The 120697-nt window shown below is 39.6% G+C and overlaps 13 protein-coding genes and 2 long non-coding RNA genes across 19 annotated transcripts; 7 read left to right on the top strand and 8 right to left on the bottom strand.

Moving 5' to 3' along the window:
• Positions 1-7258: 7258 nt before the first annotated feature.
• On the bottom strand, positions 7259-8720 carry LOC135940919 (uncharacterized). The gene is made up of 3 exons (XR_010574931.1): positions 8588-8720; positions 7821-8142; positions 7259-7757 (listed from the first exon to the last, which is right to left on the bottom strand). It is a non-coding gene; the product is annotated as an uncharacterized LOC135940919 (long non-coding RNA).
• Positions 8721-27109: 18389 nt separating this feature from the next.
• On the bottom strand, positions 27110-28690 carry Cby (Chibby). Its single transcript, XM_065484369.1, has 3 exons — positions 28395-28690; positions 27722-27816; positions 27110-27538 (listed from the first exon to the last, which is right to left on the bottom strand). The coding sequence occupies exons 1-3, from the start codon at positions 28570-28572 to the stop codon at positions 27464-27466; spliced, it is 348 nt and encodes a 115-aa protein (XP_065340441.1). The 5' UTR covers positions 28573-28690; the 3' UTR covers positions 27110-27463.
• A 568-nt stretch (positions 28691-29258) lies between these two features.
• On the top strand, positions 29259-32031 carry LOC135940141 (soluble calcium-activated nucleotidase 1). Its single transcript, XM_065484907.1, has 3 exons — positions 29259-29780; positions 29840-30230; positions 31432-32031. Exons 1-3 carry the CDS (start codon positions 29370-29372, stop codon positions 31800-31802), a joined length of 1173 nt encoding a protein of 390 aa, XP_065340979.1. The 5' UTR covers positions 29259-29369; the 3' UTR covers positions 31803-32031.
• A 440-nt stretch (positions 32032-32471) lies between these two features.
• Positions 32472-34619, top strand: LOC135939045 (isocitrate dehydrogenase [NAD] subunit beta, mitochondrial-like). The gene is made up of 7 exons (XM_065483189.1): positions 32472-32637; positions 32694-32762; positions 32818-32919; positions 32993-33313; positions 33658-33822; positions 33970-34179; positions 34235-34619. The coding sequence occupies exons 1-7, from the start codon at positions 32593-32595 to the stop codon at positions 34469-34471; spliced, it is 1149 nt and encodes a 382-aa protein (XP_065339261.1). The 5' UTR covers positions 32472-32592; the 3' UTR covers positions 34472-34619.
• On the bottom strand, positions 33852-46576 carry LOC135939043 (uncharacterized protein CG5098). 2 transcript variants are annotated; one of them, XM_065483187.1, is made up of 8 exons: positions 46537-46576; positions 40636-40752; positions 40121-40240; positions 39372-39896; positions 35867-36303; positions 35539-35808; positions 34636-34773; positions 33852-34538 (listed from the first exon to the last, which is right to left on the bottom strand). In XM_065483187.1, exons 1-8 carry the CDS (start codon positions 46559-46561, stop codon positions 34497-34499), a joined length of 1674 nt encoding a protein of 557 aa, XP_065339259.1. In that variant the 5' UTR covers positions 46562-46576; the 3' UTR covers positions 33852-34496. The 2 variants fall into 2 exon arrangements, with proteins under 2 accessions (XP_065339259.1, XP_065339258.1); XM_065483186.1 differs by lacking the exon at positions 46537-46576 and adding an exon at positions 40832-41004.
• On the top strand, positions 37307-38075 carry LOC135939046 (uncharacterized). Its single transcript, XR_010574710.1, has 2 exons — positions 37307-37464; positions 37898-38075. It is a non-coding gene; the product is annotated as an uncharacterized LOC135939046 (long non-coding RNA).
• LOC135939044 (UDP-glucosyltransferase 2-like) lies at positions 41395-44101 on the top strand. The gene is made up of 5 exons (XM_065483188.1): positions 41395-41850; positions 42127-42568; positions 42635-42854; positions 43476-43695; positions 43754-44101. Exons 1-5 carry the CDS (start codon positions 41483-41485, stop codon positions 43995-43997), a joined length of 1494 nt encoding a protein of 497 aa, XP_065339260.1. The 5' UTR covers positions 41395-41482; the 3' UTR covers positions 43998-44101.
• A 2038-nt stretch (positions 46577-48614) lies between the features above and the next one.
• On the top strand, positions 48615-57362 carry l(3)mbn (lethal (3) malignant blood neoplasm). Its single transcript, XM_065485986.1, has 4 exons — positions 48615-48751; positions 53678-53807; positions 53949-54080; positions 55999-57362. The coding sequence occupies exons 1-4, from the start codon at positions 48731-48733 to the stop codon at positions 56673-56675; spliced, it is 960 nt and encodes a 319-aa protein (XP_065342058.1). The 5' UTR covers positions 48615-48730; the 3' UTR covers positions 56676-57362.
• A 33-nt stretch (positions 57363-57395) lies between these two features.
• zip (myosin heavy chain 10) lies at positions 57396-79404 on the bottom strand. Of its 4 annotated transcripts, none has more exons than XM_065485981.1 (17): positions 78864-79404; positions 68932-69088; positions 68009-68142; positions 67125-67148; positions 66898-66990; positions 66410-66847; positions 65777-66184; positions 64453-64732; positions 64089-64395; positions 63964-64033; positions 63743-63903; positions 62680-63445; positions 61177-62382; positions 60407-60601; positions 59515-60209; positions 58347-58859; positions 57396-57672 (listed from the first exon to the last, which is right to left on the bottom strand). In XM_065485981.1, the coding sequence occupies exons 1-17, from the start codon at positions 79203-79205 to the stop codon at positions 57531-57533; spliced, it is 5931 nt and encodes a 1976-aa protein (XP_065342053.1). In that variant the 5' UTR covers positions 79206-79404; the 3' UTR covers positions 57396-57530. The 4 variants fall into 4 exon arrangements, with proteins under 4 accessions (XP_065342053.1, XP_065342054.1, XP_065342056.1 ...); XM_065485982.1 differs by lacking the exon at positions 67125-67148 and adding an exon at positions 67864-67884 and having other exon boundaries at positions 78864-79403; XM_065485984.1 differs by lacking the exon at positions 67125-67148 and adding an exon at positions 67297-67320 and having other exon boundaries at positions 78864-79373.
• Positions 79405-81930: 2526 nt separating this feature from the next.
• On the bottom strand, positions 81931-85839 carry cry (cryptochrome). Its single transcript, XM_065482890.1, has 6 exons — positions 85665-85839; positions 84248-84687; positions 83773-84008; positions 83211-83717; positions 82469-82625; positions 81931-82413 (listed from the first exon to the last, which is right to left on the bottom strand). The coding sequence occupies exons 1-6, from the start codon at positions 85801-85803 to the stop codon at positions 82282-82284; spliced, it is 1611 nt and encodes a 536-aa protein (XP_065338962.1). The 5' UTR covers positions 85804-85839; the 3' UTR covers positions 81931-82281.
• Positions 85840-87215: 1376 nt separating this feature from the next.
• Tcs1 (Threonyl-carbamoyl synthesis 1) lies at positions 87216-87947 on the top strand. The gene is made up of 3 exons (XM_065486711.1): positions 87216-87368; positions 87438-87884; positions 87939-87947. The coding sequence occupies exons 1-3, from the start codon at positions 87216-87218 to the stop codon at positions 87945-87947; spliced, it is 609 nt and encodes a 202-aa protein (XP_065342783.1).
• Positions 87743-92489, top strand: Plekhm1 (Pleckstrin homology and RUN domain containing M1). The gene is made up of 9 exons (XM_065482889.1): positions 87743-87884; positions 88164-88297; positions 88681-89238; positions 90306-90686; positions 90742-90860; positions 90919-91138; positions 91659-91784; positions 91839-92003; positions 92057-92489. The coding sequence occupies exons 2-9, from the start codon at positions 88286-88288 to the stop codon at positions 92153-92155; spliced, it is 1680 nt and encodes a 559-aa protein (XP_065338961.1). The 5' UTR covers positions 87743-87884; positions 88164-88285; the 3' UTR covers positions 92156-92489.
• LOC135938883 (uncharacterized) lies at positions 92467-94962 on the bottom strand. The gene is made up of 5 exons (XM_065482891.1): positions 94802-94962; positions 94500-94710; positions 93129-93214; positions 92927-93068; positions 92467-92775 (listed from the first exon to the last, which is right to left on the bottom strand). The coding sequence occupies exons 1-5, from the start codon at positions 94880-94882 to the stop codon at positions 92624-92626; spliced, it is 672 nt and encodes a 223-aa protein (XP_065338963.1). The 5' UTR covers positions 94883-94962; the 3' UTR covers positions 92467-92623.
• Positions 94963-95922: 960 nt separating this feature from the next.
• Positions 95923-109499, bottom strand: LOC135939817 (carbonic anhydrase 2-like). Its single transcript, XM_065484389.1, has 7 exons — positions 109302-109499; positions 98665-98862; positions 98481-98602; positions 97645-97740; positions 97468-97585; positions 97301-97407; positions 95923-96885 (listed from the first exon to the last, which is right to left on the bottom strand). The coding sequence occupies exons 1-7, from the start codon at positions 109333-109335 to the stop codon at positions 96766-96768; spliced, it is 795 nt and encodes a 264-aa protein (XP_065340461.1). The 5' UTR covers positions 109336-109499; the 3' UTR covers positions 95923-96765.
• Positions 109500-115655: 6156 nt separating this feature from the next.
• On the bottom strand, positions 115656-119960 carry LOC135940137 (alanine--glyoxylate aminotransferase 2, mitochondrial). The gene is made up of 11 exons (XM_065484904.1): positions 119801-119960; positions 119309-119418; positions 119059-119243; positions 118444-118567; positions 118194-118382; positions 117780-117829; positions 117575-117722; positions 117422-117514; positions 117147-117368; positions 116278-116529; positions 115656-116114 (listed from the first exon to the last, which is right to left on the bottom strand). The coding sequence occupies exons 1-11, from the start codon at positions 119817-119819 to the stop codon at positions 116004-116006; spliced, it is 1503 nt and encodes a 500-aa protein (XP_065340976.1). The 5' UTR covers positions 119820-119960; the 3' UTR covers positions 115656-116003.
• Positions 119961-120697: the final 737 nt, after the last annotated feature.

Genomic DNA, 120697 nt, shown 5'->3' with positions numbered 1-120697 from the left:
ACTTGGGTTTTTGCTCGTAAAATTGAAAGTAAGCGAAGCACTCGAAGCCTCTTTTGTGTCCACCACTGGAATTCCGCTTAAAAAGGGTTCACTCAAAGACGCGAAAACAAAATTAGATAAAGTATCTGGTAAAATCTCTCGACGCCTCACGGGAGCATCGCAGCTACTTTGCAGCATTACGCGACACAGCCGATGCGATGACGTTCGTGTATTTTTAGATTCAAGGAAGAGTGCATTTGTATAGCTATACTTACTTTTTAATCTTTTCACTTTCAAGGAGTTTGAAATGGAAATAAACCAAACCTGCAACAATTTTTTTTCATTTAGATATTTTATTGGTTTTCGTAGAATCAACCCAAACAAGTAATTTAATAATTAAAAATGGTGTCCACCGTTCAATTCACGGGGCTCTTTAAAATGAATTGAGATAGGGCATTTTTATAGTTTAAACTGCTTGGTTGAACAAAGTGCAATGATCAAAATTAAGCCAAGCAAAAACTAACGTTTAGTAAAGATTTTGCTTATTTTCTTGAAAATTAACAGCGCTCGGCCGAGTTTCACTGCAGATTTAAATCCCTTTTTACCGAAAATTATTATTCCTTTATGATAAAAAAAACTTCATCAAAACGAAATAAAATAGATTTCCACTATTTTTTATTAATTAATTAGAAACAAATCACAGGGAAATTCAATTAATTAAAGACATCAGTCAAATCCCAAGCTAAGATTTTAAATAAGGAGACATTTAAAAAGCATTAAAACTTTGCTACAACTTTTTTGTGAAGGATTCGCTTAAAATTTTCATACATGTGGTAATGAACCACCTTTTTTAAATATGAAACTCACTTGACAGCGGGGTTGTCCACGTTTCGTATTGGAAATTATCCTTGTTACAGCCACCAACCGCATCAAAAAATAAAATCTTTACCTGCTCCGGTATTTATAGAACATTTTTATTTGATTTTCACCATCTTTTCTTCCATGATCATTTAGGACTGAAAAATAAACTGAATCTCTTTCAAGCCTAGAAATATCATAGTAAATTACACAATCTAATGCAACTAAATTTTTAATCGCTATAACCTGTATTGATTATTTTAGATTTTTAATCTAAAATCTATCAACCAGAAAACCGGAAGGAGATGCCGTTGCTAGACAACAACCAAAACAGAAAAATACAAAAGCATGGATGAAAAATGTGACAGACGAAATTGAGCAAACCAATGGGTCAAATGGGGTTTGTATTTCAACTTTCGCAAAAATTTTGAAGCTTTTCAAAAGGTAAAAAACCTATTCTCCGAAATCTTCAACACATATTTTGATAAGACAAATAAAGATATTTTAGGTCAACAGCAGAATGAAAAACCCAAGGCCCATGCCAAACTCTAAGAAGAGCAAAAAATTGTCGTGTGCTGAGACATGCCTCATAGTCAACTTAAATGTTTTTGATTGATGACAAGATTAGATAAAGGGCTGAGCTGTTGAGTGACGCGAGTGAATTTGTCGCCTCCGTTATATATTTATCGGTGCAATCTCCCACACGAACACGCGCCGCCGGCGGACACAACACACTGTTCTCGCGACCCAAGTATGGCCAGCGACCCGCTTCTAATGGCGATACCGCCAGCTTATCACCCAGGAATAATAAATAGACGACGCGGACACACGATGTTCGATAATGTTTATGCTGGTCAATGTCGTTCATGCGCAGCTCACAGTCTCAAACACACACACACATTCACAATAATGAAAAGATGCTCGTCATCGGCTATATTTATTCAAGTAGATATTCCGCGAACGAGACCTTGCTTGCGCAACTAGCATCGGCGCAAATGGTAACAGCAACAGAGTAACACACATCTAGCGAGATCGTCTTAATTGCCATCTTTCTCCTGCGAACTGCTAGCCTGCAGCTGTCGGCGCACCGCCGCGTTGAGAAACGTTTGCATATAAAAAGAATGTGGTGCAATTCAAATTTGCGCTTCTTTTTTCTGGACGCATAATCTATATAATGACTAGGTGCACCTGATAAGCGATAACAAGGGAATTAAGTGGGTTTTATACGATGTATTGACCTTAATACAATACTGCGCACTTATTCCTCTCAACGGTTAATGGGGATTGTTTGAATATTGGAAATAAACTTATCGCTGGATGTATGTAGTACACGGTCGAAATATTATGAATGTGAGAGAATAATCGAGTAATCTACCATTGATAGTGCTAAAAATTGATTCAATACAAAAATATCAATGTGGGGCTCCTTTTGAAATACAATCAAACATATTTTTTGATCAGCAATCATTCATCGAGTCGGAATTTCTGATAGTTACCTGAGGAAGAAGCATTAATCATCTGCTTATCCAATATTAAAACGATAGAAGAAATCAATAAATATTAAACTATACAATCAACGAGAAAAATGTAAATATATATATGAAGGAATCGTCTTCAACGAACCTAGTCCTATTGAAGAAATTAAATCCATTATTTATTTCCGGCAACTGGCGGCTGGCAATAATTGAAATTCAAAGTTTGAAAATGCTTAATGGCCTGAACGACCGGAAGACATATTCTACCTTTTTAATTTTTGACCTTTTTCCACCAGCTGGTTCACGGCGTCTGGTGACTGCCTACGGCTGGCACTGCTTAGAGTGGCTATAGCTGAAACCTTTTCAACCAAAACATTTTTTTTCTGACCAAATTAATCCTAAAATTTGTTGCTGTAGTTAGCCGATTTTCCTCTAGTATATATTGCTTAAAATATGATAGTTAAAGCAACACAGTTTTTATCCTAAATAACTCGAATGATGGCAATATTTTTCGCTCTCCTTAAAGAATAAAGAAAACAATTTATTTTACTGCCAGCCAATCATACATAAAGTTAGAAATGCTGCATAAAAAAGAATACTTTCCTTCCAATTTTTGCTGAATTTTTACCACTAGTAATCTTAGGAATATTAAGATTAGCAGCGCATAATATAAGAATATAACATAAAATACAATAGTCATTATTCAACACTTGGATTCAACGACTATTTGATTTTTTAAAAAAGCTTTAGCTACGTCCTTTGCGAGACAAGTAGCTATATAATATTTATTGTATAGTATTAAAATTTTGAACAGGCTTTCTATCAATACTGCGATTAAACTATTTGACCTTAAAATCTCGCCAACACCCTCACATAAAATTGAAATTATCTGGCCACAACTACATAACTAATACTGATTTTGATAACCTGAGTTTAGAGTTAAAACTACTATCTTAGGAAATCGCTTGGAAATTCAAAATACAATAAATCTCGTTATGTGTATATGAATTGTTTGCGAAAGACTCTAATTTGTACATAACTGATTTGAAAACTAGATTTAATTTACCAGAGATGTGTGTATGCAATTTTTGTGAATCTAACAATAAGAAAATAAATAAGACTGAATATTTGTCACGAATTTTTTGAGATCGAAACTATGATTAATGAGAACTGGCGTGGTCCAGATTTTTCCGACAGATATAATGTACAAGATTTGCTTGTCCTGACTATCACATTGCTTTCTGCAAAAATGCAACTTTCCATTATGAAAACCTATAATATTGACAGTAGATGATATTTCTGTGGCCATGTGAAAAATATCATAATTGAACGTGTACGGTACGAAAACTGACTCTATAAGAGAAGCTTCAAAAAATAAGTAAAAATTGACAAATTGCGTAGATTTAAAAGTGTTGCACGCATATGCGTTTAAAATATTATTTAATTAATTTTAAAATAAAAACACTTGAATTTTGTATAAAAGATACACACGCACACTAAGATACACGCGCTGACGAAAAAAGGTAATCTTTTAATTTAACAATAAAAAAGTCACATATAAGATCGTTTTTCATTTCAATACTAATAAATTGGAGAGATTAATATTTCATTTTTAATTATAAAAAAAAATAATTAGGATATTCCTAAATGGTATTTATTAGAAAATTTTCAATAAAACAATGTACAATTTCCCAAAAAATATCAGTAAATTACTGTGAACTAAAAGGGTCCGGTGACCATAATATTGTTCGCCACATGTATCTGAGACCAGCCACTCCTAAATGACTGCTCTTGCTCAAGCCTCTCTTGATATGTTGGGTCTTCTGCATTCCAAATGTCTGAATGGATTTTCCAAAATCCAAAATGTACTTCTGGCCGTTGAGAATGCATTCAAATGTTGATTTTCCACTTTGAAACGCGTTCTCAATATCAGTCTGCATCCTTGGCGCGTATACCCACCAGCCAGATCGACTTTTGTAGAACCAAGAGTACTTGCCCATTGGCGCTTCAACGGCTCCAGTGGCGAACGTTTCTGGATTCGTGATGAAATTTGGAGGAATAGATGTTTATAATAAACTAAAAAATTATTTCGATTTATATAGTAAATAAAATCTACTTGGATATTAAGTGTTAGTGTTTATTTAACCAATTTTCACTAAAACAATGTACAATTTTCGAAACAATATCAGAAAATTACTGTGCGCTAAGAAGGCACAGTGTATCTGAGACCAGCCACTCCTATATGACTGCTCTTGCTCAAGCCTCTCTTGATATGTTGGGTCTTCTGCATTCCAAATGTCTGAATGAATTTACCAAAATCCAAAATGTACTTCTGGCCGTTGAGAATGCATTCAAATGTTGATTTTCCACTTTGAAACGCGTTCTCTATATCAGTCTGCATCCTTGGCGCGTATGCCCACCAGCCAGACCGACTTTTGTAGAACCAAGAGTGCTTGCCCATTGGCGCTTCAACGGCTCCAGTGGCGAACGTTTCTGGATTCGTGATGAAATTTGGAGGAATTGGTTTCCTGCACAAAGCGCAGGACCTTTTTTGATCCTTCATCAGGCCTTTAGCACAGGTGAAACAAAATTCGTGGCTGCAAGGCATTCGGACGGGAAGCTCGGCGGGCATAAGACAGATGGCGCATTCCTCTGCTGGTTAAATATATGTATTTTAGTTTCACACAAAATAGAGATCAAAGGAAAATTATCTCTTACCTTTGTCGACTTTATTGGTGGCAAGATCATCCAGACGAAGACGTTTAGCCTCTGGTTCGTCTATATCACGTTCATCATCGGTTAAAATGGTTTCCAAATCTGGATCCGATGTGATTTCAATTTCCTCATCGAGGAATACTTGTTTACTTTCTAGATGCGCTCTTACTTCTAGTCGTATATGAATCAACTCATAAAAACTAATAAGGGCATCTCGACGTCTGCGGTATCTTTCACTAGCAATCAGATCCATCCCCATGAATTCTCGCATACTTCTATGGTCAGTTACTGTGGGCTGAAAAAAATGAAAATATTATAACTATAAAATACTATTCTGCAGTATCTGTTTAGTTCTAAAAATTTACCTTTAACCCCCGCATGTGACAAAAATAGTGAAATTTTTAATGATACAAACTTAAAGCTTTATTCAAGATTATGGTTTTTAATTTTGTGAATTTTGGCTGAAAACATTTTAGCGAGCAACTTTTATCCCACGAACTAGAAAAAAATACCCATCAAGAATTTGGATATCCTCCAGGATATCCGGAGGATATACTTTTGTACAGCCCAATGTCATAGGGCGGATATCCTCGGATATACAATTTTTTTGTTCGGTAACCTGCGCCGAAATATGTCAATTGAATCCAGCATGTGCGAAAAGAATACACATTTCAGTATCGACATAGTTATTAATTACCATGGAACCTCTCATCTCTAATTCTTTTCAGGAGTTTAACTTTAGCAAGGTAATCTTCAAAGACACTCACCATTGACGACATTTTCACACAGAGGGGTGGTTCCTGCCTCTATATATCGACCAGACAATGCTTAGAATACCTCACCTAAAATAAAGCACAATAATAAATAATTTTTAGAATAATTAATGTATTATGACACTTTAAAATTAGAGATGGTTGAGCAGCACATATACAAATATTATATTATATTTTAACAATAATAGATGGTTTATCCTGTTTAAAATTAAAGCTTTCTCGCCAGTAAACACTCCAAGCAAAACGAATTTAAAATATTCACTCTATACACGCGCCGCGTTTTCTCTAGAGTGGCGTAGCTAAACAAAACATACGTATATTTAAGTCACACTAAACTATAACCAACTTTTTACCTTCCCAACATAGAACAGCCATAGTAAAAGAGGTGCTCAATCATCTCCCAATGCTCTACTTTAACAAAAAATGAACAGTCAAGGGAAGCGCACTGCTGATGGTTTGAATTTTTATGTTTGGTTATTTGGATTAGAACAAGTAAAATTTGTGAATGTTTTCGCTTGCGTTTCATACATTTCGATTACGACATTGACCATTCATTGTAATTGTTAGTTTCCTTCTTGGTTTTTACCAAAATAACTTAAAAATACCTAACAAACATTAGAGATATAGCTTCCGACGAGTCGCTGGAGCACAAAACACAACAAATATGTTGTGTCGGACCAGCTACGCATACGTGGAAAGCACAGGTGGATGCTATGAAGGGTAGCGCCATCAGGTGGCAACCACTGAAGGTGAAATAAGGGTAGTGACGCCAGGTGGTTAGCAAAGCAACCTTAATAAGTTTTTCCTCTTCTCCCCATTTCTTCCTGTCTTAACATTCTTTGGCCTGATCTGCCCTGATGTCGTAAAAATAGGAAAAATAGCAACGAACCCCCGCGCCCTTTTGAATGTTTTGCTCAACTTCAAATCGCTAATTAATTAAATATGTATGGCTTGTAAATTCAAATGGTACGCTGCGCTGGTGCTAAATTACATTATCACTTTGCCAAATATTATTAGTTCAATTTCTTGTGTTACAGACTACAGAAAATTCAGAAATTGTAAGCTATATATCCATCTTTGAAAGGTTACCAAAATACGTTATTCCCACATCACACAATTATGGATTTTTTGTGATGAATGCTAAGGGAGTTGAAAAGTGGTTTTTTTTTCATATCCTTGACGATCAGATTTACTGCTGGGTGCGGTAATTGTGCGTTCTTCGTGACAGAAAATTTTCCTTGGAGTTATGGAATTGCAGGGACTGTGAAAGTGAATTATATCGTAAAAATTCATTCATAGGCTTGATTCTTTTGTTAAAAAATAAATTATACACGTTGAATATATATGACGATTGCAAGAAGAAAATGTTTATAATAAACTAAAAAATTATTTCGATTTATATAGTAAATAAAATCTACTTGGATATTAAGTGTTCGTATTTATTTAACCAATTTTCACTAAAACAATGTACAATTTTCGAAACAATATCAGAAAATTACTGTGCGTTAAGAAGGCACAGTGTATCTGAGACCAGCCACTCCTATATGACTGCTCTTGCTCAAACTTCTCTTGATATGTTGGGTCTTCTGCATTCCAAATGTCTGAATGGATTTTACAAAATCCAAAATGTACTTCTGGCCGTTGAGAATGCATTCAAATGTTGATTTTCCACTTAGAAACTCGTTCTCAATATCAATCTGCATCCTTGGCGCGTATGCCCACCAGCCAGATCGACTTTTGTAGAACCAAGAGTGCTTGCCCATTGGCGCTTCAACGGCTCCAGTGGCGAACGTTTCTGGATTCGTGATAAAATTTGGAGGAATAGGTTTTCTGCACAAAGCGCAGGACCTTTTTTGATCCTTCATCAGGCCTTTAGCACAGGTGAAACAAAATTCGTGGCTGCAAGGCATTCGGACGGGAAGCTCGGCGGGCATAAGACAGATGGCGCATTCCTCTGCTGGTTAAATATATGTATTTTAGTTTCACACAAAATAGAGATCAAAGGAAAATTATCTCTTACCTTTGTCGACTTTATTGGCGGTAATAAGATTATTCTGCTGAAGTTCTTCTACCTCCGGTTCATTGACATCACGTTCATCATCGGTTAAAATGGTTTCCAAATCTGGATCCGATGTGATTTCAATATCCTCGTCGAGAAATACTAGTTCACCAAGTTGTGGACTTCCACCACTTTCTAGATGCGCTATTACTTCTAGTCGTATATGAATCATCTCATCATAAAAACTAATACGGGCATCTCGACGTCTGCGGTATCTTTCACTAACAAATCGATCCATGATCCCCATGAATTATCGCATACCTCTATGGTCAGTTACTGTGGGCTGAAAAAAATGAAAATATTAGAACTATAAAATAATATTCTGCAGTATCTGTTTAGTTCTAAAAATTTAACTTTAACCCCCGCATGTGACAAAAATAGTGAAATTTTTAATGATACAAACTTAAAGCTTATTCGTAATTAAGGAGACATTTTAGCGAGCAACTTTAATCCCACGACTAGAAAAAATACCCAGCAAGAATTTGGATATCCTCCAGGATATCCGGAGGATATACTTTTGTACAGCCCAATGTCATAGGGCGGATATCCTCGGATATACAATTTTTTTGCTCGGTAACCTGCTCCGAAATATGTCGATTGAATCCAGCATGTGCGAAAAGAGTACACATTTGAGTATCGACATAGTTATTAATTACTATATGGAACCTCTGATCTCTAATTCTTTTCAGGAGTTTAACTTTAGCAAGGTAATCTTCAAAGACACTCACCATTGACGACATTTTCACACAGCGGGGTGGTTCCTGCCTCTATATATCGACCAGACAATGCTTAGAATACCTCACCTAAAACAAAGCATATAATAATTTTTAGAATAATTAATGTATTATGACACTTTAAAATTAGAGATGGTTGAGTAGCATATATATAAATGTTATATTATATTTTAACAATAATAGATGGTTTATCCTGTTTAAAATTAAAGCTTTCTCGCCAGTAAACGCTCCAAGCAAAACCAATTTAAAATATTTACTCTATACACGCGCTGCGTTTTTTCTAGAGTGGCGTAGCTAAACAAAACATACGTATATTTAAGTCACACTAAACTATAACCAACTTTTTACCTTCCCAACATAGAACAGCCATAGTAAAAGAGGTGCTCAATCATATCTCCCAATGCTCTATTTTAACAAAAAATGAACAGTCAAGGGAAGCGCGCTGCTGATGGTTTGAATTTTTATGTTCGGTTATTTGGATTAGATGAAGCAAAATTTGTGAATGTTTTCGCTTGCGTTTCATACAATTCGATTACGACATTGACCATTCATTGTAATTGTTAATTTCCTTCTTGGTTTTTACCAAAATAACTTAAAAATACCTAAGAAACATTAGAGATATAGCTACCGACGAGTCGCTGGACCACAAAACACAACAAATGTTGTGTCGGATCAGCCACGCCACCGTATACGTGGAAAGCAAAGGTGGATGCTATGAAGGGTAGCGCCATCAGGTGGCAACCACTGAAGGTGAAATAAGGGTAGTGACACCCAGGTGGTGATCAATACAACCAACCTTAAAAGTCCCTATTTCGTTATTACATCATGCTTTGATAAAATTTATGTGTTTAAAAAATAAGCCAAACTCCCTGCTTTGAATTAAACCTAATAACGCTTCTTATCACCATAAAACTTTGTAAGTTTCAATTTGAATCTTCATAAGAGCAAGATAATATTGCTATCTTGTATACTTTTGTCTAAAGATTTATAAAAAAATGTATCGGAAATCGTTGAATTTATGGTCTTAAAATTATTTTAGTAATAATTTAACTGTTGATATATACCTTGAAAAAAGATTTCAGCGGCGTTAAGAATTTGCCCTTAAGTAGGTTGTTCTTACAAAGGTGCTCTCGCAGAATTAATAATATATTGTAATTAATGGTTTATTGAACGTATTAATATGCTTACCACACTAAATCTAAAGAATTTGTAAGATAACGAGCGAACAGTTTTGTTCTCTCGAACCTTTTTATATAAATATGACACATAGGACAAAGCGCGTTGGTTGTGAATTATTATTGACGAATTATTACTGCGCTGCTTACGTTTGTTTCAAATTTAAATTAGAGTTTCCATTTTGAGTATTCCTTCTGAGTGCCGCGCCGTGACTATATATCCCGCTATTGTCAAAACCTTTAGAAACTTGGGCTTTGGCAAACAACAGCTCACCTTAAAATATACTTGTCAGCCACTCAAGGCACCCCAAATTCAGCAATGACGATTGAGTGTAGTCAGCCGTAGCCATGTCTTTAAGGCTATAAATGAGATATATTATTTTATAGTCCATATAAAGTTAAAAATTATATTCTGTGTAATCAAAGACGTTAAGAGTTTTTTCCGATCCAAATTATAGCAAAAACTTGTATATCAAAGAAAATTTAGTCAAATTGAAATGGCTAAATTTAATGAATAATTGATATTCTTGTACCCATGCAGCTTTGCATTTTTGTCATATAATTTTCGTGTGATCCATCACGCAGTGAATAGATTTGTGAAACGATATATCTACACAACCTTTCTGCCTCATCGTATTGTTAGCCAATTTTAACATAATACATCGTCGATAAAAATAGGTAATATTAATATGTTTCAGTATGTCTCATTTGTTTTTATATTAACTCAATAAATTGGATCTTTTTCTGCTTCTTTCTGCTGATACAATTGTAATATCTCTATGCTATTTCAGCATATTATAAAATAAATTTTAGCAATTAATAATAGAATGGATAGGTAATTGAAATGGCAATTCTTTTCTGAACAACAATGACTTTTCTAGTTTAATCGTCATTCCGCTCTCTCTAACGAGATTGAAAAATCGTTTTAGAATCGCAAGAACCCAAATTCGTCACGTACATCTGGGTGGTTGTAAAAGAACAAATGTATACTCTCCGTATGCAACATCAGAATGAATTCCGGAGCACACAATGAATTTTTTTTATGAATGATAAACTTGCTAATTTGCAACATAGTAATGATCTTATTCAATAAAAGGACGCAAGTCCTTTGCATTAACTGGTCCTTCAGTGAAATTAATGTTTAACTAGCAGTTCCTCTGGTTTCCTTGACTAATCAAGACAATTACCGACTAATAATTTAAGAATTAATTAAAGCAGTACCTATCCATTCTATTATTAATTGCGAAAATTTATTTTATAATATGCTGAAATAGCATAGAGATATTACACAATGTGATGTAGATAAATAGCGAAATAATTATATTTATTATTCTGTTTTACTGCTTTCTAGTATACTGTCAAAAACACATCTTTTACAGTGAAGAAGATCATTTCTAAATATCTTGCTGATCTCACTTTTAATCCTCTCTCTCTCATATGATTGTTTTGTTAAGTAAAGGATTGCGTAATCGACATACGTAGGAGAAATTTCATACATCACGAAATGCGCCAAACATAACATTTTATCAAGAGAGCCACTGCCACGGATTTGTTGTTATAGAATTCTTCCGTCAGCAAGCCCGAATGAAAATTTCGCAACTGCAAAAACGTTGGTGAACAGTAGACACTTTTTCTGAGTCTAGCTCATTTGGAACAATGGGGAGTAAAAATCATAAAATTGGGAGGCAGGCACTGCGTCTTATCTCTTCGGCTTAGCATTGACGCGGTTGCAAAATGCCGAGCACAAAAACAAGCTGATATTCGGAGTCAGAGAGAGATGGCTGTAATAAAACACTCGTTCGGTGGGAAAATGCTCCCTTTTATAGCTCGAAAGAGCGAGATTATTCGCCAATTATTGCGTTTATTTAGCAATAACGTCGAATTTCATTGCTCAATCCCGTGCTAAAAGGCTCTTAATTTGCAGTAATTTCATGTGTAGTATATTTTCCACGGCAACCGGTATAGCATGAGCATGAGCAGACTTGTTTTTGCTCGAGAAACGAATCTGGTCTTAATTTGATGTTTCAATTAAACTCAAAACCCTCAAGGTCGCTGGCAAAAATGATTGCGATCGGCGTAAAAACGCACTGCACACACACCCGGCGTCCGTCCGCGTCCGTTGCTTGAGACTCACAATTCCGGCCGACCTTGGCGCGCGGTGTCTTTTCGACTTGCGCGCGGCTCGCAATTTCGCTCGGCCGACACCATTACACAATACCAACGCTTAAAGACGATTCCATAAAGATTAATGGTGCGCGCAAAGTGGCGGAATAAATCACGCTTTGGACTTTTTTCGCGAGAAATGCGCGCACAATAAGTCAAAGTCCCGCACACACACTCGCATCTCGATGCAATCACGAATTTATTTTCTCCGCTAATTGGCTGCAGGCAGCAAAAAGTGCAGTCGTGAGAGATGCACCGGGGATCGTGACTCCGCCGACTCCTCAACGTACATTCCCCGCGGCTGCGTTTTTTTTTCTCATTTTATTTTTACCTGGTCGCTGCTTGCGCGGAGAGCAACACACAGCAAGGTCGTCCAGCAGCAGCAGCGGTTTTTTTCGTCAGCTTGAATTATTCGGAGAACGAAATGGGCATTTGCCAAGTGCCATTTGTTCCCATGCACCGGTGCGAGTGGGTTTTATCACCTTTTGGCCCCAGTCACGACCGTGCACGCGGCCGAACCCTCTTGTGTGCGCGAGCTGCATTTTTATTGCGGTCCGCGCAGCACACCGCACGAGGGGAACGCGTAATTTGTCCGAATGGATTTTGTCCGAAACAAGACGATTTGGAATTTGTCCGAAAGTAGGGATTTTTCACAGAACGCTAATAATAACGCGTGCTTTTCAATTAGTATATATAATGACTGTTTCCCTATTTGATATTTAATTTAGTTTCAAAACATAAAGGTATAATAAAATGTTGAATAGATCTTGACGAGAAGGATCGAAATCTGCCAAGCGCGTGCTGTAATTTTTGGGAGAAAATTTGACAATTTAAAATTTTTATTAAATATCAAGGTCCTTTTTTGGTATTTCAAATTGTTGCACAAATTTATTATCGAACTAACTGCTTCATGCATCCAGCAATTTGGCGTGTGGTAGCGGACAACAAACACAAGTTTTAAGTGCAATTGTTGCCCTTTTCTCGCGTTGATCCACTTTAACTCAGTGTTAATTTAATTAATGGACAGAGATTAAAAATAATTGTTTCATAATACAGTAGCGAAAGTTAACGAATTTCATTTAAAAACTTTACAGTCAGAACTTTGTATACAACGTGTAATTTTTACGTAAATTAATAATATTTTTGAACAAATTCATTTTCAGTCCAATAATCCTTAGAGACAAAACAAGGCGACCCCGTATGAGTCACGACGCACATCATTCAACTAGCCCTTGCATTTTATTCCCATTTTTTATCCGCTCTCTTAACGTGTGTATTATTTCACCCCGGCTGTCTTATTGTGTTGCACGACCATGCGCTCGCTAACAAATTTATTTTATCACCCTTTCTAGGAAAGAATTAGCACACGAACGCCGCTGCCGGCCACGGTCCTCTCCTATCTCCTTTCTTTCTTTCTTCCTTCTCTTCTCGTGTGAAAGTGAGTCTCCCCAACGGGAAGTGTAATGCAAAACGATCTTGAACATGAGCGATGCATCTCGTGTGATCCGCAGATGCAAAATAATATGCATCACGCTTGTTTAATCTGCGGCGCGGAGAAATTATCTCCCACAGTTAAAGGTCGGCACTCCATATCTCCCTCGGCGTTGTTATTGTCCCGAATACAATTTGCATTTTGATGACGAGGCAAGATACAGCCAATTTTTCATAGTTGAGACATTAAAGTTCAAATAGTCGAGAGAACCGATTGTAGTTGCTGACGAGTTGATTGCTGAGTGAGAGACTTCATTGAAATTAGTACCGTTTGCTTTCGGAATAACCGTAGGGTTCGGACTGCAATAATGCGAGTGAGGAGGCCGAACAGGAAATGGATAGAGCCTTTCATGCAAAAACTGACCCCACGAAATAACAGGATGGGCTAATTAGATAATTTCGTTATCTATTGTTCTAAAATTATATCATGAGGTGAATTCCGATGAATTTTTTTCAGAACGAAAGGGTCGGATGGAAGGTTGGTTTTAACACATTTCGAGCAAAAATGAGCAAGTGAGGTTTTATATTAGCGTCTTTGGAAATTGTAAAAAATTCGATGTCTCATCTCCTAATTATGAGATGATTTTTGAAAGAAAAAATTGGTTTTGTTATCCTCTCATCAAGCCCGATAGAATTTACACCAAATGTAAGGTAGTTAATCAAACTCAAAGGGCAATATGGGTTATTAATTTATTTAATGAAAATTTAGGATGTTTATCGTAACTTTCTAAGCCAAATATATTTTTTTAATCCTAAAAAAAATCCCTCAAATTTAGTTACAGCAGGGCTCGTAGAAATTTCTTTTTCTTTTTTCAGAAAATCAACTAGGTAATTTGAAATTTACGTTTTTTTAATTGTCAAAATATTGTGAGCACCAAATCTCGAATTCTGCAGGTAACAGAAACAAAAACCGTTGGCTCATCTTGACCTTTCTTTGAGCACTGAAGTGTTTTCAGGTTGCAATTAGAAAATACAGATTATTTTTCGTGGACACCTGAAATAATTGTTTCCAATTAGCCCCAGAGACATATATTAGCGGATGGAAACAAATTAATAGTTCTCTGCCAAACAAGCGACTTTTACTTTAACACTGAAGCGTCGCCCGTGAAGCCTCTAATGACAGTCACTCACGTAAATAGCAGCAATTATATAGCTCCAAAATTTAGCAAAGCATCTTATATTTCTGCACTTCAGCGACCCACCCACTGGAAAATCCATTTTTGAGTTTGAACAAAATTTGTCAAGGAACGGAAGAAGCAAAATCGAAATGCAATTGCAATAAAAACCGAGAGGAATGTGTGCTACCTCTCAGCTGCACAATATAACAATAAAGTGGCACTTTCTTATCCTTGCGGCGCATAGTGCAAATTGAAAATGCAAACTGCGCGGCGGAAACGGAGACCGCTGCGGCACGAGAAAATACACCCAGCACATAAAACAATAACGCTCCCAGTAATTCCGAGTAATAATTTTTAAAAGCCTCGCTCAAGACACAGCGGGATCGACAAACCGATATTTGTGCGCGATAAAGCAATCACTGCGAGCGAGCGTCGCCGCCGCAGACAAAATCTCTTCCTCGTGAGAAGGGAAATTAGTCGATTTATAAAAAGCGAATCGGCGCGCATCAATTATGTACCCATCGGCAGGGAAAGAAACAAACACAATGCGCGCTGGCAATTTGGCTTCGGCGATTGCAGCCGTTGAAATCCCATCCGCAGCTCTCGGCACGCATTTAACGTGTGCTATGGCATTAAAGCTTTTTACTGCGGTATTGTTTCACTTTTGCCGGCTCGGTGGCGGCGGCGGCGGCCCGCGGGCTTCATATCATCGAAATGCGACCGCTCTGCCATGGAATGGATGCTGCAGGTCCAGCACAATGGCAAAAACAACAAGTGACGTAACCAAAAGAATCCGGAAGCACCCGCACGACGCATCGCACTCGCTCGCTCGCGCCTCATTTTCACTTTCTCCTCTCACCACCGACCTTGGTCGGCGTCCGTCGGCGCCGCAGACCAACAATCAAAGCGCTGCATTGTCGCGACCGGCGCCTTCGCGGTCTGCATTCTGATTTTTTATCTCCAGACGCGGAGCCTTGTCGGCCTGTGTGCCACTAAAATTTGTCCGACTCAAGATTCTACTTTGTTGCTGTAATTGGTTTTATTTTTTTTTCTTGGCTTGTTTTGTTTGTACGATTTGTATTTAATTGTTGATTTAATCTGCTGGCACCGATTGCTGCATTGGATTAACATGAAGACATGGTCACAGCAAGCCATGCACATTAATTCCAGAATAAATAATTGTACAAATTTCTTGACATGACCCAAATCAAAGCCTAAAAATGGGGCGTAAATAAAAATTATGATAATGTTTACGTTTACTGGTTTTCGTGTTTAATTGTGAGAAACAAAATGGAATTAAATGTTCATATAGATTTAAAATTAACAATTATGTTTATATGTTAACTAGTTTATTTATTATGTGAAAAACATTTTGCTGCTGAGTTTGTTCTTGTTTATCCTTTTTATTTGTTTTTGTATCAATGCACAAGAGTTCTCCTTTAATTTAATATTCGGCGATGTTATTATGTTTTGTGAGGAAAAATAATTTTAAAATAGATTTGCGAAGGAATTTAGCTTGTATGTGATTTTTTAAATTTATTCATTTTTATGTTAGATATATATGTTAAGTATAAGAGAGAAACTTTCAAGGCTAAAAATAAAAAGAGTGGATTTTTAGTCATGTTTAGCTTTGCTGCATCCTGGAAAGTCGATATTTCAGCCACACAGACCCTTAGTCAATTCCAAATCCGACTACAGCAATGTAAATATTCAAATTGGGATCATAACTATTTTTTAAGAAAGAAAGAAAAGGTTTGGCTTTATCAATCATGAATTAATGGACACACTTAATAAAAACTAAAAGTGTGCTTCAAACAAGATAAATATAATATGATGATCAACGTTCACTGCTTGTTTCTGCTTTGGCGCGGCTTGAAATAGAGTTAGATTGTTCTTATCAAAGTCGAGGAAATGGAAGACGTTAATTTGTTTATCACAGAATTGGCACTCGAAGTTCTCACTTGCAATCATAACTATATTTACATTGGTATGATCGTTCTAAATGAAACTTCATTTCGTCTTGGTCCCGGCAAAATTGCGTAACTTTCAACAACCAAACGCGAATTTCCTTGTTGCAAGAAAAGGTCAACAATCAATTCGACAATGAAAATTTGGGTGTTTGTTAAACGTTGCGCAATTTTGCCGGGAACAGGACGATTTTAAACTAAGGATACTTTGTAAACATTAACTACACGAAGATACTTAAGTTAGAACTTAGATCGCATATATGGATGGTCGTCAAGAAAATAATGCAAAAAAATCGTAAAAAAACACAAAAAAACTGAATAAAGTATTTTAGGTGTAAAAATTAGTATGTTGTCAATTAAAAAAAAGTAAAGACAAATTTGAAACACATTATGGTATTGTTAAATTGAAGTTAATATTCCAATTTTACCCCTTTCTGTGCTCAGAAAGGACAAATCCCCATTTCGGGGAGCAAATTTCTATTTTTTGTTTAGTACAGTCAGAAAGTGAAATTAAAAATTTTATTTAATAATAATGCATAAAATAATTTCTTACAACTTCAATACTAGGTTCTTTGTAAAATATTGAAATTTCCCTGTAAATGTCAATCGTTCGATCTTATAAAAAATATTTTGTTCTCAACCTGACAATAATTTCCCTAGTTTACGGCTAAAAATATATACATTTGTTTCGCAGTGCACACTAATCTAGCAGCCAACTGCCAGTTAAGATTAAAAAATTTCCAAGTATCGCTTGAGAAACGTCAAATTATCAGCAAATCAAGTGTTTTAAAAACCATGCAGGTAAACATGAGCCATAAACAGCAGTTGTAAAGTTAATTTTAAATCCCTCTTCAGCGTTGGCGGCAAATTACAGATGCGAGAGTTTAAGAAGAAACGGTGCTCGTTCCGTTCAGCACGCGCGTGCCAATCTCCGGACAAAAAGACGCGTCGTTTGCGTCGAAAAGCCCGGCGCGGTGTGGTTTCGTGATGCCGCGTGGTTCGCGTGTCGGTTGCACCTGGTCAGGACCAGCAGTCGGAAAAAAGCACCTCAGCAGTCGTGTATTGAAATGAAACGAACTCCCCCACTCGCGGGTCAGAGGTCACTGCCGCATTCCTGAGTCGCAGCCTTTCACCATTAACCAGAGCATCGTAACTCACCACGCGCGCGCGCGAGCGAGCAGCTCTTTATCTTCCTTTTTTTCTGCATATGCATTAGAGAAGTGATTAGTTTTGTAACCCGATTGAATTATTGCATTTTGTAACGCCCGCGTTTTGCTCGCTTTATAGCTTTATAGTAGTTCCTCTCCGCGTGTCGTGTCGTGGGCTGCGCGTGTATGAAAAGTTGATCTTGTACCATTATTGTCGCCCGGCCAGCCCAGCACATTTATTGTCTCGTGCTTGTTCTGATCGCCGTACAACTTAATTAATAATATTACAATTCCGCGCCATAATGCTGTCCGCTGCTAATGACATAATGAGAGGAGAGAGAGAACTTTCTTTGCTTGCTTGTGTGCGCAGTTGGGTAACAGATGCTGCTGCTGCTGCTGCTGCCGTGCATACGGTTTATTATTAATCGTAAAAATTAGTTTCCTGCAATAAACCTGTCGCTTACATTAATTACACTTTGCCGAATTTAATTTGATGAGCTGGCGAAATCTCGCTGCTTGACAATAGACGTGTGTATTTGGCAATGTATCGTTTTAAATTTTCATAAGGCGTAATTGCCTATATTATTTGCTTATGGGTTCAATCATGAATTATTCATTGCCGATGAAATTCTAGGTTTTAAACATTATGCGCCCATTGGGTGGTGCTTCAAATTTGAAATCTAGATTTGCATTCAAAGCAACATATGTTGCGTAAACCGTAATAATAGTAATTGCTCGAGCAGCCCGCATTATTCTGTTCTGTGACGACGAGAGATACCTTTTTTGCTTTAGATATTTTATTACGCAATTCAAAGAGTAACGTGACACTGCAAAATCCATAAATATCCTTGCAGGTTATACATAAAAAGGATTTAATTGAAGCAAATTCAACTTCGTGCTGCTTTAATTTTTTGAGAAAATTGGCTGCAAAGCTTGTGTGCCTTTACTCTTCCCCCTACTCGAATTTTCATTTTAATTAACAGAAAAATATCCGTCATGTTCTCGTCAAAAGAGGAATTGATATCTGCCATGGAAAATGGTCAAGCTTCATAAATTAATAATTCGTAATATTGTGGATGATTGGAATTATTGCACTGTAGATTCTAAATATTAATAATTACAGCAAAACTAAGACAAAAACGATAAAAATATCACTTTAATATTTGTATTTTATAGACGGTCGTCGGTTTTTTAGAGCTTCCAATTGTCATGGCAACCATTGAGAATTGAAAGCGGGGATTGAAAACAAAACAGTCAACAATTAAAACTGTCTAAAATAGCTAAAAAAGGTAAATATTACTGCTTAATTATCTATGATTTATCTAAGAGGCTACATTTCCATGGATATAATTTCGTATAAATTATTTTTGATTTGGTTTATTGATTGAATATTTAATTATTTGGTTTAATAATTGCCTTTTGGAACAATGAATTATTTATTGTTTTAAGGCACAAATACCCATCAAGGAAATTAAATGTTACAACTGTTGCTATTTTTATTTTCATTTCATTCATATAATGTCTAATCTGCAATTATCAATGGTAATGCCAACATACATCAGATTTGTATTAAGCGGTATTAAGAGCTGAATTTACGCAAGCTTAATGGAACGAAAGAGAGTGACGAATGGATAGATTCTTGCTTCAATGCAAAATTAAAGCCTTTATATATATTTAATTAAAATAATATGTTTAACGCTAAATATGACAAGCCGTAAATAACATTTAAGTTTAAAAACTGTTAATAAACACTAAAATAAAACATTTAATTAAATAAATTATTATTAAAAACATGTTTTAAGTATAATTAATTAAAAAATATAATATTTAATATAAATAAATTAGCTATTAATTTTTTAATACTCTATTAATATGTTTGTGTTACAATATTTTTAATAAAAATTCACCAAATACGCAATTTTTCAAAAGAATGACTCCGAATCAAAATCTAGATTTAAGAGCGGAGCCGTGCTGGCGCGGAGAGGTGCCGGGCTTTGTGTTACATCAGTGGTGTACTTAATTATATACGGAGTGGCCGTGCCAAGAAAGTGCGGAGATTGCACTTGGAGATTTTCCCACACTTTGGTCGCTCGCCGCCAATACAACGCGCGCTGAGTGAGTATACATGTGATATTTCGATACTGTGAACTCGGCGCAACGCAAACGTCGGCCGGAGAATCCGTGAAATGGCACAATGTAAAGGTCACAACGCAGATTGGCTCGTTTTTGTCTTTTTACGCGAGTCTTCGCGGTTCATTGCGTTTGTAAGCCAGTCAAATCAATGACTAGCGAGAGCAAGGAAACGTAGAGGTCGTTCTTGCTCCACTAGAAAGACACAAACCAAACAAACAATCCACAAATTAACAAGGTGAAGAAAAAAAATCTGAGCTTTTTGTCGCCAGAGAAAAAATAGTGGAATTTTTTGGAGGTCGATTTTAACATACAGTATTTTATGAAAGGGTGAGTATGGGGGTTGTTAAGGGAGGATAAAGGATGTGCAAAACCATTTTTTAGGTGATTTTAATATTCAAAGCCAGCTTTGGAGCAAAAAGTAATTATACAATTTTGTGTTCTTTATATTTTACTGAATATTCTCTTGGTCAACAACACCAATAACAATAACACAGGGGAAAATCAGGACGGTGTTATGACAGGAAATTAAGGCCAATTTATTTAAAATATTGCTGATACAGCCCTTCATTAATTGAATTTAATATTTCAAGTTTTGGGAGAATTTATAAAAGCAATGGATATGAAATCATCCCGTTGGTGGGCTGTAGTGATTGACAACTCAGCAGTGTCACTATTTCTCACTTTTTTTAATAGCGCCTCCGTTCAATATTGAGTTTTTTTCTCCAAAATAATTTACTGTGCATATTAAGTAAAATTAATTGAAACGAAATTGTTGAAAGTTTGTGAAAAAAATCTTCTCGTTTATTTCTTTAACTTACTCAACACTTAATTTCTATTATAAAATAACAGCATGCGCTTTAACTTTCTATAGAAACACTTGACTGAAATTTTAATGCACTTTTCATGTCCAATTATCAGCGATTTCAATCTTATTGTCGCGAAAAATACACCGCAAAATCTCAGAATTGTGACGAGCACATACGCAAGACGACAGACACTACTTTCGCTCTTTTAATTTGCCAAAAAGTATATAGTGTTGGTTGTTCAACCAAATTTGCAGGGTTTATCACACCTTTTGGCGCAAGTGGCACTCCATTTCCTCGTTGCTTCTCGAGGCACGACCGCAGTGATTGTTTCGTAACGCGAATCGAACTTAAATAATGACAGTAGGTTCGTGCACTGAAATTTTTGCATCGCGGCTGTGTGATCTGGCGACACTCCAAAGCCTTGCAGACGCATTCCTCGTTCCCACTCGATCGCGCAAAGAGCAGGGCAGAGCGCGGAGTCAGCGCGCTCACTTAAATACTTAGGCAATGTCTCCAGAGGAATGTCGCTTGGAATGAATAAATTTTAACGGGCTCCTTACCGTCCGAAAAAGCAGCCTCTCTCGAGCCGTTTGACGGCACTGCACATTCATTACCCATTATGGCAGCCGAAACTGTTTCACTGCTGCTGCCCCGCGAGAGAGTGAGTGACTTGGAGCTAACCCATTCAGCGCTGCAGACGTGTCCAGCTACGTGCGCATAATTATTGTATTAATATACGCACACACGCGCGTGTATCTCTCGAATTTTAAGCTGTTGCTGCTATGACGAGAGGCATTCTCTTTTCTTTTCAAGCCCCTGTGTATAGGTACAACGCTTGTATAATTAATCCTTTGGCCGGAATTAATTATTGTAGGTGTCTGAACTTGACAAGGCCGATGTACACATTTACCTTTCGTTATGTAAAAGTGCTTTCAGCTTTAGTGTATATTAAACGAGTGCTTTTAAAGGCGCGGGTTTATGACCGTGGAAAAACACTGACCACTGAAGAATGCGGCACTCGACGTTTTTACGCTTTAAAGGACAGAAAAATGTCATTGTGCACATGCACCGCTTTTGTTGCTGATTTCTATGCTCCATTGCCGAACTGGTCTGACAATTTGTATGCCTTTATTTTTTCTTCAGTCAAGTTCAGACGGTTTTTCAGATGAAAAGGGACACTTATTTGTAACTCTATTATACATACAGACAGTTCCTTGACGGTTGCAAACCCAATTGAAATGGGTTTGCACGATGTGATGCAGAAAATTCAGAGGACGGTTGAATATTTTTATTTTTGAGACTCCGATTTATTTATAAGCACGAAATAAGAACGATTGGAGCAATTTAATCATTATTTATCCTAAAAATCTCTCTTAACTCCCTGCAAAGCTATTTAAACACCTTAAAAACGCAGGTAAGTGTTCTGAAAATAATGGATAGGAGTGTCCTGTCCTGCTCGTTCATTGTCCTAAAATTCTTGTACAACTCATGTACCCTGTAACAAAGACCACGTTAAGCGGATAAGCGATATGACTCCTACTAGGCAGAGAGGATTAGGCGACCCCTGATATGAAACTGATAGCTTCTATTGTTCTAAAAACGGTGTCCGAAAAATTCTTTAAAGTGGAATTCTTCAGACATGATACAAACTTTGGTTATTGATCAAAATACCCGGTATTTTGTGCACCTTCGTATTACAACTTTCTTCCAATTTTGTCCTCCTATACCCGTGAAATTTCGTCAACAGTCTAAATTTTTAACCCTTTTCTTTTGACAGATATGATCAAATAGACTGAAAGAGTTGAATTTGAGGCAGAAAAATCCAGTTCCACCAATATTGAGGCTTTGAAGTTTGAAGTTCAATGAGATATTCAGTTTGAGACGGTTATTATGGTTAAGTTCAATTTAAAAGTTAAAATTGATATTCCTGCTCATTTTAGTCGGAGGGAGGGGCATGTAGCTCAAGCACCACATTATTAAATTTATTTTGTAGTTAAAATTTCTCGACGCAGCAATATTCTCGTCAATATCTTCCTCAAGATTGACCGCAGCCTTTGCAATTATTCTTAAAAGCTCTTAAAATGGTCAATTTCCCTTTTTAAAAAGTATCCGCAACCTTTGATCCAGTGAAGAAGAAGAAGGAGATAAAACATTTAAGTATACCCGAGAAAAACATCATCTCGTATTAATTTTTCTTTAATAGCCTCGCATTATATTGCGGCGGGAAAACTGGACAGTAACTCTGCTGTTAGATAACATTATATTTTCCTTATTTCATGCTTCACAAGCACGCACAGCGTAATCGCAAGCGACCACACAGCTCAAACGCATTAATTTGCTCTAGCATTTTCCTCGCATGGGAACATCCGAAATACTGTGTGTTTCCTGCAGCACTGCGCCACATTTTATGCAGCAGCAAAACATCAACCAACTCGAGAGCAAGCGAAGCGAAATTAATTTGCCTCCTCGCATGGCAGCTGGAAAACTCAAAAATCCATATTCATTTATCTGGCTTCTTCCTGGAGCATGAGATCGTGTCGGCCACATATAATAACAACACATCCACGGAGCATGCAGCGTGTGTGTGTGTGTGTGTGTGTGTGTGTGTGTGTATGTGTGTGTGTGTGTGTGCCGGCCGGCCGGGCGCAAGAATGAAATTCGCTATGAGGCGATTGTGTGCAACTCTCCAGGTGTGCTGCCTTTTTGTCGACCGTCCATCGGCTCTCTCTCTCTCTCTCTCTCTCTCTCTCTCTCTCTCTCTCTCTCTCTCTCTCTCTCTCTCTCTCTCTCTCTCTCTCTCTCCATCTCCGCATCCATCCAATCCACCGGTGTATGTGTTGGCTGCTTGCTTTTTTGTGCGCTTCGCCAGGTTCAACGGCCCGGCGTCGTGTCCTTGCCTCGGTTTTCATTCGCCAGCCGTTTTTTGCCCGCAAAGGTCACTCAAGGACTCTGGCGCGGAGGTGCCCGCTCCCTGTAGTGGGTGTTGCCGCCGCCGTTGTCGACGTCGCGCACAACAATGTGCAAAAGAGCGAGAGCGTCGGGCCGCGTGTAATAAAAAGCAGAACAAGAGCATTGTGGTAGAGAATATAATAATGGAAAAAAGGAGGCGGGCGCCCGGCCGAGATGGAAATCGGCGAGAGACAAGTCTAATAAAATGCGAAAACCACCGACGTGCCGGCTACAAAACACACACACACGAGAGACTGACGTGGCTTTTATTATTTTATTGGCTCTCGGATAAGTGCAGCAACACACACACTGGCTTTTCACGGAATTTTTCTCTCGCCACCCAAAGTGGCCGTGCAGCTTTTTCACAGTCTGTGCTTTAATTGAGTTGCATACTATTACATCGAGCAAGTGTAGATTTTTCGTCCGGCGCAGATTAGAAAAGTTATAACACTTTTCACCTTTGTGCAGCAGCGCTACGACGGCCGGGGACGAGTTCTCGGAATCGAGCAACGCATAAATTTCAAAGGGTTCAACGCTTTTCTAAGCATGTCCGTTTCGGAGGAAGAAAAATATTTCTGAATTTTTCAGTCCGGACGCGCCTACCTGAGCATTGTGTATCGGGAATTTTATGGAGGAGTAAAAACGCCCGCTCTCGCTCTCACGGATAGATAAATATATAATATTATTGTTGGAGCAGGAAAAGCAATGACCAAGCAGGAATACGGCGGACACAGCACGATGGTTTTCGTTAAACGCTCGCTGTACAAACAGACTCACGTCGCGAAATTTATTTTCCCAAAATCTTTTTTAACGGGCGCCGCGCTGTCAACGATCCCGAGGCGAAAGGTGATCCGTAAATTAAAATATTAAGGTGGTTTTATGCTTCGTTTTACGAAAGGCAGAAATTAATTGCAATTTTCTTCTTTGCCATTAAAACTGTAAACATGCATACATCAATTTTACCAGTTTTTAAATATGAACATCTGGTTAAAATATCTTTCCATGCGGATAACTTTATGCTCCTCGTGGCAGCTTTCCACGAAAGTCATAAAATATGTTGATTAAGACTAAGATTCTTTAGATAGGAAATGTTTCTTAAGAAAAATTGTCATTGCCGTGAGTTAATATCTGTTGCGAATCCTAATATAATTATTGCAAAAATATGAACCAACTCAGCAGGTTTTGCATCATTACTTACGTTTATAAGTGAATGTATACGTCTAAAATAAATTCGAATTTCATTTTTTGAAGCAGCAAAATCTAGGCTGTGTGTAGAAAGTTTTGACAGAGACAGGAATTTTGCAAGTCATTCCAAATCTCTTTCATGCCGATTTCAAAAACACGATGTCCACGCAAACTGCAAGCAAGCGACATGTTGAATAATCCCGGTGTGCCGTATTATATATTATGCTAATGCAGCGCAGAGGCGCGAGAGAGTAAAAGGCTGCACCGAGCTCGTTTCAATGAATCATAAATATATTTCAATCAAATTTCACAACGATTCGCCGCTCTCGGTTGCACATTTCAAGCGAGAGAGAAAGAGACACGATGATCTGTTCATTTTCGCGAGTCTCTCATGATATACAAATAACAATAACAGCAGTTCGCCCTCGAAACCGAATCCGACATGCACGCGAGCGAGTATATATATTGGAGTGACTTGCCAGTGCACGCGCGTTTAATTTCTGCGAACGCGATAAATAATGCATGTGAGTGTGTGCGGCGCAGTCTATTTACTGCAAAGCCGGAGCAAGGACACTCGCGCGTCGACAACAATGAAGATGCGAAGCGATGAAAAAGGGAAGGCTGCGCTGAGACTGACTGCTGCCGCCGAGAGCGGCTCTATTAAAAATTGGCTCGCACACAAAATGAACAGTTGACTTTCGAGAAACGAGAGCCCGGCTGGCCTTGCCGAGGAATGCAGTTGGGCCAGACGCAGACTGCCGCCGCCGCCACCGCCACCGCCGCCGCTCGCTGATCCTGAGGAGGAACCGCGCGGCGATCCACCCACCGCCTGGCATGGCCCGCCCGCGGCCCTCGCGGCCTCTGACCCTGCGTGCGTGATCCACAAACGCGAAATTGGAGCAGCTGCGCGAGGGATCGGCGATGCTCGTTGGCCTAATTTCGCCCGCCGCGCATACACATTCGGCACAAATCGAGCGAGCGCGTAAAATAATGTATGGACCGAAAAGAGCGCGTGAAATTCGATCCTCGTCTCTTCTCGATCTCGACGAGTATTTTATTAGAACGGTGCTTTCGAAAATTTAATAACGCGACGCTACCGTTTTTGCAGGGCTTCCGAGAGATGCTCTCGCAAGTCGCAGCGCAGAATTATATTTTTGCGTCGCTCGTGAGAAGAGCGGCCGGCTTCGGCATTATCTTATCAAAGCACGCTTGTAAATTTCGCTCAGACAGGGGACTCTCCACGCTCGTACTTGTAAATTATTAGCGTTTTGCCTCATTGCTGACTCGCGGGCTTATGTACAGAAAAACATTGGAATGCCGTGTTATTACACTCGATGCCATAAATCGAAATGAGCTTTTATAGAAAATTGTTTATTTCGCTGTAGATCGAGTTGAACGAGTTTACATGAAAAAATGAAGAGCAATATTATGCGTGATAAGATAGCAACGCCCAACAAAAGTAATGACTACGACTGAGCAACCACCTCTAATTGGGAGTGGAGGTAGTATCCTACTTACTGATAGTTATCTTAACTTAATTAAGATCAAATCGAACTGAAATTGAAATCTTTAATCATCTTTTTTTAATATTGTTTTTCCTCAATTTTAATGCGGTATATGTATAGTCGCAATAAATGCCGTTTTGTTTCATTATATAGTTAGATGAAATAAATTTTAAAGGATTGTTCAAATTAAAAATTTTCAAGGTACTATTATCTAAAAAAAGAAAGTTTGGAGAGGAAGGGGAAAGGAAAAAATGAGGAGAAGATTTGCTAGAAGGATGAAGTAACGGAGTATAAAAATAAGCAATTTGACAGATGATGAAGTCTCAAGCCTAGAGTGAGATGTGCTGCATATTTGGAAATGACGGGTTCGCACTTCGCACTCCCAGGAGTTTTTTTTTTATCAAATTTCAGACATTTTTTTTATTTTGACATAGCTTAATTTTGTCTCAAATTTGCTCATTTGTTTCCTCCGATACCTGAACAGCATAATTTTTATCTTAATTAATTCGAAAGTTATTGGAATTCAATTTTAGAAGCCCTTCCAACTTTAAAATTATCTAGGCATTTCTTTCAAATATGAAAATAAATTTTACAACAAAATTTTGGCAGTCGTGCAAATATGGGAGCCTCATCCTTGTGGCAATATTTTATTCTTGCATCTTCTATCCAGATTATCCATTTTTGGAACAAATTTTCCAAGATATTTTAATTAAGACTTTTAATAATTTTTACGTAGTCTCTTCCATTTATTTTAAAACGTAATTTCTAATCTAAAGAGGGTTTCACGTTTGAAAACTTTTGTTTCTATTTGTAGGCCAAATGCACCGAATGAAAATTGAAAGTGAAAATTAGCATTAGCACCAATTTTTCCCTGCACATTTTACTCATTAAAACACATTGACAATAAAAACGTCAGATAATATCAACAGCTTTTTAAGGTTTACCTTATTGATTTTATTACAGTATTACAGTCAATGTTCGCATCATCAAAGAAAAACGAAAATGATAAATGCAATCGAAAACAAGATGACTAGAGATGTTTTATCAATTTGAAGAGTTGCATTAAGTTGATATCTGTAGCGCTTAAAGCTTGAGATAAACGTTGCCGTTAGCATAATATTAAGCAGCTTTCTGGTTTGCCAGTAGATTATTCATATTGCATATTCAGTTTGGCAAAAATGATAACAATGGGTGCGCTGAAAGAACAGCACTTCACTTTGATATCTTTTCTCATTTCCTCAGTTTGGCTCTCAGCATTTTAACCTCTTTGGCCTGCAAACGTGACTGCGCCGTCAGCTCTGTCAACTGCAAAAATGTAAAAATGGTATTAATGCTCTTTGTGAAAGTCTTACTGGCAATACACACACACATATAAATTATATCAGAAATGAGGTTGTAGTGTCTCGACTTAACGCAACAGATTTTCAAGAATTTTAATACTAATGGACTGTCTCTCAGACGGTCTTGGAATGTTTTAAGGAGCTTTACCATGTCCATCACTAGTTCCAGTTTCGCCTTCAAAAGGTTGTTCTCCTCTTCCAGTTTACGCGCCGCCGACTCTTTTTTCGATCCGCGCACCACGCCTGGCCAGACACAAGAAGAGAGCGGCGTGAAAAGTACCTGACTCGGTATGCAACTCGGCCGCCTTTTTCGTCAGGCGGCACAGCATAAACACACAACATCAACAAAATCGTATTTTCATCACTTCTTATAGCGATAAAAAGAAAAAAAAATCAGGAATGAGGTTTATCTTTCCAAATTGATAGGTTTGCAACTTATTCAAACGGTTCAAAATGAAAAATAAATTTTATTTTGTATTTTTTTGCAAATTAATGACGTTGTCCTAACAAGTAAATATCTGGACAATAAATTTAAATGGGGAAATTAAGTGTTCAATCTGGAGAAGTGCAATTAAATTTAGAAATTCTGGCCGAGGAAGGCATAACATTATTGAAAAACTTGAATTTGATAGTAGAAAAATTGAGTTTCATCCGTAATATTTATATTTAGGGCTAATTTTGCAAGTGTCATGGACACATATTGAAAAAAAATAGCTTGAGCTGCAGTCATACATCGTGTGTATAATATTAAAGATCTAATAAAATTATCCACTGAAACTTCTATCAAACGTTTGGATCTTAAAATTAAAAAAAGGATTTACCTGTGCCACCTGAGCTAGTCCATTGTCCGTCACTAAAAATCAACTCACAACCCCCAAGATTCAATTGCACTTCTTGAGGAAGTTGCGACGCATCAGTGGGGAGTTCCTGGCCGTTCCTCTTGCGTTGATCGATTTTTGGCGGTGCAAATTTACCGCCTCCACTCGTAAGCAAAGGCATTGTGTCGTTGAACCATTAAAATAGGCTAAAACTCCATCGACGAAATAGCACGTTTACCTTTGCGTTTCGATACGCATGAATTTGCCGAATTCCACCACTCTTTGCCGCTTTATTTCAAATTTCATTGTGAATTATCATATTATTACCAACGTAACATTATTTACAAAAGAGCGATTTTGCAATTATTTTCCCCCAAAAGGAAAAAAGACGTTCATTATAATATAAAACAAGTTATTTAATATTGTTTCATTATATTTTGTTACAACGAACGTGTTTTTATAAATAATAAAAAATATTTTTCAAGAATTCCAACGGTGGCACACTCTTGTATTTTGTTGCGCTGGACCCTGATCACGTGATTGCTTCTAGCGATCTGATTGGCTTATCTTACAACTTTGACCAATAAGAATTCATAAACTACATCTGCATTGGTCCAAGTTTTACAGCTGTGCGGTATTTTTACTCACCTCCGGTATCAGTTGTTTTTGTTTATTATCTTTATAAATCGTTAATATGAACAACAACTATGAAACAAAATTTTTGTTCAAACCTAACTATGTTTGATTTACACTCAAAGAAAATTATTGTTTAGTGCAGGCAGAAAACTTGGAAATGGGATTTTTCTTGAACTTGAGCGAGGGTTAATTTAATTTGAAAACATGAAAACCGGTTTCTCATCGTCAAATTTAACCGGTGTCGGTAAATCTTTGACAGGTAAAACAATTTCGAGCAAAAGTGGCCGCTTTTACGAGCGGCGATGGTGCCACGGTGGTGATGGAGGCCTTGCAGCAGACCTGATGGTCGACTGGAGGCAGGCGATCCTGACGCCGCCCGCCTACAGGGTCGGCAGCAGCACACTCCGCCTGCAGATGCGCTTCGTGGCCGCCGTGGTGGCCGTCGGGGCCTTCCTGCTAGTGCTGCTCTACTTTTCCACCAGCAACCGAGGCCACCTGCGGCCCGCCGTGGTGCTGCCGCCGCCCTCGCCCTCGCCGCAAGAGGAGGCAGGCCCCAACCGGTCGTACCCTCTCACCCGGCCGCTGGTTGGCCGTGGGCAGCTCACTTACGTCATCGGCATCATCGCCGACCTGGACACGGCCGCCGCCGAGGCTGACGGCCGCTCCTGGAAGTCGCTGTTCCTGCGTGGCCGGCTGACGTGGACGCCGGCCAGCAGGAGTGTAGCAGTTACCTGGGATGCAAATCCTTTAGACGTGAGTTTTATTGAAAATTTTCATCTGGTTTAAATTCTAAAATTGTTTTTATTGTGTAGATCAAAGGCCAACTGGCCGCTGGCGGCCGTGGCATGGAGCTGTCCGAGCTGGTGACATTTAACGGAAAGCTATTGACCGCCGACGACCGGACTGGCGTAATTTATCAAATTCTGGACCACGGCGGGCAAAAGCCCCGCGTTGTGCCATGGGTATTGCTTGCCGACGGCGACGGCCGTGCAGGCAAAGGCTTCAAGTCTGAGTGGGCCACCTGCGCCAACGGCCGCCTCTGGGTGGGCGGCCTCGGCAAGGAGTGGACCACGTCCAAGGGGGAGCTGGTCAACTACGACCCCATGTGGGTCAAGCGCGTTGCTCCGGATGGAGGCGTCGAGCACGTCGACTGGAGCAAGAACTATGAGAAAATCAGACATGCCTGTGGAATCTCATTTCCAGGTCAGTATTTTTTTTTTTAAAAAACACGTGGCCTGAAAATTTTACTGGCTGATGTGTTATCTTTGTTTGACGTTAGACACGTTGGCTAGAAATGAATTTTGATGTTTTGCCATGACGTATATTTAGGGAATAAATATTTTATTTCAGCAGGTTCGAGCAGGACTTTTCCTTTTTACTGCATGGTAAAATTGATAAACACAATCTTGTCGACTTTTTTCACTTTTGACGCAAGTATGGTGCTCTATATAATGCTCTGAGATTTGGTTTTTTTTATAATGTTGCAAAAGATAACATCAGCCCCTTGACACTATCTCATTCTAGAAAGGCAAAACTGCAAGGCATTGGCCTTCTTTTTTTTGCTTTTGCTAGATTAAATTCTGCTGACTTCATAAAAATCTGCGAAAACTACTAAACGTCATTGAAATAATTAAACGAATTCTAGACCAGAAATTTCAATTCTCTCGAAAGGGAAAAATATTGATTAAAAACAACAGGAAAATGAAAACAATTTATGATGCTATCACTTCCCTGTCATTATTTTTGTTTCACAAAAATATATTATAAATAAAACTACAAGGAACCAAAAATTGTATGGCCAGTAAATAAATAATTCAGTAAAATTAGTGCAGCAATAAGAAATTTTTTTCGAATTTTGAATCTCCGTAAATTTTTTGAATATATTCAATACTAACCTCATAAATTTGGAAAATTTCTAATTTAAACTAGAGATTTATTTTACTTTTCTTGCCTTGAAAAGGATTTGGATCTTTGAGAATATTAGACGTTTTTTCGCTAAATAGTCAGATATTTTTAAACTGTTATTTATGTTGCAAAGTAGATGGTCAAAGCTTTTAATACACCAAATTACATTGAATCCCCATATGGTTTGGCACTTTGGAGGCAATCTTACGTTTATGTCGATTTTTTTCAATGGCACTGTCAAAATTTTACAGCCCTAGTTATTAGTCTCACTCACTTTCCCTTTTTTTAAAATTAAATTTCCATATTTTGTCCGAGAAAGCTGCATTCAATTAATTTCTATTGTCAAACCTTGCATGCTTATTAATAAAGCTTATTAAATTGTTCTACTGGTAAATTAAACTCGTTAATTACTGTCTAACTTAACAACCAAAAATTAAAACCATCCACTAAAAAGTCTCAAACAAATTAAAATTTAAAAAAATAAACGTTTTCATTCCAGGCTACTTAATCCATGAAGCAGTCAATTGGAGCGAGCGCCACAAGCGATGGTTCTTCCTGCCAAGGAGAGCCAGCAAGGAGAGGTACGACGAGGAGAAGGACGAGCATATGGGCACCAACCTACTCATCACGGCCGACGCCGCGTTCCAGGACATCCAGGTGTCCGAAGTTGGGCCATTGGTGCCAAGCCACGGCTTCTCCTCCTTCAAGTTCCTCCCGGGCACCGATGACGAGGTCATCGTCGCCCTCAAGTCCGAGGAAGACCAGGGGAAGTCGGCCACGTACCTCACCGTCTTCACCGTCAAAGGAGAGGTGCTCTATGCGGAAACCAAAGTCGCCGACAAGAAATTCGAAGGCATCGAGTTTATTTAAACAGAACAGACTGCAAGAGAAGTGCTCAAATTTTGTAGAACACTCGGATTTTGAACAGTTTAAGTTGAAGAAAGTGTGGCCTTCGAAGAGACCTTTACGAGAGGCCAAAATTGCATTTCAATGTCACTTTTTGTTGCATTATCTTTCGTCTGAGATGTGATACGCATAAGCACTTATAGTATTTCCTACCAATAAAATTGCACGCCATCGTTTTAGCTGATTTTAAACACGTCATGTTATTGGATTTCACTCACACTGAATCAATGAATCATAGCGATAATTTTGAGTTTTTATATTTTCCTCTTCTTGGTTTTATTTTTTGTTGATAATTTAATGTGTGTGTCAGATAAGTTTAAATCAGGGGAAATTAAAAATTGTTAGGGCATTTGAGAAAAAAGATAAATTTCAGTCAAGAGAAATAATTGCTCGTCGTGTTTTGTCTATGAGGAAAATAGAGCTACACGCGTTTGGCGCAGATAAGAAACTGTTTCGAAATAAAAGGGGCAAAACATTCAGGCCCTATTTTCTTATTCGTGTTTTTGACGCAACAACAAGCGAGGCGGCGAGAGAGAAAACGTAAAAACTGGTGGGGGGCTTCCATTCCATACCATTAAACTCGACTGACAGGAGAGAACCCAGTTCGTCGACGGTCGACGCTTCTTTAGCTTGCAGCAGCCAGCACGCTAGTAGCGCAGCTGGTACCACGTGGGAGTGGGTTGTTTTTTATTCGCTCCGCCACTAACTTCATTAATTTTTCACCCCAGTTTTCGCCGTACACCTGCCGGCTACAATGGCCAGCCTGGCACTCAGGTATTCCAGGCTATTCGGTCAATTGGTAAGAAAGATTAACTAGATCAAAAAGTGCGGAAAATGATGATTCGTTTTGTGTAGGGACGCGCTACTTATGGCGTTCAGGCTAACTCCGCATTTTCGACCGCAGTAGCATCCGCTCAGTATAGTGTAAGTATTTTTTTTATTTTAAGTTTATAAATGCTACGATTTAAATTATTTATAGCAAGCGCCAGTTTCGAAACCTAAGGGGCGGACGAACTGCACTTTAATACCTGGGGATGGTGTCGGACCGGAATTGATTGATTCGGTCATTGAAGTCTTCAAGGTGAAAAATCTTAACTACAGCTAATAGTGTGTGTTAATCATGTGATAACGAGTACACAACGTTTCTAATTTAGGCTGCGGGAGTTCCCATCGATTTTGAAAGATATTTTTTGAGCGAGGTGCACCCTGAGCTCTCAGCACCTTTGGAAGAGGTGGCCACTTCGATCGCCAAGAATGGAATTTGCTTAAAGGGCATCCTGACCACGCCTGACTACAGCCGCACTGGAGAGTTGCAGACTTTAAATATGAAACTGAGAAAGAGGTTGGATCTCTACGCACACGTTGTCCACGTCAAGTCCTTGCCAGGGAGCAGCAGACATCAGAATGTGGACACTGTAATAATAAGAGAACAAACTGAGGGAGAGTACTCGGCGCTTGAGCACACAACTGTAAAGGTAAGAAATCATATTTCTTTCATAAGTTAAATTCATCAAGGAACATAATGTGCTATGATTAATGTTTTAAGAATGGGCTTCAAGGAAATAATATGAAAATTGTGAAAGAAATTAAAGCTTATATAGCCTTATAATTATTGGAGCGAACATACGCATTTATTTATATTATTGATCTTGATTTCCAAATCAATAACAAGCCCCACATCAATTTTGATAGCATGTTATCTACAAACACCTGTCTCAATAATGTTTAGTTCTTTTATTGGTTGACGATTCTCTATTTTCAAACTAAAATAATGATTTATTTTCATTTTTAAAAAAATTATTTCTAATTATTTTTCCAGGGAGTGGTCGAGTGTCTTAAGGTCGTAACCCGTAAAAACAGTGAGCGCATCGCCAAGTTCGCTTTCGATTACGCAACCAAGTACAACCGAAAGAAAGTGACAGCTGTGCACAAGGCTAACATCATGAAGCTCGGAGACGGTCTCTTCTTGAAGAGCTGCGAAGCGGTGAGACAATTTAAATAAAACTTCCCAAATTTACAGATATTTTTTTTTTGCTTTTTTTATTTTCATTAGTCGGTGGATTCATACAAACTGCCAACTAACTGTCACAGAGGTTTTGTAAAAAATAATAACCACTTTGTTCGGTCGCAGGTCGCCAAGTTGTATCCGAAGATCAAGTTTGAGTCAATGATCGTGGACAACTGCACCATGCAGTTCGTTTCGAACCCTCGGCAATTCGACGTGTGCGTCATGCCAAACCTGTACGGCAACATCATCACGAATTTGGCGGCTGGACTGGTGGGCGGCGCGGGACTCGTCGCCGGCGCCAGTTTCAGTCACAAATGCGTGCTCTTCGAACAGGTAACATCAACGTCGGTCCCGTTATTACCGGATTACACTAATTATTCCAATGCAGGGCGCGAGGCACACCTACGGAGAGGCCGTGGGCAAGAACGTGGCTAACCCGACGGCGATGCTGCTCACGTCTGCCAATCTGCTGAATCATGTGAATCTTCAGTATTACGGTGATATGGTGAGGAATGCTGTGGAGATGGTTCTTAAGGCAGGCAAAGTGCGCACCAAGGACCTCGGAGGCCAGGCCACAACCAAACAATTCACGATGGCCGTCATCCGCAGCATGGAACGCTACTAGCCGGCCTGGCGCTGCCGCAGGGTCGTCACTTCTTCTGCAACAGAGTTTGAGGATCTCGTGGAATCCTCTGAGAGATTGTGCTTAGAACTTAGCTTCACATTCCGGAATTGTCATTCCATTTCTAAATAAATATTGTTGAGATTAAAAAGCAGTTTTTAACTCACCTCATGTTCCGGGCAGCAGGAAACGAAATTCTCTTTGTCCAAGTACCAGTTCTCGCTGCATGGGAAATGGATTCTCCGCTCGCATCCCCTCTTCACACAACCTATCATTGCTCCCTTTTTCTTGCACACCTCGCACTCCTATAATTTCAGGTTGAATTTTAGTTTCCATGCAGAGTAGACATAAAGGTAACTACGATTGTTTGATGGTTTTGGAGCGAATTTCCAAATTAAATGTATCCATCTTTCAGGTAGATTTTCTGACCAAAAAATCGTATTTTGATTGCCAATTAATTACGTTTTTGTATCTTTAAAAAATGATTTCTATGTCAAATTCAGATGTTTTATTTTGTGAATTTTGAAAGTGTTACATCTCTTAAAACTCGCTAAATTAGCTGTTCAATTAAACACGAATTGTGGCTTTTGTTAATTAAAAATTATAATTTTTCCGTTAAAATAGCGGATGAGATTGTAAAAATAAAATGCGCGAATAAACTTTGTGCAGGGAAGGTCGTAATTGACTTGAAATCTTTACAAATTAGGTTAGCATCGACAACTAGCAGCAACTAATTGGTCTGTAGTCAATATTTATCCAACTTTAACTATTGAAAGAATTTGAAGGTTCCAGGAAATGACGAAATCGGTCAAAAATCATCTTATAAATTCGAGTTTATGGAGAGAAAAACTCATCACACCAGGAAAGTTATTTTGATAATAAAACATATTGTTTTGAGGGCGATTTAAGCCGTTTATGGCTATAAAACAATATATAAAATGATTTGAAGTGTGGCTCTTATGTTTAAAAATGTAATAAAACAAGCTCATTTAGTGTATATTAAGTTAACTAGACCCTAAAAAACCCATCAAGCATTCTTAAATTCCAAACATAATAATCATTTTAAATACCTTGTCAGCTGAGGAAAAGATGGCCTCTTGCAGGCCAATAAGTCTTTGTCCAACGAGTCCGACGCCAGGCGCCCAGACGCAACAAGACTCGTGCACCCACACTTCAAACTTCTTTTTCTTCTTTGCCGTCTGGACGAAATAAGGACCGAAAAGATCACCCAAGCCATACTGGTGAGAACCTCTTTTGCAGAAGGCGCAGACCCAGGTTTCGTCTATAGTAAAAGCGTCATATTGTTGAGCCATTGCCGAGCTGAAACCCATTCCAGCGACCTGTGCAGACATCAAGATAAGCACAAACTTGTATTTTCAACTGACAAAATATTCAAACCTTGGTTCTGAGTTCGGTGTCGTTGAAGCAGGAGCGCGGCTTCTTGCCCAGCTCCTCCTCCGACTTTCCTGAGTTGACCACAGTCTCTTTGTCGCCCGAGACCCTCACCAATGGGCCCTTAGGCAGTTGTTTCTCTTCAGGCGGGGGCGGCTCAGTTGCTTTCGCAACCACCTTTTTCTTTCCTTCATTTCCCAGCTTCTTTGTTATCTTCTTGTTCTTCTTCTTGCCAATATCTTCATCATCGTCTAAGACCATCTCCACCCCCTTCTTTTTCTTGCGCACCGTTTTGTTTTTGTTCTTTGATCCCTTCGGCCGACCCTTCTTTTTGGGCGTAACCACAGGAGTCTCTGGGGTTGGTTCGGTTGTTTCTACAGCAGGAGCGTCATCGTTTTTTGGTTTGGTTGGAGTGGATGGTGGTTGAGATTCACTTGGCTCTCCTAGAATTTGTTTCATTTAATTTTTGAATTGGCGTTTGTTAAAAATCCCACAAGTCGTTCTTCCCGCATAAAAAAATATAACCCAGGAATATCCGGAATATTCCTAGATTAATCAAAATTTACCCGAAAAAATTAATCCAAAAAAATGATCCAGGATTAATCCTGTATTAATCGAGATTAATCTATGAATGTTTAAGATCAATCTAGAGATTAATCTAAAAAAATATCCTCAGATTATTCTTTAAATCATTCTGAGATTAATCTAAAAAATTAATTTATAGAATTTTCCTGGAATTAATTCAGATTAACCTTAGAATGTTCTAAAGTCAATCTAGAGATTAATCTACAAGAATATCCCTAGAATAATCCCAAAGGGGAAATTTGAATATAGTTAATAGAATATCCCCAGATTATTCTATGGATCATTCTGAGATTAATTCAAAATATTTTTTAATGTTCCTAGAATATTCTGTAAAAAAACCCTAAAAGAGAAGAACTTAGATATTTTTCTTAAAATTAAAAACACAAAATTAAATATGAAACATATAATTTAATCAAGAAAATTAACTGCCATATTGTTAAATATTTTGAAATCGTTATCACAAAAATTATTTGTCTGGGAAATATTTTTTAATTAAGTCGATGGATTAAATTTTAATATTAAACCCTAACCTTTTGCATTATTTAACACAAAATTATAATGCCTTTTTTTCAAAGAAGCAGCCCAGATTAAAAAAAGGTAAAAAAAATCATAAATTCGATTGAAAAAATTAATCTCCTAACACAAAGAGTCTTAATTCATGCTACCGACAAACGGGCAAATTTAAAAATAAAGGTCAGAAGGACAAAAAAGGGTTAAAAGGGCGATTTTAGTGTGCGCGTGGTAGCGGCGGCTGCACATGCATGCACGCACTTGCATGGAATGCCTATGCTGCCGCCTGCCTCTGTTGTGCAGCGGGGGAGGGGCGACGGACGGTGGCAGCAGGACTAGCGAGCAGCAGCAGCAAGAGACTTACAAAATCCTGCCTCGCTCTTTGTCTAACGCGTCAACGGTCAACCGCCGTTCAAATCAAAGTTATTGGACGCTGGACGCCGCCAGTAAGGGACAACACGGACGTCCCGCGGACTCGGACGGATGGCCTGGATCCAGCGGTTAACAAGGTAAGTCTCATTTTATAGATTATAGCGTACAAAGAAATTAAAACATCGCGCAACTTTCAAATCCAACGGTTTTATGGGTTTTATGGTAAAATTACACTTTTCGCCGCTAACTTGTACGGTTTTTGCCTCCTATATTTTGATAATAGATTCTTGCCAGTCCTTAAGATCATAATTAGAACCCCGTAAATAAGTTTGGGTGGCGGAAACTGTCAGTCGGTGATGAAAAATGTAATTTTTCCATGTAAATCGCGGTGGCATTTGTAGTACGCTTACGAGAATTTTTACTACACATTCTAATTCAATTGGCTTTGCATGGAAAATGGAAAAATATTATGCATGATTTTTACATACTTGAACCTTCCATTTTCTAAGCAAAGCTAATTGAAATAAAAGATATTATTTAGTTTTTTCTTTGAGTCTCTCCCTTTTTTAGCTTCAAGAGCCTTCCGGTGACATTTTACACGACGAAAAAAGATGCAATCGTTAAAGTTCTGCAGTTTGGGCTTCCAGATAGGCAGTGCTGGCATCGTATGATATAAAATTTTGTAGCTGTAATATAATATGTGATATGATTGATAACTAATAAATAATGCATATTTTTAAAATTTAAATTAAGTTTGTGATTATTTAAATAATTCCCAATTAAATCGCAATAATAAAGTATTTTGTAATATTCTAGGAACACTCTGAAGTTGATTTTAAGAATTATTTAGGGATAATTTTTGTCACACTTTATGCTAACCTTAAAATGATATTAGAATAACCTAAGAACATTCTAAGATTATCCTAAAAAAATAATCTAAAGTAAAGATTTGATACGCTATATATTAATCCTAGATCAATCCAAAGATTAATCCAGAAGTATATTCTGAGAATGTTCTAGGATCATTCTTTAGAGCTTTTTGAAACAAAGCCCGGCAGAATAATCCTAGATCATCCTGAGAATATTCTCAGAAAACAATCTACAGATTAATCCAGTATCACGAAAAACCGTATCAAAAGTTCATATATAATTAATTTTTTAGATTAATCCTGGGCGAAGTCGGTATATTCTTAGAACATTCTCAGGCGATATTTTTTTATGCGGGTTCATGCAGTAAATTACTCTAATTATTGCTGACTTTCATCATTTTGAGGATGGAAAAAATGACTGAACAAAGCAAATATTTTGAGATCCACGATAGTATAACCAAACAAATCATTTAAAGAAACAACAAATTCCTGGTTTAATCGAGTTGAATTGAATTTATTTTTCGTAAAATGACCTGCTTTATGGAATTTGAATAAAAAACCTGATATTTACATTAAAATTTTCTCCCACATTCCTAATACTGATTGAATAGAAACTGTTTTGGCCTCGTGGGCCTTATCAGCAGTAATTACATAATCAAATCAACACTGCGGCAGGAGTACCAAGAATGTCACCATTAACCCTCGCTTCAACGAAACCATTAAATAAAATAAAAATAAAATAACGAGCTTCAAATAATTTTATTTAATTTATGCTAAAAATTCAAGCTAAAAAATTCTGCGTCTTGCGTAACAAAATAAATTTGCAATTATAAAACAATTCTGTGTATAAAATTTGAAATTGTAATCTGTGTGGATTGACTTTCATGTACTGATTATTTTTTAACAATCTCCATGAAATAACACTGTGTTTATCAGCCAAAACTAGAAGCAATTCCGTAATTTAATATTTTTTAATTTGGTTATCTCATTTGAAGGTCAATCCCTAAGCCCAGTTGAAAAGGACGCAAAGTGTCAATGATTTTTTCCCCCAAAAAAATCAGGAAAGTTAAAAATTATTAATATCAAGTTGATTAATTAAAAAAGAAATCGCATAATTTTAATTATATTTTGACAATTTCAAATCAACAGCCCACAATATTTTTTAATTAACTCACCTTGACTAAGAGGTGCTTCGTTTGACTCGTCAGTGCGAATTTCCAAAAGAGGCGTTGACCGGTCACTGGCAGCCTCTTCCGCCGCTCCGTTGACCGCAGGAGGCTCCAAGGGCGTCTCAGTCTCCACGAGTCCCTCTTTGGGGTTGGCTTCCTCCACTGGGGGTGTTGGCTCAACTGGGGGTGGCTGCTCTGGAGGCGGCTGTTCTGTGGGCGGCTCTTTAGAAGGCGGCTCCGTCGATGGAGGCTCGTCAGTCGACTGCGTGCTGCCGTTGCTGATCCTCGTCGGCCGGTCCGATTTTCTCCTTCTCTTGCGTCCCTCTCCGTCGGCCCCCTCGTCCGACGGCCGAGGCCGTTTGTCTCCGTTCACCGGACCGTTTTCCTTGACGAGCATTTGCAGGCTGTCCAGTGGGGCGTGCGGCGGTCGCTCAACAGGCGGCCACGAGGGCCGCTGCGGATCTGGCTGCTGGTAGAACTGTTGCTGCTGGTGCTGCTGCTGAGGGAAATGAGCTGCGTAATCTGCTTGACCTGAGGATAAAAATCATAAGAGATGATTCATTGCTCTGCACGTTGCTTAAAATATGGTCGCCAGGTTGGTTTTAAGCAATAATACAAAATATTTCAAGTGGGGAGACTGGCGGCCACATTTGAAAGTAGTCCTGCCTACCAGATCTCATAGTAAAAATTGTTGAAAAATATTTTAACAAATTTTAATTAACTTTTCTTGATTTTATTCTTAGTTAGTTTCTTACTGTTGTTGTAATAAGGTCGGGGTGGACACCATTGAGGATGGTACTGCTGCTGATGACTGCCTTGATGGAAATTGTTGTAGTTCATTTGTCTCGGGTCATAGTTTTGGTAAGGGGACCCATCTGAAAACACAAATAAAATAGGTATCTAACTGTCAATAATTTATTTAACTTTTCATTTCATTCTTATCAAAATAGATGTAATTAATATTATGACGTACGAGTCATTACAAAATAATTGTTAAGTAATTTAATTCTGAGTCGTACATATAATGTTTATTTTAGTGCAAAAGCATGCTGTGGTATTATATACGCGCCATCTGTTAAGTAAATAGCAAATAATATTTTAAAGAATTTAAATTTAAAAAAAAATATTTTTTTACAACACAGGCAAAAATTCACACCAAGAATTTCACATGAAAAAATTTGAAGGTCAATTTTTTCAAGCTTTTAACCACTGCATTAAGAAGATAAAACATCTATAATTCGCGTTAATTAACACGACTACTTCTGCTTACTGGATTGGTGATGTTGATTTTGCTGGTTGTAGAACTGATTATAGAACTGATGTTGTTGCTGCGGCGGCGGCGGCGGTGGCTGATAAGCCTCACAATCACTCGAACTCCCTCCTGGCCCTGTGGAAAGAGACGAGAGAGAGAGATAAGCGACGATGTTACCGAACTCCCCTCTCAGCGAGGGGCTGCCGGCTCGAACCTCGATTCGCGGCCGTGGGATCGATCCTCGTGGACATGCGGGCCTTGAGAGGTCCCGGTTAGTCGGACAGAAGCGCGGACTGAAACGAGCTGGACGCTAATTGACGCAATTAGCGAATTTTGAGCAAATTGGGCTGCAAGAACTTTCTTTTCTCGCAGCGGCTCAAAACAAATATGGCTGCCGGTGCAGCCCCCTGGTGGATTTTTTGCAAGCTAATGACGTTGCCTTACAAAGATGCGGGAATTCGCAGAGAAGGATTTTTAATTATTTAATGATAAAATCTCAATATTTTCTATTTTCCCCAATTAAATCTACTTCATCGAGGCAATTAATTTGTATTCGTCTATTTATTAAACAAACGAACCCAAGCCACATAATCCGATATTCAAGGGCAATATCGAGAGATAGTAATTTTTAAATTTATCAAAATTTGTTAGATATTTAATGTAAAAGCAGTTAAATTTAAATCTTTCCCTCTGTTGTATGGAGCCTTACATGTGTTTTTAGGGCACGAGACACTATTATAAAGGCCGTTAATGGTTGTGATAAGATAAAAATCAGTATGACCGCAATTTGGTGTTGATTTTTGTCTGAAAATTCTGCTTAGTAAGAACGATCAATTAAATTATAGCTTTTTGTATTTCAGACAAAATGCTTGTAAAATATTTATGCAAGAGATTGTTATTTATTTTCACGTGTGCTCATGGCGCTAAAATCCTGGCAGTTCTGCCAGTGCCGTCCCCAAGTCACGGGATTTTCAATCACGTCCTCATGGAAGCCTTAGCCGATCGTGGCCACGATTTGATCGTCTTTTCGGGACGCGAGGCAAAAAGCCGACCACATTTGCGCTACGTCCACCTGAACGGCTCCTTCAGCAACGCTGAAACTGTTTCGTTTGAAAGCGTCGGCACTTTCGGCCCATTCGGCAACATGCAATTCGTGTTTGGCACTGTCTACAACACGTGCAAAGTGCAGCTTGAGGCCCAAGGAATGAAAGAACTGCTGAGATTGGAGGAAAGGTATAATCTTTTGCCTGGTGAAGGGGACATTTTTAACCACAGAAAAAGAAATTTTAATTAATTATATAAGTAAAGATAACAGACTGAAAAATATCAGTCATCTAAAAAAATCTCGACCCTCTCTGCTAGATAAAAATTCTGAATAAACAAAAATTATTGGTATTTTCGGTATTTCTGTTTATATTGAAATTTATTTGTTCTCTTTTGTATTTTAATCGAGCATTATTAAAACCCTTTTATTTTTATTACCAATATCGAATTTCCTCTCCTCCGCAGCTTTGATTTGATAATTTATGAGTCGGTCGGATTTGACTGCTTTTTGGGCGTTTTGCACAAGTTTCGCGGCACCGCCACCGTCGGCATTTCGGCCCACGGCCTGTCCCACTGGAATTTTGACGCCCTGAACTTGTGGACACCACCTGCCGCGTACCCTTTAGAGTTTCTGCCCGTGCCCAGCGCCATGAGCTTTTGGCAGCGTCTGCACAACTGGCTCTTAACGCAAATCGTTCAGCTCAATTACTGGCTCGTCCACACACCCAGACACCAGGCCCTGGCGGAGGAACACTTCGGCCCTTTGCCACCGATTCGTTCATTGGAAACGTTCAACGTGTTTCTCAGCAACTCCGGCCCCGTCGGGCTCGACCCTGGCAGGTTTTTGCCCCCCGCCGTGAAGGAAGTTGGATGTATTCAGTGCAGTAATGGAAATCAGTTGGGAAGAGTAAATTTTTAGATTAATTTACTTAAAAAATGTTTATATCTTTCAATACCTGATAATTTTTTTCAGAAATATTCGGATTTCCTCGAAGAGATGGAAAGTTTTATTTTTATGAGCTTTGGGTCCAATATTAAAAGCAGCTCGCTCCCGAATGAAACGATTCAAAGCATTTTGCAAAGGTTTGGGGAACTTGACATGAAAGTGATCTGGAAATTCGAGTCTGAGAGCGTGCCAGATAAGCCGGCTAACGTGATGATAGACAAGTGGGTGCCTCAACAAGATATACTTGGTAATGAGACTCATTCATTTAATTTTTAATAATCATTAGGACGGTTCAATTTGTTTAAACTTTTGTTTCGTTACGTTCAGAGGATGACTATTTTTTTCATTGGGATTGTCCAGGAATTTAAAATATCCTTTAACACCATAATTTTTTGAAGAGTTTTACGCTTGTTAAATCCCAAGGCTTTCAACGTTTGTTATGTTTTTCAAGTGATGAGTACTGTACGCCTACTGAAAATCGTGAATTACTAAAAGGATATTTTTCCTTAACAAACCAAGCCCATATCTTTTAATAAAAAATGTAGCGAGAAGAATAAAATAAATCCACAAAAACATGGGCAAACCGTTGTGATAATTTTTCTTAATTTTCGAGAAAATGACGCATATTTCTGAATGGTTGATTGCTGCTTACGTTTAAATCATTATTCAGCATAGCAGAGATAAATGGGATAAATGTATATGTAAGCCTGAAATTTCATATGTAAAAAATTCCCCTTTGAATATAGTGTTTAAATTTATTCCTCCGGTTGATGGTAATTTTTCAATTCTTGGTATCTTTCAAAAGAAGCACGTTAAAAATAAAAATTGAACTCTCATATAATGAATATTTTGGCTAATCGTGTTGCAGCTCATCCGAAGCTGCGCCTCTTCATCACACACGGCGGCCGATTGAGCGTTCAAGAGGCGTTATTTCACGGCGTTCCGATATTGGCAATTCCCTTTTATTCCGACCAGCATTTGAACGGACAAGGCGTAGTGGACAAAGGCGTGGGAGTCAAACTGAGCGTTGCTGATCTTGGGAAAAGAAAATTCGGCCAAGCAATTGCTCATATGCTGGAGAACAACAGGTGCTTTAAAGAACGAAAATCAATTAACTAAACCTTATATATATATCCATGAAATCAGCTTTTCGAAGCAGGCGAAGGAAATGTCGAGAATCGCAAAGGACCAGCCGGAAAGTGCGTTGGAGAGAGCGGTTTTTTGGACAGAATACGCGATTAGGCACAAAGGTGCCGAGCACTTGCAACTAGCCTGGAGAAACGAGAGTTGGTTTAAATTGTATTCGCTTGACGTGGCAGCCGCGCTTGCTGCTGTTTCTGTTCTAATTATTTATTTGTTATTCAAAATTATTGATAGAAAATTATTTTAAAAAAATTTGATATTAATTGTAAATTCATTATAATAAATTAAAATAAAATATGAAATGTATTGTATATATGTTATCCAGGTAATAAAAGCGTAATTTAAAGGCGGCATATTTGTCTACTTGAATTCCAGCGCTGAATCACACCCTCCTTTTTCGGCAGTATTTAATGCGATTTTCTCGTAAATGTTAAAAAATCATTAATTACTTTTTTAAAATTCCTTTTTAGATATCTCTATACACCAATTTAATGGCAGTTTTTAAGAAGCGACAAAATGAAAGCAATAAATCTGAGTCGCATTTCTGAGATAATGATAGACGAAATTAAATCACCTCGTGCAAACCAAAAAGATTTTGAGCTATTACCTGCTACGGGAACAGGTTTCCGAGATGTTTTTCTTCCCACATTAAAAATGTTTATCTTGTGTCGAACCATCTCACTGTAAGTGCGGCATTAACTTTCTGTCACTCTAAAGCAGACGGCATTGATGGCAAAATGTGCAAAGCACGACCTCGCTTCAATTTGTGGCACTCGATCTTGACAATCTAAGCTATTCCAGCTATTTGTCAATCTTATTCCAACTTGGCAATCGGAGAGGGCATGCAAAATATTCGGAAAATCTTAGAACTCACTGAGCCGCTAAAAAACAGGTTACGATTCCAAAAAGTAACAAAAATTATCCTTCAAAAAAGTAAAATCTAACTCAACATGGTATTTATCTTATTTTATTTAATACATATAGAGAGGTATGAAGCCAGGTAACAAAAAATAGCTTTTCAAACCGTTTATTCGATTTAGAGTGCTGTATTATTATGACTAGTGAAAGTATTGCTCAAGCTCGAAATTTTCAATAATTTATAAAAACGCGAGATAATAATTGATTCTTCACTACCTAAAACGGTTATCCAGCTCTTTATTTTAGTCACTTTGGAGAAGATGCAAATCTACACTTTCAAGTGAACATTTTATTCAGTCAATATCTCATAAACAACCTCACTGCGCGTCTTTTTCTTGAGAAATTTTTAAATTTTGCGCTGACCAAAGGAACCTGCTGTGTTGGACCTCTTAAAATTAACGAATCTCTCGGATGGGGGTTATATACGTGGATGAGAGCCTTTTCTTGTATGATTTAAATGAATTGATATAGAGTCTCCCATTAAATGCTAAATAACGCCAAGTTTTAGCAAAAAAATTGGTGAGACGATATACAAGCGGATGCAATTAAAATTCTGCGCTGCGTCATCGGTGTGAATAAACCAACGGTAACAGATTTTAAGAGCCCCATCCTGAAGATTGGTGACAAAATCTACTCCGATCAATAATAAAATCTGCAATCTATGAAAAGGGATTAATACCGCAGTGCTTTATATAATTAATGTGCTTATTCGTGCTGTGCTCAACGTTGCCAGGAATACACGGATTGAAATTTTTTGCACAATTTATTTGGTGCTGCAAATCATGTTGACATGCGAAAGAACTTCAACCATTTTTAAATCCGTTACTTTAACCTCTACATTGAATTTATTTGGCAAAACGGTGAATTTAAACTTTGTGAGCATAGAAATTGGAGATGCTGGGTAACTATGAGTTTTTAGCCCAAAACGTATGTGAAATTCAAAATGGATGCTCAGAAAATTTTTCCGACGTGCCAATTTACCCTCGGTTTAAAGTGCACCGGACCTACCATTTTCAAAATATTAATTTGTTCCCCAGATATTAAGCAAAATATATAGTAATTTAACAAGCGAGACTAAGCTAATATTGTAATAAACTCCAGAGAAAAGATATGTAGGTACATGTTGCAATGTAAAAGCGTGCTCTGATTTTGTTGTTTAAATTTCCATTTTAAAAAAAATGTGAGATTTTGTTGAAAAATAATTAAACCTGACCTGAGACTTATTTATTTCTAGCTCAGTAAACCAGAATATCAATTTATTTTTACAAATTAAAATTTTGTTATACTCGTTTTTTTTCTTGTTACAAAACTGCTGAATTTTTGGACAGGGAGAGTTGCTCTACATAACCAGAATAGAGTCCAATTGGGAACCAAATTCGCATGTCAGAAGCTACAATTTCACTATGAACAATAAATCCTAAATCGTGCATCACGCACAAGTGCAACAGGTGAGAAACCGTCGAAAAAGAGACGAGCTACGAAATTGTTTTCGCCACCGTCAGCAGGCCGAGATCAATATAATAGATTTAGGGGCGTGTTCGAAACAACCCCTTTAATACAGCATCTTTGTCGGCATGTGGGACATGACGCGAAACACGTATCCACGGCAGCGCCAGAAATGATTTTCCGCGTTTAACTATTACGCAAGAAATAATAAAATAGAGCCGCGCGGCGCGGACGAAAATTAGTCTCAATAAAAAAGGCATTACAAGCGAAAGAAACGGCGCCGCGAGAGAGAGAGAAAGACGCGAAATTGTGTGCGGCGCGCATTTCTTCTCACAGCTCTCGTGACTGCGATTAGAAACTATGCCCGCGATGTCAATCGGCGCGGATGCTGGGCCTGGGATCGCATGATAATTTTTTCTCACCGTGCGTCGTCTGCTGGCTGGCCATCGCGATGCTCGCTCGTTCAGCAAACACAGCCCCACACAGCCCGGCTCGTTGCCACCCCTCGTGGAAACGGAAAAGCCTCTCGCAGCGCCGCGCAATCCGATCTCGCACAATTCATTATTTCGGCGCGCCTCGCTCATGCATTTTATCGATTGCTTCGCGCGTCTGACTGACCAGGAAAACGCCAGTATTTATTTCCCCTAGCGGGATGGTCGCGCCTAATTAGTGAAACTTTATTTCGGGGAATTGTTACACAAAAAAATGAGGTATGAGTGAATTGCAACTTTTTTGGTCTGGTTTTATAGTTGTGCAATAATCCAGGCACAAATTAGACTACAAACATCAACGCAGGCAAAGCCGAACTTGTTTGTAGTACGGATAATGTTTATGTGAGATGATTACATTCATCAAATTCATGAAGTAAAAGTTGCTTTGGGAAAAATTTCATGACTTGGCAACCTGCCTGCTTAATAGTTATATTTTTTCACAGAGATATATTGCAAACGCGGGAATGTACATTCATTTTTTGCAAATTGAAATTGTTAAATGAATTCTTTGCTTCATACTAAATTTCTTTATTTTCGAATAAAATAAAATGGGTTTGTTATTGACCTGAACAGAAATTTTTAATTTTTCTTTAATGAGGAATCACGGTAAAACTATCTCTTGTCAATTTATTTCTATATTGGACTTCATATTTTTTACGGTTTTTACTTATGTGTTATACGTCGAAGATGGCACTTTTCTTGAAAATCGTACGTTTAAAAAACCAATAAAAATTTCATTTTCCTAAAAGGTAAAATATATATCGCAACTACTAAACGAGCTAAAAAATTTAAAAGAAAATATTTTAATTTCTTCCGAATTGCAAAAAATGTAACAAAGAAATCTTAAAGGATATTTTTTATACGTTTTAACGCCAATTTTAATTGTGCTTATAAAAATCATTTATATTCTTAACCTTCCTAATTTGTTTTTATAAAAAATTAGTTCTTGCATGCCATCGAAAAGGACAAGGCCCGAGTTTGTAAGATAAGTAAAATATTTTAAACAAATCAATAGACGAAGCAACATTTTATGCTGGACACTCAAGAAAAATATGGAAAATACTATATAAAAATAGCAACAAACCCAACATTCGCACGTGAAAATAATAATTTAAAAGGAAACCCCGATCAAAAATAGTTTCAGGCTGAAATATTCCATCAAAAAATTAAAATATCCTGAAACATAGTTATGCACTTTCCTCGCGGTTTAACAGACGATTTAGAAATTTTCGACAGTTTTTTAGATGGTTTTGCGCAGATTTTAATGATTTTAATTGGATTAAAATTGCATGTATCGTGATTATTTGATCACCTTATATATATGACTTTTGGAAGCTTAGAAAAAACAGTCGAGTCGCTAAAATTCACAGCTGAAAGAATCATGAAGAATCGTGAGGAAATCGTTGAAAAATGGCCCATCTCAAAAGTTTTCATTTTATAAATTTTTTAGGGCCCTATAATTTTTTGTGCATTGAAAGAACAGCACAGTGAAAAATGAGGAATATTAGTCTGAGTTCTCAAATTGTAATTATTTTAAACCTTGACTTAAGTCATGTTCACCTGTCATCTCCATCTCGAATTTAAAATTTGCAGTGAAACATGTATTTTTTTTCTTAAATTTGATGAAATTTGACCTTTCTCGATATTGTGTTCTCAGCGTGTGGCATTTTTCTTCTCAATTTTTTATCCCATATTCCTGCGAGAACTACGGAAGTTGATGTGTGCACCTCAAACAACAAGAAGACGAGCAGAAGAATTAAAAGCACCTTGACCGCGCGCTTGTACGCGCCAGCTCGCCGCGGCTTTAGTGCACCTTTATGATCGAGCAGGTGTCAATAAAAACACGCGTCGCGGCCAAACAGTGAATGATGAACGAAAAATATCATTCTCCTGCTGCTTTTCGCGTTTTTTAACAGTCGTCGAAACGCGCGTTTTGCGAAAGGAGTAGGAGGCTCTCGGTGCCCACTATGTGCAGCGCGGGCGGCGTCTCTACATTTGAATTTCCCTTTTTTCGCGTACTATTATTTGTAGGAAGAGCGGGAGGTCGGCCGAGCCATCCCCGTGCCTATAAAAAGCCTTCGAAGAGCTGAAGACCACAAAAGTCTGCTCTTCGTCGGTTGTGAACATGATGATGTCTCCGTGCCGAGTGAGTATTTTGATTTAGATTTTCTGGGGCTTATTCTAAATTGGTTTGTCATTCTAATGGGAAGAAATAAGATCATATAGTATGTGTGATTCACAGTGTACCTTTTCTTGTAAAAAAATACACACCACTTCTGTTTGAGATTATACGAACCACAAGAAACATTTAAATTGTTTAAGGTCAAATGAAATTTTTGTTCGATAATGAGAAACTCTGCATTTTAAGCGTTTTTGTACTGATTTTTAATTAATATTTATTTTTTATGCTGTAAATACTTTTTGCGAACTTTTCTCATTTCATTTAAAAACAAAATCACGAAGTTTTGATTTTGGCTGAAAAACATAGCTGTCATAATCAGCCTTCTCTTTAATTTTCGTCAGCTTTTAAAGATATTTAACGTGAACAGGTTAAATTTTTAATAGAGTTGGATATTTGACCATGATTGTACAGCCTGGAATTTGCAATATAATTAGAGCATTTTCGTTGGAAACGAGAAGTTTTCAACAAAATTTATCCAGCATTTATTTTCGAATTATACTTTAATTTACTGATCGTAAAATCATGGAAAAATATTTCATCCCATCTTGAGATTTAATTTTTCCCATTTCATCATCTTAAAAATTACGTTTCCGAAATTTCCTTACTGGTGTAAAATTGGAATTTTAACATCATTATATATAAGTTTTAAATGTAAAACCCAATTAGGATTTTTTATTTTCAATGAAACGCCAGCTAAAATTTAAATATTCTCTCGTCAATTTTAAAAAACGTGCTACTAATATTGAAAGCTGCAAATTATTTCTAACACCAACTGAAAAGCATGATATTTCTGTTTGTGCGGAAATAGAGCCAAAGGAAGTTTAAGTGCATATAATTTTGTTTGATCGATTGCGCAATAAACGTCAAACCTCGCGCTAATATTAGCAATAAATCTCGGTTTCGCGCGCATATTTTCGCATCAGAGGAGAAAGAAGATCGTGCGAGAGTGAAACCCAGACACAGTAAATCACACCTATCAATATTATTAAGTAACCGCGAGATAAACACACAGACACATTTTTTGCGACTTTTGGCGCGTTTGATTTTCAATATTCCGCAAGAGCCATGCGTGATTTATTTTCCAATTAGTAGTATTCCGAAGCAGCGAGAAGGCTGCAACTCGATTTATTTAATTTATCACTTTTACATTTCGGCGCAAGACGCGCGGCGGCGGCGGTCACTAATTAAAAAATGTAAATCGGCTGGTCATAAGGTCCCGTATGTGTCTATTTTCTTGCCAGGCCGGCTAATCATAATCCATGCGTGCCCGGCGGCGCACGGCGCAGTAAATAAAAAAATTAAGTCACAACATTTACTTTGCTCATGCGGAGCGCGCGGCATTGCAAAAAGCTAAGGTTATAGCAACCAGCATATATGCTTTAATTATACACACTTAATTGAATGAGAAAACTTTTGTTTATTGGCTCGTTAAGGGCGGATGTTTTTCGCCACAAATGGGAAAATCGCCTTGACACATCGAGCGCCGCGTGCACATCCCGAGGGGTCGGATAGGTCAAGAAGTTTCTTTATTTTATAGAATATACATTACGTGCACACGACTGCTCTACGAGGTGAATTATTGGACTCGTATATTGAATAACACACGGCAGCAGGTGCGTTTTATTAACTCTTCTTTTCGCCTGCCGTGCAATAACTTATTATATTATAAAATGAAAAGAGGCTAGCGAGATGGACTCGTCGCCACTTTTTGATGACCTTTTCACGTGAATTCATAATTGGCGATTATTCATTGAATGAGGCCATACTAACGCTCGATTGATCTCTTCGGCGTTTGTGCGAGAGAGGATTTATTTGTGTGGCATTGCTCAACTATTCGCGATTGCCCATTATTGATATCTTTAATGGCTTCATCAAGGATTTAGGAGCTCGCGAAATGCATATTCGTTAAAACTCGAGGCTCTTGCGCCTCTCAAGATCAATAGTCCGTTTGTTTACTGCGGTGTTTAACGAATTGCAAATTATTGGAATCTTGGGAATATGAAATATACATGTAAAGGTGAAAGTGAAAACGCGTGGTTGTTTTGTTAAATAATCCACATTTGCTTTCAACGTACCAGACAATTTTATCTCCTCGTCTTTGTTTATGAAACAAAAAACATTGAAGGGATATAAATTACTTTCAGAAGCAAAAAGCGAGCTTTCAGAGGAAAAAATAATGATGCTCATTCCTAACAATAAGTCTGTTGAAAATAATGATAACAACTACATATTTTAGTTTATCTAAACTTTCAAAAAATATTTATTCGCGTCCTTCAAAGCAAAGTATCCTTAAATTTTACGTAAATAGGCTTTTTACTCATTGTTAAACGACCTCATTTTTACGCACAAAACTTTACTAATTCTTTTTGTATATAGCTAAATCATGTTGAAACTGTCAAGCTATATTTTACAAAAAGAAATCTCGATTCTCAGAAATTTCGTTCGATTGGGGGATTTGCTGAAATGTAAACAAACAGCTTCTGCTCCTTTTGCGACACAAATGATTCTTCTTGCCGGGGGAATTGTGATAGAAAAAGCAGAGCTATACCGTTTCGAAACTAGGCGAATTGCCCTGCACCGTAGATGAAACTCGAGCAAAAAACTGTTTGTGCAACAGGGCCCTTGGAAAAGACAAAGAGCGATTTTGCATATAAGGCTGCGCGCGTTTCTTTTTAATTGCGCGGCCTGCGGGGACGAGAAACATCAATCGCTCGCGACTCCTCTCTCGATTAGATCAGATGCAAAGTGTCCAGCAGCGCAACTTTCGCGACTTTTACGGCCCCTTATGTCACTCGGCCCTCGGGGTCCTGACTAGACCCAAAGTTTGCTAATTTTTCTGTGCAAAAAAAAATCAAATTAGAGAAGATGCAAAATACTGCTATATGATGTGAAGTATTCCATTTAAGTTTACATTTTTTTGGCTGCGGAGGGATTTTAAAAGAGTTAAAGGAAAAAATATTTGATGAGTAAGATGCATTTATTTTTTAATATTTAATTTCTTTGCTGCTATGAATTACAAACAACCATTCAATTGCATAAATTTACAGGGAAAATTTTAATTTTACTGAAAAATTAACGCAGTAGTATTTTTCCGATATTATATGCAAACCGGAAGCGTGTGGGGTCATCCAAGGCGTGGGAGGGGCCACGGACGACCACAGTCGGTCTCGGCCTCCGCGCCGATCGTAAATCGAGAGATCGAACAAGAAGACGTTACTTAATTTATTCCCAAGAAATTTATTTATTTATTTATTTCCCCGCTCTTTTTCTTACTATTGTGTGCATCGACGGAGTTGCGATTAGCACTCTAACAAGTCGCCGCGCGCGCCTTTGCCACTCGTTAAAGTAGCTGCCCTGGTCGTAAATTATGGCGAATTCCCTCGGCAGCCGGATTTTCGGTGTTGATTCGTGTACCATTCGGGTGCTAATTTATGCCGAGCTCGGTCAAGAGGACGCGAAAAGGCTTTGTTCCGTCTGCTTTGAATGGAGAAGCAGTGCGAGAAAAGTGGGGGCCAGTATTATATTCTCCCAAATTTTGATGGAAATGCAAATTTTTACGGCTAAATCTTTTCTGAGTTATTGCAGCTGACACTCAATTATTTTTATCTTGTAATTTTAATTTAAATGAAAAAATGCTTGTTCAAAAATGTTTCACATCTTGTTGATATATTAATCCTGTCCTTCACAATACGAGTTTCTTGCTGCAGTATAATTTTCATGGTTGCTTAAAGACCATAATTAATTATAATCAAGCAGAAAATTGTTAGTCTGTTAGAAATTTAAATAAAACGACGTAATGCAGCCGCATCCTCTTCACTTAGTTGATGAAGTGGTCTCTGTTTGTCTCACCTCGCAGAAATAGCAATCATCGCTCTTATCGCAGGAATCGTGTGTGCAAACAAACTCGCGCTGCACATAAAAGTATCAATTTCCACGCTTTATCCAAGCAGGAAAATGAGCCTGGCCGGCCGATAAATGGCCTGCTATCGGTCCATTCATAAATCAGAAAAATGTGCACGCGGACGCAGGCGGACCTTTGGTGACCCCCGCGCGACCTTGTGCCCATCCTCAAACAGGATTCGTCACCGCGTCTGCCCGCGCGCACCCGTCCCCTGCTGCTAAGTGCCCGTGACCTTTCACGTTCGTTTTTTTCCGGCCCAAATCCCTTTGTTTCGCGAGAAATTTTATGACTGACGAGCCGTCACGTGCGATGCAAGAATATACCTTAGGGAGGCTCCTTTTTAATTTCGCGTTGCCTTGGCCACTTGCCATATCTATCGCGAAAATCGATGTTATTTTTGCTTGCGCTCCTTTGTGCACGCGGTTCCTCGTTTCCCTGTTTGGATCTCGCGATCGACAGCTTCCTTTGATGGACCAGAAGAATCGTCTTCGCGGCGGCTGACGTGTTTGTTTTTGACGGTCAACGGGTTGGACGTCGTAAAATTGACACTTTGCTGAATACACATAAAGTATAAAATGTTTTTTTTTTGTGGGACATAAAATTGTAATTCTGGCGCCTGGTCACTTATTTCCCCTAAAAAAGAATAAACAACCAACCGTAGCTTTTAACCACTTTTTAATCTCAGCTGAAGGTGTCATCTAATCGTTCCGTAAAGCACACAACAAAATTGTTTCACACGAATAAATGCTAGGAAGGTTCGTCTAAAGGAACAAATTAGAGACTAGCTGTATTCTCAGCTATGCTAAACCCCAAAGAAAAATATTAACATTTGCATAGATATTACGGAATGGCTAAGCTCTGTTTAAATTTTTAAAGGAAAAATTAAATTTCACACTTTTGTACTGTGTCATTACAATATTTTTTTTTAATTCTCTGCGAGTGTATTTTATAATTTTAAATTAAATATTTTTCTTGATTTATTTTTGCAGGCTTGGCTATTGGTGGTGCTCTGCTGTGCAGTTTGGAGCTGCAGAGCACAGACCAGCGAGGAAGATCTCAAGCGGCCGTACAGCTTCGGCTTCACCATTGAGAACATGCAGCATCGCCAAGAGATGAAAGGTAAAAATTCTTTTTCCATTATTTCTTTCACCTCTCTTCCTTATTCACAGCATTTTTGCGTAAAAGCGTGCTTCTGACAATGAGGCGTCAAAATAATTGTTATTCAATACTTGGCTAATTGTTGGATTGGTTTGCGCGCAGATTCAAACGGAATCATCACCGGCGAGTACGGATTCGTGACCGCCGACGGATGGTACAGGACCACTTACTACGCCACCGACAAGGATGGCAAATTCAAGATTACCGGCCGCAAGAAGACACGCGTCGGACCACGTAAGTTTCCAATTTCCATTCATGCCAGCCACACTTTTGCCAATTATTTGCATAAATCCAACTTTCTAACGGAGCTAAATAATAATTAGATCGCTTGTTTTCTCTCTCGCACTCGCGTGAAAACAAAAACAGAGGAGAGAAATTAGTTTGTAGTTTTCGAGCAAAATCGTGATTTTCATGCACTGCTCTAACGTGGGAGAGGCGTCAGGAATCTCAAGTGAAGCTGCTCTGCTGACAAGTAGTAATAATAAAAGATAGTACGCTGGTGTGTGAGAGAAAATTTACGGTTTTATAGGTGAAAATAGCATGTTTCTCGTGAGACAATGAGCAGTTACAATTTTAGCTAAAAATAATTTTTAATTTATGCAATTGGAATTTTTTGATTTCGCAAAAGATTCTAGATTTGCATGTAGTTCTAATATGCATACAAATTCTTTCAATTTATTTCTATGCAGCAACCCTACTCAATGGCTCATATGATTTGCATTAATGGATTCGCATTTATTTTTGTTTATGTTGTTGAAGCAACCTCGCTATTATTCAAACCAGTTTAGAACTTATTAAATGATATTGAAGTTGTAAACACGGTACATTAAATGCGATTAAATAATATGAAGACCTGCAATTTGCGTAATTTGTTAAAATTATCATAAAATTTCATCGTTTCAGACCTTGAGCCTGAAATTTTACATATTTAATTTTAATCATTAATCATGACCCGAAAAGAGGATAATTTTGTTCAATAAAATTTGACCTTTTCTAAATGATGAAATATTTAAAAAAAAAATAAGGACGCTTTACATGGAACCTTTTAGAACTTCGGCGTATTGACCGTTGTGACATAAGGCGAACTCAATGAATTTCACAGTCCGCGATATAAAAACTATTGCGCATAAAAATTGCATTAAATACAGGAGGACTACAATACAAACTTTTTTTACAATTTTTTTAGGTTTGCACAGTTTTGGAGCTTCTTTCAGAATTCTCGTAAAGCATTTTTCTGTGTGATATTTTTCGCATCACTTGATTGACATTTGTAATTATCACTTGGTTAACAATGAAAAATCTGATTTTATCACAGAACAGTTATGATAGAATTAATCACGATCTAAATATTATATCGAAAAATAAAATCAAAAACTTTTCAATAATGATATTTTGAAAGGAAAAAAAATTAAAATGGCACTTTGCCTAAAACCCTTTTCAAATAAGGTAGCAGTTGCAGCCGTCAGAAAGGTACAAGGTAATTCTCGTGATAGAAGAAAATACTCTTTGAAATTATAGCTTTTCATTACAAAAATAATGCATTTTGAGCTTGTGAATTTTTGTGTGGGAAAGATAAATCACAGGGAGGGCGGGAGTTGACACGATTTCGCCTTTCCATCTCCTTTTTTTTATTTTACTCCGCAATAAGTAAAGCTTATATATATTTTCGACGATCGCTTTTTTAGAATTTTCTGTAGCTTAATACTTTGGTCAAAATTTTGTTTTGGAGAATGATGTTAATGAGAATAATAAGGCTTGATGGACTAAAACAGCTGCTGCTCAGAACAAGAGCGTGTAATTTTATTTTTCTTCGTGAATTTTCTCGAATAGGCCCATTCATTCTGAATTAATCAGTGCAGAGTTTTAACCAAGTGTTATTTTCAAATTTTCACCTGCTTGCTTTTCTTTTTTCTGTTCTTTCTTAATTTATAAGGCAGCTTAAGAAGTTGGATTTTTATTCGAAACTTTAAACTAAATGATAGCACTAATGCATTTCGCTCCATTAGTTTGATCTGTCCATCATTTTTAATGGCGTTTAATGTTTGATAAACTGTATAAAATAATAATCACACTTTATTTTCGTCAGTTGACTCATTTATAGAGAACAAACAGTTGATAGCTTTCAAGAGTACAAACTCATATTTCATTCCAGCCGTCTTCCCCGTGCAACCGGCGGTGACGACGCCTCGTCCGACGACCACCGTGTCGACGACGACGCAGCGCACGCCGCCTCCACGACCCGGTGGCATCCCCGGCTGCGCGGGCTGCATTATTCCGACGACCACTCCGGCGGCGCCGAGCGGCTTCAAGCCCAGCAGCTTCAGTCCGTCGTCGCCGTACCCTGCCAGCAGCGGACCTATCGCGCCCACCAATCGGCCGTCGGCGGTGACCATCTCGAGTTCGTCGGTGTCCTCGTCCAGCAGCTCCTCCAGCAGTAGCAACTCGCAGAGCAACAACAACAACCAGTTCTCGACCACTTCCACCTTCGTCCAGCAGGGTGGCAGTAACGGCGGCGGTGGAAGCAGGCCGAGCCAGGTTCAGGGCGGCCAGGGTGACGGCGTCTCAGGTGGCCTCAACTACCGGTTCAACTACACTGCCGGCTACCACGGCCACCAGGAGACGGGACTCAACACCGGTGTAAAAACGGGCGAGTACTTCGTCAACACGAGGGACGGCATCAGGCACAAGGTAACCTACGAGGCGGACAGCAATGGCTTCAGGCCCAGGATCAGCCAGGTGAGGATTCCGCCCAACGAGACTCCTCAGGAGGACACCGAGAAGCTGGCTGGTCTCAAGGGCTACGAGTTTGTGTGGTTCAAGAGAAGGTAGACAAAAGAGCCGATCAAAATTAACCTATAAAGGAAATTCTTTGGATTTGGCGTTTTAGTTTAGGGTGCGAAATCCTTAATTTAGGGTTCTATTCAACGAGTTAAGGGGAAATTTTTGATTGGATAAAATTTGCAAGTCATGCACCTCCCGAAGGTTAAAAATCTTAATAGGGGAGAATTTAGCATGGGAAACTCAATTTTTATTTCGAGTTTTCATTCAATCGTGATCTTTTATGGGTAGGCTCTGCTTGACCAGACAACTCGATTAGTTGGCCGATTTTATCTTTCTGGGAAATTCCATAGATTTTTGCTGGGATATTGGCTAAAGGACATTGACAGTTCTAATGTTTTTAAAATTTATTAGCTCATTCTACCAGGCCATATAGTTGTTTTGTCATTGAGGAAAATTCAAATTTACATTATTTTTATATTTAAAAATTGACATATTTATATTTGCAGAAATAAAAATAATGCTAGTTTCATTTCGCATTTAGAATGTTTAGTTGTTTGCTCTACGATAACTGCCATTGTTCCGCCACTTTACAAGGTTCACATAATAAAGCCTAAACAAATTCTAGGAATTCGCCTTAAACTAAAACATCACATCCCTGGAGTTCCTTTTGAGTGTATGTGTATAGCCATAAGTCTTTGTAATTTAACAATAATTCTTAATAAAAATCAAAAGCGATGAGTTGTGTTTGATTAATTGAAACAAGCACTATTTTGTATATTTTAATGCAAATGTGAATATTTATTGCCCCTGTTAGTCAATTAACATAATTAATAACTGATGGGTAATTGAACGGTTATCGATGTAAATTTAAATACAAAAGACACGGGAATGCAAAATCACTTCTTAGTTGGACGCTTCCTCGCCATCCACTGATTCATCTTGGCTGGGCGCAGCCATAGAGTCGTCGCTTCCACCCGCCTGAATGGAACCTCTCTTAGTGCCTCCCAGTCTTGAACTGCTCAGTCCTCCCAGTCCTCCGGTCCTCCTGAAATTGCACACAAAAATCGGTCATAAAAGTGAAATCAAATTGGTTAAAATCCTTTTAAACTTGTTGGCACCTAGTTAAACCAATTACAATAATTTACTAAAATTTGATATTTCATTGTTGCTAAAAGGATTGATAAAAGAGCATATTTTCAGGGCAAAACAAAGATTAAATTTGTCACATATTTTTGAATTTAGCAAATTTTGGATTGAATTTACCTTGTTGCACCAAACAATAAATTCTGAAAATTTAAAAAAAATGGACCAAGCAAATTTTTGAATTCGTCTTGACAACGGAAAAATAGTGCATAGCTCAACAACCAAACGCAAATATCCTTGTTGAAAGAAAGGGGCAACACTCAATTCAACAAATAAACTGGCGTTTGTTGAGCGAAACGCAAATTTTCCGCTACATGAAGAATTTGGATGTAAACGTATTAAAAATATCCAGTTTTTGCGTTTGAATCATACCAACAAATAATGATATTCTCATTTTAGAATTAAAATATTTTACAGTTCTTGAAATTGAAATGCATACTAACTGATAGATTCCATTTTATAAACCTTTGCTTGGTCAGGAATGTCAGGATACATATAATTTATAGGGGGAAATTAAAAATTTTATCAATCTATGCACTGCCAGACTACTTTTTAGATTTTTTTATTTCAATCAACCTCAGTTTGTTCTTGAGATTGTTGATCTCCCTGGTCATGGCCTCGTGGCTCTCGCCCATGTCCTCCATCTCGCGCTGTGCCTTCCTCCTCTGCGCCTTCTCGCGGCTGATCTCCTCCTCAGCCTCGTCGAGCTGGCGTTTGAGCGCCTTGACCCGGGCGTTGACCTTCTCCACCTGCTCCTTGAACTGGTCCGCGTGCCGCCGCTCGTCTTCCAGCTGAAGCGCCATCTCCTTGAGTCGCTTGTCCAGCTTGCGGCTGGCCTTCTGCTGCACCAGCCGCTCCTTGGCCTCCACCTCGAGTTGCTCCTCCAGGTTGACGATCTTGGCCTCGAGCGCGGTCACCGTCGCCTTTGTCTTGGTGCGCTGGTTCGTCTCCATCTCGGCCAGCTTGGCGCGCAGCTCCTTGTTCTGTCGCTCCAGCAAAATGCGCTGGCTCTCCTGCTTTTGCGACGCGCCCCTCTCGGCCGCCAGCTCGGTGGTCAACTGCTCCACAGACAGTTGCGCCTTTCTCGCCCTGACGGATGAAAATTAAAATGAAAATATGCTTGACAGCAGCATCTTTTAAATATTATGTTATTCATTTAAAAAAAAACCTGCATTTACAAAATGTTTCTAATAAACAAATTTTCACTAGTGAATCAGCTGTTTCTCTTTGACCTTAGCATGAGCTTGAGGGCGCAAGTGATTATTATTATTATTTGTAAAAATTAGTTGCACATATTTCCTCATGAAACAAACGCAGTGTTACGAAAGCCACAAAAATACACAAAAATACAAAGGTCACTAATGAAATTTGTTTTTTTCTAATCCTCTCTAGTAAGAAATTTTGAAAGAAAATGAATTTACTAGTGAGAGCGGTAAAACCGGTGGAGAAAACACCGAATGGCTCAATTTCCTAAGAAGAAAAGCACCAAACCTCGACTGATTCTTCTCGTTTTTCAATAAATATGTTGCTTAAAATGTAAATAAAATCCGAAGTTGGAAGAGGAAATTATCCATTTCCTTCTACCGTAAGGAAGTAAAATTTGAAAATGGTCAGACGAGATCAATATCTAAATTAATTAGAGTGCACTGGTTTTTATTGCAATTCCAGCAAGTTTCGGCATCTCCAAAGGTTATATCATTAATTTATTAAACGCCAATTTTAAAAGAAATAAAAGTGAACAGACCTGTCCATGAAGAGCTCGGAATTGCTTTGTTCCTCCTCAAGCTCCTCCTCGAGGGCGGTGATCCTGGCCTCAAGACGCCTCTTCTCGTCGAGCAGGGCACCTCCCCTGGACGCATTACTGCCCAGCTCCTCGGCCATCTCGTCGCGCTCGGCCTCGGCCGCTCTGCGGGCCCTCTCAGCGGCGGCCAGGTCCTCGGTGACTTGCGCAAGTTCAGCCTCGAGCCCCTTGACCTTGCGTTCGCCCTCCTTGGCCTGAGTGGCGAGGTCATCCCTGGCGGCGCGGGCTTCCTCGGCCTCGCGCTGCCAGTCCTTGGCCTGCGCCTGCAGCTTCTTCAGCTGCTTCAGCGCGTCCTCCTTGATCTTGTTGGCCATCTCGAGGTGCTGCTCGAGGTCGCTGTAGTCCGACTCGAGCTTCTTGCGCGACACGGCCGCAGCGGTGCGCTGCTTGCGCTCGTCCTCCAGCTCGGCCTCGACGTCGCGCAGCTGCTTGACCAGCGCGCGTCGCTTCTCCTCGGCCTGTTCCTCCTTGGCCTGCAGGTCGCGTTCAGCCTGCTTGCGCATCGCCTCCATGTTCACCTCGAGACGCAGCTTGGCGTCCTCGGTCAACTGCAGCTCGTCCTCCAGCTCCTCGTTCTGTGCCTTCTGCTCGGTCAGCATTATCTCGAGCGCGCGCTTCGCCTTCTCAAGCTCGTGCACCTGAGAAATGCGACAGGGGTGGCGTTAGTTAGTGACGGTTTTATCTGCGGGTAGCGTGAAATACAGAAAGCAAATTACCTCGGCCTGGAAAAGAGCATGCAAAACATAACAAATCAAATGAAAACATGCGCAATTTTGTCGTTGGTAAAAAGGGGAAAAATCTGATTAACCCACAAACTACAAAATTAGCAACTTACATTTTTGTCAGCAGTACCCTGGGTGTTGGCAAGCTCGTCCAACTCGGACTGCAGCATCCGTTTGCCCCGCTCAAGCTCTTCGACCCTTTCGTTCATTTCCTCGAGTTCCCTCGTTAGGCTAAGCACCTTGGTTTCCTTCTCCCTGGCTTCTCGCTCAGCATTGTCTCTCTCCTGTGCGATTTGCTCCGCTACCGCCTGGAACAAAAGTTTTTAACAACTGAATTAACACAGTAAATTATACGTTTTTCATATTTGAACAAATTATTTTCCTGACTTATTTATTTAACAAGGTAAATCCATAAGGAGGACTTGATCAATAAGACTGAACAATAAAGTGAAGAAAACACCACACCAAAAATGTGGCTGAACAGCAATTAATGTTACCTAGAAACCTGTAGCAACACTAAACGTGAAAAACAAAATAATCTTTTCAAAAGCTGCAGTTTTTCAACTGCTGGCTGACTTGGTGCGTGTCGTGAATTGAAAAATATATATGTTGAAAGATTGGATTGCCAAGATGAAGATTCATTTAATTGATTTAAACGTCATATTGTTTACGGGGTAAACTTTTTTTAACTTGTGTCATATGTAAAAACGAGTCATAGAGGCTTGAAAAAATAACATCCTGATTATTGTTTGATAGTTATTGACTCGAAAATCACCCAATAGAAAAAATATTTGTTTATTTCATCAGCGTGTTAAAATTAGCCAATTGATCGATTTGTTTAATCAAAATTTGCCATTAAACCATAATTGGAATAGCGTCCTACCTTTTCCTCTGCGAGCACTTTGTCGAAGTTCCTCTGCTTCTTCTCGAGTTCGACAACCTTTCCACGCTGAGCCTCAAGGTCAATGGTGGTGTCCTCGAGCTCGGCCTGCAGTTTCTTGCGCGACTTCTCCAGTTTGTCGTTGGCGGCCTGCAGCTCCTCAGCCAGCCTCTGCATGGCCTCAAGCTCCTTGGCCAGCCGCTTGCGCTGCTCCTCGAGCGTGACCACGTTCTCGGCCTCGTCGTCGGCTCGCTTGCGCGCCTCCTGGGCCTGCGCGACCGCCGCGGCCACCTGCTTCTCGAGGTTGCGCTTGGCCTGCTCCTCCTCCTCCATCTGCTCCTGCAGCGCATCCTTCTCGGTCTCCAACTGCCTGAGCTTAGAGCTGAGCGCCAGTTTGGCCTTGGTCTCCTCTTCGAGCAGCACCTGCGTCTCGCTCAGCTGGCCCTCCATGGCGGAAGCGGCCTTGACCGACGCGGAGGCTCGCAGCTCTGCCTCCTTCAGCTGCTGGGCAACCGAGTCGGCCTCAGCGGTCAGCTTGCTGGTGCGTTCGGCCAGCTCCTGACGCACGCGTTCCGCGTCCGATAGCTTGGCGCCCAGCTCGGCCAGTTGTGCCTCGGCCTGCTTGCGTCGGCGCTCACTCTCCTGCTTGGTGGCCGACGCTGACTTGAGCTCGATGGCCAGGTCGGCGTTCTCGGCCTCGAGTTGCTGACGCGACTTGTCGGCGGCCGCCTTATTGCGCTTCAGCACCTCCTGCTGCTCGAGCAGCGCGGCTAACTCCTGGCCATGCTTGTGCCGCATCTCGGCCAGGTGCGTCTCGTGCGACGCCGTCTCGTCCTCCAAGCCCTTCTTCAACTGCAGCAACTCGGCCTCGCGCTTCGACCGCAGCTCCTGCTGCGCGGCCGTTGTGTCCAGCGAGTCGAGCAGCTCGTTCTTCAGAGCCTCAAGTTCCTCGTTCAGGTCCCGCTTCTGCTTCTCGGCCTTGGCGCGGGCCGCCTTCTCCGCCTCCAGGTCCTCATGCAGCTCTGTCAACTGCGACTCAAGCTCGCGCAGCGCCTTCTGGCTCTGTGCCTTGCCGGCCGCCTCCTCATCGATGCGCATCATGGCGGTGGCCAGCTCCTCCTCGCGCTTGCCCAGCACCAGTTGCAGCTCCTCGACCTGAGCCTTACGTTCGGTCATCTGCTCCTTGAGGTCTTGGAGTTCAGTGTCGAGCTGTAATAACAAAATGCAATGAAACATAATGCAAAAAAATTATGCAATTTTGGCTCTTAACAGCCCCAGTTAGTTGCAAGTAACAAAGGGCTTAGAATGAATGTGTGTAAAACAAATTGACTTGGAGACTAAAAATTTAATACTTGAACCAATTTTATCAAAAAACAACTCAAAATTTTAATGAGCTCTGGACTTAAGTTGACATATTAAATTTAATGAGTTTGCTAAAGGTCAAAATGTCTATCCCTATAAACTCTAGTTAAAAGCGGAAATAATAAGAATCGAATATACTCTTACCTTACGTTTGCTCCTGTCCATTTCCTGTCTCGTTGAGTGCTCTTTCAAAAGACGCTCTTCCAGCTCGCTGATGGTGGATTCATGCTTGGTTTTGAGCTTGGCCAGGTGCTTGGCTTTCTCCTCCTCCTCGGCCAGGGTCTGGCTGAGGTCGGCGGCCCTCTCTTCCAGCAGCTTTTTCTCCTTCTGCAGCTTCTGGTTCGTGTCTTCAGACACGGCGGCCTCCTCCTCCAGCTTCTTGATCTTTGCATCCAGAGTTACTTTCTCCAACTGCAGCTTCTGCCTGGAGGCCTCTTCCTCTTCCAACTGCTCCTCCAGATCTTGAATGTTGAGCTGCAATTTCTTTTTCTCGTTGCCCAACTGCAAGGTGCGCTCCTCTTCCTCCTCAATGCGTGATTCCAAGTCGTGCAGGATCTCCTCCAGCTCCTGCTTCCTGGCTGCCAGACGCGCGCGCATTTCCTCGGCTTCTGCGCACAGCTCCGTCTCAGCCTGCAACTGCTCGGCTAGCGTGTTCTTCTCCTCCAGAGCCTGCTCAAACTTGCTCTGGTACTCCATCGCCACTTTCAGCTCGGACTCCAGCTTCTCGCGCACCTGCTTCAGCTCATCCTCCTTCTGCACCAGCTTCTCCTCCTGCTTGGTCACCTGCAGTAGGGGCTTCACCTTGGTGTACAGGCGCCACCACTGCCAGTTACGCAGTTTAAGGTACGCTGCGCAATTGCGCTGGATGATGCGGATCGCGTTCAGCTGTTGCATGCGTTTGATGTGGTTTCTGTTGGGGAAAAGACGAATTTAAAAACTATTAGAGATAGCAAATAATGCATTTTTCTTAGCCAAGATTGATGATTAAATATATAGAGTGGAATAAAGAATCTTGGAAGTGGCTTACAACCATGGTCGAATTTTGTTTAGTAAAATTTCTATTAGGAAGTCCACGTGGCTTGATAAGTTATTAAAAAAGTATTGTATTTGAAAATTTTGTTTGATTTCCAAGTCTTTGAGCCACATGACTTGTGCCTAAATGTGAAAAATTCTCCATTTGAAATATTGCATTTTAAAAACTACTTACTTCCTGGCGAGGAAACCTCTGCAATAAGCTTGGAAGTTGACGATAAGATCTGTGATTTTGTAGTCTCTCTCTTCCTCAAGGTGAGCCAGCACTCCAGCACGGAAGAAAATTTTACTCTGACCCACGCGGTATAAATTGGGGTCCAGCTCCAAAGCGTGGATCTATGTTAAAAATACATGTATGAAAACAAACAAATTTCCTCGCAACTTGAATATACAAACCATATTTTCGCATGCTTTCTTGCCATCCATGAATCCCTTGGGGATCACGTTGGGGGTGAGCAATTCATATCTTCAGAGAGAAGCAAATTAAGATTTGGAAAAAGAGCAAACTCAAATCATCTCACCGTTGCCTGAACTCCTGGAATGGAATCCTGTTTGGGAAGCCCTGTCTGCAAATGCGGATGCCCTCAAGCACACCATTGCACCTCAACTGGTCGAGCACCAGAGGCGCGTCAATTTTGCCAGCCCGTTTCTCGTGATTCGGGATAATACAACGGACAAAGTTGGGGTTTGTGTTGCGAAGAGTCACCATCAGCTTGGCCAGCTGCTCCTTGTACAACTGGGAAACAGTGCGGAACATGCCCTTCCTTGTGCGGGCACCAAACTGTGTTCCTTCCGACATCGCCTGCTGGGCCATGCCAACAATTTCGGCTGCAAACAAATCAATTATATGAATAAACTCTCAAGAATCAAGAGTTAGTGCCCTACCGTCCTTCCAAATTTGCACCACGAACGCATCTTGCGAGGCCTGGAGGAGAGAAACAACGTTCTCGTTCAGAGGGTCCATGTTCTTCATGAGCCACTTCTCGGCACTATAATCGACCTTGCCAGCGTAGTGCACGATGGCGAAGTCGGCAATGCCTCGGAAGTCGGTCTTCATGAACTTTGAGTGGACTGAGTGGGTTCCGATGAGCTTTTCCACGAAGGTCTTGTCCGTGGCCTTGGGGAACCAGCACTCCTCATCCAGCAGCGCCATTATACCCATCGGCTGTAGGGTGAACACAAAATTTAAGTTATAGTCAATCAATGCAAGTTATAAAATTATTTGACGTAGCAAGGCGCGTGTAACAATAAAAAATGAGCAAATTCAATTAATTAGAATTAATTTATAGTTACAGAGCAATTTAATAATTTTTTTCTAAAAATCAGCGAAATATTTGAAGTAAAAGCACGCAAACAAGAAGTTTATAAATAATGAAATATTCGTTTTTGTAGTTTTCCTTTAATTTCACACTATCAATTTTTCAAGTTATTTCTTTGTTAATTTTCAATAACATTTTTAGACGTAGTTTTCACTTATTTGCTCTTTTCTAATTTTATTTCTTTCTTCCGGTCTGACAAAGTCAAGTTGATTGTAGGCAATACATGTTTGAAACTAATTTATGCTTGTTCAGCAATGTTTGCTCGCAAAACGATTTTTCCTGGGTTAGGCTATCTATCATATTATTTTAGAGTCCTGCCACTTTCACGTTCTGCCGACCGACGTGTGTTTACCCCAGTCATCGCGCACAGTGTGTGTCTGATATTTATTCAACGCGAGATAATCATAGAGCGCCCGTCGGCCAAGTGTGTTTGCCATCCTGGCGTCACTTGCTGAGTCAACATGATGTCATGGAGGTGCTCCACTAGAGAGAAAGAGAGAGAGAGAGAGAGAGAGAGAGAGAGAAAAAAAGCGACGCTCAGAATTCCTCACAGGGGGGCAGCGCGATGCCGCTCCGCCTTTTTGCGGTGTGTTTTGCGTCCTCGCAACGGACCACACGGAGACATGCATGCAGTCGGAATGCGTCAGACAACATATCGTCTAACTCGAGTGGCTGATTAATGACGGCAAAAACACGCGCAATTCGATTCCGAGAGCTGCAGCTGAGCGAGCGAGAAACAATGACCCGCAATTGAACAAAGTTGCGGCATGCAAGTGCACCCGTCAACAGGATGCGAAAACAAAGCGATTTCAAAACAACTTTGATTTACTGTGCTCTCTGAATATTGTGATTCACGCCGCAATGCCACTATTTTACTTAAATATTTTTACCTTGTCTATGAGGTCAATGGTGGGTTGCAAGTCGAGTCCGAAATCAATGAATTTCCACTCAATGCCTTCACGCTGGTACTCCTCTTGCTCAAGGATGAACATGGTGTGGTTGAACAACTGCTGCAGCTTTTCGTTGGTGTAGTTGATGCAGAGCTGCTCAAAAGAGTTGAGCTCAAAGATTTCAAAGCCAGCCATATCGAGGATGCCGATGAACGAGGCACCTTGTCTTTTGGTTCTGTCCAGGGACCTGTTGAGCCGGTTGACCAACCAGCGGAACATGCGCTCGTAGCAGGCCTTGCTGATGGCTTCAATCGCAAACTCTGCCTGCTCCTTGGTTTGAGCCTTGGTCACAAAATCGCGACCAACCTTGATGCGGGGCTTCAGGAAAGCTTTGGTCATTTCGGTAACCTGTTGGACGGAAAGATACAAAAAATAAGACATTTTTAGGGGCTCCACCCTTTTCTGGGATCTGTAAATATGAGCTAGAAATATTGAATGCTGAAATTTTACTGCCAAGTTTTACGACTTAGAGGAGGCAGTAAAATAGCATATGTGTAAACCGTAAACATTTGCGTCCTTTTTCTGCAAATAAAAAATTGTGCCTTCTGGCGAAGCAAATTTGAGACTACAAACCTGGAGGCCGAGCAGATGAGCCAGTTTCTGAGCAACTGTGTTATCAGGCAAGGTGGCCTGGTCCGAGTTTCTCTCCTGCTTGAATTTCATGTTCCCGAAGAGGATCGTTGCAGACACGATTTTCAAAATGGAAGCAATGTCTTCTGGGTTCATGCCCATGATACCCATGGCCTGGCATGTAGCCTTGAATTCGCCGGAGTCGTCCCAGCCAGGCAGCGGCAGGGGGCCATGCGTCAAGAAGGAATACGATTTTGCGTCATCGAGTAAGAAATCTTTCTTTTGTTCAGCCGAGGCTCCGCTGATGAGTTGATAAAAAATGTGGAAAGCGCGTTCATCCTTAGCCTGTCTTATTGCTCGAGACTTTTCCAAAAGGTACGTCTCGATGTTCGCTCCGGCAATATAGCCGCTCGCGTCGAAGTTGATTCGAATAAATTTGCCCTGCACAAGTTTGTTAGCCGCTTTCCATGCTTTTAAGTTTATATACTCACGAATCGGGAAGAGTTATCGTTCTTAACAGTCTTGGCGTTACCGAAGGCCTCAAGAATGGGGTTCGCTTGCAACAGCTGCTGCTCAAGTTCTCCCTGTGATATAGTATATAAAGTTAGGATAAGTGTTCCCTAAAGTTTGTCCTCAAGAGTGAGCGTGGCAAAATGGGAAATTTCCTAAGGAGTTAGTTAAATCAATGGGAAAATAATATGTTCTTAAATTCACTCACTAAAATTGTCCTCCTCGAGAATGGCTAAAATAAAGAGAATTCAGAGCGACAATGAATGATTCTTGTTTTTCATTTGAAGTGATTGATATTAAATAATAATGATAATGGGGACCTGCGATAGAAAGCTCACTCCTAAGGCGAGGGATTTTGGGTTTGCGGGGATCTGGCCTACCTCAAAGGTGGTGCCTTCAAATGTCTAGCATGTAACAAGATATATAAGGATGTGTTAGTAACTTGTGCAACAAACTCGCTAACTACGGGGAGCTAAGGGGCTTTCTAAAGGGGCAGGACGCACTCATTGCAGGGAGCCACTGAAAATCTACAGGGCAAAACACAACACTCGCCCCATGCACATGCCAAACTCAAAAGTCCCATTCTAATTTTTCATGTCTACGCCCGGTAACAATAGGTGGTGAAGGTTTAAAAAAATCTGAACTGGAAATTCCGTTTATTTACAGTAACCAGTGTGCAACTGCCGTAAAAATATACATCCAAATAAAAAATTGCTAAAAATACACCAAAAGAACCCCCAAAACTCCATCACCCACTAAAATACCAACCAGGAAAGACTGAAGGGCCTAAATAAGGGGAAAAAAGGAAAATCCACCCCGAATTCGAAAGGCAACAGCAGGAAGAAGGGGCACGTCGAGTGCGTGTTTTGCCTGCCCTGTTCAGTTTTCGTCAGCTAGTTCGGAGGGGAGTGCGTTCCCGTTCAGGGGCAATCAGGAACTGTACTTACGAAGCTGAAGACAGGTGCAGCCTACAAACAACATGAGCCTCATGCCACACACAGCACCAGAAAACAGAGATAACAAGGGATCAGTACCAACCAACACCGTGCAGCAGGCACCGATTTTCTCGTCCCCAAAAGGTCAATCACTTACCGTGTGCGGCGCCGCCGATGAGCCCTTGGGCTTTGAAGCGGCCACGTAGGCCAAATACTGGATCACTTTTTTCGTGTTTTCCGTTTTGCCAGCGCCAGACTCTCCCGTGCACAAAATACTTTGGTCCTCACGATCTGCAATAGTTTTTTTTATTAGAAACAAAATTTAAAAAAATGAAACTAAAAACTCTTGGCCAGTTAATAGGGCTGATAGCAAGTGGAAAATATTTTAAATCAGTATCCATTAAGATCTTTATACAACTGGCGTGGCCCTGATTTTCCTGATAGACATATTTTTGCAAGATTTGCTTGTCATGGCTATCACTATATTTTCTGTAATAATGCAACGTTTCACTATGAGCCTAATTATGATTGTAGATGTAAGTTCTGTGGCGAGACTTGTGAAAAATATCATATCTAAAAGTGTACAGCAAGAAAACTTACTTTGAGAGAAGCAGCGAAAATGTGTAAAAATTGAGTAACCTTTAGATGTAGTGTTGCACGCCTATTTTGCGTTTAATAAACCATTAATTAATTAATTAAGATCTTTATCATTTTTAATTGAAAGTATTAACCAAATTAAACCAAATATACAACCAAAACTAACAAGTGTGATTTTTAAGTAATTTATTTCAAATGGATTCCAACTTTGGACTTTGCAAACTGATCAAGCTACCGCATCTTGTTGGTACAACTTTTACTTCAAGCCAGAGAGTAAAATAATTGGAGAGCTCATTAGCTTGCATGTAAATTGAAGATATAAAAAGCTTTATGACTCGAGTTCGCGCTTGCAAACAATGCATCTTTTGTAGTGAACTCGCGAGCGGCGAGCGTCGATTAGATTCGACGCAATTCAGGACATCAACACGCCAAGTGCATTAATTCAGGCAGGTCTTGTTCGGCCATAAAAAAAACTTCACCGACCTTGCAGCATGCTGCGATAAGCGTTGTCTGTGATGGCGAATACGTGGGGCGGCACCTCGTGCCTCTTGATGCCCTTATACCTCTCCATGATGTTTTCCGTGTAAATGGGCAGTTTCTTATATGGGTTGACCACCACGCAGAAGAGTCCTGAATAAGTCTGCAAACAGAACAATCGGCGAATAAATTAACAAGCACTTAAATAGAAAGCGAGCCTTTATTATTTTCGGAGGAGAAAATGTCAAATTCGTGACGCTGGTCTTTGTGAATCGGCTCATAAAAAGTGTACAAATTTGGGAATTGGCGAAACGTTGCGAAATTTTATTCGGCAAAAAGATTTTTCGACGGCGGTGGGGCTTTTCAATGGGAAGATACTCCTCGGGCCACCATTTTTCATTCGATTCACGCTGGTTTCGAGCCATATTCGTCGGATTTCAATTTCAAACAACTCGTCATCTGCCTTTTCAGGCACGCCGACTGAATTATGCTAATGTTTTGCTCTTGCGGTCTCTCTCAGGAAACTCGCGCCGAGGAAGCCAAATTTGGCGTTTAATTAACCGACGAAACGCCTGGCAACAACTAGAACCGAGTCGAGTGACCCGGCCGCCAGAAATATTATTTTTTCCTCGCTGCGGTTTCTCTGGTTACGTTCTCCAGTCCCGATAAAAACAAAAAGGGAATGAAATGTATACGCGCTGAAACCAAACGAGCCAGGCGACCCCAGGGAAACGCGGCGAACGACATCGAGTGGAAAACACGTCGCAGCTGACAACATAATTAATTCTCCAGACTGTCAGACTGCGATTGTGATTTGCATTTGATTTTCAACAATTATCAATAATAAACTAAACACTCGAACGCATGCATCACGCAGCTTGTTCAGCTGAAGAGACGCGATAATTTGATACCCAGCCATTTGCATGTGCTTAATGCGTTTAGTAATTACATATTGTGAGCACGTCCAGAGAACACAGATTGTACAATTTGACGTGCTGCTTCAAGACGGGTTCTAATCGCAGGTTCACAAGCAAACAAGTTTGTTTAAGTTTGTAACGAAATTTGTAAAACAAAATTAATTTTAAAAGGTTATTATTGCAGTCTTTGTTATTTCCACAACTGCTGTTGTTGAAACTTGATTAGAAACCGCTATCGTTTGATTGATAAAACTTTAAAAAAACATTTCCAGTCTGCCTGATTAAAAAACGCTTGTTGGTGCACGACTCTCTAGCGTATACAGAGTTTCAGGATTTCCACACTAATTTCCTTTCCCGCAGAGGGAAAATTCGGATTAAATTCGTCTTGTCCTTTATTAAATAAGTGCAGACGCTTAGAACCGCCATTCAATAAGCGAGAAATAATTAGCAGAAGGTCAATTGGAGCATCAGCCAGGGGGCAATTGCTGTGCAGATAACCTCTGATCTTCCCGTCTACTCGGCTTTTCACACGCCGAAGGCGTGAGCTTTCACTGCTCGATTCTGGCTGCCGACTTTTGGACTGAACCCGGAGCAGGATGACAACTGCGAGGGTGTCAAAAGGTGTCAGGCTCGCATCCTGACCTTGACAGTGCGTCAGGGCGAAAAGCGGCCAGGGTGCGGACATCGTGGGCGCCGGACGCGTCCAGATGTGTCGCAGGTGCGAGATTGCGCGACAAACTATCAATTTGTCTCTCCTGTCCGGCGGCTCACACTTTCTAAAAAAGGTTTCAAAAAACCAGTTGTTTGCCTCAGCAGCAGCTGCTACCGAACGAAAATTGTGCTTTGCCGGCCGCCGATGTGTCCGAGTGGAATGCGGCGGCAAAGCAACGCCTTATAAGGGCAACTAGGTTGCGCTGGTCAAGGCCGCCTTCGCACATCTCCTTCGCAGGCATCATCAGCGCGGCGTGAAAAAAGTTGACAAAAGTCAGCGCTGGCGTGACGAGGCTCGGAAAATGCGGCGCCCGCAGCTAGGTCACCGCGGCCGAGCGGCTTCCCTTGGGCGTGTCGCGCGCGGGATGAATCACCAGGTGCTCAGGTCCATCGGTGTCTTGCACTCCGGGCATTAGCACCGCCAGCGAGCATTCCGGCCGACCGACCGACCGACCGACGGTGTTGAAATCTCTAATTTGAATTGCACACTTTGAGATAGGCATCGCATCGGCGTGTACTGTTGCCGTGCCGGGAAAACTCGACACCGCTGGCACATTATTTTGCGTTCGGAAACTAATTGCTTCGGACTTGGCTTATTGAATTTCAGTTGGGAATTATGAGGCAAGCGTGAGTCATGCACGTTCCAAGTCTGCGCAACTGGAAAACACATCTGAACGTGCTCCCTTGAAAAGAAGTAAACACGGTGGGAAGGACAATGGTACTTTGCGTTCAAATTAGCCAGGGTCATTTTAGCCAGCTGGTTATATCCTATTTTTTTAGCTATAAATTAGTTAAAACAGAATATATAAATCATCGAATTAATTTTAATGGAATAATTAATTCTAGCTCGCCCATTAAATTATTTTAGAACTGAAACAGCCCCTATTTTAATTTAAAAGAGAAACTATCGAAAACAAGTCCCGGAAGTGGGGCAAACACTGTCAGTTGTGCACATGTGTAGCAGAGATTCCGATTTATTTCAAACGAATTGGTGAAATCTTGCGGATTCCACTGAAAACCAACCGGATATCAAATTTCTGTCAATCTTCTCTGTAAAACAACTTTTTTCCCATCCTATGACCCTATTTGCGTTGATTCGTCACCGCCAACGCGATCAGCTGCTGATTCAAGCTGAAAAATTCGCATGTGCCAGCAGCGAGTGAAACATAATGCGCCCGTGTAGACACTTTCTACGTGAATCATGCGATTTACGAACGGTTTTCAAGCGCGCTGACACACCTGGTTCGCATCTACTCATTTTATTTGCGCGCCATATACACGCGCGGACGACCTTCCACTTGTGAACTCGCTGCGTTTCATCGCCATATATGGTAAAACACCCGCACTCTTTTGCCACATGGATAAACAGAAGGTGCGCTGACATTCAAATTGCGCACCAAGCCAGCAGTTTCATAATCATTTCCACTCGTGTACTTTTTTTAAAAAGGCGCTCTGTATTTCTCAGCGTATATATTTTAATGAAGACGTAACATACTTGCGGCCGGTAAATTGCAATTAAACAGCGTGAACTTAACTCCAACCAGCGAACAGACTGGTTTGTCGGGTTGTATCTTTTCGGAGGTCGTTTGAGCAGCGTCAAAAAGGTTTCAAATGGCCGAGAGGTTCAATTTGAACAGCGAACTAAGTTTAAACGAGAATCTAAGAGCCTCGTTGCATAAATTTAGCAAGGAGTTATCTGTTTTTAAATTAAATTCAACATACTTTAAGGATTTATGGGGAGAAATCGATTTTAATGATCTGCAATGCAGAGTTAGCACGAAAGAATTTGTTGATTGGAATTGGGTTGCATCTGTTAAAACAGAAAAATTAACTTGTTTTTTCTTTAATTCTACTTTTAAATATGTCTAGCGTCAATTTCTTGAATTTGCATTACGTTAAAGTCACATAGAGCAAAACTTCTGCAGTTTAATTGAGAGTTCATCATGAAAAATGCCTCTCAAATCGCAGCGGCTGATTAAAAAGCTGTATCCGCATTTCATCCAATTAACAAGCTCACGTGGACAATTTATTCGCGTTCCATTTCGATTGCACGGACACGATCGTAAAGCGCGGCAAAGAAAATGCGAACTGACAGCTCCAGGTAAACAGACACGCACGGATTTGGCCGGCGCGCGAGGGATTGGATTCGCACTGGCGCCGGCGGCCGACCGGCCGCGCAGTCAGCGAGCTTTGGCTGGTGAAAGCCGCCAGATGGTCGCTCGGCCCTATTTGGCAGCAAATCTCCGCGGCTGTTGCTGTTGCCGGTGCTGCGGCGGCAACGGCAACGCGCTGCGGCGGTGGGTGGACCGACAAACGTGACACTTGGCCTGCGTCCCTGGCCGCCGCGGGGCCACCTGGGCCCGCGGAGCGCGCGCAGGCAGCCGCGTCGGCCGGGAAATGAGCGGCGGGCGGCGGCCAGGGGTCCGAGGGGCACGCGGGGGCGGCGGGGGGCGCATCGGCCGCGCGACAGATGGCTGATTGGGAAATTGAGAAAGGCAGGCGCTGGCGCGCGCGGCCTTATTTGACCTAGCCTGGTTTCTCGCTGCGTGTGCTCGCACCGAGGCCTCTTTTGGGCATTTTCCCTACGCCGCACGCCCCGAAAGATTGAGCCCGTCTTTTCCGCCGCGCTGCTCTTTCCTTTTTTTCGCTCGGACGAGTTTTGATTGATCGCTGCCGCCGCCGTCGCTACCGCGCGCCGTGGCCGGCCGGCCCGCGTGGGTTTCTCGCTTTATTCTGTTTGGGTCTGTCGCGCGTTATTTAGTGCGGCTGTCACGAGCGAGCGACTCGGAGGAGCAGAAAATTTGATTATGCAAATCAAAATAAATAAATTACTAGGCAAATAGCCCATTCTGCAAGCTGCTACGTTCCCACATAGAGCTAAAAAAGCTAGCGCTCTATTTGCGTGGTTGGGTGAAATGGCCATGTGGAACTAGTCACTCCCTTTGTGAACCAATTTACAAGAAAGCGAGGCAAAACCGTTTTTGTGCTGCAAACTAGGAGAACAGTCCAGTTACAAGTAAGCTGTGTCAAATTCAAAATAATCGTGATTGCAGATTCATAACAAACGCCAATTTAGCACCTCGATGACAAGGCAGACTAAATTTCTAAATCCCGCATGAGCAATGCGCATGATTAAGCAACAAAGAGCGAAAAAATCTTTCACTCCAAATTAGGAAATCGAAAACATCAACACCATATTGTAGAAGTTAACTGCTGATTATTTATTTTACGAGCAAGATCGAGATACAGGGGATGTAAATTTATTCCAGATTTTACGAGGCCGACGATTTGAATTACAGGCCGTGGAAGTGGAAGTATTGGTCTGGTGGCACGATAGAAATTCAGCGGCACTTTATTAATAAATTACTCTCGCCATTTCTATTTCGCCTTGTAAAATTCAAGTCTAATTTGGCCCGGATTTATTTACTGGGCACATTATGTTGATTAGTCTCGCTCCGAATTTAAATTCGGCCCACAGAAAACTGGTTCTGAGAGTAAGGTTAATTAAACGCTGGCGACTCAACTGCAAAACACGTGTGTGCACCTCTTATCGTGAAGCGAAATCGCTTTTTCAAACGAAATTTCTCAATCAGTCGGTCAGGTGCAGACAGGAACAGACAGACAATGCGAAAAAAGAGAATAGAGCTTCGTTCGCCGAGTGCAATATTGATTTTGGCGCAGAAGGTCACGCCGTGATACGCGCCTTTGTCACCGCCAGCACGTATTATAACTTGCCCGCCGCCGAACAGCTGATTTTTGCCACATAACAATCTGATAAATAATATAAATATTTCAGGCCAAAAATTCAGTTTCGCAGGCAAATTATTTTGATTGCAACGCGGTGTTAAAAAATTAAACTGAATCCTTTCAGAGTAATTTCATCAGTAAAAACTAGCATTTAAAATGATGAAATTTAAATTATCCATAGTTGTTGTATTTAGGCACTTTTTTAATTTTTGAAGAATTTTCTGCACAAATGTTACAGTCCGCCAGAAAGTCATAATACCGTCAGCACATTTTCTTTAAAATCGATAAGAAGTGCTTCAGTCGGAACACTTTTCTAAACAAAGTTCACTTTCAGCAAACTTAACCATTTGCCACGGGGGAGAATAATAAGAAGTGTATATCTTTTCAAGGGCGTTGCCGATAGATTGAGACAGAATATTAACGGAAGAGCTGCTATACAGCAAACAAAAGCGACGAGGAAAAGTAAAAAAAGCCCCAGGCGCAGTGAACTGGAGGGGGATTAAAATTGTCCGGCGGATTAGAGGGCTGACACACGAACGAACGGAGGGCTTCCTCCTCCAGGAGGCGCAACAGGTGCCCCAAAACGCAACGAACAGGTGAGCCCTTATCGCAGCCGCATCGGGGGCGGAGCCAAATTCAGTGCAGAATAATTAGCCGCGCGGGCGGCAATGATGGGAAAGAGCGGGTAAAAGAGTGAGTCACGGACACTCTTGGCATAATAACAGCAGCAGCTTTTGTTCAAATAAGGAAATTCAGGTGGAATTTCCCATTTCCCTGTTACTCGCAGCACGCGCAGGATGCCTGGCCATAAAATTCGAGGGATGATTCAAAGTGAGCCTTTTATTTGGGAAGGTCCTTATCTGCAGCCGAGCGATAAGGACGGAGTGCGTGTGCGTTATTTAGAGCCTTCCAAGAAAGGAAACTGCGGCGCTTCAAAGACGAATCAAAATTCTTTCTGCTGGCGAAAGCACGCAATGAGAAATGAGAGGGTTTTAAATCACTACTTTTTCGGTGTTAATGATTCATTCAGCTGTTCAATCTTTCAGCGTTGCACAATAGTGCGATTTATCATTCCTTTTAAGTTGCCTTCATATATGTTTAAATATGGAAAGAAAGTTTAATAAAACCTTTGTATGAAACAACACATAACTGGAGTTTGATGCTTTTAGTCCTTTAAGATTTTGATAGCATTCGCCAAAGCTGCTTGATAAGATGTTTTAATTTAACAGATAATTTAAGTAGATCGCCAGTTCAAATATTTGAAGCAGTATTTTTTAGTAATTTATTGCTACCGTGTTCCCTCTTGATTCGCTTTCAAGTTGTGTCATCAGCCCGACAAGAAAAAAAGGCACGAAAGAAACAAAAAGCGGCGTCAGCTCTCAGCACGTCCATTTCTGCATGTTTTGCGCATTTCTCCACGCACAGCTGCCTTGGCAAGCACCGCAGCAGCAGCAGTACAAAGCTAAAGGCGCAAACAGATTGAAATCGATGTACAAGAGAGGCGCTTTTATTTTCGATCCAGACGGAATCAAAAAGCGGCGGCGGCCGATGAGGTCAACCCTAAAAGCAGCTTCTTGACATTTGACCGCAACCTTTTAAATATGAGTCGCTGTTTATTTTGGTTTGGCGCTTGCTTTTCGGCGTTGGTTCGTTGCTCGCCTCGCATTCGAGTGCACCGCTTGCTCGCTCGCTCGCAGCCTCTTGTGTGCATCACTCAAAGCCAGGAAGTGCCTTCTTTTTTCTCTCTCTGCACGCTGCCTTTATTTATTTTCCGTCGTGAATGCACGCGAGGGGAAGCACAAGGGTGCAGCCGGCAGCCCAAGGGGCGGAGCGGCGGCGGCGGCCGCGGGCCACACGCTCCTCTGCATTTTTCCTGCTCGTAAAATCCGTGATTCAGGCCTATTTTCCCTCTGCTGGCGCTGCACGCGATTTGACTCAATATTTGCTTATGCTGCTGCTGCTGCAGACACAGTTTGTTCAACAACAAACGGAGTAAACACAAGAGCGTTTATTGCACGCGGTGCACTAATTATTGGGTCACAAATCACAGTGAGGAAAAAGAGACGAAATGTTGACTTTCAGAGACATGAAGTCATTATCGTTTCAAAGAATAATGCGGCGCAATTAGTTTTGATTTGAAAATCAAAACAAAAGGCACTTTTCTTTAGATATATGACAATTACTCTGCAAAAATGCTCCTTTCGAGTGCCACTCCCTTGCTGCGGATCAGGCGAGAATAAAGCAGTTGCGAACAATAAATCTTGGCTTCGCGTAGTGTCGGTTGCAAAACCGGCGACGACGTCGGTGTGCCACCCCTATTCGCGCATCGATTTCCGTCCACCCTGCTCCACCCACCGCGTCCGACCACCGAAGAAGAACAGCCGACTCGTCGTGAATTATGAAAGGACCGCCGGTCGGTATTTTCATTGCGGCAGATCGATCGATTATAATGAGGCGGAGGAAAATTTCACGACGGAGTCAAGCCGACCCTTCAATAACTTTTAAGCAGCAGTGAGGCGTTTTTAATTTGTTTTCAATAGGTTGTTTTGTTTAAATTAAAGAATAAATGTCTAATGTTTCCATAAGCCTTTGTTCCGAGAATTTTGTGAAAGTTTATAAGTTAACATTTGCCTGACCGCTCTTATCAAGTTCTTTCTCTTTCCTGTTTTCTCCAAACGTTATCGCCATTTGTCTCGCTCGCATAATGTCAAACAGAAAAAATTAATTTATTCCCTGTAAAGAGTTAAGCTTGCTTTTCTCACGTTGAAAGAAAGACAGTTAACAGCTGCTCAATCAATTATTGCAGCTTAAATGAGAAGATTTGAAAAAAAATAACACCTCAATTAAGCACAATGAGTGTTGCTTGTTTTTATTATTTTAAATCTCAAATCTCTACAGCAATTACTCTTATTTTTACTTTACAAAATCCACCAAGAGAGTTATTTAGAGTAATTTGACGCTAGAAACTAATTAATTCAGTTAAAATCCTCGCTTCATTGCAAACAGAATGGAAAGGTACAACTTTCTGATTTGGTGACACAATTTTGTTCACAATGAGCGACAATCATTTGTAAACAATGAGTATATATACTCATCAATTTTCGGATTGTTTTCTGTCTAGGGTCTTCAGGTGAAAAGCTGGCACGTACACAATAATTACAAGCCGATAAGGATGAGCGATTTCTTGAGAATTCTCAGTTGGTCTACTTAAATTTTATCAGGACGAGACTGGCAGAAAAGGTGCAGCTCACTTATGATAATTTTTATATCTTTAAACCATTTTTTATACTTTTCATCTCAGGCGATTTCTCTCTTAATTTAGGCAATAAAATTCCAAAAAACAATTAATTTCCAATTAATCAAAATCAAAATGAGCTTTTTCTTTGGCGCGACGGAGCTTTGGCCCAGTTGTTGGGAACGGAGCATTGCGTTTAGTAAAGGTTAAATGATAAATTATCTTCTCGCATTGTTCGTTGGTAGTGGTTAGTGGCTGCGGCATCGTTCTTTAACAGCTGATACAAGTTTTTGACCTATGGCCTTGAAATTCCAACAGTCTCCTGCGGAGCCAATCTCTCATATCCTTAGAGCCCAGCAGCATTGTGTTGCGCTGTGCTCGCTCGCCCCACGACTCTCACAAAAAACTCTCTTCTCTCCTCCCAAATTAAGATCCGCTTTTTACTGTTTTGGGTGGCACAGTCCATTTAATTTCCGAGCGAGGCCAATAATTCGAATTCAGGAATCTTTTCAATTGTCATCGATGATTGACAGCAAATATTTCTACATTTTCAATAAATAATTAAAACTGCCAGCAAAGTAAAAATTAATTAATTGTAATTATCCGTTTGATGAGCTGTTATTTTTGTTACACACAGCGGACAGATAAATATCAACCAAACCATTTCATTTTACTTGTTTAAACTAAAAGCAGCAAAACATTTTCATATCATTAAGATTTTTATCTGTCTAGGAGAGAAATTACGTCTTTATTACTATTTAATGGACAAAATACCAATAAAATCAGTCTATAGAGAGCATTAATATTGGCTGCGACGCTATATATTATCGTAGTCCCGCAATCTGGTGGCCCTGGGAATTTTATCACTCATTGTCAGGTGGACGTGCAGGGAGAGCATTAAAATTTCTAGCGTCCTGGCTACGAGCCAGCAACCGTCCAAACTCCACCGTCCAAATCTCCCGGACACCGTCCACGATGAATCATTGCGCACGACGCGGAAAACGAAGAATTGTTATCAGCAACACTTTTGATTAGATATCAAACCGAAAACTATAATCTGGAGAGTAAAAAGAAATAATAAAAAAAATCTAGGGCCGGCCTCGTGCAACTTAAAATTCAAGTCGGCAAACCGCGAGTCATCACCACACCTTCCACCTCAGGGTGAAACCTAATCTACTCCCAAATAATTATTCGGACAGGAAGGCCCTCGAAACGGTGGCCTCATTCGGCGTGTCCACACCCTAACCGTCCGGCCGGCGTCCGTTGAGCGCGCGGCGCCCGAGAGAGAGCCGGTGGGCGTGCATTTTGGCGGTTACACCGGTACTTACGTATATGAGTCCCGAATAGTAGCGGTCCTTGATGTTGTGCAGAACGGAGGCCTCGTTGAGACACGTCAGTTCGGCCATATCCTCCACTTTGTCGAACTTGGGCGGGTTCATCTTCTGGATGTCGTCCTTGGCCACAAAGCATCTTTTGGACGTTTCGACGATCTCGACCTCGACTTCGTCGCCGCGTTCGCCCTTGATGGACGCGGACACGAAGCCGTGGTTCTCGTGGGGCACCCATACCAGTCGCTTTTGCGTCCATTCGGCCTGCGTCGCTGGGTCGCTGAACGTGTTCCTGTCCACGGACAGGAATTTCAAGTCCGGGTCCAGCCGGTCCTCCGCCATATTGAACCTCCGAGACTCGAATGCCGTCGCTGTCAATGCCGCCAGTCGCCGCCGCCCAGCCTGCTGCGTGGCCGCTTGCTTTCGAGGGCGCCACCTGGAGCGACGCTGGCGCCGCCAAGCGACTCCAGCGCGCCAAACTCGCGATACCGGCGATAAGCCAATGCCGCGCCGCCACTGGTTGATTCGAGAGATGCGCAGGTTGCCTATCAGTTAGTTCAATTTGTAGATGATGAATTTAGAATTTTAGAATTTAGAAAATTTTGAGATCGCAGCAACAATGAACTCCTGCTGAGTCTTTCAAAAACTGACATCCTTGATTTTTTATTCTAGCAACAAACGAAATTTCTAATATCAGAAATCGGTTTATCGCAGCAGGAGATCAGATCAAACTGGTATAATTATGTAAATTACAAGCGCGTGAAAATATAAAATGCCTTGACACGTTTACCATAAATGTTATAGATATTACTATCGAATTAAATAATAACATTAGTTTAATTTACTTGCACTTAAATTGCGATCATGAGATATTAGGTAAAAAGCCAGGGTCGCCTAGGATCTCTTTAGTTTTTTCAATGAAAATGATATATGGTAAAGTTACAGTTACTGCCGGGTTACACAACATCTCGCCAGTTCTTATGAGAATCCCATGTTAAAGTAGGGGTGGCGAAAACCGTAACTCGGGGGACGAAAACTGTGACTTTTCCATAACCTATTGCGTCTTTTAAACGATATAGCAAAGCTGGTTTTAAAAAACTAAAAGGCGAGGTTCCAAATCAGGTTTCCAACCATAAACGATAATTATTGAACCATTAGTGCATAATGATTTAGTTGTTATTTAAACTAGGGTAAATGAAATCCAATTAAAAAATTTTAGAACAAATAAGGGAATGAATTTGTTTTAAATAGGGCCAGTAAAAATTATGTCTAGCCTGAAATAAGGAAAAATATTTATAAGTTGAATAATATATTTTATGAAATATGGATATTTTAGGAAATTTGTAGTTTTGTGTGTTGCATAAGAATGCTTTCCTCAATATATATGCGAGTAAATTTAGATTTATTTTAATTTGTAAACGAAATTATTACATAATTAACATATTATATAATGACATATTTTGCATAACCAGAATATTTTACCTCAAAATAAAGGAGAGAAAATATTTAATTTTATTCCTGCTTTATTCAGCATTTAACTAGCATTCTTACAACTTCTTCCCTTCTCATAGTTTCAGCACAGCAATGTCGAACATAACTTTTAATTTAATATTAAAATGATTAGAACACTGTAGGAATTTCTTTGCATCTCGGAGAACCTGACCATTTCACAATTAAAAGAAAAGTCTGCTCATCTCGCTATATTTAGAAACGACGGGCCGTTTGGCCGTTATCTCCAGCACGCACCTCAAATAAACTTGAAGTTGTCAATGAAAAACTTTTACTCAAACATGAACTCAGCCCAAAAAGGAAATTCACGGCAATAAGCGTCAGAAAGCTAAATGCCAAATTTTTCCCAGAAATATGATACGCAATTGAGGCGAAACAAAAAAATATACACGACCGCCCGCGGATTTCGCAAGCACGTCTGTCTCGTATGTCGAGACGAGAGAGAAAAAAGACAAATGAAAGTAAGCTGTTTCAATTAAATTCGCCGTGTAAGACGATTAATATGCAAGCTCGCATTAACCGGTTGTTGCTGCTTGCTAGCGGCTCTTCGTTGTGTGTACACGCGTGTGTGTTGTGTGTATTTCACTCGAGAATTCATCTCTGCAGCAAAAAAGCGCCTTATATGGCGACAAAATTAGAAATTGGGTCTCAACGGCGGCCGCCACTCGATAAAAGGCAACAATCGAGCGCTTTATGCATCTCGCATCAGCATACCATGTGCGGCGCTGAAATTATTGCGTCAAACAAGCCCTGCAGATCTTGTGCTCCTTGCGCGCGAGCGAACGAGCGAGCGAACACTGCGAGTACGAAGAGCATGTGTGCGCCGGCCGGATTAATCATATATGTAGCAGCATTTTTCTCCGCTGCCACCGCCTTGTATTCAAATGAGGTTTACGCTTATGGCGAAGGAATTACTCTAGGGTTGTCTTCTCGCGTGCACTGAGGTGACAATGACAATCGCCAACATGGATCTAATGTTTGTATGCCCTGACGCAATGCCGCAGAGAGAGAAAATAAATGCCATTCGCTTTTGTGGGGAACAGCCTCATGACTTGATTTATCGGAATCGTGAACTTTGTGCAGAGCATATGGCTGCCTTACGTTCGGAGCCAAGTTTTTCATTTTGACGAGTGCGAAACCCACGGCCTCTGTAAAATGCTTTCGCCCAAATGAATATGGACATAAAAATTCGTGTCGGCTTTCGTAAACAATAACGCGGCCGTAGGTCAAATCGGCAAATTGGCGAGCCAAAAAGTGGAAAAGATTTAACTGCTCCACGTGGGTTGCATATATTAGGGCCCACACTCTGCGTGTATAATCAATCTCTTACATGGGTATTTTCTGAAATTAGTATATAGCTGTGCTTGATATTCATCAAATCATCAGAGTCCCGTCACGGCCGGTCTAGACTATAATTTAATTCAATTTCATTCCGTTTGAGATCTCTTTTACAAATTTTACTTTCAAAATATTTGTTACAGTTTCCTCCAACATAATGTAACGTTATTTCGGATTTTAATTAAAATAAATTCTAATTTTACATCAAATCTCAAAATGGTGCATTTTATTTTGGCATTCTTTATTTAAGTTTAAATCACATATTACAGATCTAAATAAACTAAAAGTGTATATTTTTGGCTTGACAAGTACTTATTTCAACATCAAATATTTTTAGACAAACGTGCAACACATTACATTAAACGGCAATGGTTTTATCAGACACATTTATCTTTTCAGCACAAAATCATTCTGATCAAAGCAACGCAATCAATTATAATTTTAAATTACAAAGATGACAACCGCGTCGTTAAACATTTATTTAAAATGACAAGCTAACAACCCATTTATAATTCAAATAGAGATCAATAACATTGTGAGATTCCACTGCATTGCAGTTGGAGACGAATCCTTATGCAATTTTCGCTGTAATATGGCCAACGCACTCGTCAGGAAGCCACATAAACTGACGCACTTCGTCTTGGTTTGAAGGACAACAGTGAGCTGGCTGTTCCAACAAGCTGTTTCTGATATTCTCCATGTACTGCAGATTTATTTTATATTAAAATCCATTCAAACCCCTCAATCAATTGAAATACCTGTCTGTTTTGGTTGGAGGCTCTTTGATGGTCCACGATTCTTTCTGGATAGTGGTCTCCTATGATGCAACCAGCATCCCTCTGCACATCAAGAGGCGCTTTCCACGGCTCGTATAAGTACTCCACAGGTAAGTTCCGCAGCTCAGGAACATACCGCCTGAAAATTAATTTTAGTTTTATATAAACTTGACTATCCCATTTATTAAACTCAATAAATCTAGTGTTGCATGATTGATACATATTAACTGAAAGCCAAATTTTATGAGATCAATCGCGACCATATCTTTTGGTTTTTGTTTTTAATTTGACTCTTGAATTTAAATTAAATAATTTTTATCTGTGTTAGACTAGTCAAATTAGGAACAATATAAAAATGACAAGGTAAATTATTATGCTAAAACGATAGACATTATTTCCTGCTTCCCTTAATAATGAATTTTGCACTCTAGAAGCGCAAAAAAATTGTGAGTGAGGATCCTGCCAGTTTAAGAAGATAGAATTATTTGATATTGCAAAAAAATACTTTTTCTCTATTAATTGTGATAGCTAAAACAGCTGGATTGGGGAAAAATTAAACACTATTTATCTTATAAAAATGACTTACTATTAGTTAAATAAAAACTGGTATAAAATTCCAACATTAAAAAAGGAAATAAGTAGTTGAAAAACCATTTTAAAGTTAAGTCTGTTTTTGAACATATATTAAGCTGAATAAATTATTGGCAACCATATAAATATTTACTTTATATATTCTCCCCAGGGGTCAAGTCTGCGGCCGTAGTTGACAGGGCACAAGCACTTTGAACAGTCAAGAAGCTGCTCAAAGGCGCTGCTGGACACCCACATCCAGTTTCCAGCACACACCGACCAGTCCGCGTCTATCAAATGTTCGAGGAAGAAGGCGAGGCCATCTTCCCAAGAAATCCAAAGGTCTCCTCGAGTCAAGAAACAGGCGACGGAATTCCTGGCCACGTGGTGGATCCACCCTTCGCTGACTAGCTGGCGCATGGCCGCATCGATGAAAGGGAATCCTGTCTGGCCCTTTTTCCACTTTTCCAGGTATGTTGGGTTTTTGTCCCAGGGAACGTCCAAACAGATAGGGTTGGCGCTCATTTCAGCATAGTGCGGGTTGTAAACGGACATTGTGTAGAAATACTCGCGCCAAATTAGCTGACCTGAGATATTAAGTCCCGCTGGAGGGTCACCCTGGCTCACCGCATTGAAAAGGTCATGCAAGTTCCAGTAGAATCTATCAATTTCACTTTAATTAATTTCGTTTTTAAGATAGTGAATCAATTTTTAACCTTCGCACAGACAAACAGCCGTATCTCAGGGCTGCACTTTGGCTGGTTGGTGGACCGAGGAGGTCAGGTCTGCTTTGATTAGGGAGGATTATCCCTTTCCGGAAAGCCTGTTCCTCTTGATTCAGCCGCTCCCTCAAATGCTGGAGAGCCCTAGTTTCCCCTCCAATCCATCGCACCAACCCATAGCCTGGCTGGGACAGCCCAAAATATTCTGGCTTTGGCACTTCATCAAAAACCTGGAGTATAATTTGATGTCAAGAATTTTTGTTGATCACTCTCATTTTATACAGTGTAGCTCGTTCTCACTATCCCAATTTTTTAAATTTGAATATTATCCAGCTTATTTATCACTAATTTAATTAAAAAAAACGGGACTGACGGGCTAGATCATATTGATTGAGCCAAAAAAATAAAATTTACGTTTTGAAAAACGAGAATCTGCGTTTAACACATTTTATTCCCAATTTAAAAATACCTGGAATTCTTTCATCAACCTAGGCGGAAGCGTTCCAAAAGTAACGCCAGTCCAGTCAGGATCTTCAACCGGCCTCGGTGGCTCTCCCAAAGTGGACACGGTGTGGAGGAACAGTTGGTACGTCAGAGGTGGCAAGCCTCCGTTCGCAGAAATGACGGCCTTCGGGTCCCACAGGGTGTGCGAGACGAATTCCTCGCAGCGCACACCCCTTTCTGCGCAGGTCGCCCGCACCGACTGGTCTCGCTCATTCCAAATGGGCTCGCAGTCTTGCTCGAAGCACACCTTAGTCAGGGCCAATTCCTCCCACAGCCGCTGAAAAATCTTGCTTGGGTCTCCGCGAAGGAGCCACAGTCGGCCTCCTACGCTCCGTAACTGGCGGTCCAGATCTGCCAGGGACTCGAGCAGGAACCGCATCCGGTTGAACCCAATCACCTTTGTGCCTGGGAAGGATTAAATATTGTATTATGTAACTTTTTGTCTTTCATTAATTTTGTGGTTTATCAGCGAGGACAAATACAAAGATTAGAATCTATTTAGGCTCGTAACTTTGTTGGACTTCCTAATGCGCATATCACAGTCGCCATCGTTGCTAGGGTTGTTAATATTCAAAATTAGTTTAGAATTTAATGTACCGGAATAATTGGTCCACGGATATATTTTTTTAAATCGAGATTGAGCCAGATACTGGCATTCATTTAAGATTATTCAATAGAAGTCAGACTTAATTTCGACAGTTAATACAGGGAAGAGACTAAATTTTTCAAAAACCCAGACCATTTATGGCTTTTTTAATCTTGACCTGATTGAATTCCACGATTTTTACTGTTCTACCCACTGCATTTTTCGTTTCAATCAACAAAATCATCTAATCTGAAATTTAGAACAGCAAAACTATAAAAGGACTTAACAATAACATATAATTATTTGTCTACAAATTTCAGTTGGAAATAGTTGATTTTAAATTAATTGTCAAATTTATGAATCCAATTGTTTTACATTACAAGTAAAGTGCAAGATTTAATTTTTCGTGTGATAATGTTAATATGAAGTACTTTGCTTATCTATAAATTATAAAAATATTAAAAATTTTAATATTGGTAAAAGGTATAATAAAGCTGCAAAATGTATTATAATTATTTATTCTGATGTATGACTTCGTTGCATATAAAAAAATGAATCTTATTTAAGCTCTCCAGTTCCATTTCAGCAAAAATATTAACCTTAATTAAATGAAAACAATTTGATTCAGCTAGTAAATTAAATAATCCAATTTTCAATTTTAAATCCAGCTAATATGTGACAGTGACGCGAATCGATCCACTATAGTGGTCGTGATGTGGCTGTGAGATTTTTAATTCCGTGCATCGCGCAGCGAAAATAGAATTCTAGCGCGTAGTTAAGTGTGTTACGCAATAACCTGCTGATTCCCCGTCGAAAATGAAGATTGGGAAGAACATGGACGGCGGGCCCGAGATCGCCTCCAGCAGGGCCGGGTTGTCGTGCAGGCGCAGACCATGTCGGAACCAGAGGACAGACATCTGCACGGGACGATTCATCGTGGGCCACTGGCGTTGCTGAATGACGGGAGCACCCAGAGAGCAGGGGCAAACGTCGTTGTCCACGTGACCGGCGCCTCACGTGGCACGATTACGCGCGCGTGTGGGAGAGACCTGCCAATGCATTCAACTCTCATATAACACCTGAGGGCCTCGCGAGATCGATATGCGCGTATTCACCCCCTTTGTGTTTGCGAAAGACAATAGAATGTTTGCAACAGAGCCCCTAGGTTGAATAATTTCGCTGCTTACATATTTATAGACAAAAGGAAAATATTACAAGCACGTGTAACGCCAAATTTGTTTCGTGTAACTTCATTCATTCAGAGCGGTAGTGGCCAACAATTAGACCTATGAATGACCTATGAATGGTTATGGCAACTTTCTCGTGGTCCCATTCAAACAAAAATTACTCAACCTGGGAAGCTATCTGGTGCCAGCTGACTGGGGAGTGGAAGAGATTATTTTGCAAATTACTCGATACCTTTTTTAATTCATTTCGTTGGTTTAATAATTTGCGTTGAACAAAAATATTGATTTTAGATATCAATGAGTGTTTGGAGTTATTAAAATGTTTTAACAGTATAATGTCTGATGCGCCTGGCATACAGTTGAAAACCGTGCCGCAGAACAGAGACGTGGAGCGGGTTGCATACCATTTTAACATATTTTATTTTGTAACAGAGGGTGTTTCCAGTTTCCAGGAGAGATTTGATCTGGTCTGCAATTTTTTCAAAGGTTTTGGACAGCGGGAATTGTGTAATTCAGGGGAAAAGTGAGAAAGTCTGAAATGCACGATCGGTCGGAAAATGTTTTGTGTCACTCCTGAGGTTAAGCCATAAATTAATGGTGTCGCAGGGTGTCGCCCTCGAAAAACTAAATCAAATTAATAAATTTCCATATCTACCCTGACGGGCTTTGTATTGGTTCGATCTGCAAGATATTTGCACCCCGTTGGAACGGCCAAGCTTTCATTCATATAGGATTAGGAATTACTAGGTTCAATATTCAACCCTTGGGAAGCTACCAGTGGGCTCAGGAAACGCCCCTGGTGCGCCAAAATTCTCGTCACTGAGCTCACCCGTAAGTAAAAAGTGCTCTAATAAAGGATCAAATCAGGGTCGAATAATATTCGAAGGATATATCCTTCATTTTGGTATATTTTCATAATTTATAACTCAACTCTGGGTCTCTGTGGTCTAGGGTCTAGATGCTGGGTGCATAATATTGTTTCGCGGTAACACATACGTATAATAAAAAATTGATCCAACCAACGGCCTCCATCAACTGACCGACCACGCCCCCACGTGATTTTACAGCTGGACTGCGGAGAGCACACTGTTTTGTTCTGGTTTTGTTATTTCCGTTCGAGAAACGTGCCAGCGGAATTTTCCAATATATTTCAATTCTAAATGCTGAGATCGCTGGTGACAACCGTCAGATTGACAAGCAGAGGCACCCACACAAAACTGGCCGATCCGGCTTGTCCGGTTGTGCGCGTGGACGGCGCCAATCCAAGCAACTCGGCCGTCGACACTGCCGCTCGTCTACTTCTAGAAGGACACGTTAGTCACACCTCCGAATGAGTCGCAGTTTTTCTTATCAAATCTTGTAAATATTTTCGTTCTGACCAGGTGGTTGCCTTGCCGACGGACACGCTGTACGGCGTTGCCGCGGACGCCCGGAATAAGCAAGCAGTGCGTCAGCTGTACAACGTCAAAGGTCGGGCAGAGAGGAAGGCCCTGGCCATTTGCCTGGGACAGGTGTCCCAAGTGAGAGACTGGGCTCAGGTGCCCTTTTCCGACGAGCTGCTGCACGACCTTCTACCCGGACCGCTGACCCTCCTGCTGCGGCCCTCCTTGGAGCGACACCTCGACTTGCCAGGCAATCCTCCTCTGGTCGGTGTCCGCGTTCCTGGACTAGAGTTTCCTTGCCGATTGGCTGATGAGTTGGGCGGACCTCTGGCACTGACTTCAGCCAATTTGAGTGGACAACCGAGTGCTCTGTCAATCGACGAGTTCCAGAATCTTTTTCCCCTGTTACAAGCTGTTTTTGACGGTGGAATCATTGGGAAAGGAGAGGTTAGAATTCCACTGAAAACCATTTATTTAATTGGGAATTTCTAAATACAATAGATTATATAAGTATTCTCCGCATTAATAATTTTAACCAAATGTAGAGTTCACGCAATCTGAAATTTTTGGACACCACTTTCAAATATTGCGGAGTAACACGTGATTTATTAATCTAGAAATTGATTTCAAAGTTCCACATCATTGTAATTATCCTGAACATCTTTGTTGATTTAAATTCAAAGTATTTTCACTGCGAAATATTATCATGTAAAATTTTGTCCACAGTTTGCAAGAAGAGGCTCGACTGTTGTCGATTTAAGTGACCCCGGAAAATACCACATCGTAAGAGCTGGTGTGGCTGAAGTCAAAACTCTAGAGCTGCTACACAAGCACGGAATTACTCAAAGATGAGTAACTCGGTAATAAAGACATTTGTTTTAATATGCATTCAAGAATTTGGAACAATTATATTACTTATATGCTTGGATTTAATTTAATGAATGAATGGAATTATTGTTATTGATACAAAATACAAAAGATTTGTGCGCACACTGACTATGGACTTTGAAAAACGAGTGATAAGTCAGCTCTCCTGTATTTTTGTCAATTTTAAGCTTTCTTACGATTTTTCTAAATGTGCAGGACAACCAACTGAAAATTATTAATTACTTTACCCCTCCTAAAAATTCAATAGTTCAATTTGCTAAATTTATATTTTTAAATTTTCTGAAGGAAACAATATTTTTATTTCTTGTTTAAATAGCAAAATGTTTTCCCCTTCTAACTCACAATAAATTTCCAGAAAGAAAACATTTTGCTGCAACTGTCAGAGTCAGTGAAGGAGGTGCAACTGGAGGCGTCACAGCAAGGGCCGATTATAACGCACTGCGAGGCGTCTCAGTCGCTGTGCTTGTCCCTGGAGGCGGTTTTCCTGCACGGCTTGAAAGACAGCTTCTCGGCCAGACTCTTCTCAGCGCCGAGCACCTTCTGGCCAGTGGTTCTGCAGGTTGCGCACAAAGACTCTATTGCGGCTGTGCAAAGACTGAACCAAATCCGAACGGACGTTGGTCGGTGCCGCGCGTGGTTGCGGCTCTGCCTCTCGGACGGCTCGCTTGCAGGCTATGTGGGAGTTATGGACATTGCCAGGCCTTTGTATAACAGAAACGCTGTTCTTCGAGACCCTGACGCGCGGGACGTGGCTCACCGTCTGCTCCTCGGACTGCAGCACGTGCATTTTGAGCTGCCCTCCAACTCGAGTTTGCTGAACGTTTGGTCTACTGCTTCAGATTCAGTTGTTGCTCACGCGCAGGATGTCGCCTCTGGCATTGAACATGAAGAAGAAGTGGTGGAAATAATAGAGGTAGGGCACAAGCACCTGTACAATTTAACCTTAACAGTACGTTCTGATACTGTGAATGGGCTTTGCTGACAATGAGCTTCCAGTCGTTGTAGGTTCCCCAATTAGCCAGCTGGTTTTATTTGACGGATTTTTCCAGCCGGGGGTTTACTGGCTTCTTTTGACCTGATTAAATCTAATACCATGAACAATTCGTGAAAAAAATTCCATTTCCTCAAACACTGGGAAAATCAATTGTATATGAATCATGCAATATCAAGGGATTGCATGATATTTTGAATCTCTACAGGCGTCTTAAACCGTCCAAATCGGTTAAAACCCATGGATAATGGTATAAATTTTTGTTTTGCGTCTGGAAATTTTCCTTATGGTTTCATTTGTAGTGGAATATTTAGCCATACCATTATTTTGATCTGTTTTTTAGTCTAAATAGTTTTTCCGCAAGCTAAAGTAGGTTTTGTTGATATTTTTATTTCAAGACCTGTTGAATCACTGACAGAAATTCTTTCATTGTTTGTCACTAAAAAATTTTAATCATTTAAACTGTATTCATTTTCTTCAGCAAAGAAACGCTACTTTTGTAAATTTTTCAAATAATTCTCACACCTTCCTAATATGAAAAAAATTGTCCCTTGTTCATTTTGGCGGAAATTCAAGAAATACGCACTTAAACGTTTAACAAAAGCCAAAATTACAAACAGTTATATTTACCATATTAAACAGAGAAGGTAAATCGCACTACGTTTTCTCTGTTTCAAATTCAGATTTGGAGGAAACCATGAATAACTCTAAACAATGTTAGCTTCAGGAGATTTTTTCTTTAACCGTCTAAATTGCACGGCAAAAAGTCTATAATTAAAACAGTTTACTTTTTTCTTAGAAATCAGCTTATTTTTAGAGCTTTTAAAACTAGTCCTAATTCAAAACATAAATTATTTTTTACTCAAAAATTCATTAATTTTTTGTGCCCTACACAGCATTTAAGTTTCAAAGAATTAGAAGAAGAACATTAAGATATATTCTACTCTTAAGAAGAGGATTACCATAATATAATTTTCAAATTGATTCAGCCCGAACCAGAACAGTCTGCTGGCTGGACAGTTCCTATCGACGAGGATCAAGCTCTAAAAATGTTACTAAGTCAACACCATGAAGTTGATTGGGAGGAAGAAACAAAAACTCCTGATGCCGAAGAAGATGAGAAAGAAGAGAGAGAAGTAGCGAGACCGATCACAATTTCCGGACACAGTGGCTGGTCTTCTTCAGACTCTCCAGAACTGCCGAGAGCAAGGAGGGACACGATCCAGAGCTACGATGCCATGCTGGAGAGCTATAACCTGTTCTCAGGGGCGTGTATCAGGACTCCAGACGTTGATGACTTTTTAAAACGCTTCACTAAAGTAGAGGAGCCCAAGGAAAAAGATGATTTTGTAGCAATTCCATCAGCCCCAGTAAGTTGTAAACATATTTTAAACGTTTCCTTGATTAAACGTTTTATGTTTTCAGGAATATAGGCAAATGCTTAAATGCCTTCCCAAGCTGGCCAGGGAAGCTGGTTTAGATGAGCAAGATTTCAAATGTTTGGACTGCGGAATATCGTTAGGACTGTCATTTGCTAAAGCAAAGTAATATTTTTATCTCGTCTTTCTGTGCAGCATACTTATTGAAATTATTTTTCTGTAGAATGTGTTACTTGACTGGTGGTTTATTCTGCGAGCACTGTTTTAGTGCAGAAGAATGGTTGATTCCGGCGCGCGTGCTGCACAGTTGGGACTTCAAAAAGCGACGCGTCAGTCTAGCAGCTGCAGCGTTCCTGGCTGAAATCGCCGACCACCCACTAATAGATGTTGCAGCCACAAATCCAACCATTTATGAGTGCTGCCCTGACATGGCCTTACTTCAAGTAAGGGATTTTCGTTTTCAGTTAAATATGGGTGTTTGCTGGATTGGCTAGTTGCTAGTTTGAAAAATATGCGTTGTTTAAATTAATTTTATTTATAATTGATTTAAAAATAAATCTTATTAGTGTGAAAATGATGAAATAATTTTAATTTTATCCGCACAGGAATTTTTGGAATAAAATCTAGACTGGTAGCAAAATTTTTAGATTTAAAACAGGAAATTAAAATCTCAAGACAGAATGAAAATTTATTTTTTAAGATTGTTCAGTTTAGTGAAATTGAATTTAATCTCTCATACTGTCATTTCATTTTTTAATAATTACATTTCAATATACTTATTATACTGTTTGTACAATCTTGGAGAAATCTCATTCCTTTAGAGATTTTTCCTATGTAACACACTCCTTAAAAAGATATCAATATTATCTACTTTCAGCATACTCATTATTTTTGCAGTTGTTTTTTCTCATCAAGCAATTTTCTGCTCTATCAAGTCAATAAGAACAATATCAATTGTTGCAGCAATTGAGAATTCAGCTGACGTTTTTGCGAGGATACCTCTTTACCTGTAGAGAGCCAATTGCTGCCGAGTTGAAACGGAGAACGGCAGAGTATCTGTTGGAGCACGTCCATGTTTATTCAATATCAGTATGCGCAACGCGTGCTAAGTAATAGAATCTGCATTAATGACCTGTGATTCAGGATCTGCAGCAAATACCGGGCGGAGTTTTGGCAGCGCGCCTCGAAGCGGTCGTCGACTACGCGAAAAACCACGTGAATTCGTGCTGGCTGTGCAACCAGAAAGGGTTCATTTGCGAGGTGTGCTCCAATCCCAAGCCAATCTTTCCTTTCGACAACACATTCAAGGTATTAAAGAACTCTGGAAAGCCAGGATTCAGATTTTAATTTATTTGCTCCAGTGTCCGGATTGCAATGCGGTGTTCCATGTCGGGTGTCTCGACGCTAAGAGGCCGTGTCCTAAGTGCGAGAGGAGGAGGCGAAGAGATCAGCAGCCATAGGTGGTCAGTGAAAGTCTACAGTCATGCCAAAGTGAGTCGAGGATCAAAGTGCTCTGTACGGGTTTTCCTAATCTCGGATTTGCGGTCACAAAGGGAATTTTAACTTTTTTAGTAATGGTTTTAGAATATTCCCTAAAACTATCTGCCTCTGGAGTTCACAATATTACTGTTGTACTTCAGTCTGTGCTTGTTATCACAATTGCAGTTTAATCATAAGCTCTCGATTTGTATGCAAGACCATGCTGTTTGATAGAAAGTGACAAAATTAAAAGGGATATCAGAAGAAAAAGTTAAATAAATCACATGCGCTATTTTGAGCGTGATTAAGTAATTAGTTTATTGTTTAATTGTTGTGTATTGCTGTTTAAATTACTGAAAGTAATTAGTAAGATAATAATTATCATAATTAAATATAGTAGTTGTAGTAATAGTGGTATTAAGCGGCTGATTAGCTGGACGTTTGGTGTGCTAGACGCTGTACGGTTTGTTGGAGAACTGCAGGTAGCCTGTGTTGCGAGCGTCGGTGGCGGTCACTTGGCGCACTGAGCCGTGCAGGGTTTCCTGCATGCAAAGCTGCTTGTAGAAGTTGACCACAGCGCTCCACAAGTACGACAGGATCACTAGAAATGTTATGACAATTTTAAAAAAAGAGTCACAAAATATTAAATTATTAAAGAGATTAAACGACTGATAGAAATATAAATAATTTTTTTTTTGCTAAAGATATTGTGTTAACCTAATTGAAGCAAAATACAAATAAGTAGAACTCACTCAAGTGGACTGTGCCAACAGCAAAGAGCACTGTAGTGTGATGGTTGTTGCCCTTGGTCATGCATAAGACGAGACCCGCAAACACGAATACCATTTCGGTCAGCACCACGCAACACCAGGGAAGCAGGCATTGCCTGTGCCTCTGAAATATTAAAATTGGGTGAAATTTGAGTCGCCGGAAATTGAGCTGGAAATTTCCCACCATTAAGGTCCCGTATAGCAGAAGGACACAGGCAACCAATTTCACGGCTGCAAGGGCCAACCCAGCATACACACACGAAATGATCACTGAAAAATCAACAGTTTAGAAATTATTTAGAACGTGGTCCTCAGCAGGTCACAATAGTTCCTATTAGAATATTTGTTTTGTATTTTTTGTTTGCCCCTAAAGGGTTTTTCGAAAATTATTGCAATTTTGAAAATTCCCATCTAGCTGTTTCCAAAAATTAAGCGAACCTGAACCCAGCCTAAGAATTTAATTTTTTCCCCGAAGAAGTAAATCTTAGTTTGATACGATCAAGAATTAGGACGTAATCCATTTCAAATAATTTATGTAAAGGGGTTTTTTACCATGAATATTTTTATCTTTCAACTTTTCTCTTTTTTATGTCTCAGGTCAAGGCCTCCTTCTTGGCTCGAATTTTTTACCCAAGCCATTCTAAAACTGCATGTTAATCATGACCAGAAATGGTTCATCTAATAATATATCCATTTCAAATATTTTTTTGCATAAGAATACTTTAAATCCCAGTCGACTATTTTAGACTGTTTTCCCGTGCAAATTAGACGGTTTCAAGACCGTTTTAGACGATTTTTCGGGACAATTATAACTCGTTTTTTTAAAATTACTTATTTTCATCGAAAAATCTTAAATTTTCATCAAAAATTTCAAGATATTCGTCATTTTTAACGAGCAGAACTGTACCAAGTGCACGAATTAAAAATAAATAAGGGAACCTTTTTAAAACAAAAAATAAAAGTTACCTTTGTTATTAATTCTAAACTGATAAAGACCAACAAAGGAAAGGAAGAGCGATTTTCCACAAAAAATTAACCGTGGAAGAATTATCCTAGCGCGCAAAGCAAAAATATACACTTATCCCGTGCACTCTTAACTCATTTAGCCGCTTTTAGATGTTTTAAGTATAGTTCAGATACATAATTATAGTATTAAAATTTCATCATTTGATGGTACCGCAACAATTGGAAGCACAGAAAAAATAGTCAATTGTCTAAATTTCACAGCCTAATTGCTTTTTTCTGTCTTTCACATGTACTGGACTGAAGTTTTATGTGTTCTTCTGTAAATTCAATGTTCAAAAGCTAAAAATGTTTAAATAGTCGAAACTGCGTCACTACTGCAGCTTGGAACTCGATTGACCCATGCAAGAAATGTACAATGTCCTTGCATTTTTAACCCAACCGCCGCGAGCATCGTCATGACAACACAGTGGCGCAACACTTTGCAATTTATATTTATTATTACGCATTCGTGCACAACACGACTCGTCACCAAATAAAATTTGCGATTTCCCGGAAGTGAAAGGCGTGCGAGGCTAGAAATGTCGAGCACCTTTGGACAGGGACTCTGCCCTGAGCAGCTGCTCCTCATTGTGCGAGCGCGGTGAGCTGGGCAGGCCGTCGCTGCTCGGCGACATCAGCAGGGCCTGAGGGTCGTCGTCGTGCATGGCAGACTCCTCCATGTCCGCAGCCAGGATGCCTGCCACGTCCTGAGCATTCGCCAAGCCCAGGGTCAGCAGGAACAGGGCCACTGCTGACAGGAACTGCGCAAAACAATAAATTCAACTTACTCGCGCTCAGCTCCTTTGCGACTCAAAAATTTTGAGAGAAACCGGAAAAACGGGCATTTCGTACCAATTGGACGACGGCGATGATGATGCATCCCTGCCGCAGGCTGAAGACAAAGCAAAACCTGGCCACCCCAACCGCGGCCATAGCTCTCTGTGGTGATGCAGAGAGATCGATCGGCGCCTGTGGTAGAGCCGCTCTGGCGCCTCTGCACCACCCGCTGTGCTGCTGGCGCATGACATTGGCATTGGTGGCGCGCACCCCCTAAGCCCACCCCTGCGAAACTTAGACTCACCTCGCCATTTCTTCCGTGAGCTGTAAATACAGGGGCGTGCGCTTTCCCTTTCGCACCATTTATTTAACAGAACAATAACCACGTAAACGCAGGAAAATTTATTTGACAGGAGGGGTTTCGCTATTATTCAAGCGCTTTATTACTCATGCTGTTTTGCAACAAGAATATTCAAGGAAATTGCATAATTGATCGGGTTTTCTCGTGAGTTGAATGATATGCAGGGCAAAATCTAAATGTACAAAATTTACAATTTAATTAATTATTTTAAATAATTACATTCTCCGTCCGGGATATATATAGTTTTCAATTTTTCTAAAATAAAAGCTTACAACGGGCTGTTTTTTCATCAGGATCCGTTTTTTTAAATTAAAAAAAGTGTTGAAATAACCCCGATTTAAAACACTAAATTACGAAGATATTTGCAAAATTAAGATCTGGTGGTTTAGGGTCAAGTGTCAAGGACCCACTTACATATTTCATTTTGATTCAAAATTACACATCAGTAAAAGTGCTATTTTGAGAATTTATTCGGCTCAATTTGTTTTTGCATACGCGCTTGGTTTTTTTGACAATGTTTACTCCACATGTTTAAGTACTTTAAAGAAGCTTCAAATACTGACAGCAAAAAATTTAATAAAACCGTGCAAAAAGAGTTATTTGTCAAACACGTATTTGAAAGTCTTGATATTTTTTTTTAAATTATTCGGTTGCGGCTGGACTGGGACTTAAATATTCCTGTACATTTAGGTAGGGGGCGCAGTTTGGAATTAAACTTGCTTTTTTGGGGATAGGTCAATCCGGCCCTGGCTTCTCTTCACAGTCTCTATTTATTTTGCTTCTTTTATATGCAGTATTTTTAGGGAAGGTCAGTTTAAATGACAAGAGCTATCAGTTACTTCATCAACAATTTTATTGCGTGCAAACTTGCAACACTAAAAATGTGCCAACATCACAATATATATCATCTTTTTAACATTTAAGGCAGCTAGTTTATTATCAGCTGTATAAAACTATATTGTACAATATGCGCAGTAACTAAGACACCGTTTTCAGATTGCCCAAGATGAAGAGAGGGAAAGAAATAAAAGAGTTATTGCAAACAAATTGCAAAAGTAATTAAATTATCCTTTTCAAAAGGAATATATAACTTGGTTATGAATAAAGGCCGTCTATTTCAGTAATTAACGGCAAGAAAAAAACAAAAGATCCAATATATATCATTCCATGCCCGCCTAAGTAATAAAACTCCCATGCAGCAGGCAAAAATTAGGCGCAGTCGCCTGCTACAATTTTTCGCGGCGCGGTCGCAGAGCTAGAGACCTCTGAAAGGAACTGGCTCGACTTCCAGAGCACGCCAGGTCCCTCTGCAAACCGCTTTAATAATCTCGCACGCAGCATCCAAAAGAGGCAGGAATCAAAGGCAAGAGGAGTGTTTAGTATAAGTTCAAATTCCAATCGAGTGGGACAGTTAAATACAGGAAAATCCTCCGAAGAATGGAGAGTTGCAGCCGATTCTCACTACTTAATACATTTTCTATTCGAATATCAGCTTTTCGTTTGAAGGCACGCTCTGGTCGATATATTTAATACACAATACAATATAATATATTCGTACTTATCAAAATAGAGGATGGCTATTTAGAATTTGTGGATCAACAATCCTCTGAATCAACGAGTCGGATATGTAAAAGCAAGGGTCTGGAAACTGGAATGGACGATTTTTGTCGGGACCTGCTTAAGCGGCGTTGCACTCTCGCAAGGCACGGTTGCCAAGGGGCTGTGGCGGCCTGTAATTCTTCACGATGAACTCTTCAGCCTCGCCTGAACAGGCGCTCAGGCTGCGAAACTGGACCAGCTATAAAGGAGAATTTTTAAAAAAAAAATTAACAAATGAAATTGTAATTCTCATGATTTTTTCGATTTTTTAGTGTTGATTTGGATTACTTTATAATCAGAATTTTAAGATAATTAATATAGAAAATAAAGGAAATCTCGTGTTTATTTGTATCACTGTATAGTCACAGTCAGTATTGAAATAATTCATAAAATTTAAATTAACCCAGCTCTGGTTTGTATTGCACTACAGGCCAATCAAAGGCTCACGGCTAGGATAAATTCCCTTGAACTTCCCTTAAACTTCATTTTAAAATTTATACTTACTAATAAGATCTAGGAAAAATGTACAATTTTTTTTCATTACTTACATCAAGAAATAATTTAATTTTCTCTTAGACTTCGTGAGAGATATTTACTAATTAGTGATATGTTACCTGCTCTTCAGTGACGGTAATAGGCTCTTTGTACACAATCCAGATGACGCACTCGTTACACGGAGGTGTGGTGAGCGAGCCCAAGTAAGTCCAGTATCCAAGGCCACCTGAATTAACATGAAAGGCATTTTAGTCTGACAAGAATGAGTGACTTTAATTCAATTTACTTGGCAAGAAAGTGGTTGGATCGATGACGTCAGGAATGTCTGTGAACTGACCCTTGAATTTTATCTCGCTCAGGGTGGAAACTATCTTCTCAATTTCATCATTGCTCTCATTTCCGACCTGAAAAAATGTTATTAATTGTTATGACCAGGGGTTTTGATCTTTTTAGCGCTATTTACATCGAAGAAAACTCCAAGAACAGCAAGGCCGTCAGGGTGTTGAGCAGCTTCAGCAAAACTTTGGTATTTGGTTGTGTTCCAGTGCACCAAATGGAGCTGCAAATACATATAAGAGATTTATAGTTTTAGCAATAGAATTGTAGGGAAAAAGTCCTCTAACTATGAACAATTCATTTATTTAGTTCAAGTTTTTTATGTGGATAAATAAGTCCTCGTTGGTGTTTCTAACATGATTAATCCGCATTAGTTATTCAGATTTTGACACGACCTAATGAGACAGTGATAAATGGTGCCGATCCGAGCGACCAATTGTCGTATTTGCTTCAGCGCGCACTGTCAATATACATATTTATTTTGCGTCTGCAGTGACAAACACAGCCACGCACTCGAACGCACGGCTAAGTTGGTGATGGTTGATTAGACGTAGTAATGGAGCCCGTTTGCATTATTTATTCGTGTTTATGGCGTGTCACTCATCAACTCGTTTATTGAAATGTTGACAACGTCGCTCATTGGCGACTCTTAATATCCTGACACATAACTGTCGGTGTTCATTTCGGTGGTTGCAATTAATGAAATTGTTTACATTTTTTATTCGCTTTAAAAATTTATGAGCGTCATTTGTAGAATTAATTGTTTGAACGTGACGATCAACATAAATTTATCCGATAAACTCTGGGAAATTTTTACTTTTCTTTAATCAGAAAAGTCTATAAAAAATTTATTGGAAAGTTAAAATCAAGAACAAGCAGAGATTCTTTTCATTTAGATCCTAATTTCCGTATTTCATGTCTATTTAAATGTGTCAGCTTTTTTAAATTTGAAAAAATAATTACCTCTCCTGCGTACGCCCGGCCATCAACCGTGTGTTCTGAGCCTTCGGCGCTGGTCTCTCCCCAGTGGCAGTGGAACTGCTCCAGCTGGTAGATATCTTCCCCCAAAGGACCACCTTCCAACCCTAAAATAATTCACCAAAAGGTTTATAAAACAGTCCCGCGATACATCGAAGGTAGAACTCACTGGATCCCGACTGGGGTGCCTCCACCTTCCAGCCGTGGCCGGTGTTGAGGATCCTCAGATCCGATTGCGACTCGTAGGCGAACGTTAGTTTTTTCATCTCCAAATTCGAGTCACTGCTGGCGATGGATGTACAGATGTCCACGGGGCTCTGCCTGGCGCCTCCAGCCTGAGGGAACAATCGTGCCCACACATCGGGTCCTGCAATTTTAAAAAACGTTTTTTTTATTATTGCATCATAAAAATTCCACTTTCATTTATGATTAAAACTTTAAAATCTTTAAAATTTAATGTCTCTCTTGAGACACCTATTCAGAATTATCTTGGCCGTATTCAGTTGATATAATAAATTCCGTTTTGTTTTATAATTGTTTTTCCGGCTTTTTAATAATGTTTCCTCTACATACTTCTATGATAGAAAATTAAAAGCTATGCAACCAGTGCGTCATTGAAACCGCCCTGGTTGCCTACTGTTTTTATTTCTCCTGTCTCAGTTTTGCCTTTCTGCTTTTTTGGCATCGTATACCGTTTAGAATTTAATGTGGCGCTATATATGCCATATTTAGTGAATAAAAGTATCGTGTGCCTGGGCGAAACTGCGGTTTGCATGCTAAAGCGGACGTGACGCAATCTCAGCGCTGTGAATTAAAAGTTGCCTCACTTCCACCCTCATATGTATGTGGAATTAATTTATGCAGCCACACACTCGCCTGACAGGAACGCTTGATAATATATACGGCGTCATCTCTCACAAACCGCGAGCGCGTCCATCGATTCATCGACAGATTGCGTTCATTCAAAAAGACAACAGTGCTTTGAATATTATATTATATTCGTGACACACAGACCCACAAAAAATATTATTATTTGGCGTGATTATATAATGCGTAGAAAAACTGAAGAAGCAGATGTTGCAGTGAAGGCGCGGAAACAGAACGAATTTTTCGGGAATAACGCTGATTAATCGTGAAGGGTTCCGAAATTTAAGGTACGTATTTGGGTCCATCTAAAAAATTTGAGGTCTCATCCAGCCTTGCTGAGAGAGTAAATTTTACTAATTGTTTAAAATGCCACCTCAGCCACCGATTCTCATGCTGAGCACACTGAAAGAATATTTTCTGTCTCTTTTTGTAAATTGTTATCTTTTTATCCTTTTTATAAAACAGTATTAAATTTTTGCAGATGGCAATTTTTTATTATCGCCTCAGGACTCAGGATCGTACGATTATAATTCGCACGGCTGCATCCTGTAAGCGAGACTATTTTGCACACGTGCTGTTGCATGCGCAAGTTATTTGCTCTTTGAATGCGTCACGCTGGAGTGAATGACAAGTCAAACACATACGAAAATAATATCTCAGCGTACGCAGAGGCCTGGCATGACGGCCGAAACCATAAAAGGAAGTTATATGTATTCATTCAAAGTAATTTGACGTTTATTTATTCTAGTGAGACTGTAAATACTTCAAATAGAAAAAAAATAATTCGTAAATTTCCACACACAGTTTGGTAAAACGGCTCAAAATAGCAAGAAAAGGATTAAAATTTCGTCAGGGAGTCGAGCTAAACAAGTGCGTCATCGCGTACTCTCTAATATGCATGCGGTCAAGCAACAGGTTGAAGTCGAGCTGCGAGTTTTAACTTTTCACACGCGTGTAAATACGATGATGATTTTCCTCATCGCTCCACAACCGTAAAATGCAAGCCCATTAGAAATCCCACAATGAATATGAAGTCGTCACTCGACACGTCTGTAGGCAAAACCAGCTCGGCCGGACTGGTTTTATTGGAAATTACCTACAATTTTTAACAAGCGGGAGCGGGACAATAACAACCTTGATCTCGAGCGGTGAGCAGCCCTATAAACGAATGTCAATTTTGCTGTTTGTCCATGCAGTGCGATTGCACAATCATTGTTCTGACCGCCAACAGTCAGTGGGCCAGTGGAGTGGTTTCAATTTTCATTAAATTGAATAGGGGTCAAGTGACAACCATTGAAAGCAATTCCGCGTGTCTCTTGGCCAAATTGATATTGATCGAAGCCAAGCCCCTGTTTACGCAATGCCTCGAGATTGCGAATTTTATCACCTACTATTTTTATCGAGGAATTTTTCGTAATCTGACACCGCATGAGTCTCGTTCAAACTGCCCGGGACACATGTGGCCTAGATAGTAAGCTTTTGTCATTCAAAGCAAGCCACTCGGCACGAAATGTTAAATAGCAACAGATTAGCTTTAATTGGGAAATAACTCGAGTGCATCGCGGATGGGTCGGCGAATCACGTGCGCTGCTGATAAGGCAGGCAATCGGTCATGTGAACGTGGACGCGACGTGAAATTTCAATAGGTAAAAAACAACGCAGCTGCTAATTTAAATTACGCGGCTCATTTCAAAATCGCAACAGGATGAACACCTGCGGATTTTCAATGGAGAACGTATACTAAGTGTCAGTGTTTATTTGATCGCAAACACAATGCAGATAAACAAGACGTGAGTGCGATACGAATTAATTCCACCTGTTAAGTTTTATGCCCTGTTTGCGATCGGAGAGCAAATTTGCAGAGGAATTAATTGAGCTTGCCTCTATCGCATTTCTCACACGATTTGGTAATTCCCAAGGCGATAAAATCGTCTGGCCAAAGGTGTCGAGATGCTGGGTGATATGCGATGTCAACATCAAATAACATGCGTGAGGAACTCGTGTGAACTGGCTCACAAAAATTTATGCGTCTATATTTGCGTAAAATCCTGACGCATATGATTTACGATGTATGTGCACGTGTGTTTGAAAGGCTTGTTTTTTAAGTATCACGCTCCACGATGGCAAATATTTTTGACAAATACGATGCTAAAATTTGAAGTATTTATGTCAAAATTTAATATTTTTTTGAATTTGCGCGTATTATTTGAGTTGTTAACACAACGGCTGTAAAAATACCCAGCTAATTTATTAGTTGAATTGCCTTCATTGGGGTTTAGGTTTTAAATAATTGCGAAATTATCATAAAGCATGTCTTGTTTTGTTAAAAACTTTTAAAGATATTATCGACTCTAATTTGTTTAAAATTATCTTGAGAAAAACTAAATGGAAACTTGCGACATTGATGAATTAAAAAAAGAGGATAATTGCAATCGATTTTGACTAATATATAATATGAGTAAATTTAAATGAATAATAAATTATCCATATGTCATTAAAAAATACATCAACTTATCTCAGAAAATCTTTAATCTTCAAATACCTAATAATCACACACTTGTCGAGGATTGACATTGATAAGCAGACAAACAAAGTGCTTACAACATTTAAGGGTCTTAAATTGTAAGTATTAAGAAATTAATTTAAGCATTAAAAGTTGATTGGCTTATGCACAGTAATAATTTTTTAAAGATCTAACATCTTCATTTTCAGTGCTTGGCACTTTCATTGGTACGAGCGGTGTCATATTATGCCACGCCATACATGCGCCGATTTTAAAAGCACACTCTAATTGTCACAGAGTATTTTGTGCACACGACCCACGTCTAGATTTGTTGTCATTCGGCCGTGGTCAGTTCGAATTCCCTGATGATCTTTGGCTAGGCTCTCTTGAATACAATTCAGCAAAAGTGCGAAGCGTTAATAGACTAAAAATAAAACGCACGGCTCGCACCTTCTGTTCGCGTTGGGAATGATTCCAACACGCTCTTTTGTAACTTCATTGTGCACGCGGTCAAAGCTACGGTTTTGATTTTTTATGTGGTGCCAGAAGTTTTTTGCAAATATATATATTATTAATGTTTTAATTTCTAAAATGATTTTACTTTATAAATGGCCATAATTTTCATCATAACTCCAAATGCATTTTGATTTATTTTTGCCAAGAATATAGTGCATTTGCATTTCCTGTTCCGGCTTGTTTGCAATAATTTACTTAATTGCAAAATGTAACACCTGGACGCACTATACTTCCTGTTGATGTTCTTTTGGTTCTTTTAAGGTAAAATGCTCACCCTTTTATTTACTATCAGTGTAATTTTAATATGAAAAGTAAAGAAGGGATATTTACTGAAATGGTTTTCACACCGAGAATTAGTAATAAAATTAAAATTCAATAAGAAAACTCCTGGTTGCGGTAAAATTGCGCAACTTTCAACAACCAAACGCGATTTTCCTTGTTGCGAGAAAAGGGCAAAAATCAATTCGACGGTGAAAAATTGGGTGTTTGTTGAAAGATATGCAATTTTATTGCGACCAGGATGTTTTAGTATATTTTGGCTGTCTGCTTTTTGACTTAAACCTCTTTTCATAAATTAATCATCTAAATAAGCAGCAAAAAATATGAAAGGATGTCACACTAGAAAATGAGATCTATTTTATCACGTCCTTCTGTTATCTGTTTACTTGACAATAGGAAAATTTCGGCATTTTTCAGTTAAAAAGGACGAGATTGAAACAACGAAGAATGGATTTTATCTCGAGTGTACGGCATTAGAGGTAAATTGTTTTGAGATAACATAATTTATCTTAATGATTTAATTGCTCTCTTAAAAGAGATTAGGCTTAACGTTATTTGACGTGTTTAACCGCACGGCACCACCTTTACGGCGCCGAGTTCATTTTTTACGTCCGCGTGACGTGGATCACAGTGGTGTCTGTTTCATTTCTTACGTTAGATTTGTAGCTCCGCGAGTGCGAGTGTGTTTCGCGCGCCCGTGAAAACTATTCCCGATTTAGAACTTGAAGGGCTTCGGCCTGTTCTATTCTAGTGGCTGCAAAGAGCACAAGATAAAAAGCACGTTCGACAGCAAACTCTCGTTGATTAGGGGGAAACTGTGCTATCTCCCTTTGTTGACACATATTATGTGCTTATCTTTTTTCCGATTAATTAAGCATCTGTTTATTTTCTTGAAAATCCATCCCATCGGGTCGTTTGAAGCGAGAATTTCCCGTCGAGATAAATCATGCTTTGGCCGGCGGTGCACATAATTGTCAAATTTTGATTTTCCCAACCGCGCATAGCCTCCGGAAAAGATGCCGAGCAACGAGTGCAGCTTCAAACCGTAATCAGTGAGCGCGAGAGGAGCACACTCGAGACAAGATGCTGATAGCAGAGATTTCCGCCCACTCTTCTATCTTGCACGGCTCTTCACTTTCCTGATTCCAACACACATAGCATAGAGGACGAATTAAAGATGCACTTTGGCCCTCAACTCGACCGACATCCGCCCGGCTTATTGCTGCATTTTTATATCACCCCTTGATACAAAAAGCAGAGGAAATTCGCAAAATGTACTATTTTAAGTTTTCCCTCTTACACAATAAGTCTTTCTTTTTTTATCAACACATTGCTGAGCCGTCAGCCTGACAAGCGAGAGAATAAATCCATAGAGGCCGTGTAAGGATTTCTGACATAATGGTTTATGTATAACGAAGCCATAGGCAAAATACACTAGTTGACTCCTCAGTAGTAAAATCAGCAGAAGAAAAATAAATGCTAATGATATACTTGATACGAATAATGAAAAAATTATTCGCTTAATTTTCCAAATTTCTTGACTATATTAATGTAACAATAATGCATTTTTATTTTTTGTAAATTGCAAATTTGTCTCAAACTTAAGATATTAAATTTATTTGCACAACACATTTAAAATATAATTAAATAGGACAAAATCAGGATAAAAAATGAAAAGGATTAAGTACTTAAAAATCAAATAAACTTTAGCATATGGTCTTAAAATTGGAAAATCGGCTTCAAAGAATGCATGCTCATCAAGCGGCGAGCAGTGTCTCCCTACCGAAAAAACATGATTTATTTCGTCAGAAGGAAAATGTTCCTCGTAATTCGCACAGTGCTGGATAGATTTTTAACTTTTAACTGTTATTTACCGTAGTTGTTCTTGTCAGTTCTGTATCGTTCAAAACAGGCAATTCCTTTTTAATTGTCAGATCGTTTCACATTTTAATTTTATCTGCGATTATCAAATGCTCCGGTTACGTAATTTTCTTTTAAAATGGCTCACACCCTTTACATATTTCAAAAGAAAGTTTACAAGAGAATTTTTTAAAAATTGAGGTGATCATCTAGCTAAAACTCTGAAATTCTTTCTTAGGAAATTACTAAACGGGCCTAAATTGCTTCCTAAAGAGCAATCAGTACAAAACATAAAATTTCGTAAATAGTAAAGGTTCCGACCGCAAAAGCCGCAGTAATGACAGCTCTGGAATATAATTAACTACAGCATAAAGGAGCTGCAAGAAGGAAACACTGCGGAGCATAAATTTCTCGCTGCACGTGTATTTCTGTCCATGGTAAATATATACGTCTCGGCCTCTGCTCTTTTTCACGCATCTCTCATGGTGAGTGCACGCTTCTCCAACAATCATAGTTGCGAAATTAAGTAGCGTGAAATGCAATTTGTTTTGTCTTCCAACTTCCGTGCGAATGAAAAAATGCAGGCGGAGGAAAATCAAGCGCAAAATTTCCTCCGATTGCGGCACGAGGTCACCTTGGAGCCATTTGTCCGTGCATAAAATCGAGTAATATCACCTGCAGAGCCCGAGTGGAGTGCACACACTTACGTGCACTACACTCTCTTGACACAAATATACACATAGAAACGAAAACAGTTTCTCTCTCTCTCGCAGCTCGACATCAGGATTCCATTAACATAATTGAAAAGTGCGATTTGCACCCTTGGACGCTGTTTTTACTGGCACGTTCGGCACGATTTCGTCGATTTGCTATTTGGAGATGGCGAGGCATTTCAACATTGGTAAACAATCAGGTGCTTACTAAATTTATGGAACAAACACTTGAATTAACAATAAAATTATTGATTCTGAGGCGTGATTACACGAAAAAAATAATTGTTATCTCGAGTATTGCATTCAATAAACATCGAGATAATAATTTTTATTTATTACAGCTTATAATGCTTTAATTGCTCTCTGAAGTGTGATTGACACACACCAATAATTAGGTTTTTCCAGAATTCATGAAATTCATAAAGCAACGATTTTATTGAAGGTAAAATTTTATTTTCAACAGAGGTTTTTCATTGAATCGAGAAAATTGATAAGTTTATTGTTGTATATTTAATTAATTATTCTTGATACAGTTAAAGGACAAATTAATGAAGGTAAAATGAGGATAATATCTCTTATTGAAGCAAATAAAATTTGAACAATCCAATTACGCAACAATTTATAGCAAAGCAACTTGCAAAGTTTTTTTGGGAAGCCAATTAGGCGATGAAATTATTGGGTGCCTGTTTATTTTGAAGGTGAGAGAATTTTTTTCTGCTTTCATAAACCAATTTGAAGGTGAATGTTGGCTAAACATGTGATTAAATCTAATACACTTAATAAATCTTGGTCCGAGTTTGCGACGAGGGCAACAGAAACCGTTTATCATATCTTAATTGTTCTAGAATTTTCGTTTGCTACGCAATCCAGCTTTATGATTTAATTTTTGGTTTAAGGCCGAGGATTATCACGACACGTTTTTCGATTACGTGTAGGTGTGAATCGAGAAGAAATAAATTGGATTATGCGGGAAAGTGTTTCAAGTACATCAGCTGCTCCAATTAGCCGCAAAATCGCATTGCCTGCATTTATACGGTGTCTGGGTCAACCTTCACAATTATCGGTGCCCTGGATGATAATAGAGAGGAGAATGATCTGAACCGCACCACGCCTCGAGCCGAAAATATTCATTTGTAAACTAATAATCGGCACTTTCACCGTCATAAAACACAGGTAAATATGGGAGTGGAGGAATGAACCGGCTCGATCCCACGCGAGCTGAATAAAACAATCCCAGAGTCAGCTGAATGGCCTGAGGCGCAAAAATTAGTCATGCAAAACTGGATTATGGTGGTTTGGGTGCAAGGATACTCGTAAAAATGCGGATCCGTCCCGACTTTTTCACCATTTTAGGTCAAGGTTGCCGAGTTCGTTCAGCCGTGTGGAATGACCAGGTCATTGTACTTCTTTATGCGCACCCTCGACTGAATTTTTACTAATCTACATAGAAATGCAGTGAATAAACAAATGGAGAAATACGCCAGGCAAAAAATCAAGCAAAATTTGGGCAATATGGTTTGTTAATTTAAAAAATACGTAATGAAATAGTTATATTTATTAACTCCATTAACTTTAATAAGCAATTTCAAACACAAAATCAACTGGAAAATTTCAAAGCATCTCTTCCAAACTATCAAATTAGCATGTTGCGGTACGGTCCAACTCTCCCCCCACAAACAAAAATGAATAATTAATAAAATCATAGCCCCCATACCTAATTCAAATTTTTATGAATTTAAAAAAAAACGACGACTTCTAACAAAAAATATTATTGAAGAAACTTTATCTTTATCTCCATGAGGAAAGGTTTCGTACGTGGAATAGTAAGTGGCACACAATGCAAATCAAATTAGCGTCAATTTGGCTGTTGTCTCCGCTGATTAAATTCTTTTTGGCGATGACTGTCCTCTGCCACGTCCGGCGCGTTTGCTCGGACGATTGCTAATTATCTCGGGTCGACTAACAAGGAGTCTAATGTGACGTGTACATTACACTCTCGGCGTGTCTGGCTAGAAGAAATTAATTTGCACTACTCGCGCCGAGGCTTGTTTAAACTTTGCATGAGATAAAGCGGAAGCGGTATGCGCACTTGTTGAGTCACATGAAGAAAATGTTGCATTTTGCGCTTCAACCAGACTCATGGCACGAATTTTAAACTGTCTTGCTAGAATTCCAAATTCCTTCAAATATATTTCAGTGAAATTTAGGAAAATCATTTTAAATTTTTTGAGAAAAGAATTAATATCACTGAAATTCTGTGTTTTTATCTTTGAAGTATGTTGTGCTGCAGACTTAATTACAGTTTTTTTAACAGTTTTAACATAACACAATCAAAATTATTTCTAGATTTTGTTTTTAATTTAGAAAGAGTCAATTAATTTTGATGTGGAGAAATTTCTTGATTGATTCGTTCAAGCTGGAAAACTGGTCTAAATTACTAATTCATTTATTTTAATCTGTAGTGGTTGCGGAGCCGAGCTCCCACTCCTATTTCACTTTTGGTCTAGGGTGTATTGTTATTAATGATTGTTAGACGATATTTGTTAGAAATTCGTTAATGCAACAGAGACAGATTTTGAATTTAAATTAGTTTTCGCCAGACACACAAGCCAACAAGTCGCATCTTAATTGTTCCGAGCGTTTAATTGAGAAGGACCCAGCTCATTCGGGTAAATTCTTTTCTAATTTTAAATTGTTCTTCGAGTCAAATCTCTTAAATTGTCAATTCTAAAGTCGATTATCAATTCTGTTTAAAGGTATTCTGTTAGACTTTGTCGCCAAGTGACTGTCTCATAAAGAGAAGAATTGGTCAAGATCCCGCAAGGTTTTATTTTCACCTCCTAACCCTAAAAAATCTATGAAAAATAAAAATGCAACTGTTTTTTATCAACGAATTTGATTTTTTTTTTTTTGCTTTGAAAGTTGCTTGTCAGTTTAGCAAAGAATTGTAAAAGAAACTAATCTGATATTTTTATTTGTTCTTCATGTTGCAACATCTAGAAAACAAAAATCCCAACATCATTTTTTTCCAGACAGCTCTTCATTGATATGATAAAAAATTATATTAAATCTCTGTCTTTCAGCTTGATCCTGACAAGCGCTTGGTTTATCTGTCCAATATTGATGAACACTCTGGTCGTCTCAAAGGGACAAAGAAATACGGCGAGGAAATTGATAAACACTCACTTGCTTCTCCCCGTTTCAAGCCTGTTGCAACTATAAACTTTATGTCCCTGTTATATGAGATAAAAATATCACCGTTAGCTTTTCACCAGCATTAATGCAAAGGAATGAAATCATAATGCTGGTAAGAAACTGGAAACGCGAATTGTTCTTCATTTATATGAGTCTGCATTTGAAAATCAAGATTGGTTAAATTAATGCTGATTTTTACAAAATTTAAGGAAAAATCAAATAATGTTTTCTATTTGTTTAAGGATGACTATTAAAAAACGATTAAGATGGTTAAAAAAAGTTAATCATACTAATTATTAATTTTAAGCTAGCTTTAGATAAGCAAAGGGCTATCTAACTTTGAGATTTTTTGCAGGACAAAGATGAGATTTTTTCGGCGAAGCAATTGGTCCAATTAGCTGATTACTAGGATTATTATTGGGAGCAAGCAAAAAACGATTTATTAAAATAGAATAAGTGGATCGAAGTCCATTTTTTACCGACGTTCTTGAAAATTTAAACATTTTAATGACATTTTGATTTGCTGATTTCAATTTCCCTCGCCTAGATCTAGCTGATAGCTGTGTGTGGTTTAGTGACAAAAATTCTCCTTTTAGCGAAATTAATATAAAAATTATTTTTTATCCATTTTCTTTTAATTTAAGCAGAAAACTAGATTAATTCTACTTTTGGCCCAATACTATGCAAAAAAAAAATTAACACGCAGCTTTGAAATTCTAACAAACAGCGTGAATGGGGAACAATGCAAGAAACGCAAGTGCAGCCGGCCGGCGGCGTCAATTCCGAAAGTGCAACTCACGGTGTTCCACTTTGCAACGCAGCAAAAATATCGTGAAATTGTAAAATGCAGGCGGTTGGATTTTGGAGACTCACCATTAGTGGGACTGTATCCCCATTCAGCAGCCATGACGCGAGCGCGAGTGGTGTCTGTCTGTGTGTGAACAATAAATTGCTGTCCGCCTGCAGAAGCAACACTGACTGCTCGTTTACTATCCGCGTGGTCGCGAACCGAACAGCCTCTCTGGTCGCGGGTAAACGCGGCTGCTGGGTAGAAGGGATTAAGTGGAGAACACGCCGGCCCATTCTTATACATATCGTCGCGCGCGTCCCCTCCACTCTTTGCGGCGCCTGTTTCGGTAATAATTTCCTCGCCATTGATAATAATTGATATCGTACGACACCATCCCCGCCAGCCGCCCCCGGTGCGCTTTTTGACTGCCGCGCGGTCCCACAGAGAGCTGCGAGCTGGTGCAGCCCTACAATTCCCTCACCGATCGGCTTACATAATTGTCCGCGCAAGTGTATTGCATGTCGCACACAGCACGCGTCCTATTTGATCGGCAAGTCGCGAAAATAACACGCGCTATTTTAGGGCTGCCTTTGTACTAATTTTATTCACACTTACGAGTCTCCCAAGGTCACTAAAATAAATTAGCATTTTTATTATATTTAGATTTGCACAGAATAGAATTGAAAAGAAATCCTAAAATCAGTTTATAATGCAATTATTTTAACTTAATTTTATATTCGAACAGTTGCTTAAAAATACAGAAGAGGCAAACAATTTTTATGGACGTATTCACTAAAAAATATGCCTGGAATCGGACCCAATTTTGTTTCTAAAGACTTTTTACCGTTTAAGACCGTAACATGTGTCTTTGAGTTGAACATATTTTGATTAAATAGTGATAAAAATAACACGCTTTAAAATTATTGGAACCTTGTTCGTCGAAAATGTGATGACTTTTTGCAGATGACGTACATACTTAGTTTGTTCTGAATAAGCTGTTCGTAGAATAAAATTTTATTGATGGTTTTTGCCGAGCTGAAGAAGGAGGACGCTGTCATACCGAAATAACCTGACAGTATAAGACAGCTCCTCTATCTTCATGTGATGCAACATCAAAGTGTGTGCACGCATTTCTTATCAACCTTGTTTTCTCTTATTGCAAAACATTTCTATCGTAAATGGAATTTTTTAATGAATTACAACCTTTCGTTTTTCAGTGATGTAAACATTTTAATTTGGCAGACGATTTCATAAAACAATGAATAATTTTACTGAGTTGTTAGTGTAAATTAAGCAATTGGATTATGGGTGCTCTACTAGTATTCTTACACTTTGTTTTGCAATTTTCCGTCTGATTACGATTACTCATTTGTTATTTCTTAAAGTGTTAGGAGTATAAAGTAGACTTTCCGCAACTTTTCCGAGAAAAGCCTAAATTTTTTTATTGTTAAAAAACCTGATAACTCTTGGCAGTTACTGATTTAAGTAAGTTTTGTCTCAAAATCTAGAGAACGAAAACTTAATCTTGAATTTCGTAACAATTTTATAGAAGCCCAAGCAGAGCCCCAATAAACACTTATTTATAGCTATTTTTGCTTTTGAAAACCTTGCTAAAAGAGAAATTACTACATATTACGCTCTTAGTAAAATAGTAAAAAGTTTTAATTTTTTTTAGGTGCCAAGAAAAAAATACAATATTTGAGGGTGAAATGTTGCATCACTCTTGTCGCAGATTTTATTATTTTAAAACTTCAATATTATATAACATGTGTCCTGCGCGTGACAAACAAATTTTTTGTTTTTTGAATTAAAATTCTCCTCCACAATCAAGTTTTTTTTGTATTATTTTTGGATCGGTTTATCTCTTTCGAGATAGGTGACCCCCTGATATTGAGCAACTCGCAAAAACTCCGCGTCCCAATAACCATAAAAATAACCAGCTCGTGTTACTCGCCGCTTTTTTTATTAAAACGATTGACATTGAAACCCTTTAAAATTAATTCACGCATGCTGTAAAGGTGCAAACCAGCAAGTAGCGTGTCAGAAAGCTTTCGCAATCCTTCCAGATCCGGATGGAATCGTCATTGCAATGCCAGAGAGTCAAGTATATGTTAAGCGCAAATCAATCCGCTCTTGACCCCCAAACATCGCTCGAACAATCAAAGCATTGTGATTGAAAACGTTCGGAAAACTTTCCCTCCTGAATAACATATCCAACAACCACGATATGGATAAAACGATAGAAATATTATCAAAAAATTTATGTCTGGTTCCTTGCGTAACCACCTTCTTTATCACCTTCCAGTTTTTGTGAGGCTACGATTATGGGATCGTATTGTAATCAATGCCGGTTTGGGTAATCGGGGTGGTCGAGAAGTTGGCCCTGTGCGCCTCCCTGATAATCCTCAATGCGCCCACCCCAACTAAAAACGTAACAAAGTAGAAGTGGATAGTGACACTATGAGATAAGATCTATTTATGTGTAGTGTTGGTTTCACAGGACGGGATGAACGTAAATTTCCACTGACCAGGCCTAGCCTAGCAGGGAAATCTCACCTCCGCAGACAGGAAGCCATTCGGCGCAAGTGGGGGATTTTTTTTTTTTTGCTCTTTTTTATCCCTGTCCGAGGACCGGAGGACCGGGAAGGGCGCGCACTGCAATGCTGAAACCCGGGTCCCAATAACACCGCGAACGGATAACATGGGCGCACCAGGCCGCAGAGGGACCCAGCCCACTCAAGGGCCACTTGCCTCCGCACCGAGGACTGCATTGAAACGCTAGACATTTGTCCCGTGAAGCCAAATCACGCATGCTGGAAAGGTGCAAACCAGCAAGTAGCGAGTCGGCGCCGGTGCGCCTCCCAGCCCGTTGAGCAATTTGAGCAATTCGAGGAGTCACTAAACTAACCACTTTTTGCCATTTCTGACATTGGGTAGCCAGTATTAGATCTCCGAACTGCTCAAATACCTCTCATTGCTTTGACACTCCTGAGAGTGCCTTAACAATGCGTGCCAACGGGCTGGTTTATATTGTAAATAAAATCTACTTGGATATTAAGTGTAAGTATTTATTTAACATATATATTCACTAAAACAATGTTCAATTTTCCTTGCAATGTCAGAATATTACTGTTCACTACGAAGGCACAGTGTATCTTAGACCAGCCACTCCTAAATGACTGCTCTTGCTCAAACCTCTCTTGATATGTTGGGTCTTCTGCATTCCGAATGTCTGAATGGATTTTCCAAAATCCAAAATGTACTTCTGGCCGTTGAGAATGCATTCAAATGTTGATTTTCCACTTTGAAACGCGTTCTCAATATCAGTCTGCATCCTTGGCGCGTATGCCCACCAGCCAGACCGACTTTTGTAGAACCAAGAGTGCTTGCCCATTGGCGCTTCAACGGCTCCAGTGGCGAACGTTTCTGGATTCGTGATGAAATTTGGAGGAATAGGTTTCCTGCACAAAGCGCAGGACCTTTTTTGATCCTTCATCAGGCCTTTAGCACAGGTGAAACAAAATTCGTGGCTGCAAGGCATTCGGACGGGAAGCTCGGCGGGCATAAGACAGATGGCGCATTCCTCTGCTGGTTAAATATATGTATTTTAGTTTCACACAAAATAGAGATCAAAGGAAAATTATCTCTTACCTTTGTCGACTTTATTGGTGGCAAGATCATCCAGACGAAGTCGTTTAGCCTCTGGTTCGTCTATATCACGTTCATCATCGGTTAAAATGGTTTCGAAATCTGGATCCGATGTGATTTCAATTTCCTCGTCGAGAAATACTTGTTTACTTTCTTGATGCGCTCTTACTTCTAGTCGTATACGAATCGACTCATCATAAAAACGATAAAAATTAATAGCTATTCTACTGGCATCTCGACGTCTGCGAATGAATTCTCCATGATTCCCCATGAATTCTCGCATACTTCTACGGTCAATTACTTCGGGCTGAAAAAAATGAAAATATTAGAACTATAAAATAATATTCTGCAGTATCTGTTTAGTTCTAAAAATTTAACTTTAACCCCCGCATGTGACAAAAATAGTGAAATTTTTAATGATACAAACTTAAGCTTATTCGTAATTAAGGTTTTCAATTTTGTGAATTTTGGCTGGAGACATTTTAGCGAGCAACTTTTATCCCACGACTAGAAAAAATACCCAGCAAGAATTTGGATATCCTCCAGGATATCCGGAGGATATACTTTTGTACAGCCCAATGTCATAGGGCGGATATCCTCGGATATACAATTTTTGTTGCTCGGTAACCTACTCCGAAATATGTCGATTGAATCCAGCATGTGCGAAAAGAGTACACATTTGAGTATCGACATAGTTATTAATTACCATGGAACCTCTCATCTCTAATTCTTTTCAGGAGTTTAACTTTAGCGAGGTAATCTTCAAAGACACTCACCATTGACGACATTTTCACACAGCGGGGTGGTTCCTGCTTCTATATATCGACCTGACAATTTTTAGAATACCTCACCTAAAACAAAGCACAAAATAAATATCAGTTTTTAGAATAATTAATGTATTATGACACTTTAAAATTAGAGATGGTTGAGCAGCACATATACAAATGTTATATTATATTTTAACAATAATAGATGGTTTATCCTGTTTAAAATTAAAGCTTTCTCGCCAGTAAACGCTCCAAGCAAAACCAATTTAAAATATTTACTCTATACACGCGCTGCGTTTATTCTAGAAAGACGCAGATACAAAATATGTAATATATAATTGATTTGAGTATTTTAAGTCACTTAACTATAACCAACTTTTTATCTTCCCAACATAGAACAGCCATAGTAAAAGAGGTGCTCAATCATCTCCCAATGCTCTACTTTAACAAAAAATGAACAGTCAAGGGAATAAGCGCGCTGCTGATGGTTTGAATTTTTATGTTCGGTTATTTGGATTAGATGAAGCAAAATTTGTGAATGTTTTCGCTTGCGTTTCATACAATTCGATTACGACATTGACCATTCATTGTAATTGTTAATTTCCTTCTTGGTTTTTACCAAAATAACTTAAAAATACCTAACAAACATTAGAGATATAGCTACCAACGAGTCGCTTGAGCACAAAACACAAACAAATGTCGGACCAGCCACGCCACCGGATACGTGAAAAGCAAAGGTGGATGCTCTGAAGGGTAGCGCCATCAGGTGGCAACCACTGAAGGTGAAATAAGGGTAGTGACGCCAGGTGGTGAGAAAAGCAACCTTAATAAGTTTTACCTCTTCTCCCCATTTCTTCCTGTCTTGACATTCTTTGGCCTAATTCCCCGGTGTCGTAAAAATAGGAAAATTAGCAACTAACCCCGCGCCCTTTTGAATGTTTTGCTCAACTTCAGATCGCTAATTAATTAAATATGTATGGCTTGTAAATTTAAAGGGTTCGCTGCGCTGGGGCTGTATAAATAATTTGTTAATATATGCTGTGGTTATATTATTGATGAGAACCCATTTTTAATTTTTCAATTCTTTTATCTCTGGTGGATACCTGAATCTCCTTAATTAATAAGACTGAGCTCACGTGATGACTCATATACATTACATTATCATTTTGCCAAATATTTTTAGTTCAATCTTGAGCTAGACTAAAGAAAATTCAGAAATAATTGTACGCTATATATGTCCATCTTTGAAAGGTTTACCAAAATACGTCATTCCCACATCACACAATTATGGTTTTTTTGTGATGAATGCGATACAGTTGATAAGTGTTTTTTTTTCATATTCTTGACGAGATATACTGCTGGGTGCGGTAGTTGTGCGTTCTTCGTGACAGAAAATTTTTCTTGGAGTTATGGGATTGCAGGGACTGCGAAATTGAATTAGATCGTAACAATTCATTCATAGGCCTGATTCTTTTTGTTAAAAAATATTATACATGAATATATGACTACTGCAAGAAGAAAATGTTTATAATATACTAAAAACTTAATTTCGTTTTTTTTTTGCTCTTTTTATCCCTGTCCGAGGACCGGAGGACCGGGAAGGGCGCGCACTGCACTAGCACGAATGCTGAAACCTGGGTCCCAATAACACCGCGAACGGATAACATGGGCGCACCAGGCCGCACAGGGACCCAGCCCACTGAAGGGCCACTTGCCTCCGCACCGAGGACTGCATTGAAACGCTAGACATTTGTCCCGTGAAGCCAAATCACGCATTCTGGAAAGGTGCAAACCAGCAAGTAGCGAGTCGGCGCCGGTGCGCCTCCCAGCCCGTTGAGCAATTTGAGCAATTCGAGGAGTCACTAAACTAACCACTTTTTGCCATTTCTGACATTGGGTAGCCAGTAATAAAATTTAACAAAATATTGTTAATCCATCACCAAAAACATTTTCCAGTGAAAGGTAGGTTTGTCAGGCTTCACTTGGATCCAACTGGGTCAATGATCATTAAAAACAAATATGTTTAGAGATTTCTTTTACTAATTTATTCCCTCACAAAATATCTAGACAGCATTTGATGTTGTTCAAACATTTTTTTGCAGTGCAAATTTAACGCAATGGAATATTTTGAAAGCTGCAGGAATATCAATTTGGCTGCTGGAATAAAGAGAATTTAAATATTTAGACTAATTTTTGACATGTCAATAACACAGGAATAAAATCTGAAAATTGGTTGATAAATAATCCACGCAGAACTGGTTATTCGGTAGTCGCATTTTGTCACAGCAAAGAGATATGGCACTTATGTTACCGCACAGGGTGTTATCAGATACCGAAATAATTTGCATTGAGCGTGTAAAGCGTTCAATTTCACTTGCGCGCGACTCGCTCTGCGAAGCGTGCGATTGCCAAACGGAAGATATCAGCCGCGAAGTCGGCGTCCTGCTTGCTGATGCACATGGGCGGTTTGATTCTCAAGACCTGCAGCGAGAAATTTACAAATCAGACATTTCAGCCGTCGATAACATTTCTGCATGTCGATAAGGATAATGAGTGGCATTGGGAATAGCAAGGGGTAAACATATTGTTGCATCATTCCGCGTTTTTGCGGTGACAACTGGCGTAAATATACACAACTGCTTACATTGCCGTAAAGTCCGCCGCGTCCCAAGAGCACCCCTCTGTCCTTACACTCTTCCCAGATTTCGAGGAAGTGCGGCGCTTGCATGGGAGTGCGCGATTCAGCGTCGGAAACGAGCTCCACACCGATCATCAGGCCCTTGCCCCGCACGTCGCCCACAAACTGCGGGAATTCGTCCCGGATTTTGGCCAAGCGCTTCAGCAGGTGCGTCCCGACGGCCAGGCTGTTCGCCTGCGTTTTCTCTTCGTCAATCACCTTGAAATTTCAAATTGAAATATTGAAATTGGATCTGATAGTGGAGCTGAAGTTCCTTAAAATTGAACATGACAGGTATGATATCTATTCTGTTATAATCGGCTCGAAACACCAAAAGGTATTACGCAAATTGCCAAATTCAGTGATTTAATTTCAGTGCTTGTTTAATTAAAGATTTAAAATAGTTAAATAGATGTTTTTCCATTTACTGGCGCGAGAAGCAAGTTTTGGAACTCTTAATTGAACATTCTAGATGGGCTTGGAAAACAGCGTGCCATGCCAAAAGGCTGTAGTCGCTTTTTGCATGCGTAATTTCCGTAATTTCATTGACAAAAACATGGTTGGTGCATTTAAGCCAATTAAAATGTACACAGAAATAGTACCTTTTTGTCCTTATCTTTTATGCCTCAAGACTTTTAGAAAGCCAAACGAATCGGTAAATTGCTGCTACATGCGTGAATGTTCGTTTTTATTTGAACAAACAAAATTAATGCCCCTGTATAAATAAAATTAAAAATAGCTCTAATTTGGCTTAGTTCCTGTGTGTACTTTTTTCACTTGGAATGAGTGGAATTTACAAAAATAGTGAAAAAATTAAGAATTTAAAAAATGCTAACCCTGAGGACTGCCAGGCCTGTTGCGCAGGCGATAGGGTTTCCACCGTAAGTGTTGAAATGCAGGGCCTGTCCTAGGGACTCGGCGATGGTTGGAGTGGTGACCACTGCAGCCAAGGGGAACCCGTTTCCAATGCCTTTGGCCATTGTGACAATGTCCGGAACGACACCGTGAGATTCAAAGCCCCAGAAGGTCTCGCCGGTTCGACCAAATCCGGTTTGTACCTGTGCGGCAAATTTTTAGATTCTAAACTGGCAATATTCTTTGAAGATATTACCTCATCTGAAATGCAAAGTCCACCATTGGCTCTCACAATTTCAAACGCCTTTTTGACGTAGCCCTTTGGAAACTGGACCGTTCCGCCGACTCCCTGAGAAAAATTATCTGTTAATCTGATAAGATTCGTTATAAGGTTTTAATTTTGGCGCACCTGAATTGACTCGGCGAAAAACCCAGCTACCTTACCCCTCGGTAGTGAGAATTTGAATACCTCCTCCAGTTGTCCGTAATACATATCGCAAGCCTGGCACTCATCAGGCTTGCAGGAACACTTTCTTGTGCTTTGAACAGGTGAATCCCTGCACAGACGATATTATTGAGAAAAAGATCAATTAATTTTTTCGCAATCAGATAACCTGCAATGGGATCCTCCCCAAATGCCTTGGTACACGTCAGGGTTCATCGCCTAAAAATTAGTTAAGACTGAAATTTCTCAATGGTGTAACATAATTAATATATCCCATTTTATTCACATAAAAGTTTCAGAGCATATCAAATCAAAAATGTTGAATCTAACTAATTCAACGAAGAAAGAAAATCCTCTTATTCTGTAACCTATTAAATTAAAACCTCATAAGAATTTTTTTAAATAAAGAACAGAAAACAGCTCCTTTGTGTTGGATAAATTCCATTTTCTGTCAATTCCGGCATTTTCACCTTTATTTTTTAGTCTAAATATATAATAGGCTTTTGTTTCTTTCTCTCATGAATCAGAGTTTAGGTCTGACAATCTATTTCTTAGCTTATTAGCTATTTGAAAAATTTCTCACGTGGTGAATTCCGTGTCCTAACGGCACGTTGTACCTCCAGGTCGAGAGGGCGGTGGCACCCTGAATGTACGGGTTCATGCCGTGGTATCCGTTGCGCAGGGATATGATGTCGAAGTTGCGCGTGTGCGCCCTGGACATCAGCATGGCAAGGTCATTGGCCTCTGAACCGCTGTTTACAAAATAGACGACCTACAGTAAGAAAGTTACTCTTATCAGAAATTATCGCAATCGCAGTAATTTTTTGGCAGACTTTCAGATCGCCAGGCAGTTTTGCGGTCAGCGCTTCGGCATATTCGTGCAGTTTCGGGTGCATGTAAATATTTGTTGTGTGCCACAGCTTGTTCATCTGCTCTATAGCCGCCTCGTTCACCTTTCTGGAGAAAGAATCTTTAGTTTAGTTTTTTAATAATTATTTAACAATTTATTATCTAGTTCTGTAGGAAAAAACTTGCATATTTTTGTAAATTCTCACATTATTGTTCTTTGAAAATCTTAAATATAGGAGAAAATTTATTGTAGGAATTTGGCAATACTAGTTTTACTCGAAAATGCTAGTTTTTGTAATTTTATGAATGACAATTTCAAGGTTTTTTGCGCAAAATATACTCTGTTTAAGACACAATCAATTATATCACTAAAATACAATAAAAAATCAAATCTAGGCGTTAACTAAAGGATTAAAAAATCAATTCACAAAGATATTCCTTTAACGGCTTATCTGAACATGCTGCGAACGAAGGTTAAAAAATAGCCGAGGCTGAAGATTAAAATATGGCCTTGGGAGCCTAAAAGAGAAATAGATAGAGATTTGGCTCTGAGAGTGACCTAAATATAAGTGCATATTTAATTTTGATTTTCACATTACGGATGGCAGTGTCCAACACTGACGGTGACGATGCCGCCAAACATGTCCAAGTATCTTTTTCCGGTGTGGTCAAAGAGCCATTGCATGTGGCCCTCGTGCAGCAGCAGCGGCTTCTTGTAATAGGAGAGGATGCACGGCACGATGTTTTGCTTTTTGATTGCCTGCACCTTGGTGTAATCTGGGCCCTGGATGCGAGTAATCATTTTACGATTTCTGCATTTTATTTATTTGGCGCCGGAATCCGGATTACCTCGTAAGTGCCGGGTTTGTGGTCGCACGGTGGCATCTCTGGCACGATCGTGGTCGACAGTAATTTTGTCAGTGCCTTTTGATTTAAGCCGACCCGGCACACGGACGTTCCTGTGATTGTAAACTAATAAAAAATCTTCAATTCGGAAACAAAATGGGTTCTCCTCTTAATTTATTTAAAATTCAAATAGCTATAATGTGCTCAAAATAGAATATTGATTTTAAAATTTAAAAAAGGTTTAAATTCTATTCATTATAACATACAGTCTTTTAGCTCTGCCAAAACTAGAAGATGAATTCACAAAGAGATGTTAATTAAATTAGTGGGGAACCAGTCGTTGTTTCGAGGTCACGATATTTAAATCTTAAAATATTTCCGAAACCCTATAGAGAAAGCACAGAACAAAAGAAATAAATGAATGAAAAAGGGGTGGAGCCTGCTCTCGAATTCCGAAGGTCAAATGACAAATCCTTAAGAGCAACTTGCGAGTACCTGAAAACATCCTGATCATCTTGGTGCGCAGTTATAGAATTTAGGTTTACTAGGAGAGCGCGCATGCACTGACTGTTTATCTGCGGCTAATTTAATAGCACGCGTTTGTCAGAGCCGTGACAGAGCGATGGCCACCTGTTGCTAGCCGCGGCACACAGCGGCTGAGTGGCTCTCGGTGGCGGCGCCTCCGTCCGTCAGCCGCTGACTTCTTTCGCTCCTTTTCGCAAGCCAACCGCATCGCTCGAATGCAAAGCAGTTTGCCTCCATTCGCAACAAATATAATGAAAAATTTCTTTCATCTGAAATGTTACATATTTATTAAGAGTTTTTTAATTAATGCGTTAAGATATAAATTTAATATTTGCAACTTTCGATTCCTTTCAGTAAAATCGATATTTTTTGATAAACAAAATATATTAGGAATGTTTTTTTAACAGAGACATGATTACAAATTAAATTAGTTTCTAATTTAATATCTTATGGCCAATTTTTTCGCTACAACTCTAAGTGTTTCTTTATAATTTTTAAAAAAAAAACATGGAAAAATTCTGATGTAGAATGAATATTAATGAAAAATTTTCATTGAGGTAGGGGAATCTGGAAAAATGAAATCTAACAAGGAAACTTTAAAAATAATCTAATTTAGCCAGATTCTCAAACCCGGGGTCCGACAATTATGCTGATATTTTTGGTCAAAATTTTGCCCTAAATCCGTTGTGCAATTCCAATTTATGCGGGTTTTACAGGCCTCCAAAACAAAAATCATAGCCTGGGAATGTTGAGTAGACCCTGAATAAGTTTAGGTTGGTTGTGGAACTAAAGCTAGTCAAATTGGACAACTTTTCTCTTGACCTCAAAGTCGTCATAAATAACTATTATCGCATTTTTGAAATGCAA

Source organism: Cloeon dipterum, chromosome 3 (genome assembly GCF_949628265.1).
Source record: "Cloeon dipterum chromosome 3, ieCloDipt1.1, whole genome shotgun sequence".
Taxonomy (NCBI): Eukaryota; Metazoa; Arthropoda; class Insecta; order Ephemeroptera; family Baetidae; genus Cloeon; species Cloeon dipterum.
This window is presented reverse-complemented; position numbering and strand designations above follow the sequence as displayed.

Coding starts and splice junctions, on each gene's coding strand:
- Cby (XM_065484369.1), bottom strand. CDS start 28,572: ATGCCTTTGCTTACGAGTGGAGGCGGTAAATTTGCACCGCCAAAAATC. Junction 27,817..28,394: donor GACTAGCTCAGGTGGCACAG/GTAAATCCTTTT, acceptor GTGTCTGGCCAG/GCGTGGTGCGCGGATCGAAA. Junction 27,539..27,721: donor TGGAACTAGTGATGGACATG/GTAAAGCTCCTT, acceptor ACATTTTTGCAG/TTGACAGAGCTGACGGCGCA.
- LOC135940141 (XM_065484907.1), top strand. CDS start 29,370: ATGGTCGACTGGAGGCAGGCGATCCTGACGCCGCCCGCCTACAGGGTC. Junction 29,781..29,839: donor GGGATGCAAATCCTTTAGAC/GTGAGTTTTATT, acceptor TTTATTGTGTAG/ATCAAAGGCCAACTGGCCGC. Junction 30,231..31,431: donor CTGTGGAATCTCATTTCCAG/GTCAGTATTTTT, acceptor TTTTCATTCCAG/GCTACTTAATCCATGAAGCA.
- LOC135939045 (XM_065483189.1), top strand. CDS start 32,593: ATGGCCAGCCTGGCACTCAGGTATTCCAGGCTATTCGGTCAATTG. Junction 32,920..32,992: donor CGGTCATTGAAGTCTTCAAG/GTGAAAAATCTT, acceptor TTTCTAATTTAG/GCTGCGGGAGTTCCCATCGA. Junction 34,180..34,234: donor AATGCGTGCTCTTCGAACAG/GTAACATCAACG, acceptor ATTCCAATGCAG/GGCGCGAGGCACACCTACGG.
- LOC135939043 (XM_065483186.1), bottom strand. CDS start 40,868: ATGTCCACGAGGATCGATCCCACGGCCGCGAATCGAG. Junction 40,753..40,831: donor TCCCACGGCCGCGAATCGAG/GTTCGAGCCGGC, acceptor CTCTTTCCACAG/GGCCAGGAGGGAGTTCGAGT. Junction 39,897..40,120: donor CCGACCTTATTACAACAACA/GTAAGAAACTAA, acceptor TTTTATCCTCAG/GTCAAGCAGATTACGCAGCT.
- LOC135939044 (XM_065483188.1), top strand. CDS start 41,483: ATGCTTGTAAAATATTTATGCAAGAGATTGTTATTTATTTTCACGTGT. Junction 41,851..42,126: donor CTGCTGAGATTGGAGGAAAG/GTATAATCTTTT, acceptor TCTCCTCCGCAG/CTTTGATTTGATAATTTATG. Junction 42,855..43,475: donor GCCTCAACAAGATATACTTG/GTAATGAGACTC, acceptor ATCGTGTTGCAG/CTCATCCGAAGCTGCGCCTC.
- zip (XM_065485981.1), bottom strand. CDS start 79,205: ATGGCGGAGGACCGGCTGGACCCGGACTTGAAATTCCTGTCCGTGGAC. Junction 66,991..67,124: donor TCTCGAGGAGGACAATTTTA/GTGAGTGAATTT, acceptor ACTATATCACAG/GGAGAACTTGAGCAGCAGCT. Junction 63,904..63,963: donor AGAAAGCATGCGAAAATATG/GTTTGTATATTC, acceptor TTTTTAACATAG/ATCCACGCTTTGGAGCTGGA.
- cry (XM_065482890.1), bottom strand. CDS start 85,803: ATGAATCGTCCCGTGCAGATGTCTGTCCTCTGGTTCCGACATGGTCTG. Junction 84,009..84,247: donor GGTTGATGAAAGAATTCCAG/GTATTTTTAAAT, acceptor ATTATACTCCAG/GTTTTTGATGAAGTGCCAAA. Junction 82,414..82,468: donor CCTCCAACCAAAACAGACAG/GTATTTCAATTG, acceptor ATAAATCTGCAG/TACATGGAGAATATCAGAAA.
- Tcs1 (XM_065486711.1), top strand. CDS start 87,216: ATGCTGAGATCGCTGGTGACAACCGTCAGATTGACAAGCAGAGGCACC. Junction 87,369..87,437: donor GTCTACTTCTAGAAGGACAC/GTTAGTCACACC, acceptor CGTTCTGACCAG/GTGGTTGCCTTGCCGACGGA.
- Plekhm1 (XM_065482889.1), top strand. Junction 90,861..90,918: donor CTGTCATTTGCTAAAGCAAA/GTAATATTTTTA, acceptor ATTTTTCTGTAG/AATGTGTTACTTGACTGGTG. Junction 91,139..91,658: donor CTGACATGGCCTTACTTCAA/GTAAGGGATTTT, acceptor CAATTGTTGCAG/CAATTGAGAATTCAGCTGAC.
- LOC135938883 (XM_065482891.1), bottom strand. CDS start 94,882: ATGGCCGCGGTTGGGGTGGCCAGGTTTTGCTTTGTCTTCAGCCTGCGG. Junction 94,711..94,801: donor TCATCGCCGTCGTCCAATTG/GTACGAAATGCC, acceptor TGTTTTGCGCAG/TTCCTGTCAGCAGTGGCCCT. Junction 93,215..94,499: donor GGCAGAGTCCCTGTCCAAAG/GTGCTCGACATT, acceptor TTGATTTTTCAG/TGATCATTTCGTGTGTGTAT.
- LOC135939817 (XM_065484389.1), bottom strand. CDS start 109,335: ATGGCTGCTGAATGGGGATACAGTCCCACTAATG. Junction 98,863..109,301: donor GGGATACAGTCCCACTAATG/GTGAGTCTCCAA, acceptor TTAAAATTGCAG/GACCCGATGTGTGGGCACGA. Junction 97,741..98,480: donor GCCGGGCGTACGCAGGAGAG/GTAATTATTTTT, acceptor ATGTATTTGCAG/CTCCATTTGGTGCACTGGAA.
- LOC135940137 (XM_065484904.1), bottom strand. Junction 117,369..117,421: donor GACTTTGCATTTCAGATGAG/GTAATATCTTCA, acceptor TTTGCCGCACAG/GTACAAACCGGATTTGGTCG. Junction 116,530..117,146: donor CAGGCCTGGCAGTCCTCAGG/GTTAGCATTTTT, acceptor TGAAATTTCAAG/GTGATTGACGAAGAGAAAAC.